The sequence below is a fragment of the Hylobates moloch genome, unplaced genomic scaffold (assembly GCF_009828535.3).
Source record: "Hylobates moloch isolate HMO894 unplaced genomic scaffold, HMol_V3 SCAFFOLD_3, whole genome shotgun sequence".
NCBI lineage: Eukaryota > Metazoa > Chordata > Mammalia > Primates > Hylobatidae > Hylobates > Hylobates moloch.
Genome location: NW_026652278.1, coordinates 174,475,468 through 174,619,646, shown reverse-complemented (window position 1 = coordinate 174,619,646; position 144,179 = coordinate 174,475,468). Strand labels below are relative to the sequence as shown.

The 144,179-nt window shown below is 41.7% G+C and overlaps 4 protein-coding genes and 1 long non-coding RNA gene across 12 annotated transcripts; 2 read left to right on the top strand and 3 right to left on the bottom strand.

Moving 5' to 3' along the window:
- The first annotated feature begins 30,795 nt into the window (after nt 1-30,795).
- On the top strand, nt 30,796-39,776 carry LOC131383152 (uncharacterized). The gene is made up of 3 exons (XR_009212981.1): nt 30,796-30,856; nt 31,139-31,324; nt 39,687-39,776. It is a non-coding gene; the product is annotated as an uncharacterized LOC131383152 (long non-coding RNA).
- Nucleotides 39,777-46,608: 6,832 nt separating this feature from the next.
- F11 (coagulation factor XI) lies at nt 46,609-70,315 on the bottom strand. The gene is made up of 15 exons (XM_032149062.1): nt 70,210-70,315; nt 69,312-69,367; nt 64,816-64,978; nt 63,101-63,207; nt 62,003-62,162; nt 60,386-60,495; nt 59,892-60,051; nt 56,148-56,257; nt 55,884-56,046; nt 55,689-55,795; nt 51,739-51,907; nt 50,190-50,365; nt 49,495-49,590; nt 48,195-48,334; nt 46,609-47,828 (listed from the first exon to the last, which is right to left on the bottom strand). Exons 2-15 carry the CDS (start codon nt 69,364-69,366, stop codon nt 47,667-47,669), a joined length of 1,878 nt encoding a protein of 625 aa, XP_032004953.1. The 5' UTR covers nt 69,367; nt 70,210-70,315; the 3' UTR covers nt 46,609-47,666.
- Nucleotides 70,316-77,549: 7,234 nt separating this feature from the next.
- On the bottom strand, nt 77,550-113,521 carry KLKB1 (kallikrein B1). 6 transcript variants are annotated; one of them, XM_058436994.1, is made up of 16 exons: nt 101,194-103,042; nt 100,532-100,590; nt 98,706-98,824; nt 96,529-96,691; nt 94,764-94,870; nt 92,162-92,321; nt 90,757-90,866; nt 85,695-85,854; nt 84,798-84,907; nt 84,477-84,639; nt 84,265-84,377; nt 83,941-84,109; nt 81,191-81,366; nt 79,882-79,977; nt 78,656-78,795; nt 77,550-78,007 (listed from the first exon to the last, which is right to left on the bottom strand). In XM_058436994.1, the coding sequence occupies exons 3-16, from the start codon at nt 98,761-98,763 to the stop codon at nt 77,816-77,818; spliced, it is 1,917 nt and encodes a 638-aa protein (XP_058292977.1). In that variant the 5' UTR covers nt 98,764-98,824; nt 100,532-100,590; nt 101,194-103,042; the 3' UTR covers nt 77,550-77,815. The 6 variants fall into 6 exon arrangements, with proteins under 6 accessions (XP_058292977.1, XP_032004947.1, XP_032004946.1 ...); XM_032149056.2 differs by lacking the exons at nt 98,706-98,824; nt 101,194-103,042 and adding an exon at nt 113,357-113,521; XM_032149055.2 differs by lacking the exon at nt 98,706-98,824 and having other exon boundaries at nt 101,194-103,043.
- Nucleotides 113,522-113,571: 50 nt separating this feature from the next.
- LOC116466087 (cytochrome P450 4V2) lies at nt 113,572-134,816 on the bottom strand. 3 transcript variants are annotated; one of them, XR_009212979.1, is made up of 12 exons: nt 134,325-134,816; nt 131,675-131,787; nt 130,200-130,285; nt 129,157-129,347; nt 128,686-128,755; nt 127,205-127,331; nt 124,953-125,138; nt 121,247-121,349; nt 118,547-118,681; nt 118,274-118,453; nt 115,230-117,111; nt 113,572-113,616 (listed from the first exon to the last, which is right to left on the bottom strand). XR_009212979.1 is itself a non-coding variant. In XM_032149061.2 (11 exons), the coding sequence occupies exons 1-11, from the start codon at nt 134,536-134,538 to the stop codon at nt 116,939-116,941; spliced, it is 1,578 nt and encodes a 525-aa protein (XP_032004952.1). In that variant the 5' UTR covers nt 134,539-134,816; the 3' UTR covers nt 114,653-116,938. The 3 variants fall into 3 exon arrangements, 1 of the variants encoding a protein (XP_032004952.1); XR_009212980.1 differs by lacking the exon at nt 113,572-113,616 and adding an exon at nt 114,704-114,791; XM_032149061.2 differs by lacking the exon at nt 113,572-113,616 and having other exon boundaries at nt 114,653-117,111.
- Nucleotides 134,817-134,859: 43 nt separating this feature from the next.
- Nucleotides 134,860-138,013, top strand: LOC116481526 (uncharacterized; the record flags this gene model as incomplete). The annotated part of the gene is made up of 1 exon (XM_032174252.2): nt 134,860-138,013. A coding segment is annotated over one exon (774 nt), but the record flags the coding sequence as incomplete, so codon positions are not given.
- Between the last annotated feature and the right edge of the window lie 6,166 nt (nt 138,014-144,179).

Sequence of the window (144,179 nt, the reverse complement as noted above, 5' to 3'; positions counted from 1 at the left end):
AAAGCAACAGTGACAGAAGAGTTGATATAGGGATAATGTGCTGCAAGCGATGAATTTCTGTCTGAGGCAAAAACCCGACAACAAAAACTCCCTGTCGTGAAAATAAGTGAGATGTGGGAAGCGTTTATAGGAAGAATAACGTTTTCTCCACCATCACCTGGGCTTGTGAATGGCTTCATCAGAGCTTCCTGGCAACAACATTAATTATGAAGTGTCAAGGTTGGTGCTTACAGAGGGTGACCTGGACTGGAGCCAGGCCCCCCACTGAGCCTGTGATGAGCACCCAGGAGCCAGTTGAATGAGGGATCAATGACTTGCAGGGTTCCAGGCAGAATAAGGAACAGAAGTGGGCCAACTGCAAGCAAAAATCAGCTGGAGACATGAGGGCTCTGAGGTTGAGCGGCCCACGGCAGGCGCAGCTGTAGAAAGCTGAGCAATTGGGTGAATAGGACCTGACCTGGGAGGTGCTGACTAGGGATGACCTGGGTCCTCTGGAAAATCAAGCCTGACGAGCTTTTTTTTTTTTTTTTTGAGACAGTCTCACTCTGTCACCCAGGCTGGAGTACAGTGGCGCCATCTCGGCTCACTGCAACCTCCACCTCCCGGGTTTAAGCGATTCTCCTGCCTCAGCCTCCCGAGTAGCTGGGATTACAGGCATGCGCCACCATGCCAGGCTAACTTTTGTATTTTTAGTAGAGACAGGGTTTGGACATGTTGGCCAGGCTGGTCGCAAACTCCTGACCTCAGGCGATCCACCCGCCTCGGCCTCCCAAAGTGCTGGGAATCCAGATGTGAGCCACTGCACCAGCAAAGCCTGATGAAATTCTAATCCTTCTCTGCTTTTAATGAAATGTGCCGCTGGAGACTTGCTTTATCCTAGGAGCCACGCTTGCCCTGGAAATGCTATGAAGAACAAAGTCAACATTGTCTCTGGCTTGATGACACTTAGGGTTGGTGAGATGAGGCAAATGTGAACTGCATCATTGCACAGATACGTGTCATACTGAAATGTGCTGAGTGGGCCAGGCACGGTGGCTCACACCTGCAATCCCAAAACTTTGGGAGGCCAAGGTGGGTACATTGCTTGAGCCCAGGAGCTCAAGACCAGCCTGGCCAACATGGCGAAACCTCGTCTCTACTAAAAATACAAAAATTAGCCTGGCGTGGTGTGTGCCTATAGTCCCAGCTACTTGGGAAACTGAGGCTGGATGGCTTGACAGAGTGAGACCTTGTCTCAAAAAAAAAAAAAAAAAAAAATGTGGCCAGTGGCACGGAGGAGTGACACATGGCAGAAGAAAGCACACATAGCAATTTCACCCAGTTGGTCTGAAAGGGCAGAAACAGCTTCCAGAGGAAGTGACCGTGGAGGCACAACTGGAAGGAATAGCGGAGTTCTGGAAGAGACGGTAAAGGCCTGGTGGGGGTAGGGAACCCTGGGCACTGAGAGGAGGTGACTGTGCTGGAGAACACGAGGCCGGGGCAGCAGTGTGCAGTAGGAGAGGGGCTGGAGAGGGAGTGCGGGCCAGGCTGTGTCGGTGCAGTCCATGGGAAGAACCTGGGTCTTTAGCCTAAGAGCATCGAGAAGTTTTGAAAGCTGGGGTGTCCAGTCTTTTGGCTTCCCTGGGCCACACTGGAAGAAGAGTTGCCTTGGGCCACACATAAAATACACAAACACTAACGATAGCCGATGAGCTAAAAAGAAAACCTGCCCAAAATAATCTTATAATCTTTTTTACGAATTTTTGTTGGGCCACATTCAAAGCCATCCTGGGCCAGATGAAGCCCACGGGCCGCAGTTGGACAAACTTGATTTAAAGTGACTTAACATATCAGGTTTTGTTTTGTTTTTGCTTTTGTTTTGTGATGGCGTCTTGCTCTGTCGCCCAGGCTGGAGTGCAGTGGTGCGATCTCAGCTTACTGCAGCCTCCACTTCCCGGGTTCAAGTGATTCTCCTGCCTCAGCCTCCCGAGTAGCTGGGACTACAGGAGCACGTCACCACGCCTGGCTAATTTTTGTATTTTTAGTAGAGACAGGGTTTCACCATGTTAGCCAGGATGGTCTTGATCTCCTGACCTTGTGATCCACCCGCCTCGGCCTCCCAAAGTGCTGGGATTACAGGCGTGAGCCACCACGCCCAGCCCAGGTTTTCTCTATGAAAAGACCATTCTGGAGTGAGTAGGTAACATTTGCTAACCTAGAGGCGCCGGCCACACACACACACACACACACACAGTGTAGAAGGCAATCGTGCACAGCTTGAGGAGTCCTAGCTGTCAGCTCTAGTAGAACAAGAAACACAGGGGAACCTCTAAGGCCAGATCAAGACTTTAAAATAATGATGTATTTTCACCTGTCCAATAGGGATTGCCACCCAGGCAGGCATCCTACACCAGAGCTAACCCTTCTGACTCCGTTTGCTGAGACAGGAGCCATGCTGAATGTCCAGCTGAGTACAAGACCAACTACCCACATTATAGAAAGAGGCTCTTGTTACAAAAGCAAAACATGCTGGTGGTAGATGGAGTACGTGACTGATGCACCTGCACCTAGGAAGTCACTGCATCTTAAATTGTTTAGATTTTTTTTTTCTTGGTTGCCTATGCATAAGGCCTTCCCATTTGCTTCCCTGTGAAGAATTGCTTCAGAAAGCTCCTTCATCTGGCCGTAGCCAAATTACCCTTGCTCAGCTGGGGGAAATTCATTCTTCATTGAAGTCTTTTACAAGTATTAATAGTTTTGTATAGGACATTTGGGAAGCAGAAGAAGCCACAGAGTATTCTGGCAGAATTTATATTATCTTTATATGATATATTATCAGAGTAAATTATCACCAAGTTCATGTATATTTCTGGAGTTCTCTAATAATTACAAATTATAATTAACAATCGCTGTGAGACTGGGTGTGATGGCTCACACCTGTAATCCCAACAATTTGGGAGGCTGAGGTGGGAGGACTGCTTGAGCCCAGGAGTTTGAGACCAGCTTAGGCAACATAGCAAGACCCCATCTCCACAGAAAATGCAGAAGAAATAACCAGGTACAGTGGTGCATGCCTGTAGTCCCAACTACTTGTGAGGCTGAGGCAGGAGAATCTCTTGAATCGGAAGGCAGAGGTTGCAGTGAGCCCAGGCTGGAGTTGAGTGGTGTGATCTACACCAGCCAGCGAATATATGATAGGATAAAACAAGGTTTGGATTACTGAATTGTATGCTTTAGTGGCATTTATTAATTATTCATCAGAATTCTACTGATACATTAAAAATAGTAGAATAATAAGTTTTATGTTAATTGCCCAAGTGGGGAAATTAGGAATAGATGATAAGATTGTGTTGAAAAGTAAATTGTAACCTCCTTTGATGCAGTTGCTGTTTTTATTCCTTTGTGTAGCCTAACATAAAATGCTCGTATGTGAGGCACGCCAGGACCGAAGCCAACAGGAAGGGCACAGAAGCTGGGAGGGAGCTTGGGAAACACACCGTAGTACAATGGTGCCCCCAGCTGTGGCAGCTCAGTGATTCATTGTACAACAGTCAAGCCTAGTCCCCGCTGAGGCGATTTCTGAGATCCGAGGTGATTTCTGAGATCCGAGGTGCTCAGCTGATAAGTGGGGCAGGGATACAGAAGGAAGTCACTGTGTCCGCTGATTATAAAAAGCAAGTGGCATCAGCATCATTTTGATGATCTCGTCCATGACAGAAATACAACCAGTGGCGGGGGAGGGGGGCAGGTGGGAAGAGGGAAGTGGGCAACGGTATTGTTGACAGGGGTAAAAGGCAGGTGCAGCCTCTGGATGGGTGTGGGGGGAGTTTGGCAAAGCTTGAAATAGATACACAGAAATTTGGGCAGGGTTCAAGTCCTGGTTGGCAGGAGGGTCAACAAATCTTAGGCAGAGGAAACCGAAGCATCCTATCACCGAGATGAGCTTGCCCAAGTTATACTCCCATTATTAATAATAAGCACAAAAATCATAGCTGCCATCCACTGGACACCTGTTGCATACCAGTACCTCATATGTATCATCACGCTGGGATTGAATCCTTACAGCAGTCCGGTGAGGTGGTTGCTAGGTCTCCATTTTCAGCGATGAGGAAAGGGAATGTTGAAAATGTATTAACCTGAGCAAAGTCACAGCTTCTCACAAGGAAAGACAGCATTTCAGTGCAGGCAGGCTGACTTCCCACGTCTGAACGCTTGGCTGCTACCGGACACTCCCCCGGGGCGATTTCTCTGACCTACTCTGTGTCCTGGTTAGGAGTTGACAAGTGACCAGGTATCCCCAATCAACTGCTGGAGGGCATCAGGGACTTCAGCTTCAAGGGCTTGTGAAACAACTCTTTCTTCCATAACAAACAACATGGTGACTTACAGTCACTGTTTTTTTTTTTTTAATTGAGTTTTTAAATGCAAGGTGGGAAGATTAAGGAGAGAAACAACAATAACAACAAAACACCCGCAAACTCTCTTCTCTGTTACCTCAGGACGGAGACTTACACTGTCTGTGAAAAATGAATTTTCTTCCCCATAGAGGCAAGGTATGATGTCTGCCTTCTCATACAATCATGACCATCGGGATCCACCGGCTGTCTCCATCTGTACAATTTTTAACAGTTGGCTAATTACATCAGTTGACCCGATTTAATAAATTTATGTGTAACTTGAGTTAGAAACCCATTAGCTAGCCAAATGAATTAAGGCTGTTTGTCTTTTCAGGTAAAGGTATTCTGTGTTCCCACATGTGCCTGACACATAATAAGCACACAGGAAAAGTTGGCTGAGTTATTATTAGTATGTACAGCGTAATCAATGTTACAGCTGCAAATGTTTTAGATTGAGAGCCCTCTATTTAAGTACTTCTGCATTTCTAGCAGCCGTTAACCAGGAGGTCATTAAAGACTTTGGAAAAGATTAGCTAATGAGTGGCTCAATTCATTAATAAGACAACTCAGCTGTGTTTGTTCTTCCCTTAACAGTAGATCTTCTTACTCTCCAAGGCACTATTTAAACTATTAAAATAACTAATGAGATCATTACTGTTGTCAGAAAAGTCCCAGCCTGTGCAGCTATCTTACTAGTAAATGTAAAGTATTCGCTCTAAGTAACTTCTTCCATGCTTAGTAGAATCCAAAGAGAGCCAGGTAATCGCGGAGCGGAGAACCAGCTCCAGGGTGCCCGCGTCCACACAGTGGTAAGAGTGCCATATCCCAGCATTACAATTTTCCAGTCATATGTGCAATTAGAGCCATTCCTTTGTGTGAAGACAATTGAAGGGTGGATTTTTCTGTGACTTTATATCAAATGAACACAAAATCCTTAATTGTCAACCAGACTTAGATGAAATACATGTCATGTCCAGCACCATGGATTTATCCCTGCTCCACTTAAGAGCTGGGCACCCTGAGATCTCAGAATAGCCTCAACAGAGGCGAGGCTTGCCTTCTCTACAGTGTAGTGTTATTTCTGTCCTCATTCCACTGACTACAAACCGGGTGCATGGCGCCACATAACTGGAACATGCAATCTTTCAGGGTGCCAGGAGAGACAAGAAATGGATATGGAAAACAGAATTGTCCTGATTGTGCTCTTAATAGTTAAAATTAAATTATATCTGTAATGTCAATAAATTATATCTATTTAGTTTTTTTTTTTTCTTTTCTTTTTTTTCTTTTTTTTTGAGACGGAATCTCACTCTGTCACCCAGGCTGGAGTGCAGGGGCACAATCTCGGCTCACTGCAGCCTCCGACTCCCAGGTTCAAGCGATTCTCCTGCCTCAGCCTCCAGAGTAGCTGGGACTATAGGCGCCCGCCACTACGCCCGGCTAATATTTGTATTTTCAGTAGAGACGGAGTTTTGCCATGTTGGCCAGGCTGGTCTCGAACTCCCAACCTCAGGTGATCCATCTGCCTCGGCCTCCCAAAGTGCTGGGATTATAGACGTGAGCCACCACACCCAGCCTCTATTTAGTTTTTAGTATCCTTATGTCAATACTTTCAGCTGTTTTAGATCATAAAGGGCAGAACCAAGGTCTATAGACCTCTCAATGCCCAGCGCCTGGTACATAGATAGGAAGGCAATGGAATACATACCCCTCATACTGATGTTCAGAATGAAAATAATAATGCAGTTAGATGTGTGTTCCGTGAATATGGATGATCGTGGAGATGGGGAGGGAGAGGGCAGACTGCTCCATTGTCACAGCCATGATGACAATGATGATGTTATTATCTTAACAGACTGTTATTGATAACTAGTGGATTGTATATGATACAGACTGTTATTGATAATTAGAGGATTATATATGATAAAGTAATAGCATGTGCAGCATCCATATCTAGGAGTTCCCCAGCCCATCCAGCGTGGCTTCCTGAGTGCCCTTCTCTGCCAGGAGGAGTTTTGGCTTCCGAGGTAGAGTGTAGTGCTGGGGATAGGACAGTACACAGCTGCCACTGAGCTTGGGGTTCTCTCAGCTTGTTCATCTTCTGTGTCACAGAGCTCTTTCTGGTGAGATTTCCAACATTCATTCTTCAACGCAGCTGCAACAAATCACAGGTTTGTTGACAATAAACAATCTGTGCCAGACAGACCAGGAATATCGTGCTTGCTAAACGCGTTTCTCGATGAGTAATTGGTACATGGAAACCCCTGAAAGACCCCAGTTTAACAGTGGATGTTTGCAAGGAGGTCTGCTTAGGGTCAAGCTTGCTTCAGGTGTTCCCAAGGAGGGAGAAAAGGGTACAGACCTTTTCCTGTCTGAGAACAAAGAGCCATTAGCTGGGTTGTGAAATTCATTTGAACTACAAAGCAAGCAGCTGTTACTATCAGAGCACAAATGCCATCACAAGTCAACTGTTTAAGGTCCACCTGTTTTGACCTGAATGCAGCAAAGTATTAAAATCGCCATTGCTCGAGATCAGGATAAACTACAAATAAGGTCAATTTAAGTAAATCTTCATGATAGTTCTGAAAGAAAAAAAAAAGTTACATTTTCTTGTACTGTAATCCTTTGTAAATTCAACCTGACTGCTCTCAGAAAAAAACAAACATTTCGTATAAAATACAACCCATTACGAAGGGTTTTGTAATATTTGAATCACCTCAAAGAGTATACTTCAGATGTAAATATCCAAAAGGACAGTGTGGTTAGTCATAGTTCTCATATGAGGTAATCATTCTATAATAAAGTTCCTTTATTTTACCTGTTCATTGAGTAAAATGCAATATTATTAAATACTACTGTAATCTTAAAAATGACATACACTTGTAAGAAATATGGTTATAATGTATGAAAATCTCATCTAACCAGAACAATATTCCATTTTATAGTAATAAAAAATTAAATATTGGGGGTAAGAAGAAATGAAGATGACTTTTCATTTGCATTATTTTTCTTATTCTTTATTGTGTGCTTAGGCCCAAGGTGTCTCAAGTGTTAGGGACACAGGATTCACATTAGATCATTCGACTTCTCCAGTTTCCAGGAATAAAACAGAAAATAAAAAAACAAACCAGCGGCCAGGTGAGGCGGCTCATGCCTATAATCCCAGCATTTTGGGAGGCTGAGGCAAGTGGATCACGTGAGGTCAAGAGTTCGAGACCAGCCTGGCCAACCTGGTGAAACCCCATCTCTACTAAAAAAACAAAAATTAGCTGGGTGTGGTGGTGGGTGCCTGTCATCCCAGCTACTCGGGAGGCTGAAGCAGGAGAATCACTTGAACCTGCGAGGTGGAGGTTGCAGTGAGCCGAGATTGTGCCATTACACTCCAGCCCGGGTGTCAGAGCGAGACTCCGTCTCAAAAAACAAAAACAAAAAACAAAACAAAAAACCAAACTGACTACCAAGCCAGGGCTGGAGATACATGATGTGCTGCAAACACCTTCCTAAGTTGACTGTTGTAGATACATAACGTTCTTTTGGTGAATTTGAGGAATCTGTTCCCTTCTTTGTACTGTGAATCTGTTTTTGGGTGGGATGCTGGGGAAACGTAGAGGATCAATGATGTGCCCCATGTTTATTCATTCAACACTTTAAAGAGCCTTTTATGTGTTTGCTGCTGAGTGTAAAGGGAGGACCAAAGTAACTTCCCTATGAGATCCCATCATCTGGAAGGGAAGTTAAATATCTAAAAAGGTAGGGATAAGCCAGTAAATCCTGCACTATAGAAAGGAAATGCTACAGGAAGACATAGAAGTGAGTGCATAATCGTGCCCAGAGGAAATTGTAACCGAAGTGGTTAAGATTTGTGCTGAGTTTAGAATGGTGCTTAGGAGTTTCCCAAACATAAACAGAAGGAGCCGGGAACGGTGGCTCACGCCTGTAATCCCAGCACTTTAGGAGGCCGAGGCGGGCGGATCACGAGGTCAGAAGATCGAGACCATCCTGGCTAACACAGTGAAACCCTGTCTCTACTAAAAATACAAAAAATTAGCTGGGCGTGGTGGCGGGCGCCTGTAGTCTCAACTACTCGGGCGGCTGAGGCAGGAGAATGGCGTGAACCCGGGAGGCGGAGCTTGCAGTGAGCCGAGATCGCGCCACTGCACTCCAGCCTGGGTGACAGAGCCAGACTCCGTCTCAAAAAAAAAAACAAAACAAAACAAAACAAAAAACAGAAGGGTAGGAAATAGCATTATATGTAGAAGAGAAACCGTAAATACATACAATTTTTGTCAATCAAAAAATTAGTTATTTTGTTATTATCTTTTTCTTGGAGCTCCAGCTCGAAGGAAGTTATTTTAAAAAAGCAATGCAATGACACGAATGTCTGAAGTGCCAGGCAGCCTCTCTCCCCTGGATCTTGTCTGGGAAGGATTTTGGGAGTTTCCCATCCTGGTGGCTTGTGAGCTGCTTGTTTAAATTTTTCTCACCAATCAGGAGGGTATCATGGGGAGGCAATGAAATATTCATCAGACAATGGATTGGCGGAGAAAATGTCTCTTTCTCATAGTTTAGTGATGTTAAAATCAAGGGGGTATAATGAGATATAAATTAGGGAACAACTAAAGATTATTATTTTTTTTTTTGGAGATAGGATCTTGCTCTGCTGCCCAGGCTAGAGAGCAGTGGTTCAATCATACTTCAGCGCAGCCCTGATCTCCCAGGCTCAAGCGGCCCTCCCACCTCCACCCCCTAAGTAGCTCGGGCTACAGGGGCATGCCACCACATGCAGCTAATTTTTCTATATTTTTACAGAGACGGGGTCTCACCATGTTGCCCAGGCTGGTCTTGAGCTCCTGGCTTCAAGTGATCCTCCCACCACAGCCTCCCGAAGTGCTGGAATTACAGGCATGAGCCACCGTGCCCAGCCTAAAGATGAGTGTTTAAGGGGAACCAGTTCAAATGGCTAAATACCTGTGTGTATGAGTCATATAATCATGGTTGTGTGTGTGTGTGTGTGTGTGTATGATTTGAGCTGTTTCTTGTTACCTTATAAGAGTAATAAACAGCCTGGTATCAGAGCAGTAGCTCTAGAGGACTGAATGTGGGCAGCTCCCTGGGCAAGATGACCCGTCCGTTTCGGTGGGTCCTGTCTGTTACTGCTGAGTGCCCAGAAGTGTTCCTGAATAGGGTTTAGAACCCTGGGAATTCCTCCGCCTACCCAGTGTAGCTGATCTGCATGCCATAAGTAATATCTACATATTTTGCTGCAATAAAAGTGAACTTTTGGCAAGCTTTGTGACCTCACTGGGTTTGAGTCCGCCAAACTGATCCAGTATGGGGTGAAGAGCTTACATAGAAGCTGAAGTTGGTGAACTCACCGGATCAAATGGCTCTCCAGAATGGATGGATATTGAGAGCCCAGGAATAAAATGCCAGACACACAAAGCAGGCACAAGCGGGTGAGAGACCCATGAGAAGACAGTCCTGGGTGCATAGTTGGGCCCATGCTGTGCTGTCACCCGGCCTCACATGCTGGGCTCTCACCCGGCCTTAGTGCTCACCCTCCCGGGAAGGTGGCTGTTAGGACTGAATGTGTCTCCCCCAAATTCATATATGGAAATTTAATTCCCAATATGATGGTACGTGGAGGTGGGGTCTTTGGGAAGTAATGAGGCCATGAGGGTGGATTGGGACTAGTGCCCTTACAAGCTAGCTGGCTCTCTTTCTGCCATGTGACAATACCACAGGAAGTGAGCAGTCTGCAACCCAGAAGAGGGCCCTCATAGAACTTGGCCATGCTGGCACCCTGATCTCAGACTTCCAGACTCCAGAATTGTGAGAAATAAGTGTCTGTTGGTTAAGCCACCCAGTCAGTGTTATTTTTGTTATAGCAGCCAGAGATGACTAAGATGGGCGTCTTCGTTTAAAGGGCCAGCAACAGATCTGGCCCGATGTAAATCACCTCTGGCAGGTCTCTGTACCTTCACAGGACATCACATCCTTGTTGATAGAGGTATCAAAGACCCCAAATTTGGATTCTAATAAGAAAATGCAAACTCCTAGGCAATGGGTGCAGAACTTTGCACTCTAGCTTTCTCCACAGTGCTGACAAACTTTAGCCTTTTCCCTCTATCTCTAGGCTCCCTCTTTTGAAGATTCCAGAATCTCAAAACTCAGTTTGCACAGCCTCTTCTCTCTCTCATCTCCCACCTTTCTGCATCTTGTGCTCTGAGTGCTATTGCTGTTGTCTTGAAGGATGGCACCTTACCCAAGTATTCTGTTTATGTTAAACTTGATGTTGCCGTCTTCTACTCTTATGGAAGTTTTGGTGTTCAGTGCATGGTTTACTAATATATATTTAGTAAAATATATGACCCCCATTCTCAATATTAAATTATAGGAATTCATGTGGGTGCATTCAGTGATATTGTGGCTTTTATTAAATAATTTAAACTATTAAATTATGTATTGCCTAAACTCAATCTCTTATCAAGTTCATATATTCTCATTTTTAAGTCTGTCCCTGTTACAAGAAGAATTTTGTCCATATTTAACTCACCAAATGTGGACACAAACAGGACTTTCAATACAATTAATGACCTGAAATTAGCTTGCTTTCACATTTTGCAAGTAACAGATTACTTCCAGTATGTACCTTGGTGTAGTGACATATGCCAACCTAATCATTACTTATCAGTAGATAATACAAGGTGAAGGATGATTTACCTACCAGTCATTTAAATTCCAGTCCCAAGAAAATCAATGAACCAAAAATAGCAAATAATCTAAACTGAGGAAATCGATTATGTTTAATTCATTTCAGTACTTAATATACCTCCTGTTCCATTAGGATTTGAGGTGACTTACAAAGGAAAAAAAAACACATCGTAAGAATATGAAGTTGGCAATAGATAGTGTCTATTGATTATCCTAAGTCAAGCAAATAGCACATCTTAAAGGCTTTAGCTGAAGTCCTACCCTTTTCCAGACAAATACCTATTCAGGAGTGCAGGCGGTTATCAGGAGGCTTGGGCAATATTTTTCCAAAGGCATGAACAGCAGGAATCAAAGTCCTTGGCACACTTGAGTGTGAGAATGAAACTGGCCGGCCTGCTTCCGACCTGGAAGGCTGCCTTCATGTGTTGTTCTGAGAACTCTTCCCGTGATGAAACGGAGGTGGGTACAGTGACCCAGGCAGTAAGCTTAGGTGGGGCCACAGTGAATATTGCCGGCAGCTGCCTCTGTCCTCACTCAACTTCCAGTGAAAAAATAGGGCAATCTTAAAGGTCACTAAGCAGGACTGAAATATCGGAGACTAATAAGGAAGTGCAGACTCCTAAGTGGAGGTCGTGGAAACATCCACCCACCTTTCTCCATGTAACTTTCAGCATCTCCTCTTCCTCTCCAGTCTCACTCTCTCACATTCCCCCAAACCCAAAACTCAGTCACCATCGCCTGTTCTCTCTCTTTTCTACTCTTCAACCCTGAGCCCGTGTCCCAGCAAAGAAAAGATTTAGAATGTAGAATTCCACAGCTATGGCAGATTGAACTCAAGCAACTAACTTTCCCCCTTGCAACACTGAAACTCTATCAAATGTTAGTAAAAGTAATTTTTAAAAATGAAGCCAGGAGGATAGAGAGAGGAAGAGAAGAGAAAAACAGCACATTTATGCAGGTGACAAGTAAGCGGGAGACGATCCTACTTAGGAAACTCCAGAAATCCAAATTCTAACCCATCAGGAGAAAGCTAAAAACTAATCTCATTTAAACTGCGCAATTTCCAAGAGACTCAGAAATGGGTGGCACCAAGTATCTCTGAAGTAGAAGTAAAAGGAAGCAAGGAAGCAAGCTAACATACAGGAGATGGATTTTTTTTTTTTTTTTTTTTTTTTTTTTGACGGAGTCTCGCTGTCACCCAGGCTGGAGCGCAGTGGCACGATCTCAGCTCGCTGCAAGCTCCACCTCCCGGGTTCAAGCAATTCTCCTGCCTCAGCCTCCTGAAGTAGCTGTAATTACAGGTGTGTGCCAGCACGCCCAGCTAATGTTTTGTATTTTAGTAGAGACAGGAAGGAGGTGGATTTGTAAAGCTCTTTAGCTAGAAATGTAGCTCATATTCCCCATTTAACATCACTTAGCAACTTCCCCACTCCATGGCTATAAAAGAGCAAGTTTTATACTCCACGGGAGCATAAAAGAAGAGGGGGAGAGGTCTCTCCTTAAAAATTTCTCCTTAAAGTACAAAAGGCACAGTGGAGGCCTAAGGACAGAGTCAAAAACTAAAGGGTGAAGTGAGGACACGCATGCACCCTGAATGCCAGTGCTCCCTCCAGCCCCTCTCGCCACTCAGCTTCCACGTTTCACCTCCGGTAGAATATGCAGGGAATCTTCTCCAGGGAACATGACTAGCACAAAAGGGGGAAAAAGCCATCAGATTATTTCCAACACCAGGATATCCCCAGAACATGCTTCCAACACCATACAATCGCACTGACAAGAACTTGCAGTCACAGTGTTCATTTCTCACTCTACATAATCAGATAACCCAAGACCACTGACATCTGAGGAAGGCCTTTAACAGCAAAGATAAACAGCAAACAAAGCAAATTAACAGCTAAAAAGCAATCTGGAATAAAAAGTAACAGAAATTATGCAGAAAAAAAGTAAATCTAAATAATAAACTATTATAAAAATACGTTGTTATTTATATATTTGTAGTGATAAGATGTTGCATTCATGAATCAAGAGCAGAATGAGATGAAAAGGAGGAAATGTGGAAATTAAAAAGATCTCTTAGAACTTAAGATTACAGCATAAATAAAAGTACAATAGGCTTGAAAAGTAAAATTGATAAAAAAGTCTCTAAATAGAATAGAAAGAATAATAATAAGAAACAGAAGTGATATAAAAATTAAAGAGTCAGAGCAGAAGATATATCATCTGAATAAGAGGAATTCCAAAAAATGACAGAAAAGTTAAAGGCAGTTCCATTTACAATAACTACAAAACATAAAATAAAATACCTAGAAATAAATTTAACCAAGGTGGTGAAAGAGCTTTACAAGGAAAACTATAAAACACTGATAAAAAAAATTGAAGAGCTATAATGGAAAGACAACCATGTTCATGAATGGGAAGAATTCATATTGTTAAAATGACCATATTACCCAAAGCAATCAGCAAATTTAATGCAATCCCTATCAAAATGCCAATGACATTCTTCACAGAAATAGAAAAAACAATCCTAAAATTCATATGGAGCTACAAAAGACCCAGAATAGACAAGGCAATCCTGAGTGAAAAGAAGAATGCTGGAGGCTTCACACTACCTGAATTCAAATATACTACAAAGCATTCATATCCAAAACAACATGGTATTAACATAAAAACAGACACATAGGCCAATGGAACAGAATAGAGAACCCAGACATGAACCCACACATTTACAGCTAACTGATTTTTGACAAAGGTGCCAAGAACACACACTAGGGAAAGAACAGTATCTTTAATAAAAGGTGCTGGGAACACTAGATATCCACTAGAAGAAGAATGAAATAGACCCCTTATCTCTCACAATTTACAAAAATCAACTCAAAATGGATTAAAGACTTACATGTAAGATTAGAAGCTATAAAACTACTCAGGAAAAAAATAGGGGAAATGCTTCATAATGTGGGTCTGGGCATGGATTATTTTGGAGAAGACCTCAAAAGCACAAGCAACAAAAACCAAAGCAAAAATAGACAAACAGGGTTATATGAAATTAAAATGCTTCTCTCCAGTAAAGGAAATAAACAACAGAGTAAAGAGAACCTACAGAAGTCAGTGTGGAGATTCCTCAGGGATCTAGAACTAGAAATACCATTTGACCCAGCCATCCCATTACTGGGTATATACCCAAAGGACTATAAATCATGCTGCTATAAAGACACATGCACACGTATGTTTATTGCAGCACTATTCACAATAGCAAAGACTTGGAACCAACCCAAATGTCCAACAACGATAGACTGGATTAAGAAAATGTGGCACATATACACCATGGAATACTATGCAGCCATAAAAAATGATGAGTTCATGTCCTTTGTAGGGACATGGATGAAACTGGAAAACATCATTCTCAGTAAACTATCTCAAGGACAAAAAACCAAACACCGCATGTTCTCACTCATAGGTGGGAATTGAACAGTGAGAACACATGGACACAGGAAGGGGAACATCACACTCTGGGGACTGTTGTGGGGTTGGGGGAGGGGGGAGGGACAGCATTAGGAGATATACCTAATGCTAAATGACGAGTTAATGGGTGCAGGAAATCAACATGGCACATGGATACATATGTAACAAACCTGCACATTGTGCACATGTACCCTAAAACCTAAAGTATAATAATAATAATAATAATAATAATAAAAGAAAATACAGAGGGTTCTTATGTATTCTCTTCTCCTTCCAGGTTCTCCTAACATCTTGCATTAGCAGAGGACATTTGTTAAAACTGATGAACATATTGTTACATGATTCTTAGCTAAAATCTATAGTTTACATTAGGGCTAACTCTTGGTTACATGTAGATGTTATGGGTTTTGACAAATGTATAATGACATACAACTGTCATTATAGCATCATGCCGAATAATTTCACAGCCCTAAAAACCTCGTGTTCCACCCATCCATCCTTTGCTTCCGCCTCACAAATCCTAGACAATCACTGATTTTTTTTTTTTTTCATTTTTAGATGGAGTTTCACTCTTGTTGCCCAGGCTGGAGTGCAATGGCTCGATCTCGGCTCACCACAACCTCCGCCTCCTGAGTTCAAGCGATTCTCCTGCCTCAGCCTCCCGAGTAGCTGTGATTACAGGCAAGTACCGCCACACCTGGCTGATTTTTTTGTATTTTTAGTAGAGACAGGGTTTCTCCATGTTGGTCAGGCTAGTCTCGAACTCCCGACCTCAGGTGATCTGCCCGCCTCAGCCTCCCAAAGTGCTGGGATTACAGACGTGAGCCACCGCGCCTGGCCACTGATTTTTTTTTTTACTATTTCCATACTTTTGGTTTTTCCGGAATGTCATAGTTATATTTATACAGCATGCAGCCTTTCAGCACATTGGCTTCTTTCTCTTCTTTCTCTTTTTTTTTTTTTTTTTTTTTTTTTGAGACAGTCTCACTCTGTCGCCCAGGCTGGAGTGCAATGGCGTGATCTCGGCTCACTGCAATCTCTGCCTCCTGGGTTCAAGTGTTTCTCCTGCCTCAGCCTCCTGGGTAGCTGGGATTACAGCTGCATGCCACCATGCCCAGCTAATTTTTGTATTTTTAGTAGAGACGGGGTTTCACCATGTTAGCCAGGATGGTCTCGATCTCCTGACCTTGTGATCCGCCCACCTCTGCCTCCCAAAGTGCTGGTATTACAGGCGTGAGCCACCGTGCCAGGCTTAGATTGGCTTCTTTCTCTTAGCAATATGCCTTTAAGATTCCCCCATGTCTTTTAATGGCTTGATAGCTTGTTTCTTTTTATTGCTAAATAATGTTCCATTACAACCTTGTCCTGTAGTTTGTTTATTTATTCTCTTATTGGGTAACATCTTAGGTGCTTTCTAGTTTTGGCAATTATGAATAAAGCATATACAATCTACATTCAGGATTTTATGTGTGCATAGTTTCTCGGCCCTTTTGGATAACTACCAAGACATGCATTTTCCATGTTATATAGTAAGAGTTTATTTCGTTTTGTAAGGACTAAACAATGAATGAGAGCTCCTGTTGCTTCACATCCTCTCTAGCATTTGGTGGTGTCAGTGTTTTGGATTTTAGCCATTCTAATAGGTATGTAGTGGTGTCTTATTGTTGCTTTAGTTTGCATTTCTCTAATAACATATGATGTGGAGCATCTTTTCATATGCTTGTTTGCTACCTGTATGTCTTTGATGAGGTATCTCTTCAGATCTTTGGCTCATTTTGTAATTGGGTTGTTTGTTTTCTTATTGTTGAGTTTTAAAAGTTCTTTGTAATCCCAGCACTTTGGGAGGCCAAGGTGGGAGGATCACGAGGTCAGGGGATCGAGACCATCCTGGCTAACACAGTGAAATCCTGTCTCTACTAAAAATACAAAAAATTAGCCCGGCATGGTGGCACATGCCTGTAGTCCCAGCTACTCGGGAGGCTGAGGCAGGAGAATCGCTTGAACTGGGGAGGTGGAGGTTGTAGTGAGCTGAGCTTGCACCACTGCACTCCAGCCTGGGCGACAGAGGGAGACTCTGTCTCAAAAAAAAAAAAAAAAAGAGAAAAAGAGTTCTGTGTGTATTTTGGACTCAAATCCTTTATCAAGTGTGTGCTTTTGCAATGATTTCTATTAGTCTGTGGCATGTCTGTTCATTCTCTTAACAGAGTTTTTTGCAGAGCAGAAGTTTTTAATTTTAAAGAAGTCTGACATAATTTTTTTTCTTTCATGGACCATACTTTTGGTGTTGTATCTGAAAAGTCATCTTCATACCCAAGACCACCTAGATTTTCTCCTATTATCTTCTAGGGTTTCATAGTTTTACATTTTACATTTAGACTTTTGATTCATCTTCAGTTAATTATTTGCGAAATATGTAAGAAATATGTAAACTCTGTCTAATTCATTTCTTACGCATGCAGATATCCAGTTGTTCCAGAGCCATTTCCTGAAAAGACTATCCATTCTCCACCGAAACGTCTTTGCACGCTTTTCAAAGATGGCTTGATGGGACCTGTGTGGGCGTGGGCTGTCTACTCTGTTCCACTGGTCGATTTGTCTATTCTTTCACCAATACCACGTCGTCTTGATTACTATATCTTTACGATAAGTCTTGAAGTTAGGTAATGTCAGCTCTTCAACTTGGTTCTTTTCCTTTAATATCGTGTCTAGTCATCTGGGTCTTTTGCTTTTCCTTGTGAATTTAGAAGATGGGTCTTGTTAAGAAGCACAGAATGCTCTGGGCATATCTCAAAACGGCTCCCTTTGGGAAGCAAGAGGGGATTTTTTTCTTTTCTCACCGTGAGAACAGGGCTTCTGCAGGTAAAACTCACAAACGTGTGCCCCCACCCCAGACCGGGCCCCCTTCTGGCATTTTTAATACTCAAGCTTATCTACAAGAGCCTTCAGAAATTTGTCAATTGCAGTCTACGTTTTCCTACCCCAGTACTGGCTCCGGTGGGGGTTGCTGCTCCTGGGCTGTGTTTGAATTAAGCTAGAATTCTCTGTGTTTGTCTGTCTGCCTCTCCAATTTTAAGGCTGTGGCGTGTCCAGTGACCTCCATTCTCTGATGAATCCAAGAAAAGTTGTTGGTGTTCAGTTTGTTCAGCTTTGTTCCTGTTGTTAGGATGTGAGGGGTGATGTCAGGCTCTTTATGGGCTGGACTGGAAATCAGAAGTTCAGATTACACTTTTGCAAATGAGAGGCATTTCTCAATGAAATAATAAAGCTTATTTTAAAAAATAAAATAACTTTTACTTTTTCTTTAAAGTATGCTTAGGTATGAACTTAGTACTGTTCGTATTGATTCTTTTAATTTGCATTCATTGTTGTTTTACTTTAGTGATTATTAGAACAATGTATTGTTGTTAAATAAAATATCACGTAGTATTTTTTTAAAAATAGTCCATATAATTTCACCATTCATCAATAACCATTGTTAATATTTTCATGTATTTCATTCTAGTATAATCTAATTTTCCTTCCTTCCCTCTCTCCCTCCTTCTCTTACTCATTTCTTTCTTTTCACCTACCTATATATTCAAAATGCTTGTTATGGCACATATGTGTATATATATGTGTACGTGTGTATATACACAAGTGTACAATTTAACTTTATTCTAATATGTAATAACCACATTTAATGTATAATTATATATAAATGCATATAAACTAATCTATCAATCGATCTATAATTTTAATCTAGTCCTAGATTTGAGTCAAAGTCTTCCTTTTTTTTTTTTTTTTTTTTTTTTGAGACGGAGTCTCGCTCTGTTGCCCAGGCTGGAGTGCAGTGGCGCAATCTCGGCTCACTGCAAGCTCCGCCTCCCGGGTTCACGCCATTCTCCTGCCTCAGCCTCTCCGAGTAGCTGGGACTACAGGCGCCCGCCACCACGCCCGGCTAATTTTTTGTATTTTTAGTAGAGACGGGGTTTCACCGTGGTCTCGATCTCCTGACCTCGTGCTCCGCCCGCCTCGGCCTCCCAAAGTGCTGGGAGAAGTCTTCCTTTTCATTCACACTGATTATCTGGCAGTCAGTGCTCTTGGGATTGAAATTTCAGGCCAGGATGGCATCCCAAATTCTCTGTGTTTCCTCTAAAGATTCCAACTGTGCAAATAATTGCTGAAAAGTAAAATACTTCAAAGTGTAAAAATAATGATATAATTCAGAAAAGTGACTAATTCTACCATTTTATTAAATAAATGGTATTTCATTGAGAATCAATTCTATGATTTTACTTTTATCCAAATAGCTCTGAAATATATATTTGCATTTATAGAGAAAATATATATGCATCTATTATATATAATAATATATATTTATATAATTTATAATATATATTTTATTATATTTTATATAATTTATATATAATATATAATACATTAATATATTACATATATTATGTATAAAATAGATGCATATATTATATATGTATAATAGATGCATATATATTATGTATAATAGATGCATCTATTTTTTATATATAATAGGTGCATCTATATTAATAGATTCATGGATATAAAATAGATGCATCTATAACTTAGATGCATGTACACATGCAAATATATGCATCTATTTATTTTTGAAACAGCATCTGGCTCTGTTGCCCAAGCTGGAGTGCAGTGGTGCAATGATAACTCGCTGTAGCCTTGACCTTCTAGGCTCAAGCAGCTCTCTTGCCTCAGCTTCGTGAGTAGCTGAGACTACAGGAGAGTACCATCACACCCAGCTAATTGTTTACTTTTTGTAGAGACCGGGTCTCACTATGTTGCCCAGGCTGGTCTTTAACTGGGCTCCAGCGATGCTCCTGCTTCAGCCTCCTGAAGTGCTGGGATTACAGGCATGAGCCGCCGCACCCAGCCTTGCATTTGTTTTACTCGAATACTTGTGATTTAGTGAAATGTGACCTCCATGACTGTTACAGTAGCTGTTGAATGTGAGCCCACTCCACCCAACACAAGGATTCAGTGGATAACAAACTCCATCCCTACCAATAAATCCCTTCACAGATGTTGATGGTGTTATAGCTTGAATTTCTGCTGCCTCAGAAAATGGGGTAAATAGGAAAGCTAAATATCACTAATTTTATTACAGGGTATGAGCTGAAATAACATCTTCCTTTTTTTTTATTTTCAATACTGAAGAAAAGTAAGAATCATTTCTAAAGTGCCCAGAAACACCTGAGCCTTGGTCCAGGTCCTCAGTAACCCTGGTGACAGAATCCATTTCCAACCCCTTCCCTGCAGTAGGCACAGCACAGAAACCCGACTCCTTCCCTCTGTAGGAAATAAGAGATCATAGGAACACCTTTTAAAATTGTGGCTGGTACCTGCTCTACGGGGGATCTTCAACCTCCAGACTGAAGTAAACGACAGAAGCTTTTCCAAAGAAGTCTGAATTACTTCAAAATTCTAGAAGATAAATTGTGAGCATGGCGGGGAGGGAGCATGCCACAGTGTGCCTGTCACCTAAACTGGAGGTAACAGGCGAATGCAGAGCCCATTTGCCGGGAAGGCCAGGTGATGCCACGTGAACCACCAACCCTCAAGTCTCTGTGGCTTAAAACCAAACGAGTTGACTTCTCATTTGTGCAAAGTCCTCTGTGTGTCTGGGCAAGTTTGTAGTTGACTGACCCCCAGGTAATCCCCAGTGAGATTTCTCCACATGAATCCAAGTGATCGTCACAAAAGGAGGCAACATTTCTGACCATATTTTTTTTTTAGACGGAGTTTCACTCTTGTTGCCCAGGCTGGAGGGCAATGGTGTGATCTCAGGTCACCGCAACCTCCACCTCCTGTGTCCAAGTGATTCTCCTGCCTCAGCCTCCCGAGTAGCTGGGATTACAGGTGCGTGCCACCACGCGCGGCTAATTTTGTATTTTTAGTAGACAAGGGGTTTCTCCATGTTGGTCAGGATGGTCTTGAACTCCCGCCCTCTGCTGATCCGCCCATGTCGGCCTCCCAAAGTGCTGGGATTACAGGCATAAGCTATCGTGCCTGGCCTATTTCTACACATTTTATACCAACAAGGAAATACATGTTCCTGCCTATTAAGCTACATTTAAGCTACATTATTTTTCACCACAATTCATTCATCAGAAATAGTAGCATGGCTCTGCCTAATTGCAGCAGAATCGGGGGGTGGGAGAAGCCCAGATGGAGAGGAGGCTGAAATATGGATGAGCCTTAGAAGTCTCCGCCACTGTACATTAGCTCCATCCCAGCCTTAATTTCCCCACTTCTGATTTTTGCCAAGCAAAGCTCCCCTGCCAGCTCTCAATTTAATCTTACATAGTTACAATTCATAGTACCAACTGTAAGAGAAAAAATTCTGTTCAGTATACTCTCAAACTTGACTCTTCATCCGTAAGATAAAATTAAAATTCAGCTGAGTGATTGGAGATCCCTCCGGCAGCAGGCACCATGGCAGGGGAGTGGAGAGTATTGCTGACGGAGTCAGAGCAAGCCTGCCAGCCAGCCCTGCTCTGATTGAGGGAGTGCCCACAGACAAGCCACCTAGCCTGTCAGAGTCTCAGCTTCTTCATTCATCAAACAGGGAAAATACCATCAGCTCTTGCAGGTGATTGGGAGTATTAAATGAGATCCTCTTTATACAAATTGGCATAGCCCCAGGCTCACAATAAAAGCATGATAAACATTGCTATCACAGCATCACAATCCAGTTCCAAAGCAATCCTATGACAAGTCTGGGTGATGGCAGTTTACAAATAGGGTGGTCCTGGGATATTGTCTTAGCACCATATAAAATTGAAAAGAAGAAGAAAGAAGATGAAGAAGAAGAAGGAGGAGGAGGAGAAGAGGAAGGGAGGGAGGGAGGGAAGGAAGGAAGGAAGGAAAGAAGGAAGGAAGGAAGGAAGGAAAGAAGGAAGGAAGGAAGGAAAGAAGGAAGGAAGGAAGGAAAGAAGGAAGGAAGGAAGGAAAGAAGGAAGGAAGGAAGGAAGGAAGCTTGTATTCACATTTAAAGAAATGGCAACACAGAAGACACTTGTTTTAGCAGTCTGAAGGTTAAAGTTCTACTTTGTTTATTCCATTACTGATAGAGTTAGGAGAACACAAAGGCAGGCCAAGAGAGGTGCTGGGCCCCCCACATGTGAGCACCTTCCACAGTGGAGCGGTCCCATCTCTGGAGCAGATCATGCATGTGGAGTGGGGGTTGGGCACAAGGGGAGGCTGCAGTTGCCACAGTCCAGTTCAACGTGTCCTTCGATGCAACAACTAAGATATGGATAATGTTTCACTAACGAAAGTGTCAGAATCCTCCTCTTTGACCACCTACAGCCATTGTTTGAATCTTTCAATGATCCAAATTTTACATTATTAAAAATGGGTGAACATGTTTCCACTCTTACAGAACTGGCCTGAGACCAATTACAATGTTTGCCTTGTCTCTTTTCCAGCTACATTTTCCAGTGTCCTTTCCTTCTTCTTTCCTTCTGCCACAGGGCCTCATGCTGTCCTCTGGCTCCTCAGAGCCATGCCAGCCAAACCTGTCCCCACAGGGTAATAACTGGGGCATGGCTTGGAACCTAGACATAGAATTTATGTCTTTCACAAAGATTAACTCAAAGTGAATCATAGGCCTAATTTTAAAATGCAAACCTGTAAAACTTCCAGAAGGAAACATAAAATAATTTATATGACCTAGATTTTGGTGATGAGTTTTTGGATACAACACCAAAAATACAATTCATGAAGCAAAAAAAAACAGTAAGTTAGACTGCATTAAAATTTAAAACTTCTACTTTGCACGAGACACTGTTAAGAGACGCTGGCGAGGTTGCAGAGAACATGGAACGCTTATATACAGCTGGTGGGAATGTAAATTAGTTCAGCCACTGTGGAAAGTTTAGCAATTTCTCAAAAAACTTAAAACAGAACTACCATTTGACTCAGCAATCCCATTCCTGAGTATATACCCAAAGGAAATACATCGTTCTACCATAAAGACACATGCATGCCTATGTTCACTGCGGCACTATTCGCAATGGCAAAGACATGGCATCAACCTAGATGCCCATCAATGGTAGACTGGATAAGAAAATATGGCACATATATACCATGGAATAGTATTCAACCATAAAAAGAATAAAATTGTGTCCTTTGCAGCAACGTGGATGAAGCTGGAGGCTGTTATCCTAAGCAAACTAATGCAGGAACAGAAAACCAAATACCATATGTTCTCACTTATAAGTGGGAGCTAAACATTGAGCACACAGGGACACAAAGAAGGGAACATTAGACACCAGGGTCTACTTGAGAGTGGGGGCAGGAGGAGGGGGAGGATCAAAAATCTACCTACGGCACACCATGCTTATTACCTGGGTGATCAAATAATCTGTACACCCAAGCCGTGCAATATGCAATTCACCTGTATAACAAACCTGCACCTGTACCCCTGAAACTAAAATAGAAGTTAAAAAATAAAATCAAAGTAGAATTGGAAACAAAAAGACACTGTTGGAGGATGAAAAGACAAGCCAAAGACTGGAAGAAAATTTTGCAGAACACATATCTGATAAAGGGCTTCAATCCAAATATACAAAGAATGTATAAAACTAATCAATAAGAGGACAAACAGCCCCATTAAAAAAATGGGCAAAGATCTGAATGGACACTTCACCAGCAAATGAGCATAAGAAAAGATGCTCAACATCCTATGTTCTTATGGAAATACACATTTAAAAAGAATGAGATACCACTATATACCTATTAAAATGGCTAATTTTTTTTTTTTTTTGAGACGGAGTTTCACTCTTGTTGCCCAGGCTGGAGTGCAGGGGTGCGATCTCGGCTCACTGCAACCTCTGGCTCCTGGGTTCAAGGAGCCTCAGTCTCCCGAGTAGCCGGGATTACAGGTGCCCGCCACCACACCTGGCTAATTTTTTGTGTTTTTAGTAGAGATGGGGTTTTGCCATATTGGGCAGGCTGGTCTCGAACTCCTGACCTCAGGTGATCCGCCCACCTCAGGCTCCCAAAGTGCTGGGATTACAGGCGTGGGCCACCATGCCCGGCCTCAAATGGCTAAAATTTTTTAAAATGACAATACAAATTGCTGGTGAGGATGTGGAGCAACAGGAACTCCCTTTCATTACTGATAAAAATGCAAAATGGTACAGCCACTTTGGAAGACAATTTGGCAGTTTTTTTCACAAAGCTGAACATAGCCTTACCACACAATCCAGAAACTGTGCTCCTAGATATTTTCCCAACTGTTTTGAAAACTTGGGTCTACACAAAAATGTGCATGCAAAAGTTTTTATAGCGGCTTTACTCAAAATCATCAAATAGCTGGAAGCAACCAAGATTTCATTCAGTAGATGAGTGGATACAAAAAACTGTGGTACATCATATGATGGAATATTATTCAGTGATAAAAAGGATGAGCTATTAAGCCACACAAAAGACACAGATGAATCTTAAACAAATATTGTTAAGTGAAAGCAGTCTGTCTGTAAAGGGTATATCCATCTAGTTCCAACTGTATGACATTCTGGAAAAGGTAAAACTATAGAGAGATCCGTGGTTGCCAGGCGTTTGGAGTGTGTGTACTATTAAGCAAGGGAAGCACAGGGGATATTTTGGTGGTGAAACTGTTCTATATGATGCCATAATGGTGAATGCATGACACTGCATTTGTCAAACCCCATAGAAATTTACATCACAGCGAGTGAGACTTACTGTGTGTACACATTTAAAACAAGGTTTAGGAGGTCAGGAAACACCAGGATGAAATAAAGAATATTACAAAAGAATCTTTCTGCATTACGAATGTCCAAAACAACCTCCCTGAAAAGGACGGAATAACTCTGGAAACCAGTGGGGTGTGTAAAGACTGAAAGCATCTAGATGTGTGTGAGCTCCGGTCTCTAGTTTGGTAAAATGTTTCCCATCAGGTGCAGGTTAACAATTCTGAAACATTATACGTGCATACTAGTATCAAACAATTAAATAAACAAACTGGGTGCTGAGAGCCACTTTTCTTGCTATTGGAGTTGAGGGTACAGGTAAACCAAGGGAGGAGGCTAAAACCATCCTGTGCTAATAGAATACAACTGAGATAGCACCGTGAACTCACATTTACTTTAGTATAGATACATATGTTAGAAATATTTATACATATATGTATATATATTAGCATCACACACATACATATGTAGGTGCTGACACGTGTACAGCACATATGTATATACATTTCCTTTTCGTTTTGAATTTCCTTTCTCTGTCAGCTGAGAGGTCCTAGCAGCAAGAATTGCCTGGCATCAATGAGCACATCTAGTGTCCAGATCTTGATTTTGAATACTATTGTCCAAAAAAAGGAAACCAGAGGTCCTAAGAGAAAAGACTGATTCTAGGACTGGGATAGGAAATGTATAAATGAGTCTGGAGCATTTTGTAGTGCCGGAAAATAAGAATATGCTAAAAAATAATGAGCTAGTATTGGATTATAACCAAAAGTATAACCCAAAGTATCTATAAATCCATTTTGATATAAATGAATAATTGAGTAAATAAATGAATGGCAAACCGTAGGTAAATCTCTATGCAAAACAACTCCAAATAATTTATGTAAATACCCCACCCTTAAGGAAGTCGAGCATAATTCCCAGCTCTTTACACGCTGGCTGGCTTGGCATAGCTACTTCCTTCCAAAGTGCACAGTATGGAAATGGGGGGAAAGATAACTTTATAGTGGAAGGGCTTGGCGCACTCTGTCTCAACCAGCTGGTCTCCATCAATAGATATAAGTCACGTTGAGAGCATGTACCTTGATCTAACGAGTGGGAATGGCACTCTGTGTTCCTCTCAAAAACCCATTGTCCAGCCCAATCGTAAGAAAAACAGCAGACAGACCTAAGCTGAGAGATACTCTACAAAATATCTGACCAGCACTTCTCAAAACTGTCAAGGTCATCAAAAACAAGGCAAGTCGGAGAAACTGTCACAGGCAAGAGGACCCTAAGGAGGCTCAATGACTACTTATAATGTTGTATTCCAGATGAGATCCTGGGACAGTAAAAGGACATTAGGAAAGAAATAAGGAAATGAGAGTAAAGTATAGGCCTTAGTTAATAATAATGTATCAATATTGGTTCATTTATTGTAACAAACGTACCATAATGTAAAATGTTACTCGTAAGGGAAATTGACTTGGAGATACATGGGAACTCTTGCACTATCTTTGTAATTTATCTGTAAATCTAAAGATTTTTTTGTTTGTTTGGTTTTTTTTTTTTTTTTTGAGATGAAGTCTTGCTCTTGTCACCCAGCCTGGAGTTCAATGGTGTGATCTCAGCTCACGGAAACCTCTGCCTCCCGGGTTCAGGCAATTCTCCTGCCTCAGCCTCCAGAGTAGCTGGGATTACAGGTGCACGCCACCATGCCCAGCTAATTTTTGTATTTTTAGTAGAGATGGGGTTTCACCATGTTGGCCATGCTGGTCTCGAACTCCTGACCTCAGGCGATCCGCCCGCCACGGCCTCTCAAAGTGCTGGGATTACAAGCATGAGCCACTGCGCCTGGCCTAAACGTTTTTTTTCTTAAAGCTCATTTAAAAGTGTATTCTCTTGGCACTGTTTTGTATGCCTTAGAGTAAGTACAAATTTTGCCCAAAGAGATATGGTAGCCCTTCTCCTGAACCACAAAAAGCTACAACTGGTTTTCTTCTTTTCTGGATATTTGTTCATTAGCAATCCATCAGAAGAACAAAAAGAGCAACTGATTTATCTCTAATAGGATACTTTGTGCACCTAAAATATGCCAAGCACTCCTCAAAATGTACTTTCCATGGCTCATTTAATCCTCACAGTGACTTAGGTAACTATTGTCATCACCATCCCCGTCTTATGGGAACTGCGTCATGGAATGGTTCAGTAAGTTGCCCAAGATGACCCAGTCAGTAAATGGTAGACAGAAGATTCCAATTCAGAATGGCAAGCTCCTGGCCCCACGCCTTCCCTCCTCCCACAGCGGCTGATTCTACAGTGAGTGGACTGGCAGGAAGCAGTTCCAGGACTGTCTCGTGTGCTTTATTCCTTTTCTCCACCATAAGAATGTCACCTCTGCCACTCCTGTCTTGCAGAATGTCTTCCCAGCATTCACCTGCTCCCCCGTGCTTCTGAGTGTGGCTCCTGAACCAGCAGCAGCAGAGGCGCCTGGGAAGTTGTTAGAGACGCCGACTCTCCATCCCAAATCTACCCAGTCAGAAACTCCAGGGATGGAGCCCAGTAGTAGCAAACCCTCCAGGTGATTCCGATGGAAAAGAACGTCTGACACCCATCGGCACGCCCAAGGACAACTCGCTTCATCGTTCTGAGCCCAGGTTTCTGTTAGGAGAGTGTGTGGAACCAGGTATGTCAACATTTCTTCTATTGTGAGCAGCTGGTTCTGTGGCCAGAGTCTGATACCCACAGGGGCATGTGAAGCCGAAAATGGTGGATACTGTGTTGCACTGCCCAGATCCCCCTCAGAACTGAGGCCAGAATCTCTCCTGCAGTGCTGACTGATGATGGCTTCTAGCTGGGTTTCTCTTCAGGAATGGTTCTCAGCAGACGGGATCAAGCCAAGGTCATGCCTCGTTCCCTTGCCAGGAGTGGGCAATAGCGTAGACCTCCTGTTTTAGTTTGGGACAACTTGGTTGGATCCCTCCAGCTCCAGAGCACTCTTTGGGGTTGGCCGGGGTTCTGTCCCCAAGTCCCTCTCTTGCCACACAACGTCTTCGCAGGCGTTGGTCCCCAGTGCATGTCCCCAAATCTCCTGCATGCAAGTCTCCATCTTACAGCGTGTCTGGGGAACCTGACCTGGGGATAAAGTCTAAAATGATTTTTAGTATAACCGATACAGTGGGCTGGGATGAGGTTGGGGACAGGATTGGACTAACCTTAAACTGGAATCCATGAAACATAAGCTTTGTCTAAATGATCTTCTATAGCAATGACCAATAACTCAGATTTGGCTACAACAGATTTAAATATTTTAACTCACGTTTTGGATATTTGCACAGAACATAGTTAAATTACGTAATGAAGTGTTTCTCCTCTCGTCTCCCCTCTTTCTCTGAACCCTCCCTCTCTTCCCTACCCTCAATAGGCCGACTTTGCTGGAGCAAGGTGCCCTCATCCCTGTCACATTTCATGAAGAATTAAAGCTGTGCTTTATGTTGGGCTGTGACTGCCACGGAGCTCTTTTTTCTTTGCCCCCAGCATTGCACACTGACCTATCGGGATGGGCTCCTCGGGCCCCGGCTAGACACTGTCCAGGCCAGTCTCAGGGCTGGAACACTGCAGTGCTAAAGGCTTGGGTGCAGCACTGAAGCCACAAGTACCTCGTTCTTAGCCAAGCCCTGCCATAGCTGACTCTGGGAACTTTCTAAATTTGTTTTCCTACAAGTAGTGAATTTCATTGGTTTGAAATTTATTTCCTAAGTGCCCAGGGGCTCCTCGAGGGCCTCTGTTTCCAGGTAAATGCATGAAGCTGAATCTTCCTTCCAGCCCTCCCCGGCAGCCTGCCTTCCTCTCATTTCTATGGCAGGCTTCCATGTAAAGTCTGTCCAAAAACAGTTTTGGCAGACAAGAAGCCCACTTGAGAGAACAGCTATGGTTCCCTGGAGTTTTGTGGGTTTGAGAGATGATAAATGGATGTTTGTATTAGTCTCTCTAGAAACCACTTCCATTTTAATCAGAACCTTGGCTTTCTATAACCTCTTTCCTCGCCCCATCCCTGGCCCCGGAGGCATTTTGAGATGAAGTCTTTCCCGGTCTGGTGAACCTCACTCCACAGCTCTCTGCTCAGCCGTGAGCCGTATCAGTGCCAGAGTGCCAGTCTAGCCTGGCAGGCACAGGTGATTTGAGCACTAGCGAAGCTGGAACACTTCGCCTCTTATTTTATATTTGATAATGTAAAAATGCACTGAGGAGGAAAAAGCTAAAACACAGGAAAAACTAAAACTTTATTGGATTTTGTTAAACTTTATAGGCTGTTGTTAAACGTGTGTGTGTGTGTGTGTGTGTGTGTGTGTGTAGCTACCATCAATGCACTTAATCACACGCTACCTCCATGTCAAAAATAATTTTAACTTGCAGGGCCCAGCTTATTACATCACAAGAATCCACAGTCACGAAGTTTAGTGTACATAGATAGGATGGTATAATATGCCCAAGCCTCTAGAGCTGTGCTGCGCAACACGATAGCCGCTAGACACGGGAGGCCATTCACACGATAGCTGCTAGACACGGGAGGCCATTCACACGATAGCCGCTAGACACGGGAGGCCATTCACACGATAGCTGCTAGACATGGGAGGCCATTTAAATTTAAATTTCATTAAAGAAAATTCAGTTCCTTGGTTGCAGTAGTCGCTTTACAATTGTTCGACTGCCACATGAGGCTAGTGACACTGGACAGCACAATTAAATAATATTTCCATAACTGCAGAAAGTTCTACTGGACAACGCCACTCAAGCAGTAATTAAAGCAATATTGTTTGAGATAAGATAAAATGTTGAGAGTTGGTGCTAATGTCTAGTCTATGGAGTGCCAAATGAATTTCTAGAAGTCTCTAAATCAAAGGCCATATACATTTGCCCAAGAGGTGGTTTCATCTTACGGAATTGCCTGGCTGATAGTTAGCTTCCTACGGGCTGGCTGAGGGTGTGTCCAATTTTATACCCCCATTATTATCTGGAACGTGTACACACCTGCTCGATACATAAAGCAAATAGAACACACAGGAATTCAGTGTATGTTGTTTTCCCCCTGGCTCTCAGAGCTATGGACTCTGCAAAATAGCCAAGATCTTATTGTTTTGGTTGCATTAATATCTGATGCTGCAGCTTTTTGAATACATTCTTGTATGCAATAATCAGCAAACCTTTATTCAGCGTTTATAGGGAGCCAAACACTGTGTTAAGTGCAGGGAGTAGGTAGAACAATGAGCTCAGGGTTAGTGGGGACACACACAAGCCTCTGGCCATAATGCAGTGTGGCAAGTTCCACAGAGGCACAGACCAGGCAACAATGCAGCACGGAAGGGGGGCATCATCCCGAGAAAGCTTGCGACAGCTTCATGGAGGAAGTGACTGATGACTCAGTTAAAAAATATAAGCTGAGGTCAGGAGATCGAGACCACGGTGAAACCCCATCTCTACTAAAAATACAAAAAATTAGCCGGGCGTGGTGGCGGGCGCCTGTAGTCCCAGCTACTCGGAGAGGCTGAGGCAGGAGAATCCGTGAACCCGGGAGGCGGAGCTTGCAGTGAGCCGAGATTGCGCCACTGCACTCCAGCCTGGGCGACAGAGCGAGGCTCTGTCTCAAAAAAAAAAATATATATATATATACATATATAAGCAGGTGGATATAGTTATTAAGGGGCAGGCAGAAGCAATGACAAATGCTGTGCCCCAGAGATTGAAGCAGTGTGACACTTTTGAGAGATAGAAGGAGATTTGACTTGGCTGGGTGGGGCATAAGAAGCAAGTGAAGTGGGGAGTGAGTGAATGAATGAATCAAAGAATGGTGCACGTCTATTCTAGTAACATCCCACACCCCGGCTAGAGGCCGTTGAGAAGCCCAGCGACCCTTCTATGGACAGAGTTGGGAACAACGTGATTCTGCTTGTACTACAATTATTTGTGAATTTCTTTCTGTCCTCATTCCACTTTCTCAATAGAGAATACCACTTATCAGGAACAGGAATGCTTTTTCCTTATTGTTTTCCTCTCGGAAACTAGCTCTGTACCGTACACATAATAGGTATCAAATATGTGTAAAAATAAATTGAAAATGAAAGGGCAGGCTAGCGAATAGGGTAATTCAGTAAATATTGAAATGCTTTGTTTTCACTTCTGCATTTGACCAATTACTGGGAGAAGAACATGGCTGAGACCCACAAGGACTCTGCCACCGGGAGAGAGACCTGTGTGACTGCAGACCCTGCAGGACCACCGGCAACCCTGGAACACCAAAGCATCGCATAGGGCCGGGCTGGGGCGGGGCACACAGTGTTAAATGGGAGAGCTGGAGAAAATTCTGTGAAGAAAAACAAATGGAAAGGTATTACCCCTGCAACAACAAAAGCGCCTCCTCTGCAGCGCTGACAAACCTCACGCGAGTTGGACAACCATTTTGTTTTAATAGAAAAGAAGCTGGCTTTATTCTAACATGAGCAGTATTGAGAGTCTTCTCTAATGTTCTGTTTCTGATGGACCAAAAGTGACGTGCTGGGGAGCGGATCCCTGCAGCCCGTGCTCTAGCAGGTGAGATCTGGGCAGGTTGTGGAGGTGGTGGCAGTTTTCCACGCTGGCCATGTGGGAGGCTGGAAGCAAGGGGAGCGTGGAGCAGCTGAAATTGCATTACCAGGTTCTTGACAGTAGAGAGTGAATGCCCCCACATTCTCTATGTTCTGAATAAGAATTTGAATTATTTAGCTCAATATCATCTTCTATTTTGCAGCAAAATCTAGTCAAAGCTAGTTTTAAATTGGATTTCTTTCTTCTTTGTTGGAATGAAAATTCACAATGTCATTTCATTCTAGTCAGGTCACTGGCTCTGCCAAAAACCAGAGTCTCCCTCTGGAAACCAGCCTTTCCTTTCTTCTCCTTCGAGTGTGAATCACGACCTCATCCTTCACAACCTCGGCAGGCATTTCTTGTGTGTTAGCGATGGAAAAGAGCTGAATGGGGCTCAGATGAGACCCAAAATGAGAAAGGAAAGCAGACTGGCGGGTATGACCTAATCTCTAAAACCAAAATAGAGAAATAATGTAGGATACAATTAATTACTGACAGGCAGACTGTCAGAAAAAGGACCTTGATATACACACACCCACACCCATACACACACATCTATCTATCTATCTATCTATCATCTATCTATCTATATACACACATACACATGTGTCTATGTGTGTGCTAGACACTCTTCTAGGCATAATCAGTTGCATCATTTATTTTCAAAATGGCCTTGAGGCATGTATGATTACAATGACCGTCAGTATAGCTAGTGCTGGGATCAGCACACTTTTCTGGGAAAGCACCAGGTAGTAGATATTTTAGGCTTTGTGAGCCACAGGATCTCCCCTTCGATTACTCAGCTCTGTTGTTATAGAGCAAAAGCAACCATACATGATGTGTCAATGAATGGTTATGGCTGTGTTCCAATAAAACTTTATTTACAAAGACAGACAACAGGCCAGATTTGGTTCAGGAGCCATTATTAGCTGATTCCTTAGGTGGTGGGGAAAAGTGGAGATTCAGGAGCAGATGCTATGGATTTGATTTTCTACCCTACCACTTACTCACTTCTCCTCTAATTCTTAACCTCTATGTGCCTCAGTCTTCTCATCTGTAAAATAAGAATAAGAATAGCCAAAATTATATGGAAAAAAAGAATTAAGTTGGAGAACACACATTGCCTAATTTCAAAAGTGTAAGTGCCTATATACTGTTAGTATCACAATGGGACTTCATATTCTATTTCCAGCTAGAGATGGGCAGACTGAGATTCAGCAATGTGAATACAAATCTGGGGAAATCTCTTCTACTGTGGCTCCAGAATCTGAATTATGCCACAGAACAGACCTCCATAAAGGTGTTCAAGTGCGCTGAGAGGGAAATTCCAAACCATCTGCAAAGCCCTGGGCAACACTGTGGCAGGGCTCCCCATCATACCCACCAGAACTGGGTCCTGGGCAACGCTGTGGCAGGGCTCCCCATCATACCCACCAGAACTGGGTCCTGGGTAACGCTGTGGCAGGGCTCCCCATCATACCCACCAGAACTGGGTCCTGGGCAACGCTGTGGCAGGGCTCGCCTGTCTGTCATACCCACTGGAACTGGGTCCTGGGTAACGCTGTGGCAGGGCTCCCCATCATACCCACTGGAACTGGTGGTTGCATAGCCAAAAAAGTTTATTAAAAGGGAAATGAGATTACAGTAGACATAAAGGAAAGAGTAAATAGAAAAATCAATAAAAACATACGTGAATTCTTTGAAAAGATTAATAAAATCGACAAACCTTTAGTGACACTCACCAGGAAAAAGGAGAGAGAACAATCAAATTAATAAAATCCAGAATGGAAAAGAGGACATCACCATTGACCTCATGGAAATAAAAAAGATTATAATGGAATACAATGAACAATCATAAAAGGTTAGGGTGGAATACTATGAATTGTGCATGCCACAAATTACTCAGATGAAATGGACAAATTCCCAGAAAAACCCAAATTACTGACACTGACTCAAGAAGAAATGGATAAGCTTGAATTGTGAATTTTAAGACTTCAACAGAGAAAATCCCAGGCCCAGAGGGATTCACTGTGAATTCTACAAAACATAGAATGAACACTGATTCTTCAGAAACTCTTCCAAAACATACAACAGAAAGCACACTTCCCCACTCATGCTGTAAAGCTAGTGTCACCCTAACACTAAAACCAAATACATCGCAAGAAAAAAAAATCACACAGTGATAACCCTTATAGCCTAAAAAAATCCTCAACAAATTATTAGCAACCTTAATTCCATCACATATTAAAAGATCAGACACTATGACCAAGTGGAATGTATTACGGTGATGTAAGGTCAGTTTAACATCCAAGAACCAAGCAATGTAATGCATCATATTCACAGAACACAGCACAAATCATGGCCATCATCTCAATAGATGGAAGAAAGTAACTTACAAAATCTAAAACCTTTTCATGATAAAAATGCTTAACAAACTATATACATGGGAGGAACCTTCCTCAACTTGATTAAAATTTTAGCAAACTGGACATAGGAGGAAACTTTCACAGCTTGGTTAGAAGCATCTATGAAAAATCCACAACTAACATCATATTTACTGGAGCGAGACTAATGCTTTCTCCCTAATATCAAGAATAAGACAATAATGCCTACTCTAGCCACTTCTATTCAACATCGCGCTAGATGTTATAGCCAGGGCAATTATAAAAGAAAAAAAAGGGAACAGTTAAAACGATCTCCATTTTCAGATGACATGATCATATATATAAACAAATCCTAAGGAATCCACAGAAAAACCACTACGGCTAACAAACCACTTCAGCATGAGGCAGCATACAAGGTCAATATACAAAAATAATTTTATTTATATACACTAGCAATAAATGATACAAAAATGAAAATTAAGGAAAAAATGCATTTTAATAGCATAAAAATAAAATTTCTAGGCATGCATTTAACAAAAGAAGTACAAAATTTATATGCTAAAGATATGAAACAAATTAAAAATCTAAATAAATGGAAAGATATTCTACATTCCTGGATCAGGAGACTTAATATTGTTAAGATGGCTACACTCTACAAATGGATCTTTATCAAAATTTCAGCTGTCTTTTATTGCAAAAGTAGACTAGCTGATCCAAAAATTCATGTAGAAATGCAAGGGACTCAAAATAGCCAAAATAATATTTTAAAAAAGAGGAATTAATTTGGAGGACTCATGTTGCCCAATTTCAAAATTTAGTGCGAAGCTACAGCAGTCAACATTGTGTGGAGCATATAGATCAATGAAAGAACATTGAGAGTCCAGATACAAACCCTCACATTTATGGTCAGTTGATTTTTGACAAGGGTTCCAGTGCTGGGAAACTGGAATTCACATGGAAAAGATGGATTTGGATTCAAATGTATCACATCGCACACAAAAATTAACTCAAAGTGGGTCATGCACCTAAATGTAACTGCTAAATCTATAAAACTCCTAGATGAAATCACAGGAATAAATCTTTGTGCCCTTGGATTCGGCAATGGTTCCTTAGATACAACTTCAAGATTATAATAAATAAGAGAAAAAAAGATATACTGGACATCATCAAAAATAAACACTTCTGTATTTCACAAAATACCATCAAGAAAGTGAAAAGATAACCCATAGTATGGCACAAAATATTTGCAAATCATGTATCTGACAAGGACTAGTATCCAGAATATGTAAAGAACTCACAACTTTGTAATAAAAAGCAAATACCCCAATTAAAATGGAGAAAATAAGTAAATAAATATTTCTCCAAAGAAGATATACTAATGGCTAATAAATACATAAAGATGTTCTCCACATCATTAATCATTGGCGAAATGCAAATCAAAACCACAGTAAGATACCACTTCACACCCACTAAGGCGGCCTTAGAATCAAAAAGACAGAATAATCAATGTTAGCCGGGATGTGGTGACATTGGAGCCTTCAGACATTGCTGGTGGGAATGTAAAATGGTGTAGCTGCTTTCAAAAACATCATTCTTCAAAATATGAAACATAGTGCTCCCATATGACCCAGAAATTCTGCTCCTGGGTACACGCTCAACAGAAAGATAAACGTGTGCACACAAAAACTCATACATGAATATTTATAGCAGCATTATTCATGATGGCCAAAAAGTGAGAAAACCCACATTCCCATAGATGAATGGATAAATAAAGTGTGTATAATTATACAACGGCAATTCCTTTTTATTATATGGCAATAAAAAGGAATGAAGTACAGGCTTTAGAACATGGTTCCTCCTTGAAAACAAGGTGAAAGTGAAAGAAACAGGTCACAAAAGACCCCATGTTGTATGACTGCATTTACATAAAATGTTCAGAAAAGGCAAGTCTACAGAGACCAAAAGCAGAGTAGTGGGGCTGGGATGGATGGGTAAATGACTGCTCATCGGTATGAGGCTTCTTTGGGGGAGTGATGAGATGATAGAAAATTAAATTAATGATCACACTACTCTGAGAATATACTAAAAATCACCGAATCATCATTTTAAATGGAAGTTTGGGTATATATGAATTATATATCAATAAATCTGTTTGTTAAACAGCGCACGCTATCAAGATGACTTATCATGACGATGTTAACTCATCAACTAGCCTGTTTCTCCTCTGTAAATTACCTTTTCACTCCTATCCATGCTCTGCTCTTTGGAAGCAATTCCCTAAGCAAGGGGAAGAGGGTTAAGCTCCACACCCTTGAGAGAGGAGTAATGGTGTAACTTATGTGGAATCCTACATGGGAGATTTCTCTCTTCTCTCTCATTATTTTATTCATTCCATCATTTTGTACCAGTATGAACTTATGGATATTTATTTTTTACTTTAAGATGTAATCCAGTGCTAGATTTTTCATTCTGTCACTCAAGTTATTCCAGCTTTGGTTATTGGGAATTCTTTCAGGTTGGGGCTTATGTAATTATAAGTAAACTACTTCTTTACAGTAACTGTTAAATTGACCTGAACAGATTTGAAAACAAACACAGCCAATTTCAAATGTTTCGATTCAGCTGAAGAGAGGAGACCTTTCATGTGTGCACCAGAAAGTGGCCTTTGAGCATTTTCTGAGTGGCGAGATCAGTGCATGACAAGAGTAAGGCCATCTTGAAGTGACTGTCGGACCCCTGCACACCAATTAGTTCCTCAGAAACAATGCCTGTGGCATAGGCAACCCCTACAAACAAACAATGCCTGGGGCATAGATAACCCCTATAAAGATGCTTATTCAACCTCCCCACTGGTCAGCAGTTTTGCAAGAGGGTCTAGTGCACCAGTCTTATAAAAGCTTGCTGTAGAAAGAACGCTTTCTGGGCCGGGTGCGGTGGCTCATGCCTGTAATCCCAGCACTTTAGGAGGCCGAAGTAGGTGGATCACGAGGTCAAGAGATTGAGACCATCCTGGTCAACATGGTGAAACCCCGTCTCAATACAAAAATTACCTGGGCATGGTGGCGGGCGCCTATAGTCCCAGCTACTCAGGAGGCTGAGGCAAATCACTTGAACCCGGGAGGCGGAGGTTGCAGTGAGCTGAGATCGCATCACTGCACTCCAGCCTGGCGATAGAGCAAGACTCCATATCAAAAAAGAAAGAAAAGGAAGGAAGGAAGGAAGGAAGGAAGGAAGGAAGGAAGGAAGGAAAGAAGGAAGGAAGGAAGGAAAGAAGGAAGGAAGGAAGGAAAAGAAAGAAGAAAAGAGAGAGAGAGAAAGAAGAAAGAAAGAAAGAAAGAAAGAAAAGGAAAGAAAAGAAAAGAAAGAAAACTAGCTTTCTGGAGGGCAGCTGGGGGATAAGTCCCTATTCAATGCTTCTTTCTGAGAGTCTGGATTTGTCAGCCTCTTTGCCCGGCCTCTCTGCACCCCCAGGCTTTGGGGATGGGCTTGCATGTGTCTGCCCACTGGAACACAGGGTGTTCCTGATATGCGTGGGGAGTGCTGGCAGTGAACCTGAACATCAGTTAAGAGTCTCAACTCAATTTTGTTACTCATAAAACTAAGTCTAACATGCAGATAAGAGATATCAATGCCCGCAGATGCAATTGTCAGCTTTTTCCACTCATTTTGTTAATGCCCAGGCAGAGACTTCTGTGCCTTCAGACACTCCTGCCTGCACCCTATACTACCCTCTCTACAGGCCATGAAAGTAGGCAGTTACAGGCCTGGAAATCAATCGTAATGATTGCTGTTGGATAAATTGGATAATGAGTAGGACAATGAATTTCACTGGTTTGTTTCTGCAAGTTTTGAGTATTTTTGATATTTGCATTTTTGAATCCTGCCCTGTGTAGCAACCTGTATGCTTAGGGTCACTTTCAAAGGGAGCCCTTGGACTGGAATTCATTCCAAAATAATACTTTTGTGTAAATGTTTGTTCTGTATTTTCTAATAGAGACCACACCCTCTTCCTTCAATAAACAGTTTAATGGCTTATTTGTGAGTAAAAATATGAGTTGCTAAGGACTCATTTTCCCCAAAAGTATGTGGCACTCACAGAAATACCTGCCCAGCAGGCACCTCGTAGCAGAGGGGAGTCATCTAAGCTCACTTTCTGAAGGGGTCTGTTTTGTTCTGTTTTATATATATGGAATATATATAAATATATATATATATATATTCCATGGGAAGTGGTTTTGGCTTGATGGTGTAATGGCCACACCGGGAGCCACTGGAAGCCCATTCCTGCGATGCCCAGCGGGGCTGGGGTGGCCCCGGTCTCCACGCCCAGGGGGAGACGCTGTAACTTTGCAGGGGGCTCTGCACACCTGGGCCTCCCACAGGATCCAGTTACCTCCAGTTAGTGGGGCTGAATCCTAACTTTGCTATAGGGTGCTCAGGCTGAGACCGGATTCTAGTATCTTCTGGAAACTTGGGGGCTCCAAGGTGAAGAGAGGGCAAAAGTGGGACTGAGAAGGGGGTGCGTTTAAGCTTCAAGCACCGCCCAGCCCTCCGGGGGCTGCGGTCGGAGGCTCCGCTCGCGGGGGCCCTCTGGTGGGCACAGGTGGACGCCGGGGCGACTTGGCGCCGCTGGGCTCGGTTCCCCAGGCTTTCTGCTCACCCATTTCCCCAGTCTCTTTCCAAGTCCCTAACTAGCTGACCCGTTTATGAGACACTGTCCCCGAGTCAGGGCTGACTCGTACCTCAGGCTTTCTCTCTGTGCACAGGAAGGGGACGGCCAAATGCGGACCGAAGTTTGTCCCTAGGAGGCTTCCTGTGTCCCAGTCACAAAATGGTACAAGCTTCAGCTGCACAGAACCTGGGGGTGCCCCGAGGGCCCCGCGGGGAGCGGGCTTAGGTTTGGCTGGCAGCAAGCACCGGCCCGGGAGGCCTCCGCGGGGAGCTGGGGTCTTGGAATGAGCATGTCCATCGCCGCTTCCCGATGTGTGTGTGCGTTCCATGTGTGTATGTGTGTGTGTGTTTCGTGTCTTTCATGTGTGTTCTATGTGTGTATTTCATATGTGTGTTTTGTGTGCGTGTTTCATGTATATGTTTCATGTATGTATTTTGTGTTGTGTGCGTGTTTCATGTATCTTTCATGTGTGTTTTATGTGTGTCGTGTGTTTGCGTGTTTCATATATATGTGTGTTTCATGTGTGTATTTTATGTGTTGTGTGTGTTTCATGTGTGTTTTGTACGTATTTCGTGTGTTGTGTCCGTTTCATGTGTATGTTTCATGTGTGTTTTGTGTGTATTTGGTGTGTTTTGTGTGTGTTTTGTGTGTTTCATGTGTGTGAATGTGTGTTTTTATGTGCATGTGTCGTGTGTGTGTTATGATGTGATGTGGGGGGGTGGGTAGATTTATTTATTTTTGTTACCACTAAGCCTTCAGCATTCAAATGTTTATGTTTGTTTATTTTAAAAATACAACACAGCCTTAACAATACATTGCGGGATCAAGGTTGGGGATACTGTTCCCCTGTTCATCAGGGAAGAGGTGAAGGAGCTGAGTGAGCAGGGGTAGGGGTGTGGGGAGGGCAGCAACAGCGCAGAGGAAGCCGCCGAGGGCCGAAGCAGCCCTGAGCCCGGCCCCCGCAGAACGCAGCGCCCGCGGGCACCGTGGACCTGGCCCCGGGGCTCAGGCTGGGCGGTCAGTGCAGGAGCGAGGGCCCAGAGCCGTCCTGGAGCATCTGGTGGAAAGGCGAACCTGCTGTCCAGGGACCAGATATTTACAAGTGTTATATTTGAAAAGGAAAGCATATTTGAGTGGAAGCCGTTTATTTGATTTAATGTTCCCAGATATTATATATACATAGGATTTGTTTAAACTTACCATAAATTAAGTGCACTCTGCCCATCTGCTGTGATTTTAAAATGGAACAAAGAGAGGTATAAAAGTGCCATCTAGTGGGAAAATGGAGAATTGGGTTGAAAATATTTACCAGCAGGTTTGTCTTGTCTGTCTTTTCCACCTGTAAAACACATGGATTATGTTATAAAGGGGATAATAATAATATCCTACTTGCACCGTGCTGGTGAGAAGGAAAGCCCACTGCATGGTGCACAGCACAGAGCAGGATCCCGAAAGACGTGAATATGGTGACAGTCTTATCTGTATTCTATTTCCTATTCTTGTTCATCAAGATGATATTATTAACTACAGTAATCACTGCTGGTTGGACCCACTGGATTTTATGTCTATGTTATTCATTTAACAAGCTGTTCGCTTAACTCCAGAATGTCCATTTTAACTCTTTTCGGATAGAATTAAATGATGATGACATGAGTGACGTTCTTCTGATCACGCCCTCTGTGAGGCTGTTAACTAGGCTGCCCAAGAAGCTCCTAATTATGTCCACATCCGCTATTCCTAGATGCTGGCAGCTGCTGGGGTTCAGAGGAAGCAGGAGGGAGAACCACAGGTCCTCGCTCCGAGGATGGCAGCCTGCCTTTGCTGTCAGCAGTGAGTACAGACCGACAGCAATACAATGAAAAGTGCCTTTAAGGGATAACTGTGGCATCTCAGAAACATGTTTCTTTCTCATATGTAAGTAGCAGCAAAGAGAAACACAGGCCTGACAGAGGAACCGCTATTCATGAACTCTACTACCCAACTTCCCTTCTCATTTACGTTGGCCCCTGAAGAACTGAGGCACGTTTCCCAGGCTCAGCGTCCGCCCTAACAGGCCATGTGAGCTGGGACAGGTCACATCCCCACCCGGAGCTTCATTTCTATGGAGTGATTGCTAAAGTCTCTTTCACATATAACAGCTTATGGGTCCCCAATAATTAATGTGCCAAGTAGCATCTTCCATTGGTCTTGTTACTCCTTACCATTAGCGCTTTGGTCAATGCAAAGAAATCGAAGCAGTAGGTTTCAGTGGATTCTGATCTTCAAGGGTAGCAGAGAGAACTCTCTTCACACGAGGCTTTTTTAAATTTTTATTGTTTTGGTGGTTGTTGTTCTGAGATGGAGTCTCACTATGTTGCCCAGGCTGGTCTCAAACTCCTGGCCCCAGCCATCCTCCTGCTTCAGCCTCTTGAGTAGCTGCGACTACAGTCATGCACCACTGCACCTGGCAACATAAGTTGTTTTTTTTTGTTTTTGTTTTTGTTTTTTTTGAGACGGAGTCTCTGGAGTGCAGTGGCATGATCTCGGCTCACTACAAGCTCCGCCTCCCGGGTTCACGCCATTCTCCTGCCTCAGCCTCCCAAGTAGCTGGGACTAGAGGCACCCACCACCACGCCCGGCGAATTTTGTTTTGTATTTTTAGTAGAGACGGGGTTTCACCATGTTAGCCAGGATGGTCTCGATCTCCTGACCTCATGATCTGCCCACCTTGGCCTCCCAAGGTGCTGGGATTACAGGCGTGAGCCACCGTGCCCGGCCGCAACATGAGTTTTAATACCCCGAGAAGGAGGAGGGAGAAGCCTGGAACCTCAGATATAAATGCATAATACTCAGAATTCAGCTAAATTAGAATGAGCAAACTGAGAATCTAAGCCTTTAATTTAGCTGTATACTGAAGCAACACCAGCAGCCGACCATCCTGGCTAACACTGTGAAACCCCATCTCTACTAAAAATACAAAAAAATAATTAGCTGGGCGTGGTGGCGCGCACCTGTAATCCCAGCTACTCGAGAAGCTGAGGCAGGAGAATCGCTTGAACCCGGGAGGTGAAGGTTGCAGTGAGCCTAGATCGTGCCACTGCACTCCAGCCTGGGTGACAGAGTGAGACTCTGTCTCAAAAAAAAAAAAAAATTAGCTGTATATTATTTTTACAGACACCAGCACGGCCATAAACATGCTGATAAATCCATCTACTGATTGTCAGTTAAAATATTAAAGGCTGCCCATCACATCACAAACTACTCATTTATAAAATGGAATCTGAATAAAGAAAAAGTTTCAAATCTGAAAAATAGACCTATCTTGATTTTTCTTGCCAATTAACAAACACGATGAAATATATATATTGCTGAAAAATTATTTTTATGCCTTTATTTTTTCTATTTATTTATTTTATTTTTATTTTAGATTCTGGGCGTGCGCATGCAGGTTCATTGCATTGTGTAACGCTGAGGTTTGACCTTCTACTGGTCCCATTGCCCAGGCAGAGAACATAACACGCAACAGGTAGCTTTTCAGCCTTCAGCCCCTCCCTTCGTCTCCCCTTTTAGAATCCCCAGTGCTGGGCTGGCAGCTGCTGGAGATGAGAGGACGTTCCCGTCTTGATGTCCATGAGTGCCCAACATTCAGCTCCCACTTCGAAGTGAGAACATGCGGCATTTGGTTTTCTGTTTCTGCGAAACTCTTTGTTTGTTTGTTTGTTTGTTTGTTTGTTTGTTTGTTTTTGAGACAGAATCTCACTCTGTCGCCAGGCTGGAGTGCAGTGGTGCCATCTCGGCTCACTGCTACCTCTGCCTCCTGGGTTCAAGCGATGCTCCTGTCTCAGCCTCCCGAGTAGCTGGGACTACAGGCACGTGCCACCACGCCTGGCTAATTTTTTGTATTTTAGTAGAGACGGGGTTTTACTGTGTTGGCCAGGATAGTCTCAATCTCCTGACCTCATGATCCACCCGCCTCGGCCTCCCAAAGTGCTGGGATTACAGCCGTGAGCCACCACGCCCAGCCCACAGTTTTATTTTTAATGAAGCAATTACCTGAGAAATACATTGAGATTCACCCAAATCAAATATTAATTTGCTCAAGTATATAAATATTTCTGAGGAAGTCACTTTTTGTCTTGATTCTTTCTTTACTTTCTCGTTCTAATAGTGAAGATAATTATTTCAGTTGGTGGCAGCAGAAACTTATCGAAAAACCCTCCAAACCCCAAAACCCATCCTTCTGTGTTGTGTTTGATAGTGTTTTCCGTGGGATGACAGAGGTTTTCTAGTCTGTATCGTTTGTAAAAGTGCCTTCCAACCAAGCTCATGGGGGCCATTCTGACTGCCGTTTTGACAGTGTCTGAGCATTGAAGGAACCCACACAGTCACCACAGCACGTGAACATCTCTACCCGTGCACAGCATTGTCCTTTGAAAGTTATCGGTGGTTTCAAAGCGTGCTCGTGTTTCCTGGGGAGTGCTGGGTGCAGTAGAAAAGCTGCATCCATACATATAAGATACATTGTGACACCTCTCTGGGTAGATGAGGTAACAAACAAGTCTCTCCATCAGTGAGTCCACCATACACTGTTACATTTGTAAGACAACTGCCTGATACCCAAGGGCAAAAGAGAGGGAACTAGTTTGTTGAGCGCTATGCGTGCCTGTTACTGTGGGAGGCATTTTGAATATGGTCTCTTCTCTGAAAGTTAGAACTAAATGGAAAATGACAGTAAGCTATGTGCTATGTGCCGCATATAGTACATACTGTGGACAGCAGCTTGGGTTCTTAACCAATATTACTAGTTTCCTTACAAGAAAGGGAGAAGAAAGGTGGGAGAGGCCCACGTGGAGAAGGAGGCAGCCGAGGAACGAGGAAGAGGCAAGGCAGGGTCTCCCTAAGGCCTCGACGGGAGCCGAGTTCTGCCAACACCGTGGTTCCAGCGTTACAGCCTCCAGAGCCACGGGGAGAAATCTGGGCTATTCAGCCAGCCTGGTGGGTTGTGGTAATTTGCTACAGAATCCAGAGGAAAGTAACACAGCATCTAAAGATGAGGAAACCCAGGGACCAGAGAGGCAGTGCAGCTGGAGTGCGTAAGCGTTACAGGTATCAGAAATGGTCGTTTTCATGTTCATTCTCTCTCTGTCAAACACACACACACAGACACACACACATGGACATTCCTCATCGAAGAACTGCTCTAAACAGTTATTTTTAGTTTGTGGGATTGCCTTGGAAAAGGAGGAAATGTGCTGAAAGCAGTTTGGCCTGCTGTGAGTAATTAACACGCGTGCATAACACAGGCAGGAGAGTGGGGTGGGGCCCACGGGGCGCGTGGGAAGCCGTGATACTGTGGCCACCACCTCTGCCTGGACAAAGGGAAGCCCTCCCGGGTGACAGGTGGCCTCACAGACACCTGGTGGAAAGGACATTCAAAGAGAGGATTGTCCTGAGCACATGGGGCCGGCGGAGCCTCCGTGCAGTCGGGAAATTCCTTACAGCTGAGCTCTGGGATGCTGCCGGCCGGAATGCGGAAAATCCTCTCACACCAGCAAAGGGAAAGACCCATTCTTTTTTTTTCCTTTTTTTTTTTTTTTTTTTTTTAGAGCGGAGTCTTGCTCTGTTGCCCAGGTGGAGTGCAGTGGCGTACGATCTCGGCTGACTGCAACCTCTGCCTCCCGGGTTCCAGCGATTCCCCTGCTCAGCCTCTTGAGTAGCTGGGACTACAGGCGCCACCACCACACCTGGTTAATTGTTTGTGTTTTAGTAGAGACGGGGTTTCACTATGTTGGCCAGGATGGTCTCCATCTCCTGACCTCGTGATCCGCCTGCCTCGGCCTCCCAAAGTACTGGGATTACAGGTGTGAGCCATGGCACCTGGCCTGGGAAAGACCCATTCTGATGGAGACCAGTGAAGGGAGCGGAAAATCACAGAACAAAGCGAGGATGAAGGGAGAAGTGGACCCAACAGGCGGGATGGAGACATGCCCCTTAGCAAAATGGGGAACGTTTCCTCTGATGCTTTCATGAGGTAGGACAACAGGTAATGCCATGAGTCATGTGTAATGTAAACGTATTATTTCTGAAGACTTTCTTAAATATATGATTCTCATTCCAAAGTTTAGTTTCCCTCTGTAGAGTGTAGGGCGATGACCAGCCACTGGTGCCCAGGGTGCCGCAGGTGAGAACGGCAGCGTCCATCACAAGTGTGGCCGCATTGCCGGCTGTCCAAGAGCACCGCTCATGTCAGAGAGTGAGGCAGCTCTGGAGCGGGTCACAGACAGACTTTCTCTGAGGCTTTAGGATCAAAACTATTCAAGAACATTTCCAACTTTTAAAATTGGAGAAAACAAAACTGTGTCCCATAGAACACTATGGTAAAATGCATGCCTAATGAAAGTCAATTACTTTTCATCGACTCAGGGTTGTGATCAATAACCCAAGTCCTGGCACACAGGATGTTCCACTGCAGGTCGTAGGAAACGCACAGCTTAAAATGAAGGGGGCCATTGCTGTGGAAGCCCAGAGGTGCAGACCTCAGCCCCTCTATCTGGGCATCAGTGGCCTGGGGTGGCTTCTCACGATTAGTGCCACCACCCCCAGGGCCAACGCTTCCTCATTCACGTGGAAGGGAAAGAGAAAGCATTTGTTCCGACAGGACACCCAAATTCTCAACCTCTGCTCAGGTTGCTGAGTCTGAGCCAGTCACTGTGGTGGGGTGAAGGCGTGTGCCCACTGCCTTGACCTGCACCGCCGGGAACTGATTCCCAGGGCAACGAGGATGCTATTCCATCAGGGAATGTGTAGGAATCAGGATCCACCCCTGGAACTGGAGATGAGGCCACTTGCACCCCAAATTTCTGTCCATAACACACAGGGAGAAGGCTGGACAGCCAGTATGTCTGCCACACTGAGCCACTACCAAGGTTGAACAACATAAGCTCTGGAAGGTTTGCTTTGTTCTTTGGCAAAACTCTTACCATGTTTACATGACTGCAAGGAGCACACTCTATTTTTGTCTACGTGATAACTACCAAATTAGTATTTAAGTAAAAAATGAAGCGGGGAACAATTTGGTGATCTTATACACCACATTAACATAATGTCATTTATATTAATTTGTCATAGTAAGAGAACTGCAAAATAAACTACAGTGAGCTGCCTTTTTCCACCTATGAGACTGTCAAAAATTCCTAATTGTGGTGTTACGGTAGCCGGAACGTGGCCCTCTCTTACATTGCTGGTGGGAGAGAAAATGGCTACAGATTTTTGAAGATAAACTTGAAAATATTCAAAATTACAATTGCATCTGCTGTTTTCGTTTTGTTTTGTCTTCAGCAATTCTACATCTGGACTTTATCCTACAAATTTTCCTGCGTATGTATGAAAAAGGGAAAGATTGAAAACAACTCAAGTGTCCTTCCACAGGGGACTCTGGTTAAATGAAGTGCAGAATCCCTGCTGTGAACACCAGCCTTTCAAAATGGACAGAGGCAGCCCTTCTGTACACATCAGAAATGCCCCAAGATAGAGGAAGCTCTCTCGGTACCCATCAGAAATATCCACAGACAGAGGGATCCCTCTGCGTGTCAATCAGAAGTGTTCCCAGACGGGACGTAAGTGAGAAAGGTGCCACGCAGTGTGCAGAATGTGCACTCTTCTGGTACAGAAGAGGAGATCTTCTTATTGTATATTTTATATCTTATAGTATTTTCATAACGAATCATAGGAATATACCAGCTCTTCAAAAACTAAGACATTATACAAAGTGAAATACTAAAAACAAAAAATATGTTTTTCTCAAATGTGCTTCTCAGGAAAGACTTTACAGAAACATCTCTTCTTATCCGAAATTACATCCAACCCTTTTTTGTGTGAAGTGTTGCTTCCAGTCTACTAAGGTAATAAGCAAGTGACAAGATAATATTGTTTGATACTCTTGAAGGCACTCTGATTTTCAATTCCAATTTTGTTTGAACCTGTCAGCATTTTGGATCTGGCCCCGTCATGTCCTACCGTCATTTTGCTCTTTTGGGAACCTGTCAGCATTTTGGATCTGGCCCGGTTATATTCTACCGTCATTTTGCTCTTTTGGGTTTTTTGTTTGTTGTTGTTTTTGTTTTGTCTTTGTCAGGACAAATTCCTTTGTATTCCAGTCTTTGAACTCGGTGAAAAATGTCCTTCTTCCTTTCTCATCTCATAGAATCTGGTGCAGCCGCTCATCTCAGCTTGAACCTATATATTTTGTGTGATTATTTTATTTTGTTGCTCATGTTAACTAGAGTATAAGCTTCATGAAGCCAGGACATATCTGTTTGCTCACCACTGTATCCTCAAAGCTCAGCATGATGCTCTCACATAATTGTGCTCAATAAATATTTTCCATGGCCGGGCGCAGTGACTCACACCTGTAATCCCAGCACTTTGAGAGGCCGAGGTGGGCAAATCACGAGGTCAGGAGTTCAAGACCAGCCTGGCCAACATAGTGAAACCCCATCTCTACTAAAAATACAAAAATTAGCTGGGCATGGTGGCATGTGCCTGTAATCTCAGCTACTTGGGAGACTGAGGCAGGACAATCGCTTGAACCCAGGAATGGAGGTTACAGTGAGCTGAGGTCATGCCACTGCACTCCAGCTTGGGCAACAGAGTGAGACTTCGTCTCAAAAAACAAAAAATTTTGTACTTGATGAATTGTATAGTTGTTGGCACAGATTGAAAGCTATGTGGTGACAATTCAAATTCTAGGTTAGTGGACTAGATCACAACAATAATGAGATAAATATTTGCACTAAACAGAAAATCCCAGTACTTAGAATACAGGCAGCTGCTTGCTGAAGACTTTACTGTAACTATCCATTTGTGCCCTAATTGTTTCTTCTCTGTAGTATGGATGCAGTCTGTGGTGATTTTTGTCAGATAAATATATGGTCTAGCTGTTTGGGAGCCCACAGTCACAGCAGCAGCTGTCTTAGGGAGGTTTGAGCATGCCTCCCTATCTCCATCAGCCTCCCCTACCAAGATATTTTAAATAAATATACAATCCATCACAAATCATCTTCAGGAAAGTGTATCTTCAGGATTGCTCCTAAGGTACCACTTCCAGGTAAATTGCTGCTTGTAATCCTCTTCCACACAGAAATTCTGGTATCTTCACATTCACTCTTAGCTTGTGTCTACTCAAGCTGATTTTTTCAAATATATATTTTAAAATGGAAATGACAAGAATTCCTGACTATTCTGAAAATCTGCCATTAAATGCAATCAAATTCTTTCTTTACAAAAGAAATGTGTTCACACAGGCAGAGTGTAGATTCCTGCAAAATGGTGAAGACTGTCTTTGTTCTCCTTTCTTCCAGTTTTCATCTTTCATCGAACAAATCTATGGTGGCTTCTTTTAGCAGTTCTTCTACCTGATCCTGCTGCCACTACTTGGTTATTTTCTGGTATATCTGCCTATATAGTAATCTTCAGAAATATTGCCTTATGCTAATTCTTGGACTCCATAGAAGCGTGATCAAAAACAAAGAGACTGGATGCTGAAACAAACTGCAATGATCATAGGACGGGAGTTTTGGACATAACGACTTGTGACAGTTTGTTTTCTTCTAGCATTTTCCTACAAACACCAAGGCCCTTCAGCGTGTTACTGTGGAGGAAGCACGCCGGCACGGTGAACTCAACACCCTCTCCCAGCAAATCCTGGGTCCTTCAGGGACTCCAGTGGCCCCTGGGAACCCGTTCACACTGCTTGAGTTTTCTCCAGAATCCAGTCCACGTACTCGACCACGTTGGTGTAAACGCCTGGCCGCTCCCTTTGAGCACAGCCTTCACCCCAGCTCGTGATGCCGACCAGATGCCAGACCTCATTGTGTTTGCAGGACAGAGGGCCTCCCGAATCTCCCTAGGAACGAGGGGAGACAAGAAAATGTGCACAGATCAACCCAGACGCTTCCCATCTTCAGCACATCTTGCTCAGGCTGATTTTGCCTAAAATGTTGTCTTGGCCCCTTAATATACTGCAGAGAACCTGGGTGCTTGCGTTCATCCAGTCAGTCTCCTCGCTTTTGATTTCAGTCTAAGTCAAACAAATACACTGTGTTCCCTGCTCATTGGCAGAAGACTGCTTTTTAAAATGCAGTACTCGGAGAGTGAACCGAGGGGGTTGCAGTGAGCCGTGGTCATGATCCAGCCTGGTGGGAGATCCGTCTCAAAAAAAAAAAAAAAAAACAATTTGCATATGTTCCATTGGCTAAGAACACTCCATTACCTTGCAAGCATCCTTCCCTCCTTCCCTGTAGCCGGCGCAGATCATCTTCTGGGTTATTTTGTGTCCTCTGTATCTCTTCTGGCACTCCTCATTGGTCACTAAGGGTATCTTGGCTTTCTGGAGAGTATTTTGTATTTTGTCTGAAAAAAAGTTTTTTGGTTTGTTTGTAGAATAACCATATACAATACACATAAACATATATGCATATATACATTTTTTTTTTTTAATTGAGATGGAGTCTCTTTCTGTCACCCAGGCTGGGGTGCAGTGGTGCAATCTCGGCTCGCTGCTACCTCCGCCTTCCAAGTTCAAGTGATTATCCAGCCTCAGCCTCCCGAGTAGCAGGAATTACAGGCATGCACCACCACGCCCAGCTAATTTTTGTATTTTTAGTAGAGACGGGGTTTCACCATGTTGGCCAGGCCGGTCTTGAGCTCCTGATCTCAAGTGATCTGCCCATCTTGGCCTCCCAAAGTGCTGGGATTACAGGCGTGAGCCACCGGTGGTGCCCGGCCACATATATTTAAAATAAAAATCATGGACGGGTGCGGTGGCTCAAGCCTGTAATTCCAGCACTTTGGGAGGCCGAGGTGGGCGGATCACGAGGTCAGGAGATTGAGACCATCCTGGCTAACAGGTTGAAACCCCGTCTCTACTAAAAATATAAAAAATTATCTTGGGGTGGTGGTGGGCGCCTGTAATCCCAGCTACTCGGGAGGCTGAGGCAAGAGAATCACTTGAACCCGGGAGGCAGAGGTAACAGTGAGCCGAGATCGCACCACTGCACTCCAGCCTGGGCGGCAGCACGAGACTCCATCTCAAAACAACAACAACAAAAATCATGCCTATATAAAAATCTAGAAGGAAAAAATGTTAGATTTACTTCACAGACCTTTTATAATTACAAGTATGAAGAAGACATTATTCCCACTATTGCATGTACCATTTTGTTAATGTTAATTAAGTTCAAAAATTAATTATGACTCTAACTGGAATGTCTTCCCAGAGAAAGTAATTGGATAGCAGGCTAGAACATTAACTGAAAAGTGCTAGGCTTCACATTAAACTTCATTAAATATAATTAGTCTTTAAAGAGATTTAGTCACATTTAAAATTTCCAATCAAACAGATGAGGCACCAGCCTCACTTGGGTGATTTTTGTCTCTCCATCTTTATTAATCTGCTTCCTGCAACTGCGTAGTGTGACTCGACTTGTGCTTCAGCTACGTGACTTGACAGGGCAGAAAAGGTTCCGTTCTTCATTGCTAGGATGGAGCACATATAACAACACCATTTTTACCTCTTAATTTTCTGTACCCCCATCCAGTCACCCAGCAATCAGTGTATATGACATTTCTATCTCCTTTCGAAGGCAGGCATATGGGTCGCTGAGAATCTGAATTTAAAAAATCATGGTTTAAATATGAGATGCAAAATATATCCTCTTTTCCAGAAGAGACTCTTCTTCCGCTGTACATTTTCTATGTTTTCTTTGTTTACTATATTCATGTTTTACCTTGTTGTTGTGTATATTCCTCTCTCAGGTTCAGCACATCGCACACGTGCTGGGAAGAGGGGGTGAGAGAGGGACAAGCCTCACCCTCGCCGCTAACTCCTCATCCAACTCACTTTTGATCCTGCACAAGTTGCTTAATTGTTCTAACCTTCAATCCTTCATCCCTAAATTGTCCTTACTAAATTATCTTTAGACGAAATTATCTTTACTATTCCAAAGTATTATGAAATTATGTCATTCTATGCACCTGAAGAAGCCTCAGGAAAACGTATCTCTTCAGCCACATTCCCAAAATAAGTTTCAATAGCCAGGAAAGTGTGTCAGCCTTAACAGAATGAATGACTAGCGTTCCAGGCCCTCTCCCTTTCATGATGATAACGCATGGGGAGATTGGCAGGGTCAGGCCGTAAGTCTAGTAGCGTTAAACATTTTCTCCAGTTCACCACTGGAGATAACTTTCCAGATAAAATTCTCCATACCTGTGTAATTCACTGTGGTTTCCAGTTTCAACAAGGCAATATCATACCCGCTTTCTGCCATTTTATACTGATCATGGATTATTATTTCTTGAACTTCAAAGAAAGATGTGTCCTCTTTTATTTCAGATTGATTTAAAATGCCACTGTAGACACGCAAAATCTTAGGTGACTCTACCCTAAGGAGCAAACAACAGAGGGAAAGAAATTTCCTTTACTAAAAATAATTCCCAGACATTGTGAAGTGTGTGACTGTTTAACTATTACTAATATTTTCTGCCAATGGTGGACATTTAGGTGGAAAAAATCTTATCCTAAGATCTTATCCTAAGATTTTTCAGGATAAAAAACATATTCACCCTATAAAGAAAATCCATTATACACAAAAAATGAATGAGCACTCCCTCCATGCTCCAGCACACACACACAGGCACACGCACACACGCATGCACACGCGCACACACATACACACGCGAAGACCGCTAGACTCAGTCTCAATCTCGCCAGTAACTAGCTGTGACACTGAGAAACTCGGGCAGCCTTTCTGCTACTCCATTCCCATATGTGACAGGTAACGGGGACTCTTGACCTCACATGTGTTCTTGAGTTTAACATGAGTGTGCTGCAGGTTGATTAAAAAAGAAAACCAAAACTAAAAAGCACACAAAACTGTGTCTGGAAACAACTCGGAGGATACTGAAGTAGCAAACGGAAAGTTTGGCCAACGTAACTTCCCTGGAATATATATACCCCCAGCTGGAGCCTTTATGTTTGGCCAATGCTGAAAGTGACCTAAGTAAGGAATCCAATTTGAGGATGCGCACTGAACTCGTTCTGTGTTTTATTTATTTACTTAGAGATAGGGTCTCGCTCTGTTGCTCAGGCTGGAGCACAGTGGCACTGTAGTAACTCACTGCACCCTTGAACTCTTGGGCTCAAGCGATCCTCCTACCTCAGCCTTCCGAGCAGCTGGTGCTACAGGCGCACAAAACACCATGCCAGGCTAGTTTTTTAATATTTTTTGGAGACGGGGTCTCACTATGTTGCCCAGGCTGACCTCAGACTCCTGGCATTGGGCAATCCTCCCACCTCAGCCACCCAAAGTACTGAGATTACAGGCGTGAAACACCACACCTGGCCACTGTCTGTATTTAAACACACACGTGCACACACACACACACACACACATATTAGAAATTTGATTCGGACAATGGTAAATCCTCTGAGTTTAGTTCCGGGCGCAGTGCACAGAGCGAGGCACAGAGGGAGGTATGCTCTTGCAGGGAATAACATGAAGGCCCTTGGGGATGTGGATGCGGTTAAATGGGAAGCAGAATAGCAGGCAGTCAAGCAGGCATGTACCTGCACCTGTTCTGATGCTGGGAGACCATGGGGAGCTCTTCCTTTTTGCCTTTTTTACCACTGAAGGAATTAATTAATTTTGCAAATAAGACAATTTAATTGGTTAAAGTATTTATTTCCTAACATGATAGTAATATTTTTTAGAAATGTGTGAAGAAGATGAACTAATAAAAACAGCCGTGGTACTGACCCATAGAAACAGTGAGCGGCTGTTAATATCCACTGGTTTCCAATGATGGAGCCTCCACACAGGTGCCTCTGAGTGGGTGAGGTGGTGTGCAGGGTCACCTGCCACGGCCACTCACCACGAACAGACGCAGTTCCTCCAACGATCCTGGGCTTGATTTTGGTGGTACACTCTGCAACAGAAGCATCGTGATGAGCAGCGTCCTGCATCTTCCTTTCCATCAGTAATTATGCTCCTTCAGGGACAAGACGAAGAAAACCTTCCCTCAAGTCAGTAGTTTATCATGACCCTGAGTTACAGAGACTTTATAATCAAGTTGCCAAAGCAAAACATGCAGGTGAAAAATGGAATTGACTAAGTCATCTTGTAATTACACACCCCAAAGAATGCGCCCTCCCTGTGTGGTACTACAAGGCTGTCTTACCCTCCTTCAAATGATAACATGAATGGTTTTTTTAAACCAGTGGTTGTCAAGTGCAGTCCCCAGACCAACAGCGTCACCTGGGAACGTGTTGGAAATGCACATTCTTCAGCCCCACCTCAGAGCCAGTGAATGAGAAACTCCAGCCTGGAAGCTCAGCCATCTGTGTTTGAACCAGCCCTGCTGGCGTTTGACAACTACTCTTAGAAAGAAAAGCGAGCACCTTGCCCGCAGGCTGCAGCCATTGTCCAGTTCCTGCCCTGTCCCCGTGACTCTGCTGACCATGATCCCAGTCACTCCTGCTCCATCCACGTCCAAAGTAAGACTGATCTGCTGCGAGCTTCCTCTGACCTTTGGCCTTGTTGACAGTTTGGGATTCTCTGGGGTCCTTGGTACTTTTCAGGGACTTTGATTCAGGCTCATCCCTGTGTTTCTTTTCTCCTGTGGCTGCCTAGACAGGACAGTTCCCTCTGTTTCTACGTACTGGATGCCCGACACAAGAACCCGCACTCCCATTTGGAGCCATGGAACACAGATGGATGGGAGTCAGGTGTTCGTAGACAGCAGTATTCTAGACACACACACACACGTGCACACACACACACGCACACACACACGCACACACCTATGCGACTCAAACTTTTATGTGCCTGTGGGTGGCCTGTGTAGCTTTTAAAATGCAGATTCTGACTCAGTAACGTCTGTGTGGGTCCTGAAATCCTTTCTAACAAGCTCCCAGGTGAGCCCAATGTGCTGTGCCCAGATCACACTTAGAGTAACCAGGCTCAGGTGCTCAGGCTCCGTGTCCCGAGCTAAGGGAGGGCTCTAAGTTAACAGAAGGATCACTGTGAGAAGCTGGATCCTAGAAGGTCCATCCACTAGTTTTGTGGGTGTAAAAACAACCTTTCTAGGCCTTTTTTTCCTTGGTAGGAAAATGAGTGTATAATTCTGGGGCGGATTTCAAATAGGAGGAGAAGATGAGAGAAGGCGTTCAGAAGGAAACCGCAGCTAACAGCAACTGAGGTGAGAACGAGCACGATGTGACTTCGGAAGCCTGAACAGAGGCTCTCATTTTAGAGCTGGTAGGGCGAACATTCATTTTGGAGGGCCCTCTACTCTGGAATTTCTGGGAAGCCTTTATAGTTTGCAAGGTGGGAAGCGTCATAAAGGTAAATTTTATGAAAATTAATAGGTAAGTAGTAACTAAGGTATGTTAGAAATAACTCAAGGTACAGGTGAGAGGCCTTAAGGTTCATCCTATGTTGTTTCTCAGTTTAAACGAAATGCTGAAAATATGTGTTTAGAATCATATTTTGTGTTAAGAAATGTTTATTTTAATGGTGCTGCTATCTGTCTTCAGAAAGTTAAGTTACATTGGCCGGGCACGGTGGCTCACGCCTGTAATCCCAGCACTTTGGGAGGCAGAGGGGGGCGGTTCACGAGGTCAGGAGATCGAGACCATCCTGGCTAACACAGTGAAACCCCGTCTCTGCTAAAAATACAAAAAATTAGCCGGGTGTGGTGGCGGGTGCCTGTAGTCCCAGCTACTCGGAGAGGTTGAGGCAGGAGAATGGCGTGAACCCGGGAGGCAGAGCTTGCAGTGAGCCGAGATTGCGCCACTGCACTCCAGCCTGGGTGACAGAGCGAGACTCTGTCTCAAAAGAAAAGAAAGTTACATTGTAGACAAGTGACAGACAAGGCACCATAAATATCTCACGTAGCTATTCCCTTTCACATTAGGGGGTTATTTCATGAAATACAGTGCAGTAAAAACCTAGTTATCTAATTCACTCCCTCCGAAGGTGCACTGAAAAGACGTAAGACTTTATTTTCCTTTATCTTACATTTTCTCCTGTAGTTATCAATCTATACCTGGTATATTCTGTAACTGCTACAGGCCAGAGTCTGTAAATCCAACAGAGAAAGCCATAATGAAGAAAGAAGGGGGAAAATGCAATCTGCAATGTATTGAGGTATACGTACTCATTCCCATTTTTTAAACCATGTCAACATTACTTAACAGCGACATTTGCTAAGCGTCCCTTCTAATGCTTAGAAGTAGAAGAAAGACAATAGAATGGTGCTGAATGCTTCTTCTTGTCTTAGGGAAATTTATTGTGAGGAAAACAGAATGTATGAGATACGACTTAATCGACTTGCATTTTAAGAAGTCTTGAGCCATCCAAAGATTTTCATCGGAGCACCTCTAAACTCTAGGAAGGCATAGTTTGCTAGTTAGGATATCAGTGTTGGAGGCAATATAACATCTTTATGTTCTACATAACAAGTTCTCAGAAATTAAGGATTGATTCGCCTTCTCAGTACAGCAGATAATCTGACACAAAAGGTTTGTGCTTCTAAAACTATTACAAAGCAGGATTACCACTTTCATTTTATTCATTAAATCTCAGTTGCATCTTATAGTGTATTGTAATATTGGACATTTAGCAATAAACAGTCTAAGAACATGCAGCTTTATGTAAATCAATATATAGTAAAGCCATCCTAAGTTCCTATGGTAATTCGGGCAGGAGTGTTTGTGGTGTGTTCTTTGCTGTTGGGGATTTTGTCCCTTGGAACAATTCTGTTTGCCTACAAACCATCACTTGCGACTGTGCTCAGAAATTGGTCACTGGGATGGAAACACTGCTGGTCGGATCTTTCTCGTAACTTCTATGTTATTATAGGTCTTGTGTAATCTAAACACTCTTATTTCCACCCTACCACACTCATTGTTATTAGTAAAGTTTTACCTTAACCTTTGCCAATTCCGAAGTCTCCAGAACCCTGCATGGAATATGACTAAAGACCCCTAAAGAGGAGGTGCTCCAGTGTTTCTTGAATAGATACACAATTTTTAGAAGAAAATTACTAATTTGACTAACCAAAGTGCTGATCGATATTTCCCTTACGAAGGATAATAGGAAAGATTACTGGCCTTGATAACAGAGTCTGGGTCTCATTGTGGCTGGGTGCAGTGGCTCAAGCCTGTAATCCCAGAAATTTGGGAGGCCAAAGCAGGAGGATTGCTTGAGCCCAGGAGTTCAAGACCAGCCTGGGCAACATGGCAAGACCCCATCTCTACAAAAAGTTAGCCGGGTGTTGTGGTGCCCGCCTGTAGCCCCAGCTACTCAGGGAGCTAAGGTGGGAGGATTGTTGGAGTCCAGGAGGTCAAGCCAGAGGCTGCAGTGAACACTGACCACATCACTGCACTGCAGCCTGGGCAACAGAGTGAGACTCTATCTCAAAAAAAAAACAAAGAAAGAAAACAGAAATGCCATGTGTATAAATGTGTCAAATTAAAACATATATTTAGTTAATATTAGGCAATGTACAGTTTAGTCAAGCCCCAATATTTACCTTTAAAACGTGGTCAGCTCGAGTGATAGGAGTGAATATAATAGAAAATTGCAGAATTTGTTATTTCATGAATGTTCTCCCCTCTGTGGCTATAACTGACAGTCTTGGTTGTGATAGATTCAGTATGGAATAATTCCTTCAGCTATATTTTTTTAAGTGACATTATACTCACCATTATCCATTTTACACAACCTTAATGTGTATCCAGAGATGCCTCCTCTCCCGTGAAGTATTTTAGTTGGAGATCCGTTTGAAGAAAGCTTTAAGTAACACTTGCCCCTGTAGTTGGAAACAAAATGGTATAAACATAATGCACCTCACAGGCAGACGGGACAAGGGTATCTGCATAACCCTTCATACGGCTTACTTCCCTTCGTGGCAAGCTGCTTGAGCTGGGGTGTAGGTAAAAAACTGGCAGCGGACGGCATCAGTGCACAGTTTCTGGCAGGCCTCGTGACCTTTCACGGCAACAATATCCAGTTCTTCTCCCAAGAAATCAGTGTCATGGTAAAACGAAGAATGGCAGAACACTAGACAGCAGACCACATGTCAGAGCGAGACCCTCCCTCAGGATGCATCAGCCTCCTCGGGGCTGGACACTCTCAGCCAGAATGCAGAACTCTCAGTTTACCTGGGATGCTGTGCCTGCAGCTTTGTAGACTGAAACCAGAAAGAGCTTTGCTCTTTTTAATGCGTGTACTGGGCAATCCACTCTCAGAGGTTTTAAGGAGACAAAGATTTCTAACAAAAACAAAAGGGAAGTAGAAATATATCATATCGAACACATAAAAACATTTTTACAGCACCTAGAGAAAGTAAAGTCAGCTCATGCTGATACTTCATTGTGAAGATTTTCCTATTTTGAAAGTACTCTTCATAAACCACAGACTCACACTCATAAACCACAGAGTCACACTCATAAACCACGGAGTCACACTCATAAACCACGGAGTCACACTCCATGACCCTCAGGTTGCAGACAAATTTTCTAACTAAATCACCTGGCTCCGTAAACATTTTCTGAGCTTGCTCTAGTGTCAGTCTTCCTAGTATCTCCCCTTTTCATTTCCCTCCTTTCAACACTCCCAGCCTATCATAAAGATTCAAGAGTCTTCATGCTACCTAGAAACCTATCCAGGGTTGCAACAGGTTTATAAGGAGATGCGTGAAGTCCATCCTTGACTCCACAGCTTGGAAGCATCTTCCTGGAAAAGAGTGACATTTCCTAAGCAGACAAAATCACAGTCTAGAGCAAGGCTGTCCATAGATCTTTCTGCAGTGATGGAAATAGTCTATGTCTGCGCCATCCCATACAGTAACCGCCAACCACATGTGGCTATCGGGCACTTGAAATGTGGCTAATACAGCTGGGAGGTGAATTTTTAGTTTTATTTAATTTTTTTTTTTTTTGAGACAGAGTCTTTCTCTTGTTACCCAGGCTGGAGTGCAGTGTCATGATCTCAGCTCACTGCAACCTCTGCCTCCTGGGTTCAAGTGATTCTCCTGCCTCAGCCTCCTGAGTAGCTGGGATTACAGGCACGTACCACCACACCTGGCTAATTTTTGTATTTTTAGTAGAGACGGGGTTTCACCATGTTGGCCAGGATGGTCTCGAACTCCTGACCTCGTGATTCACCACCTTGGCCTCCCAAAGTGCTGGGATTACAGGCGTGAGCCACTGTGCCTAGCCAGTTTTATTTAATTTTAATAAATTTAAATTTAAATTCCCAAGTTTGGGCTTACAGAAGCCACGTTCCTATCACATTCTGTATTAAAGATCAAATGTGTTATTCTAGGAATTGGTCAGTAAGGGAATAAGACAAAAAGAGCAGTGACTAACAAAATTACAAGTGACAATGGCATCTTTCTTATTTCTGAACTTCCAATGTCCCAAGGCTCAATCTTTGGACCTACTTTCTTCCCTCTCTGCATTTAACCCTTTGATAATTTCACTAGATTTTTAAAAAGTATCAGCTGTATATTGGTGACACCTAAATACAGATCTACACATAAACCTCTCTCCAATTTGACTTCTATTTCCAGTTGCCAATTCAACCCTTTCCCCTAGATGTGCCACGGGCATTGCTTCTCCTACACTCTGCTGCTTGCAAAATCTTCCACATCTCTGTCATCGGCATTTCCGTCTTTCCTGTTCCTTGGGCCAAAAGTCTTGGTGCTATCACTGACTCCTTCACAATCCGTGGTCCAATCCATCAGCAAATCTTATTGCTCTCTTCTGATAACATATGATCTGGTCACTTCTCTCTCATTTCCACTCTGGTCCAATAGGCAAAGTTTTTATCTATTTAGTTCAATAAATGGTATCCCCAGTCTTCAGAACAATGCCTGATATATAATAAGCCCCAAACAAATCCTACTAAATTTGTTTAGTAAGTGATGGTAACAGATATATTTTCATGTGACAGACCCGGCGCTTCTGAAATTGCAGCCTCACTCGGTGGAAAGTGAGGCTCATGTGACAGGCAAGGCACACAGGGCTCCCGTTGGCTGAATTGTCTGGAGGACACCTTTTCATCAACAGGAGGCCAATCAAGCAAGTGCTGAGGGCTCCGAGAGTTCCAATTCGGAGATATATACAAGCTAGGTTTTAAAGTTGACTTAATTTTATGGATATTTGTTTGCTTGTTTAAGTGAATGTTGTCAACGAGGAATAGCAAGCTGGGCATGGTGGCTTAGGGTTGTTAATCCCTGCACTGTGAGAAGCCAAGGCAGGTGAATTGCTTGAGACCAGGAGTTCTAGACCAGTCTGGACAACATGGCGAAACCCGGTCTCTACAAAAAAACAAACATTAGCTGGGGGTGGTGGTGCACATCTGTGGTTCCAGCAACTTGGGAGGATGAGACGGGTGGATTGCTTGAGCCTAGGAAGTGGAGGCTGCAGTGGGCTGAGATCACACACAGTGCACCCAAATCTGAGTGACAGAGCAAGACCCTGTCTTAAATAAATAAATAAAGAGGGACAGCAACCTTAGCTAGTGTCCTTTTGATAATCAAAGAAATTTTCCATGCTGTTTCTGATGTCCTACATTAATTTCCATTGGTAAGGAAACAGGAACTCAATTCTCAAACCTCCCTCCACCACCACCCTAACCCACTTGATGGAGACATTCATTTCCACCTCTCTCTCTCCACTTTGGGTTTGACATTTCACCGACATTTTCAGCTCTTTCTGTTCCTGGTTCAATTATTTTAAACAAAGCATTGGACTGAATGGTCTTTTAGTGGTCATGAAATGGAAATGGAATCTCTTCATTTTATTTAGAACTAGACAACTCTCCCTTTGCCAAGGTGGAGACCTCCAGCAATCCCACTACTGGGTACCTATCCAAAGGAAGAGAAAGAAAAAAAATCATTATATCACAAAGATACCTACACTCACATGTTTACTGCAGCACTATTCCCAATAACAAAGATATGGATCAACCTAAGAGTCTATCAGCAAATGAATGGATAAAGAAAATGTGGTGTATAGAATATACTGTAGAATGTTACTTAGCCATAAAAAAATCATAAAATCATGTCTTTTGCAGCAACATGGATAGAACTGGAGGCTATTATCTCAAGTGAAACAACTCAGAAACAGAAAGTCAAATATTGCATATTCTCACTTATAAGTGGGAGCTAAATAAAGTGTACATAGGCACAGAGACAGTGGAATGAAAGCTACTGGAGACTCAGAGAGTTGGGAGGATAGAGGAGGATGACGCAGGAGAAATTATCTAATGGGAATAATGTATACTATTTGGCTACACTGAAAGCCCAGACTTCACCACTACACAATATATCCATGTAACACAACTGTACCTGTATCTAAAATTTATTTAGGTAAAGTAATATTTATTTTAAAATTTATTGGCCGGGCGCAGTGGCTCAACCCTGTAATCTCAGCACTTTGGGAGGCCAAGGCAGGCAGATCGCCTGAAGTCAGGAGTTCGAGACCAGCCTGGCCAACATGGTGAAACCCCGTCTCTACTAAAAATACAAAAAAAATTAGCCGGGTGTGGTGGCCCATGCCTGTAATCCCAGCTACTCAGGAGGCTGAGGCAGGAGAATCGCTTGAACCCGGGAGGCGAAGGTTGCAGTGAGCTGAAATCATGCCACTGTACTCCAGCCTGGGCAGCAGAGTGAGACTCCATCTCAAAAAAAAAAAAAAAAAAAAAAAGAGTCCTCGGTAATGTTGGGTTTGTGGTAAGTAGGTGGGGAATAGAAAGGGAGAAGGGCTAGAAATTCTTTGCAACTTTTATCCTATACTGACATTTAGAGTAAATTTTTAGTTACTTGGAATTTTTAATGATGGATTTTGATCCGCTATTTTTAAAAGATAACAAGTTATCCTTACTTGTTAATTCCTTACCTTTGAGATTCTTTGGGCCATTCCTGGGAAAAGAAGGTAAAAAACAAGCAGCTGGGATGATGAGTGCAGATTCGGCGACAGACAAAGGCATCAGGAGCCATGACACTGTCGATGTTGCTGTCTGCAAACACCGTGTTAGGGAAAATGTCCCTAATACAAGCTGCACAACAGAAGAACCATGTTAGGAACTCAATTCATCAGCGATGAGGAAAACTCCAGTCACAGTATGTGTAAATTCCATATTAAAACATGTAAGTGTATCCCAAGATCTTTTAATTTTTTCTTATTTAGAAGAAAATGACATGATTGTTTTAAACTTGAAATTTAAATAGAGGATCTAGCTGTATAGGACGTGATGAAATCTATCACATGAAGAAGGTGAAGATCTTTGGGTCCATTTCATCGCGAGCATAAGCTGGTATCCTGAGTGAGATCTATTGTAATCATCAGCATGTTTAATGGTTGAACTACGTCATCAAGAAGTCAATAGTTACCCAGATTAGAAAGTGCGCAGGATTTCAGTGAAAATCCAGACACCACTTTATCGAGCTTCGTTATTCTGGTTGGTGTCCCTGTTTGGGTGTGCTTCAGTAGACAAATGTTACTGAATAAAAAGAAAAAGGAAAAGTGTCTTATTCTTCCAACTACAAGGAGGAAAAAATATGAGATGATAAGAAAGTCCCCTTTGGAAAGAGGACCTGCGAGACCCCGAGGCATCCATCTGGCAGGCTGAATGGCTGGGCATGGTCCCAGCAGTGTTGCTAAGCACCTGTGAATTGTGTAACTTTATTTCTTCTTCAGTACAATGACAGCTTGAGAGAGTCACCACATGAAGGAGAGTGCATGAATGAATGACTTCTCAAGCCCTTCTCATTTTTTTTTTTTTTTTTTTTTTTTGAGATGGAGTCTCGCTCTGTCACCCAGGCTGGAGTGCAATGGCGCGATCTTGGTTCATTGCAACCTCCGCCTCCCGGGTTCAAGCAATTCTCCTGTCTCAACCTCCCAAGTAGCTGGGATTACAGGTGCCCACCACACCCGGCTCATTTTTGTATTCTTTTTTAGTAGAGATGGGGTTTCACCATATTGGTCAGGCTGGTGTCAAACTCCTGACCTCAGGTGATCTGCCCGCCTCGGCCTCCCAAAGTGCTGGGATTACAGGTGTGAGCCACTGCGCCTGGCTAAGTCCTTCTTACTTTTAATGACTTAACGTTATCTTGCTTAGAAACCTCCACTTTCTTGTCTTGCAATTCACATTGTTAAGTCTTAGACATAAAAGCTGTCGTCTGAGCTGAGCTAAAGACAAGCCTTGCAAGTCAAATGACTAATTTAGGGGTTTGGCATGTGTGTGTTTTTAACCACTGCTGGTTTTGAAATAACTCGTTGATGCTTTGTTTGCTTTCTGTTTACTCCTCTTTGTGAATGTGGGGAGCAGAATGTTAAAATCCAATGTTAAAACACAAGTGTTAGTAATTTGAATGTTTTTCACTTTTCTGTTGATTCCAGATAAATGCAGTTTACTATGAAAATCTAAATCATCTCAAATATTTCTGAATATACAAATTAATAATCTATTTCCCTAGCAAATTTTTAAAGATGAGAACACAGATTTGGTTATTAGAGATCAGATAATTTTTAAATCCTTATGCAATAGATTTATCCTTGAAATATTTCAAAATCCAGTATGGCCCAGGATAAAACTTTTTACATGAGTATTTTGTCTTAGGTAAGGAACTGTTATTTAGAGAGAGAGGAGTAGGTTTTTATTTTTATTCTGTTAGACTGTAACATTTTTTAGACTGGGAAGGGCACTGACAATCATAGCAATTGCAGCTGTTTCAAAAGTGCCAATTTAAAAGTGTAGCGCTTTTGAAATTAGCTAACTGTATATATTTTTCTGACAGTGTTATTAAAAGATAGACTCCTTACCATAAATGAAATGCATCCAAATTAGGCTTTAAGTGTATTTTTCATGAAAAAAACTAGGAGTACTTTTATAGAAATGTCTTTTAGGGGTTCAAAATAAATTCTGGCATAAAGTTCATGGCAAAAGCTTTTTAGTAAATCACGATTCTGTTTTTCATTGGCCACTCGAAGCCCTGGGGCTCACTCACCGATGCTCCAGGCTGGGAAACTGCCTTGTGGCATACGTGAAAAAGTGGCAGTGGACATCATCCGTGCATCTTTCTTGGCATTCTTGAGCACTCTTGGCAACTGAGCTGTTATAGTTTATGCCCTTCATGTCTAGGTCCACATAAATGTCTTTGTTGCAAGCTGGATATAAAAGCAGAAGACATGAGTACCTTCCAGATTCCAGGGGCAATGACCTATGCAACTGTCCCTCCTGACTCACCCTTTTAACTTTTTCCCCAATCTTTCCTCAGAAGTCTTTTGTTATGTTAATCTCCAAAATTCTTATTGTTGAATGGAGGCAGTAAAAGAATGCCAATATCCTTCTTCCATTGTAACAATTTTAGACTTGTAAATTCACATTTTGATTTTCTGATCTAGCCTCTCTTCTCCCTAACTGCACTGATTATTTCACTAATTAACTGATTCAAGTATCTATTCAATATTAAGACAAGTGTCACTTCAACCTTTATATTTGCTCCTTTCGATTTGGATTAATACGTTTAATAAAGAATTTTGACTGGGCACCATGGAATCCCGGCACTCTGGAAGGCGGAGGCGGGCAGATCACTTGAGGCCAGGAGTCTGAGACCAGCCTGGGCAATACAGTGAGACCCTGTCTCTAGGAAAAATGAACAAATTAGCTGGGAATGGTGGTGCATGCCTCTGGTCCCAGCTACTCCAGAGGCTAAGGCAGGAGGATGGCTTGAACCCAGTAGGTTGAGGCTGCAGTGAGCTGTGATTGCACCACTGCACTCCAGCCTGGACAACACAGTGAGACCCTGTATCAAAAAAAAAAAGACTTTCATTTAAGATTTTAGGCTGGGAAGTAGAAAGAACATAAATAAATGATGGGCAGTGAGATAGTAAGGTATGTCTTTCTATGAGGTACAGAAGTTTTTCCAGTGTGTTGGAGAGCAGGCATGCATGCATGCTAGTTTATACTCTACACTGAAAGAACTTCGTTAAGGGGGTTTATTTCCACATAGCAGTGTTTTATTTCATAGCCTTAAGACCACATCCGATGTGACGATATGCATACATCACAGCTAGTATTTGTTGATTCTAACAACGTATCTTACCGCTTATTTGGTGTGAGCACTGCTTGAAGGAATACCCAGAAATCGCTGCTGTCCTGTTCACCCTCGGCAATGTTTCTGTAACACTGTCTTTCAGGACACAAGTAAACCTGTTTTTTTAAAAGTATATATTACTGAATAGGAATTTATGTTTTTAAAATAATGGGTCTTAAAAGTCAGCACACAGCCAAAGAGAAGGAAACAAACTACTTTATCTCATGCCAACACAAAGATTTTCTTAGCAAGATTCTGAGTTTGTTTTTCACTTCAACATCCGTACACTTAAGAGACTACATGTAATACTCCTTCCTAATAGGAACAAACAGGAATGGGTGAACTAGGTCCTGTTGGTAAAATGCAACCAAAAATCTGTGTGTTTCTGTTTAGCCTGTTAGCTATACAAAATGATTTTTATATCTTCAAATGGTTACATTTTAAGTGGTGACATAAATACTTATAATTGGCTTTACTGTGGGTTTTGCCCACAAAGCCTAACATATTTACTCTGCGTTATTAAGAAGACATTTGCAAATCCCTGTTCTAGGTTCTGGAATAGTAAATTTTATAAGCTCCGGGTGCTGTATAAATGCCTGTGAATGTAGCAATAATACACAAAGATGTTGAAAACTGAATTCTACAGAAAGGCTTACTATTAAATTTCCAAGCTCAGGATGGGAACACAAATGGTTGGCGGACTGTTTAAAATGTTTTAAACCTGACAAACCACCCAGTGCAGTCAGTGACTCTTAGTAAGATTCTGGTTAATCACTATAAATTACATTTGAGGGAAAACTGAAATAATATACAGGAATTCTTGTTAAATTTCATATGTCTTTTGTGTAGGATAATGCGTGTTTAAGTATTTAGGGGTAAAGTGGCATGTTTTAAAATTCTTTCAAATGGTTAAGCATGTATACAAATATAGGTATTGTGGCCGGGCACGGTGGCTCACGCCTGTAATCCCAGCACTTTGGGAGGCCGAGGCGGGCAAATCACGAGGCCAGGAGATTGAGACCATCCTGGCTAACACGGTGAAACCCCGTCTCTACTAAAAATACAAAAAATTAGCCGGACGTGGTGGCGGGCGCCTGTAGTCCCAGCTACTCAGGAGGCTGAGGCAGGAGAATGGTGTGAACCTGGGAGGCGGAGCTTGCAGTGAGCCGAGATCACGCAGTTGCACGCCAGCCTGGGCGACAGAGCAAGACTCTGTCTAAAAAAAAAAAAAATAGGTATTTTATATTGTATTAATATTGTATATTGTATATTGCTATACGAATATAGCAAAGATTGCAGTTTTGGTGGTGGCAAGGGATCATTGTACTGTACTATTTTTTCAAATTATCTTTTTAAATATTTAATTTTTTCCAATAAAATAGTTGGGAGAAGTTCCAGTTTAAAGCACCACAAAAATTAATAATCGATAGAAAAGCAAAGTGTGAAATGTTTAAGAAGCATAAAAGTTGAGACAAACAGAAGAAACATGCCATTAATATGAGACTGTAAGAGAGGCTGGAAAGTCTACACTTGGAGGCACATTTATTCTCTTCTAAATTGCCTGAACACCATCACTTCTTTCTGTAATAATATTTCACCTGAAAGACAATTAATCTTCCAGTTGTTAATGTTAAATGTTATAAAATGGTAGATGGAAGTGTGTTAACAATAGCAAATCTCCCCTTAAAAATCTGTCTCCTCGATGTGGAAACATAAGGGTTTACCATTGGGTGGGATCCTCAGGTGGCGATTCCGCCGTGAAAGTGAAGAGCAGACATCTTGGGTGGTAAGTGCAGACGACCTGGCAGTACTTGGCGCTTGGTGTGAAAACCGTAGTAATGTCCCCTCCTTCAAAGTAGGTGTCCTTGAACAACTGAGTCACACATTCTGGGATGTAATACATGGCATGGGTTATTTTGGATTTTACTGGGCGTACATCTAATTAGGTAGTAATCTCATAAAGGCAAGGCAAGTAGCTTTACTTACCAGGAAATACACCTGAATTTGGAAATCAAGGCAATGAACACTTTTATGTGAGTTTGTTGAATGAACAGCCTCAGGTGGAAATGAAAATCACAGAATGGTACGTCGGCTTCAATGGAATTGTGCTTTTGAGTGATTGTCTTGGAGACAAGGAGTGCTTTGAGGGTAATTGAATCATTTCAAGGATCTTTACTGGCAAAAGCTGCTGCTTTTCGGGATCTCATCCAGGTCTGGAATGAGCCTTCTGCTTTTTCCTTTCCTAATTGCGTCTCTTTGTCCAAACCCTGTGCTTATTTGAAACAAAGACTCCAGAGTGATGACTTTCTGATAGCATCTGATGGCTCGGGGGTGTGGTAACACACATCCTCACCCCACTGAGAATAATTTGGAATCCCCACCATGGAAACCACACCTTCTGGTGGAAAGCAATCTTGCTACATTAAAATACTACTTTTAAGAAGAATATTAACTGATGAATCAAATCAGTGTTCTATATTTAATAATGTGGAGTGGGCGCAGTGGCTCATGCTTGTAATCCCAGCACTTTGGGAGGCTAAGGTAGGCAGATTGCTTAAGCTAAGGAGTTCAAGACCAGCCTGGGCAATATGGCAAGACCCTGTCTCTATAAAAAATACACAAAAAAAATACTAGCTGGGCATGGTGGTTTCCACCTGTAATCCCAGCTACTCGGGAGGCTGAGGTAGGAGGATCTCCTGAGCCTGGGAGTTTGAGGCTGCAGTGAGCTGTGATTGTACCACTGCAATCCAGCCTGGGCAACAGAGCAAGACCCAGTTTCTCTCTCTCTCTCTCTCTCTCTCTGTGTGTGCACATGCGCACACACGTGTTCTGTGTGTGTGTCCACCATGCACTAATTTTCTTAGACTATATTCCCCTCCTAATTGGATTATTTAATTTTACAAGACAAATTGATTTTCAATATGCCACTAGGTGGGAGGATGGGAGTGGGGTGAGCGTTGAAAAATTACCTGTTGGAGGCTGTTTTCACTACTTGGGTGATGGGTACACTAAAAGCCGGCACTTCACCACTGCATAATATATGTGTGTAAGAAATCTGCACTTACACCCCCTAAACATATAAACGTTTAAAAATTTTTGGAAAAAATTTTTGGAAAAAAACTCTGCACACGTTGAGTACAGATACAATTTTTTAAAAAACATTTCACTTCAAGGTTGTTTGAATCCATGGATGTGGAACACACGCAGCTTCTAGTGTCAGTAAAAACTAGTTAATCTGTTTTTGCAAACGAGCAAGTGCTTGCTGTTGTATGTTGATGTTGTATGCAGACTTCTTACTAATTTAATTAATTGGCTCAAATGATTTATGTGATGGTTAATTTTGGATTTTTCTAGGTACACAATCATATCATCTGTGAAAAACGAGAGCTTGTGCTCCTCCTAATTGTTTTCCTTTTATTTCCCTTCCTTACTGCACCAACGAGTACCTCCATATAAGAATAAATGGAAATAATGGGACGTATTCTTGTCTTATTCTCACTCCCTTGGGAAAGCTTTCAATATTCCACTATTACGTATTATGTTTCTTGAAGATTTTTGGTTTGGATTTTTGTTTGCTCTTGTTTAAAATACCGTTTAATAGCTGATGAAAGTTCTCTTCCATTTCCAGTTTACTTAGAGTTTTGATCATTAACAGAATTTTAGCAAGCATTTTTCGGCACATATTAACATTTAAAATTATTTTTATTTTCTATTATGACAGATCACATACCATGTGCCATGTAGCCATTTTGAGTGTACAGTTCTGTGGCACTAAGTGCATTTACATTGCTGTGCAACCGTCAGCACCATCCGCCTCCAGAACTTTTCAGCTTCCCCAGCTGATGCTCTGTGCCCATTAAACACCAACTCTCACCCCTTCCCTGACCCCTCAGCCCCTGACAACCTCTGTTCTAATTTCTGTCTTGATGAAATTGACTACCCTAGGTGCCTCATATCAGTGGGATCCCACAGTATTTGTTCTTTTGTGACTGGCTTATTTCACTTAGCGTAATGTCTTCAAGGTTTATCCATGTCATAGCATGTGTCAGAATTTCCTTTCTTTTTAGGGCTGAGTAATATTCCTTTGTATGTATGTACCACACTTTGTTTATCCAGTCGCCTGTCGAAAAACACATGGGCTGCTTCCACTTTTGGGTTAGTGTGAATAATGCTGCTATGAAGATGGGTGTACAAGTATATCTGTGTGAGTTCCTGCTTTCCCTTTTTTTTTTTTCTTGGTATGTACCCCAAAGTCACACATCTATTGATTTTTGAATGTTAAATCAACTTTTCATTCCTGGAATAAACCCAACTTTTTCACAATATCACAATGTAATCATCCTTTAATTTTTTTTAACATTCTACTGGATTAAGTTGGATAATATTTTGTTTAGAATATTTGTACATATGTTCATAAGATAAAAGGCCTGTGAAATTTTTTTTTCCTCAGAATTTTCCTATCAGATTTTGGTGTCAAGATTACCCTGACCTTATAAAAATGGGTTGGAAAGGGATTATGTTGACCTCTCAAATATGTGTGTCTTCCATTTAATTAATTTCTGCGATTTATTCTTTCTGCCTTCTAGTTTCTTGGCATTTAAGTTGCTATTCTCTACTTGTTGTCTTATATCATTAATTTTTACCTTTTCTGTATTCTAATGTATACATGTAAATCTATACATTTGATCTCAACACTGATTCAGTTAAATCTCAAAGTTTTGATACACTGTATTTTCATTATTCTACAATTCATTTTCCAATTACCCTTGTGATTTCATCTCTGATTCATATTAATCTAAAAAGGGACACTCAATTTTCAAACATTTGGAGATTTTCAATTCCCTTTTTATTATTATTTTAGCTCCCATTAACGGTGATCGAATAACACGATCAGTATAATTTTAACCCCTTAAAATTTGTTGAGACTTGTTTCAGAGGCTTGTGTGTGGTCAGTATTTGTAAATGTTCCACATGCGTGTATAAAGGACCTATATATGTACACTATCATTCCTTGATATCTGGGGGGGATTGGCTGCAAGACCTCCTGCAGATACCAAAATCCATGAACGCTCAAGTCCCTGATAGAAAATGGCATAGTATTTACATATAAACTACTCACAGCCTCCTGTGTACTTTAAGTCATCTCGAGATTACTTATAATACCTAGTACAATGTGAATGCTATGGAAATTGTTGTTATACTGTGTTGTTTAGGGAATAATGACAAGAAAAAACTCTGCACATGTTGAGTACAGAGACAATTTTTTAAAAATATTTCACTCCAAGGTTGTTTGAATCCATGGATGTGGAACCCGTGATTCAGGGTCAATCGTTTATGCAGTTATTAGGTCCAGTGTTCAAAATATATCAAATTATTTAGCGCTAACATATTTACCAATGAAATAACAATACAATTTCCAGATAATTACAACAAAGGAATATTATAACCTGAGCAGTAGTCTTGTCACAGAGAAAACTGAAATTATGAGCTGTGTAATTTAATATATTAAGTGGAATTTATTTTTAATATCTTCACCTAGATTTGCCTTTTTTCACATAGGCCAGCAAAAAGAATTTACTGTGCTTAAAATGCTAGCGACAGTATCAGAAATTAAGTATAACGTGTATACATAAGCTATTTTTCTAAAGGAATGCGTCAGCTTTCATTTTAAATAAAGAATGGTCATGGAACTAAGCAATACTTGTACTGATATACCCTACTTAATATTGGCTAAGTAATTTATAAACAAATTTAGCAGGTGTGACATAGGGTGGAGATTAACAGGGTAGTTAAATTATTGAAATGCATAAACTATGTATGAATATTTACATAACATTTTTCAGTACAAAATTCCTATTTTATGTGTGTGTGTATGTGCCATTGAACTGACTGCTTTATGAAAAACCAATTAATTAGCGAGGCAAATCAAGATTTCTTCTTTTTAATATTGCTTTTAAATATCATTTAAATGAATGATGTATGTAGGCATGGATGTAGATATGGTATATATATAGACAGAGATTCCTACCAGTACAAACAATTTTTTCACCTCAATTCCTACCCTGCTTTGAAAACCTCTGGAGCCTCAGGCAGGAAGTTAATAAAAACATTTTATTTCCTTCCCCGGCATAAATGGTGTGGGATTCTCCCACATGTGGAGATTGAGACTGTAGTGTGATTTCCCTCTCCCAGCCCATAGTTAAGATAACACTCTACTTACCGCCAGAAACTGAAGTAAATAAAATGAACTGTACCATTTGATATAAGAAAATCATCCTACAATGAGAAAAAGATGCATGTTTTTAGAACATAAAATGTAAATTTATAATTAGCTTACTGACACTAAGATTTACAAGAAATAGAGAGAGAGGGGAATAGTTAATTCAATAGTGTTCACAGGGTTCTCATTATAATGTTGAATTTTATCTTTCCCAATCCTGGAGCATTCCTTCGTGTGGCTGTGTGTGTAGCATTCAACTCTTACAGCTCTGCAGAAGCCAGAACCCACAGGAGAGCAGCCCTCTCCTCTCCTCCCTCCTTCCCCGCCGGCCCCGCTGCTTGCTATGATCAGACCCTTCTCAAGGCCACCATCTGACCGCTCCCCCCACCCCAATTTTTCATCTTTGTTTCCTTTCCCAATTTTTTTCCTTTCTTTTTTCTTGAGGCCTCTCCCTATATCTTTCAAAGAGCTATGAATGATTTCCTACTTAGAAAATTTTCTATTAAAAAAAATCTGTGGCTAATACATTAATAGATTGTCTTGGTCACCTATAAATCTATTTATCCCCACTAAGCATTCAACAGACTGCTCTAGGAAAAACGGAGTCATCAGTGAGACAAATCAAGACTTCCGATTTTTCAGTATTGCATTTGGATGTCTTTTTAACTCGTAAAACACTTGTTACTGAGTAGACACTGTTACTCTTCTGTTGTTCCACATTTCCTCTCAAACCAGTTATGGATATCAGCGGAACATCTCTAGGAAGCTAAATCAGACACATTTTAAAAATCAATCATTCTCTATTGTAAAGTGTTTTTAAATTCTTGTGATTTAAAAAAAGCATTTCAAGGCATATTTGCTTGAGAGGAATGTTAAATAATAAGTTCTGAAACTGTACCTGAAAAGACCTTGTTTGCTTATTTGCTGCAATTCTTAATAAGGGTGTTTTCTTCTTCCAAAATGGTCTTCATCCTTCTCTGAATGAGCTTGTGTAGGAAATGGTCACTTAACTTTAATATTTACTCATGCTAGTTCTCAATGTTATGTAACATCATCTCTCAGTACAGCGTATTTGTGAAAGTCTGTTAAAATCTTAGTATGTCAGAAATATACCTTGAGAGAATTGCTTGCTTTCTCAATACATTGAATTTATTTTTTTAATTTTATTTCGTATTCAAACAAGTGACATACACAGAGATAGCTGTAGAACTTGATTTTGCCTGTGTGCCTTAGCAGTCACGCAATGTGCCTGCTAGCCAAAGCTGCATTTAACCACACTTTCACCTGTCAGCTGTTAACCATTAATTCTAGCTTACCTTGAATCTCTAAGTGCCTGGCTCTGGTGCAGTCAGTTTCCCTCCGGGTAACGCTGCCTCTCAGAGGCCTATGCAGATAGGATTCCTCCTAAGGCCAAGCTTTTTTTTTTTTTAATTCTTACTTGTGAACAATAAAAGCCTACTTTTAAAACAAAAATAAGCTATTTTAGCTTGCTGGCTTTCTTTTCTTTCTTTCTTTCTTCTTTCTTCTTTCTTTCTTTCCTCTTTCCCTTCTTTCCTTCCTTCCTTTCTTTCTTTCGAGACGCAGTCTCTTGTTGCCCCGGCTGGAGTGCAATGACACGATCTCGGCTCACTGCAACCTCCGCCTCCTGGGTTCAAGTGATTCTCCTGCCTAAGCCTCCCGAGTAGCTGGGACTGCAGGCCTGCGCCACCACGCCCAGCTAATTTTTTTTTTTTTTTTTTTTTTTGTATTTTTAGTAGAGACAGGGTTTCACCATGTTGGTCAGACTGGTCTCAAACTCCTGATCTCCAATGACCCGCCAGCCTCAGCCTCCCAAAATGCTGGGATTACACGCATGAGCCACCACGCCCGGCTGCTTTTAGCTTTTTTTAAATCCTGACACAGACCCGAATGGAGAGCTAGGAAGTGACATGTCTAGCGGCTGCATGACAGTCAACGAAAGCACAGCAGGTCACATCCCTGAAGGAAAGGGTGGTTTTGTCCTGGAGGGAGCCTTCCAGTGGTAGGACCTGTCGTTTATAGGCAGGAAAGTTTGTGAAAAAATTCTGGGGTGTTTCACATAATTGTATCTCCATGAAGGCCTTCCCTTTGGCCTTGAAGAAGGTCTGAAAGCCTATGGAGGGCGTGTCCATCCATGCCTACTGCTACCCAGACCTACTCACTGGCTGCCGAGTCATGTGACTTGAGCGGAACCAGCCCGTGCACTGTCACTAGCCCCCTGCAGGTCCTTGGCTTCGGTTTCCTCCTTTAGAACATAAGGCACTAACTAGTGCTGAGGGTTTCTGTGCCGTCCCCTAAAAAACCTCACAACATGAACACAAAACAGTTTTCAATATGCCTGATTTGAATACATTTTGGAGAAAGACACTTTTATGGTTCAGAGAAGGCTCTCAATTTTTCATAGAAAAGCAAAATATGATCTTGTGTTTATACATGGAATCATAATTTAAAAACCATATTTGGAAGACCAGGGGAGAAATGACGGGGAATTAAGGGAATGTGAACTGAGAACGGGTCTTTTTGTAAAGTGCCGAAGAACTCGGGTGGTGTTCTATCTGGAAGGCATTTACTCAGATATTTTTATTTGATCTATTTCCAGTGCATTTGACCTATCCTGGCATAAAGAGTTCCTAGCTGTTTTCTTGAGTTTCTCATTTAAAGTTGAGTACATTCCAGCTACCCAAAAAGTGCATGTTTATGATGCGTTGCCTTTTACGAGGCTCAAACATAGAATGGCAAATTCGTGCCAAGAATGGCTTTCGTGGAAAACGGATATGTGAGATTATATGAGGTCCTTATATCCTTGTATTGTTTACTTCATGGAACCTCATCTCTCTTCTTAAGCCTCAGTGAAAAGAAGATAAGGATAACTCTTCAACCCTGTTGAGAAAAACGGGCTCTAAATACGAGAAATGCTTCACTGGAAAACCAAATAATATTTTCCTAAGTTTGATTTAGCTGGTTAGTGAAATCTTTATCTTTGAAATAGTATCAGGATTCAAAAAAATTTTGTCTATTCAAATAAAAGTAGAATAATTTTTTTTAGACAAGGTCTCACTCCTGTCACCCAGACGGGAGTGCAGTGGTGTGATCTCGACTCAACGCAGCCACCAGGTGATCCTCCCACCTCAGCCTCCTGAGTAGCTAGGAATACAGCCGCACGTCACCCCACATGGCTAATTTTTGTATTTTTTGTAGAGACAAGGTTTTGCTGTGTTGCCCAAGCTGGTCTGGAACACCTGGGCACAAGCAATCTACCTGCCTTGACCTCCCAAGTGCTGGAATTACAGGCATGAGCCACCGTGCCCAGCCTAGAATAAAAGTCTTGACTACATAGAAACTCTTTGAGATTAAATAGACCTTTCTTTTAAACTGACCATAGATATTCTTAAAAAATTATTTTCAACTAATGCATTGCAGTTTAAAATTCTGATATCAACTACTTTTATCTGAATTTTTTTCAGTGAAATGAAATGTTTTTGAACATTTGAAGACTGATGAAAATCAGGAATAACTAGACAAAGTCTTAGGAAGAATCTAGAAGTTAGTCTGCAGAGACCCAAGTGCAAGTCAGAAGTTAGGATTATAAATCAAAAAGTATCTGAGACAGGTCTCAATCAATGTAGAAAGTTTATTTTGCCAAGGATAAGGATGTGCCTATGACACAGCCTCATGAGGTTCTGATGACATGTGTCCAAGGTGGTCAGGGCCCAGGCTGATTTTATACATTTTAGGGAGATAAGAGACATTGATCAATCTATGCAAGATGTACATTGGTTTGGTCCTAAAAGGTGGGACAACTCGAAGAAGGGAAGGGGGCTTCCAGGTCATAGGTAGATAAGAGACAAACAGGTGCATTTTTTTGAGTTTCTGATTAGCCTTTCACCAAATACGCAATTTACAAGAATAGTCACTCATGCCTTAGTGTGGCCCAGTGAAACAATATGACAAATGAGGCAATCAGATACGCACTTGTCTCATGTCGGCAGAGGGGTGACTCTGACTTCTGCCTGTCCTTTTTCCACAAGGAATTTCCTCGCGGGCAAATTGGGAGGAATGTAGCTTTTTAAAACCTTTTTAAAGCTTAAAAAAGGTTTTTTATAGCTTAAGAAAGCTACCTTATTTAGGAATAGAATGAGAGGAAGGTTTGCCCAATGCAGTTCCCAGCTTGACTCTTCCATGTGGCTTAGTGATTTTGGGGGTCCCGAGGTTTATTTTCTTTTCAATGGATCATAGGTGGGAGATGTATAGGACATTTGGACACATTGTGACCTAAATCCTTTTGCTTGGGACAGGAACGACCACAGTGGCATCAGTTGACTGAGACCCCTTCTCAGGCGTGGCCGTAATCAACTCTCAGAGCTCCTTCTCTCATCTATCAAAACTTGCCTTGAAAACGGACACAATAAAAAAGAAGGAAATCATTCCATTCGCAGCAACGTGGATGGAACTGGAGGTCATTATGTTAAGTCAAATAAGCCAAGCACAGAAAGACAAACATCGCATGATCCCACGAAAGATGATTTCATGGCCGTAGAGAGTATACGGTGAGTACCAGAGGCTGGGAAGGGTGTGCGGGTGGGGGGTGGGGACGAAGAGAGGTTGGTGAATGGGTACAACCATAGAGTTAGAAGGAATATGTTCTAATGTTTGATAGAAGAGTAGGGTGACTATAGTTAACAACAAGGTATATAGTTTTCTAAATAGCTAGAAAAGGACTTGACATGTACTCAACACATAGAAATGGTCGGGTGATGGGTATCCCAACACGCTGACTTGATCATTACACATTCTATGCACATAACACAATTTCACATGCGCCCCATAAATATGTACAAATAGAATGTATCAAAAAGTAAAAAATAAAGGAAGAGAAAGGGCACAGCCTGCCGTGTCCTACAACCCCTTTCTTGCTGTTCCTGAAATGTCTTCTTTTCATTATGAGGTTTTAATGCTGACATGAGATCAGGCTTTCTCAGCCCTGGCATTATTGATATTGGGCCAGGAGAACTCTCTCTTGCGAGGGGCTGTCCCCCACATCGCAAGATGTTTAGCAGCATCCCTGGCCTCTACCCACTACAGCCAGTTGCACACCCTCTCCCATTAGGACAACCAAAAATGTCTCTAGACATTGCCGAATGTTTCCTGAGGTGAAGGGAGGGCAAAATCGCTCCTGGTGGAGAAAGACCAGTGTCAGATGATAATGAAAATAACAAATGGCGGTTATAAATGCTCTGTCATCTTTCATCCTGCTCCTAGTAAGAGGCAACAGGATATCGGTGAGAGGACATTGTCTGGGATAGGAATGCTGAGCTTTGTTCCAGCTCTGTCTTGCTAGTGACCTTGAGCCAATCATTTTACCTCTTCAAGTCTCCACTGCCTTATTTTTGTAATAAAGGTGTATCATCATTAGCCATTTACTACTGAATGCCCATGATATGCAATATGAATGAGAGAGCCTTCCTAAAAGCTGCTCACAGTCAAGTAAAGCAGACAGACAAAAACAATAACTGAAAGGAAAAGTTCCAAGTTTACATGAGGGGGTTCCCATGCCTTGGCAGGGACTGAGACAGATGTTGGTGCCCTTGGCTGACCTTGGAGCCGGATGGCTTGTGCATGTGCTTGCATGCCACGTGTACACTGCCACCGCAGGAGGGCAAGGCCAGCTTGCAGGATTGGCACTGCCACCAGCCTTTGTGAAGTAGAACTGCCAGTGACCCACGCCTCCTCCCTTCACTCTTCCTCGTGGGAGTGAAGTCATCCCAGCCTCTCATTTTCTTAGCCCATTTCACACTTTTTAGTCCCACGAGGCTATAAGTGTGTGAAGGGCTCCTCGGTTACCCCTGTGTATGAGCACACAGTGAGTCACCAAGACACCATCCCAGTCCTACTGGGCTTTGATTGACAACTTTAAAATGACAATTTATGCCTCGGGAAAGTTCCATATTTCAAAACTCTCCTCTGTTTTGCCAAACTAGGTCATTCCCTGACTAACAGAGGCCAAAGGTTTACCCTGCAAACATTCCAAAGTCCTGTTCCAACACCCTATGATCAACACTCAAGGACTGAGATAAAAGAGTTTCATTGCAAACCATTTTTTCCCTTTTAAACATAAAAAACATCCACATGAACAAAGACTAATGTCTTCATCGCATGCAAAGGCAAAAGTTTAAATAGTGCGTTTTTAAAATCATTTCATGGAATCTAGCCAGATTTTACAAAAGCCATTCAATTCTAAAGTAAATTTTTAACTCTTCAGTTTCCTACTGTCTCTTTTGCGGATAGCCCAGACCTCATGTTTTCCTTCAGCCTCTCCACCTTTAGCCCCTCCTACCACCCAGTGTGTCTTTGAGCAGGGGTTCCCAACCCCCAGGGCACAGATCAGTACCCGGTCCATGGCCTGTTAGGAACCAGGCCGCACAGCAGGAGGTGAGTGGCAGGCCAGCAAGCATAATAACCGCCTGAGCTCCGCCTCCTGCCAGATCCGCAGCAGCATGAAATTCTCATAGGAGCTCGAACCCTATTGTGAACTGCACATGTGAGGGATCTAGGTTCCTTATGAGAATCTAATGCCTGATGATCTGTCACTGTCTCCCATCATCCTCAGATGGGACTGTCTAGTTGCAGGAAAACAAGCTCAGAGCTCCCACTGATTCTACATTATGGTGAGTTGCATAATTATTTCATTATATATTATAATGTAGTAATAATAGAAATAAAGTGCACAATAAATGTCATGCACTTGAATCATTCCAGAATCATCCCTCACTACCACGCCGGTCCGTGGAAAAACTGTCTTCCACAAAACTGGTCCCTGGTGCCAAAAAGGTTGGGGACCTCTGTTCTTGAGCATTGAAGGAAAAACCCAAACTCTTTCAGAAAACCTCTTTTTTTCTATTTTTCTACTTACATAAGATTTTGTAAATCACCAATTCTGTGTAAATGTTGTTCAGTTTAACTGAACTGAATCAAGCGAGCTGGTATCAGTTATGGTGAGCCTCGGCATATGAGGAATTTGTGTGGCATAGGACTTCTATCATCCATTCCAAAGGCTACCATAAATTTACAAGTCTGAATTTTATGAAATAATTTATACCTAACAGGGCTGGGTGTGGTGGCTCAAGCCTGTAATCCCAGCACTTTGGGAGGCCGAGGCAGGTGGATCATGAAGTCAGGAGATTGAGACCATCCTGGCTAACACGATGAAACCCCGTCTCTATTAAAAATACAAATATACAAAAATACAAAAAAATTAGCCGAGCATGGTGGTGGGCGCCTGTAGTCCCAGCTACTCTGGAGGCTGAGGCAGGAGAATTGCATGAACCCGGGAGGTGGAGGTTGCAGTGAGCTGAGATTGTACCACTGCACTCCAGCCTGGGCAACAGAGCAAGACTCCTTCTCAGTAATAATAATAATAATAATTATTATTATTATTTATACCTAACAATGCTTCCTTTTTTTGAGACAGTCTCACTCTGTCGCCCAGGCTGGAATGCAGTGGTGCCATCTCGGCTCACTGCAGCCATGACATCCCTGAGCTCAAGTGGTCCTCCTGCCTCAGCTTCTGGGGGAGCTGGCTGGGATTACAGGTGCGCACCACCACGCCCAGCTAATTTTTGTAGAGATGGGTTTCGTCACATTGGCCAGGCTGGTCTCGAACTCCTAGGCTCAAGTGATCCACCTGCCTCAATCTCCTAAACTGTTGGAATTACAGGCGTGAGCCACCACGCCAGGCCTAAAAATGCTCCTCGAATTACTACTGCAATAGCCCATACCCACTGAGCCTCCAGGGCTAATGCCCCTTGCAAAGCAGATTCCTTGCCTGCCATGAAGGCTGTGCAATGCTGCAGCCCCTCGACTCCTCGGCACGCGCAGCCTGGACCTTCCTAGCTATGCCCTGGTAGCAAAGTTAGGAGGCCAAGAGGCAAAGGTGCCCGATGGGTTCAGGTAACTCATCTCTTTCTTATAAAAGTGGGTGTTCTCCCTTCCTCTCGGCAGAACAAAACCCAAGCCCGCTAGCTCTTTGCCACACGTGAAGCAGGCAATAATGGGTTTCAGGGGCCAACCAGGTGCAGCACAGAGAGGAAATTACATCATCTTTGAGATATACTGAGTTCCAGAGGAAGCAGTGCAATTAGAGGGATCCCAGGAACTGTGCTGGAACCTCGACTACTTACTTTCAGTTCTGTTTCACAACCAGAAGAAAACAACATTTGCTAATTGTGATCTTTTACCATTTTATTTCACAACACACAATCATGGAGAACTCAGTTGTGATCTCGCATTGTCAGCTCCTGGTTATGGCATGCTGAAAGCGGGCTTCAGCCAGACATTGTCCTCAGCAGCTCTGAGTGCACTGTGTCTTTTGTCCTTATGACAGGATGCAAAGAAGATGCCACTCTCCATGCTTTGCAGATGAGGACCCCCAGGCTCAGAATTTGACTTGAACTCAGGTTGTGAGAATTGCCTAGTCTCTGGACTCCTTCTCATGCTGGTGAGTGCATCCGAGCGTCTCCATCACTGCTCTGCGTTTTCTCTAAGATCCATTCCAGGTACTCAGCGACTTTGGTGTAGACACCAGGTTGCTCCCTGCGGGCACAGCCTTCGCCCCAGCTGGTGATGCCCACCAAACGCCACATTCCATTGTGTTTGCAGACTAAGGGACCACCTGAATCTCCCTGAGTCACAGTGGAAAAATAAAATAGTAGAAAGTTACGACAATGGGATTCAAATAAGTGACTGCCTCTAAAATTCTGTAGTCCACTACACAGCAACACACACACACAGATACTTTTGTATTTTTTTTGTAGAGATGGGTTTCATCACATTGCTCAGACTGGTCTCAAATTCCTAGGCTCAAGTGATCCACCTGCATTGGCCTCCCAAAGTGCTGTGTGTGTGTGTGTGTGTGCAAGACCTTGCTTGCCAGACACACACACATACATACACACACACACTCACTCTGTCTTAAAGTTCTCCAAGTATCTTATGTGCCTGCATTTTTCATATCCCCTTTTCCATCTGAAATAAATCTAACAAAGAAATCTTGATATCATCATCCCAATGACAAAGAAGTCTAATGTTTTTATATTATTGTATGTATATTTGCCCCTCTTAAGTTAGTGCATGCATAGATTGTGACATATCATAAATAATGTAAATATGTATTATATCTATTCAATTTGTTAAAAGTTACTTATAAATTTATCAGATCATTTGTCTCTGAATTTTTTAAAAAACTATGATAAAGTATACTATTGGAAAATACATTTTGAAATGAATTTCCTCAAGCAGCCTATTGTGTTCTTCATAATCTCATGCATTACCTTACAAGCATCTTTTCCCCCTTCTTTATAGCCAGCACAGACCATCCGTTGGGTTATTTTATAATCCTGATATCTTTTCTGGCATTCTTCATTTGTTACCAAAGGAATGTTTACCTTTTGTAGAATATCTTGGATTTCACCTGTGAGTAACCAATATATAACTTCAGAAGGAGAAAACACAATAAATAGGAAATATGGAAATGAGTTTTAAAGTGAATCAGAGCAGTGTATTTTTCATAAGGACCTTATCTTTGAATACAAATAGTAAAAACTGGGAAGATAGTGTTACACACACACACACACACAGAGAGAGGGAGAGAGAGGAAGAGAGAGAGAGAGAGGAAGAGGGAGAGAGACAGCGCCCTGTACTGTCCTCTTATTGCCTATGTGGTGTGGGGACAAGCCCAGCACCCTGGGCTGATCAGAGACCTTGCTTCCATGTTTTCTGCCATCCCCTCATCTCAGTGGCAGTCCCCCAGAAATCCCATTTTATATTTATCACCTAACAATCCAAAGCCTGGAAGTTCTCACTTTTCATTTATTTGTTTTATATATTCAAAATTATAATTTAAAACTATATTGTTTCTGAAAAGCCCTCAGAGCTTTGGCAACAGAGGGGTCTTTTGCTTTTGAATAAATGCAGGCGAGCATCTCTCATGGAGAACGGTGTTGGGAGCTTTCATGGCTTAGTGAAGATTATTTTAGATTTCTTCGTGTCTCAGATTACCAGTAAAAAATCTAAAAATGTGAATTACTTGCACAAAGGACTGAATTGGGAAAGATGGACAGAGTTTGGCAAGCTACCTTCTTCTGTGAAGAATGACACAAATATGATTCTCCATAGTGAGATGACACACCTGCCTGTGCTCCCGGCCATCAGCATCCAGGGAGAACACGGTTTTGGGAGACGGGAACGCTGCTAACACTGAGGACCGGATGGTCTTGCAAGGGCTTGTCAGCCCTAGATGGGCCCAATCTGCTTCATGCAAAGTCAAGCTAATGATCTTTATAATGAAGTAAGATGCTTAAAAGTCTCCCTAAAAATTTTTTTTCAAGCCAAAGCAAAAATACTTTTTTTAAGAATAACTGAATAAATATTTGGGAATAAATAGGAAAGATAAAGAGTTTAGATATAATTTCAGACAGAAGCCGATTAAAACGACCCACTCCATGTATTTCAACATGTAAGACTTGCTCTAGAGCAATATTTAAAGCGTCATGCTTACCTTTTTCCTTCGAGAAGCCCCATCCGGTTACCCAACAGTTGGTATAAATTGTGTTTGTGTCACCTTTGGAAGGTAGGCATATTGGTTTTTGGAATTCTGAAACATAATTTTTAAATTAGAGTTTGGTCAAATAAAGTTACGGATATAGACTTTAAAAATATATCTTTTTCTTTTTCTGTCTTCTCTTTCTACAGAGTAGCATCAAGAATAACTTTTTTGCTTTCTGCCCAACTTCTAAGGCTAATGATTCAAGAAAATTTGCCACCACCATTTTTCACGTGACATTTTTGGTGTTACAATTTCCTGAGTTAAATTCTTAAAACTCAGAACCTAAATCTACGGTCAAAAGCATTTAGAAGTTCCTGCGTCTTATTCCATGTATACTGTCCTTAATAGTCATAGCAGGGTGTCTTCACTGTTCCAGACATGAAGTGCTTTAATATATTGATTATGACAACAAACCCAGGAAGAAATTATCATCCTCATGTTACAGATGAGGAAATTAGAGGTGTAAAGAGGTAAAGCAATTTGCCTGAGGTTACATAATTATTTGTGTGAAGTGGCACGATCTTGGCTCACTACGGCCTTGGCCTCCTGGGCTCAAGTGATCCTCTTGTCTCAGCCTCCTGACTAGCTGGGACTACACGTGCACACCACCACACCCAGTTGTTGTTTTTCTAATTTTATGTAGAGACAGGTTCTCACTGTGTTGCCCAGGCTGGTCTCAAACTCCTGGCCTCAAGCAATCCTCCCACTTAGGCATCCCAAAGTGTTGGGATTCCAGGTGTGAGCCACCATGCCTGACCATTAATGTTATTGGATACAGTGGGTATTCAGCTCCTGGCAGCAGCAATGAACCTCCAAAGGCAACACCTCTGATCACGATGCTCTGGCCTTTCCAGGGCTTCTTTCTGCATCAGTCTCTTTCCTACCCAAATTACACCTGGAAGGAGATATCTGATCCCACTTGCCCTCACACATTCTAATATCCCTAAGCCCAAAGCAATGACACTTCTGCTACTCTTGTCAAGCAAGCCCAGTGCCTCTCAGACGGCACAGACATTTCCTACACCCATTATTTCCATCACCTGCATGCAGTTGTATTCCTCCCTGAAAGAATTAGTTCACATTTCTTGCTCTTTAAGTAGAAGAGATTTCACTTCACTTCCCATGCAACCTTCACCTTTCCCTCAACTCCACCCGTCAGAAAACAACAATAGTCTCTCTAGATGTGCCCTCTTGTTCAAATTGATATGAAAATATCAACCAGTACAATTCTGCTATCCACCTTCTTACATATGCTACATACCAGTATAATTCAAAGGAGCCTGGAGTTTTATCAAGGCGATATCATGATTCCCTTCTGAGACTTTATAGTTTTGGTGAATAATAATCTCTTTTATTTGTGAGAAAGGTGTTTCTTTTGTAATGTCTGACAGATTTAAAATGCCACTATAAATGCGCCAAACATCCTGTAGGGGAAGCCTAGGAGAGAAAAATAAATACCTGTTTGAAATTGGGCAGGGCTTCCTTCAATATTGTTCCTTTTTCCTATCACTCTCTTTCAAAGAGAACTGGGAAGGAAATACTACATAGGACACATTTTCTCCCACCTAATTCCTCCTTCTGGTAATTTTTCATCACCAATAGCGGCAGTAGTGAATCTCTGAAGATTCTATTTAGCAAATTGAAAAGTGTACATTTATGTAATTACATCATGCTTACTGCAAGTGAAAACAAAAAGGATGCTGCTGTCCCATTTCTGAGAGACACTGTAGTGGGAAGAGACTAGCAATTTAACATGGAAAAATTAAGCTCATTCACCAAAGCTGAACCTCATTGCTCCACTAAATTCAGAACGATCAAGAAGTCAGGCTGATCTTCTAATGCTCTTCTAATTAGGCAGAGTAGGAGGACTTTAGTGTTGTTTAAAATATCTCTATGCAGCTGGGCACAGTGGCTCACACCTGTAATCCCAGCACTTCGGGAGGCCGAGGTGGGTGGATCACTTGAGGCCAGGAGTTCGAGACCAGCCTGACCAACATGGTGAAACCCCGTCTCTACTAAAATTACAAAAATTAGCCAGGTGTGGTGGTGGGCACCTGTAACCCCAGCTACTCAGGAGGCTGAGGCAGGAGAATCGCTTGAACCCGGGAGGCAGAGGCTGCAGTGAACCGAGATTGTGCCACTGCACTCCAGCCTGTGTGACAGAGACTCCATCTCAAAAAATAATAATTAATTAAAATAAATATATAAATAAAGTATATCTGTATTTTGGAAAGTATGAAAATTTAAATAAATTCTTTAAAAGATGAATGTATACTAAGTGCATCCAAAATTATGATCTAAAGCAAAGCCTTATTCTGTGCAAAGATCTGGAAACCTTTATCATCACCAAGTAGTGCAAGGCATGTGTGCACAAAATTCTAGAAAAAATGTTGGAGATATCAGGTGCAAAGGGGCTTTTTTTTTTCAATGAAATCATTGCACTTTTATGTCTATTATCTCTCATAAACTCACAATACTGAGCCTTCAAGAATGAAAATTCTTGGTCCCAAATTGGAGGGCATTTAGTAAAAAAGACACCTACTATTTCCCATCTTGGGCCTTTTCTTCCAGGCCAACCACCTTAAAACCACATGCAAGGTCATGTATGGCGGAGCCCTTTCACACGATGACAAGGTGGAGGGGACTTGCTCCACCCCCGTGTACCACCGACTGCTGTATTTTGATGGCAGTATGTTCAATCCTAGTGTACAGCATCTAAGCATGAATTTCACTAAAACAAAAATACTTTGTGTTTATTTTTGAGAAAAATCAAGTATCTTCTAGTATTTCTTTTGCTTTTTATATGCTTTGTCCATTTCTACATTTCTTATTGAATATAGAAATCATAGTTTACATTTTTGGAATAGTGTTCATGTTCTACACACAGTACTAAGCATTTTAAATGTGCCACTTAATCCTCCCAATAATGTTACAAATTCGTTACTATTATTATTCATATTTTAGATAAAATAAAGCTCAGAGGGATTTACAAATCTCCTAGGGCCACACCTCTAATAAGCAGCAAAGCTGTCACTCAAGCCATGTTCTGTCTAACTCCAAAGCCTCAGTGTTTTAAGACTTACCTAACATGTCTACTATTTGACCAATAAAATTGAAATAGATCAAATTACATACACTGAAATATACAGAGTACAAAACTCTCACTTTAAAAAATTATTATTACTTAGTATATTTATGAATCAAAGAGCAAGAAGTAACATTTCTATGGGCCTGACAAATAAGTCTTTGAAGAACACATCAGGGATTGGTGGAGGGATTGGTTGTGGGATTAGTGGCGGGATTGGTGGTAGGTGGTGGGATTGGTAGTGGGATTGGTGGCGGGATGGGTGGCAGGATTGGTGGTGGGATTGGTGGCAGGACTGGTGGTGGGATTGGTGGTGGGACTGGTGGTGAGATTGGTGGTGAGATTGGTGGTGGGACTGGTGGTGAGACTGGTGGTGGGACTGGTGGTGAGATTGGTGGTAGAACTGGTGGTGAGATTGGTGGTAGGACTGGTGGTGAGATTGGTGGTGGGACTGGTGGTGAGATTGGTGGTGAGATTGGTGGTGGGACTGGTGGTGAGATTGGTGGTGGGACTGGTGGTAGGATTGGTGGTGGGATTGGTGGTTGGTAGCGGGATTGGTGGTGAGATTGGTGGTGGGATTGGTGGTGGGTGGCAGGATTGGTGGCAGGATTGGTGGTGGGATTGGTGGTGTGATTGGTGGTGGGATTGGTGGTGGGTGGTGGGTTGGAGGAGTGGGGTACTGTCTTCGTTTCTCTTTCTGCGGGAGAATACCCACCCAGGGCCATCAGTCCTGTATAGAGACCACACTGTGTTCTAATGGTCAGATTGGTCAGTGCTTGGACCCTACTAGTTAAATGTTGTGAATACCATCCCCACTTTAACACGTCTCTATTCATAAAGTCATATGGCAGTGAAGCAGCTGATCACAGATCCTTCAAAATGAAAAGCCAAGATAAGACTCTGGATGAGATGCATCCAACACTTACCCATCAAAGCAGTGGGCAGCAGTGAGGACCCACTGGTGTCCTATGAGTGACCCTCCACACAGGTGCCTCTGAGCCGTCAGCTTCACCTGCAGGCTCACCTGCCAGGGCCACTCTCCCCAAGAAGAGTTTGTTCCTCCAACAATGCGTGCGCTTGTTTTTGTTGTGCAGACTGAAAAGAGAGTGTTGACACTAATGGTTGGAATTAGAAGTGAATCAACGTCCCTTCTAACCAAGGAGAACAAGACACATAATTCCTTAAGACTAAGCAAACCATCAACATGACAGACGTCCCTTACAGTTCTGTGAAAAAGTGAGGTTACTCACCAGAGCTGTCCCCAGTGTTACACAATCTCAAAGAGTAACCAGAGCTCCCTTCTGTCCCATACGTAATCCTAGTTGGAGAACCATCCAAAGATAATCTTAAGAAACACTTACACCTAGATGAAATGAACAGTAGAAAGAGTAAGCCTTCACCGGGGGAAAGAGAATATGAAACGGTCATGCCGACTGTCTTTGAAAAATAAAATTTCCTTTACTTCTCTTCCTTACAGTCTTCTGGGAGTAAAGAATAAGTGAAAAACTGACAGCGAATCATCTTTGTGCAAGTCTCTTGGCAAACATTCACTCCTTTAACGAAAGTCACATTCAATTCTTCTCCTCCAAAGTCAACTCCCGGGTAAATTTTAGAATGGCAGGGTTCTGTGTCAATTATAAACGCAAAAAGATATCAAATGAGAAAAGCAAGGAACGACATTTACACAAGTTTCTGTTACCTTGAGGATTGTTTCATCACTGTTGCTGTTAAAAGTCATGAAATAGGTTACATTTTATGTAATATTATTATCAAATCACATTACCAGGTAAAGTTCTTTTGCAGGTTAAAAGGCTATATCCAGATATGGTGTTTTCTTGAGGAGTAGAGGAACTTGGTGTGCCACTTTCAGATGTTTTAAGAAGACAAACATTTCTATTTTTTTTAAAAAAAGCAAGACAGAAAGAAAGAAATTTGCATTAAAGTCACTGGGCAAATACAAAAGCAGCTCACACCCAAAAAGCAACTCGGCAAATTTTATTCTTCTGGGAAACTCTCTTCAAAGTAAATCCGACTACAGGACTCTAATAAATTGCAGAGATTAAATCAAACCACAACTCCCTCTGGAGAAAACTAATAGGCACAGACAACCTGAAAAGAGGACAATGATGAAGTTCCACCTTCTAACTGGAAAAACAAACAAACAAAAAAATCAAAGAACAAATTCTGGGAATTTATGCTGCCGATGATATTACATAACTAGACACCCTTCTCTTAGCTCCATGCTGTGTGTAGAAGAGGGTGGGTTATCTGAGATAAAGACAGTGGGCCAGAGCCTTGATCAGAATAAACAGGGCTCTAGTTTCTGAAACAAAGAGAAGAGGCAACAAGCTTAAGGGCTATACTGCCAGCGAGTGGATTTTACTCCAAGCTAATACAAAACATGAAGATCATGTTTTGAATCTTCTTTCAAAGGCGTCAGATCCTTCTTTCTTCTCATGGCTATTGCTTCCTTGATTCAATGGTAACATTTGTTTTAAAGTAAGAGAAGATAGGCAGAGAAGTCTGCTAATCTCTTAACTAGTCTGCACCTGGCAGAAAAGTACCTATTTACACTGCACGTTCAAGTGTTTCGAGGGAAATGAACGAAACTTTTAAAGACTCAGACTATAAAATAAAAGTGATGAAAGTACAGCAGCAAGTGCTCCCCATGCATACTTGCCTTTGTGACTCGATTTTCCACGCATTTGTATAGAATGTAAAGAAGAGGCAGTTGGGGTGATAGGTGCAGATGGTTCGACACACAAAAGCATCCGGAGTGAGAACCCTGGCAACATCCACATCTGAGAACGCAAAATGCTGGAAGACGTTCATGTGGCAACCTGTGAACTCACAGAGAGAAGATGTTCCTTAGGAAATGACACGAGGCTAAATTTGCTTGTATTTTGTCACCATGGTTAAGGAAATTGTGACTATTTATTATTCATAGTACTAAACACCCTAAGTGTAAAAATGTCCTGTAAAATATCTCCAAACTGTTTGCCATTTAGAAGAAGGCAAAATTGGTCTAATTACTCTAAGGGGCAAATTCCTATTTCAGAGAAATAAAAGCTGTGCTCCCAGCTCCAGTCACCACCATTGCCAAATGTTTGCATTACTCCGCATGTGTTTACATCTCCTTTATATTACTCTGACTCTGAGGCCTTAGGAATGTAAGGGTTTTTTTGTTGCATTTTCCTGAATATTATAAAAAATTTTTTAATAAGAAGTGATTAACAAAAATGCCTTGTGCCCATTAAAATTAGAACAGGAGACAATCCACTTTTATTATCATTACATTAATATGGTCTTATATCTTAGTTTTATTTTATTGTGTTCATATCATTTATGTAGTTTACTAAATTTGATAACACATAATTCTATTGATACTTATTGGTCTGCAGATTCAATGCATTCTCTATCAAAATCCTGCTGCCTTTTTATTGCAGAAATTGACAACCATCCTAAAATTCATATGGAAATGCAAAAGATCCAGAATAACCAAATTAATCTTGAAAAAGAACGAAATAAAAGCACTCAGACTGTCTGAGTTCAAAACTTACTACAAAGTTATGGTAATCAAGACTGTGTGTAACTGGCATTAGGATAGACATATAGGTCAATGGGACAGAACTGATGGTCCAAAAATAAACTCCTACATTTCTAGACAATTGATTTTGAAAAGCGTTTCCAGACAATGGAATAACTGAATATCCACATGCAAGAATTAAGGTGGATTCCTACTTTACACCATATACAAAATTTAATTCAAAATGCATCAAATGCCTAAATGTAAGAGCTAAAACTATAAACCTCTAAGAACAAATCATAAGCAAAAATCTTCATAACCATGAATTAGGTTTTGGCGTTTTAGGTAAAGCACATGCAAGAATAAAGCCAGACTGGATTTCATCAAGTTTAAAAACTTTTGTGCTTCAAAGAACACCATCAGTAAAGTGAAAACATGACCTGCAGATGCACAGAAAATTTTTGAAAATAATATGTTATAAGAGTGTAGTATCCAGAGTATATAAAGAGTTCATACAACTCAACAATGAAAACAAAATAACCCAATTATTTTTAATGGCTAAAGGATTTAAACAGAGATTTTCCCAAAGAATTGATTAAAATTGAAAATAATCATATGAAAAGATATACAACATTACTAGTCATTAGGGAAATGCATATCAAAACCACGGTGAGACGCCACTTCACACTGCCTAGAAAGGCAACAATAAAAAAGACAATAACAAGTGTTGTTAAGGTTGCAGAGAGATTGAAGCCCTCAGTTGTTACTGGTAAGAATGTAAAATTGTGTAGTCAAAAACAGTTTGGCAACTCATCAAAAAGTTAAACATGGAGTTACCCTATGATCCAGCAATTTTAATCTTAAGTACATACATAAGAGAATTTAAAATGCATGCCTACACAAAAACTGTTGTCCGTAGAAGCATTATTCATAAGAGGCAAAAAAAAAAAAATCCAGAAACAACTCAAATGTTCATCAAACTAAGTATATAAACAAAATATGTTTTATTCATACAATAGAATATTATTTAGTCCTAAATAGGAACAAAGTACTGATATATGCTAGAATACGAATGAGCCTTGAAAACATGCCAGGTGAAAAAAGCTAGATGCAAAATGTGCTGCACTGCATGATTCCATTTATGTAAAACGTCCCGAAGAGTCAAGTCCACAGACATAGAAAGTAGATTAGTGGTTGCCAGGGGATTGGAGGAGTAGGGAATGGAGAAACGCGGCCAATGCATACAGCCTTTCTTTCGTGGTAATAAAAAGGTTCTGGAACTAGATAGTGGTGATTGTTGTGCAATCAGGTGGATATACTAAAAGCCACTGAGTTGTACACTTTCAAAGGGTTAATTTTATGTTATCTAAATTATATATCAAAAATTTTAAATCTACTATGAAAAAACAATATATGCTATATTAAAATACCAAACTTGATAGAAGGGATTCACGTAAGAGACACATTATTTATATACATAAGAATTAAATTTTCTTGATATTTTCAGCAGTTTCATAGTGATTCTCAAACATCCTTCAAGTCTTCTTATAAAGTGCTATTAAGCCCCATCTTTTCCAATGTGTATGTATGATTCTAAGAACTTTACATTTATCCATGTTACATGTCAGGCCTCTGGGCCCAAGCCTGCACATAGACATCCAGATGGCCTGAAGTAACTGAAGAATCACAAAAGAAGTGAAAATGGCCGGTTCCTGCCTTAACTGATGACACTACCTTGTGAAATTCCTTCTCCTGGCTCAGAAGTTCCCCCACTGAGCACCTTGTGACCTCCACCCCTGCCCGCCAAAGAACAACCCCCTTTGACTGTAATTTTCCACTACCTACCCAAATCCTATAAAATGTCCCCACCCCATCTCCCTTCACTGACTCTCTTTTCGGACTCAACCTGCCTGCACCCAGGTGATTAAAAAGCTTTATTGCTCACACAAAGCCTGTTTGGTGGTCTCTTCACACGGACACACATGACATTAAATATATGCAATACTGCAGCCCAATGTCCTAACCTGTTAAAATTGTTTTTACTTTGCTTTTCCTATCTAATATGTTGGGCACTATTTATGGATATTTTGGCCAAGCAACCAGTTGATTTCTAGGACATTCTCTATTTCAACTATGCCATCTGGTTAGCCTCCAAACAGAAACCGTGATGTTGCTTCCCCTAATTGCAATTTTATCAACTAGCTTCATTTATCAGACTTTCTTCCCCAGAGGTGATAAAAATAAAAAAAAATTTTTTTTCCAGTTTATGTTCTCCTCCTTTTGGCTGGAAAATATGTTTACCATCTGAATTGATAAATTAATAAGTCACATGGTAGGAATTTTCCATGTCAGAGTTGCAAATGGTTTTGTTAAATTAACTGAGGAAACGTGGTTACCCTGACATGGCTCAAGATCTATGCAGGAAGATGGACCACAAGAGAAGGAAATCTGTAAATACAATGAATTCATATGCGTTGAGAGGCAGGAGGCTTTAAAACACCATTAAATCCATTAAAAAAACAAAAGGGGGAGTGAGCACTGTGAAATCTGTGTGACCCAAGGGTCAAGTTCTGGTTCAGCTCATCAGCTATGTGACTCCTGAGCGCCTTCACTTCTACCCTCCTTCTAGGAGCCTTAGGGGTTTTGTTTGTAAAATTAGGAAAATCCTTGGTGAAACTAAGGACAAGTCTGTAGTGATGACTACAGATCATCCCTAACTTATGAATCTCATTTGGGCAGTTAGGACAGGAGACAGCCCTACTCTAGGTTTAGGAGGCGTGTGGTTACTGGGCGTTCCCTGAGGAATGGGGACCACGTACGTACTCAGTGAAAAGCCATGTCCTTAGCAGCTTAAAACACTGCCTGAAACAGCCAGATTTTTATCAGTCTGTAAAGGCCATTTGATCAGATTAAATCACACGTGAACTCACTGCAATTTAACAAGAAAGCAAGTACACAGATGAGCCACCCAGGGTGCTCTCCCAGGTGTGGACAGCAGCCGTGACAGCCCAGAGCCACAGCATGAGCTTGCCTGTTCCCTGGGTAAGTGCAGCAAATCCTTCCAGCAACAGGGCTGGGTACAGAATGGAGCATGTTTGCATCGAGTCCTGCCTCCCGGCAGCCTTCAAAAACTCTCCCGGAAAAAAATAATATAAATGTTAAAATTAAATCACCAGTGCACATGAACCTGGCACACACCATGGAGAAGGTGTGCTGTCGCAAAGAGGAGACAGGAAAATAGACACCTTGTAACCAACCTTCCCAGTCTTCCACAGGGAAATCCTAGCCCAGCACCCAGTACAGGGCCAGGCACAGAGCCAGCACCCAGTACTGCAGAGAACTGGCCGTAAGGGATTTGCTTTTAGTAACATCTTGTCATTAACATCCTGATATGCTACATGAGGTGGAATGTCATGGCACTTTTCTGGATAATTCCATTGAAATTACCTTTTTGTGTGAAACAACAGAGTTTTATTTCCCTACCCCGGTAGAGTCATTTCACTAGATAGCGACACAACCAAGGAATGACCTTACAGTTTTGGTACTGTACCTCTAACTATAACAATATCACCGTACCTATAACTATAACAATATCAGTGCCTATAACTATAACAATATCACTGTACCTATAACTATAACAATATCACTGTACCTATAACTATAACAATATCACTGTACCTATAACTATAACAATATCACTGTGCTAGTTTCCTATAACTGCTGCTCTAGGGGCATAACCACAAACTTAGTAGTTAAAAACAACACAAATTCATTATCTTACCGTTCTAGAGACTCGGTCTTACTGGGCTAAAATCAAGACATCAGCAGGGCTTGTTCCTCCAGGACGCTCCACAGGGAAACTGTTTCCTCACCCTTTTCAACTTCTAGAGGCCACCTGCATTCCTTGGCTCATGGACCTTCATCTTCAAAGCCAGCAGTGTAACACCTTCAAACCTCTCTGGCTCTGACCCTTCTGCCTCTCTCTTTTTCTTATTAGCCTTGTGAGCACTCAACCCTGTGAGTACATTGGGCCCATCCAGAAAATCCAGAGTAAACTCCCCATCCATCAAAGCCCTTAACTGAATCCCATTGACAGAAACGCTTAATTGCCAGCTATGGGAACACACGCGCAGGTCCCAGGGCTCAGCACAGGGACGTCTCTGGGGGCTCTTATTCTGCCTACTACAATCACAAAGTGAAGTAGTCCTACAATTACCAATTTCTGAAAGGGCACAGGGCTTCAGTGAGAATCCAGATTCCACGTTACTCAGCACCTTTATAGCGGTAGGTGTTCCTCCGGGACTGTACTTTAATACGCAATTGTTCCTGAACGGGAAGAAAAGAGGTTACTTTGCTTCCTGCACTTTGAGGTGCAGGGAGCAGTGCAGGTAACAGTTAGTATTCAGATGGACAGTGGAAAAACAAAGACCCTGATAATGAGTGGGTTAGGGGTTTGCATTATTAATCAAATGGACATCCTTCCCCTCGCAAAGGGGTAAAGGGAGAGTTAGGGTGAGAATGAGGTGGGAGACACCGTGATGCTAAACCCTCATTCTGTAAGCAAGGCCTATGTGTGGGGCAAACGGAACTTCAGGAAAAATGACACCAAAATTCGCTTCAGGAAAGCGAAAAATGACACAGACTTTCAGAAAATGACTTCAGGAAAAATGACACCAAAAGTGAGTAGAGCGTGGAGTGATGGACAGTAGAGACTGGGAAGGTGATAGAGAGGTGGGAAGGTGGTGGGTAATGAAAAATTGCTTAGTGGGTACAATGTACTTGACTCCAGTGATGGATATACCAAAAGCCCAGACTTTACCACTGTAAAATACATCAAAGTAACAAAATGACACTTGTACCCCATACATCTATGCAAATAAAAATAAGATTTAAAAATAAGGAAAAAAAAATCACAAGTTAATATCAAATTGTGATTAGCTCTATGAATGAAATAAACAGAGCTGAGTGTGACTTAAAAGAGAATGCTCAGAAATGGCCTTTTGGAGGGGATGGTATTTGAGGAAAGACCTGAAAGAATCAGCTTTGGAGAAGTAGGAGAAGAGGATGCCAGGCTTTGAAGATGCGGTACAATTACATGCCAGGGGAAAAGAGTAGAGAAACAAATGAAATTAAATGAATTAGTTGATTAAAAAATGAAGGGCAAGGCGTGGTGGCTCATGCCTGTAATCCCAGTGCTTTGGGAGGCCGAGATGGGTGGATCACGAGATCAGGAGTTTGAGACCAGCCTGACCAACATAGTAAAACTCCGTCTCTACTAAAAATACAAAAATTAGCAAGGCATGGTGGCGGACGCCTGTAATCCCAGCTACTCGGGAGGCTGAGGCAGGAGAATTGCTTGAACCCGGGAAGCGGAGGTTGCAGTGAGTTGAGATTGCGCCACTGCACTCTAGCCTGGGCGACAGAGCGAGACTCCATCTCAATAAATAAATAAATAAATACATACATACATACATACATAAAATAGAGTAAGTAAATGAGGAAAATGGCTAGGAGTAAAAGCCCTGTTTGCTTTTTAGTTTGGGAACAAAAGAGGTTATGAAGAACACAGTGAAATCCTGGAGGCACCAATACAAAGAACAAACACCTTCAACTGTACTCACCGGTACTCTGCATTGTGAAATGTTTGCGTGGCATATGAAAAGAATTGGCAGCGAATGTTATTGGTGCACCTTTTTTGGCATTCTTCAACACTGCTAACCTTCGATACATTAAAATTGACTCCTCTCATATCAATTCCTTTATAAATGTCTCGGTGGCAAGCTGTACAAGAAAAACACATGGAGCAAATACAGTCCATTTTCTTTCTAGAGGTAGACTAGATACCCACCACCATGTGGGCTGGTAGTTTAGAAGGATAATAGCCCAGTTTTGGCAACTGCTATATTAATTAAGGGATTTAAAATTTTTATTGTGTCCATAAATTATCGAACTCTGCTTGAAGTAAATACAATCCAGTATTTTCCCTAAAGCACTAGCTTTGAAATTGGGTTACTTCACTTCTTAAACTGCACGATGCATGCAGCAATGCAGGCAAATTTCACATTGAAATTATCAGTGAGCCGTGGGAAATAAACATGGCAATAATAATGAGGACACTGATAATGTGTGCTGAGGTTTGCATTATTAAAGAAACTGATGTGCCTTTGACCTTTTGCATTGAATGAAGGAGGTTCTCTATCTCCCAGTGTTATTTCTCTGCTTTCGACTTCTCCTGTCTGATTACAAATTGCATCTGGATCAATCATTACAAAATGTGGAAAGTTGTTGTTTACACATGGTGAAACCACTTTCATTCTTGCTTTAAAATAGTGTTAACTTCTATTTAAGCACCCTTTTCATTGAGATTTGTCTTACATGCAAAAGATACAGATAATTCTTTTCACAGACAGTGAAGCAAAATTAGGCTCTTTTTTTGAAAAAGATTCAAATTTCTTGGTTAGACTTTTGGTTAAGGAAGTAATGTAACCAGAAGTATAAACTGTATACTTTTTTAAAGTTTTATTCCCCAAGATTATGTGGAATAAACCATAATCTACTATAGATAACTTTCCACTCCTAAGAAGTATGGTTGAAGTCATAAAACTAAATTTAAGGGTGGGAAAGACAGAAAATATACAAACTGTCAGGAAAACTATACGACAGTATGTTGAGTTGGGCAGGGAGGTGGATTATTCACTGTGGTTCTTAAACACAGGAATTTGAAGATTGTGGAAATGAAGTCTCTTTCCTATTTTTCTGCATGTGAGAAAAGAATAGGCTAAGAGTTGGGATGGGACTCTTACAAATAAAAACTTTTTAAGTGTTCATATGAAAGCTCTAAATGCTTTTGACTAGAATTGTTCTCGAGTGTAGAGATTTTATGTACTTGGGAACAATTTTTCACTTTAAGATGATGAAGTTAGGAAAAAACATTAAAAGCAAGCTAAGTGAGTAACACTGAGTTTTAGAATACGTTAACAATAACAGGAATATTGAGAAAGGCACAATATTACTTTTTCTTTAAATTTCGCTACAAGATACAACAATCGGAAATAGCACTTACTCGAGTAACTTATACCAAATTAGATTAACATACAAATTGATCTTTTAAAATAGGAAATGTACTCCACCTCAGGTAGACTACACCTATTATACTGGCTAAGTCAGGCCCAGATTTATAAGGAAGGCATTGCCGTCCTTTGATAACTGGTTAAAATGCAAACAGCAGGCTCAAAGTGTGTATGTAGTGAAGGGGTGGTATCAGTGAGGGAGGAAAGGATGACAAATTTAAAAACATCTGAAATTTGAACCTACAAAATTAATTGTGCATAATGAAAATAAAATAGTAATGATATATAGTCATATGTAGAATAACGGCACAGTTATTTTAAGATTCTGACAACCCATCAGTTGAATCTTTTCAGCACTTTTCACTTTCTGATCAGTCCCAGTCATGTTTGAGAAATAGTTCATTTGTCTTAAATTTATTAGGATAGTGTTGGAAACTGTTTCCCAAGACATCAGTAGCTTCAGATGTTAGAATCAAAGTTCTCTAGCATCCTAGTCCTCAAGTTTCCTTTAAGAAGTATTATTCTTAACAAGATCTGCAGAATTCAGCTCTTCAATTTGGGCCTAATGGTATATCACAGTTTCTTGATGTCAGCACTGTTGACATTTTGGGCCAGAAAATTATTTGCTGTGGACGACTGCCCTGTGTCCTGTAGAATGTTGGGCAGCATTCAAACATTCTGGCCTCTACTTAGTAAATGCTAATAGCATCCTCCCTAGTTGTAGCCACCAAAAATGTCTCCGGACATTGTTAAATGTCCCCTAATGGAAGATACAAAATCACTGCTGGTTGAGAATCACTGATATAAAAATTACCCTCAAGTGAACCTGAGAGAGATGTTACCTAGTGTTTTCTTAACAATTCGTATCTGGAAACAAGGAGACACGATTATTTGGATTCATTTTCTGTAAATCTTACACTTGAGTGCTAACCTCATAAATAATAGAGGCTCATTAAGTATGTGTTGATTGATAAAGACAATAGAAGTGTCCAGATGAATATGGGTCCCTCTTTTGTGTCCAGAATACTGCCCCATCTCCTATCTTTATGAGTGATGCCTTCCAAAAGGCTGTGGCAGTACGAACTTTGAGCAAAAGCTGTTCTAAGGGAGATCCAATATTAACTCAAATGTAGCTAAGAAATTCACAACTTACCACTTATTTGATGACCACATTGCTTTAAGGAATGTCCAGAAATTGCACCTGTTCGACGTACTTTTGGCAGGGTTCCTGTAACACTATCCTTCAAGAAGCAACCAAACCTGTTTTAAAAGTAGCTTTACTTAGAAAGTAGAAAAATAAACATACATTGAGGAAATGTCTAGCATTTTCTATACACTAACAAATAAAACCAGGAACAAGGAAAATAATATAGCTTCCCCAATACTTGCTGGAAAGGACACTCTTAGAGGTAATTTTATAACATCCCCATAATATCTAACTTCAGCATTGCGTTTTCTTTACACTGTCATTTTTTAAGTACAGGAAGTCAACCATATTAAAGCATTAATGATTTTTCCTGTGTTCTTAAACTTTCAGGCAACTATGTCCTCGATTGGTAATTATTTTTGCAAGTACTTTCATTTACTTAAAAAGTTAACTTAGTGATAAGAGCTGGATCTGTATATCGTGTTCATCTTGCTTATTAACTCCTTGTAGTCTGTACTTAATGGAAGACTTCCCTCTGTCTTCAATGTCAACCTTCATGTTAATTTCATTATTTATAAGAATTCTAGAACCTACCTCTACTTTTAATATGATGATCCTCACATACAATCTGGGTTTTCTCTACAAGTTTAACATGTAGGATCAGAGAATGACTGTCCAATTTCTAGTTCATAAACTCACATACAGTGAAGATGAGAAAACAGTTATGAATATGGAAATGGGAACAACAAAGAAAACCTTATTCTAGATATTAATCAAAATGAAAAAACATTAAGATGAAAACTGTGGCTCATGATTAATAAGCATCTCTCTGACCTAATAAAAATTGTAATTACGGCTGAGTGCGGTGGCTCACGCCTGTAATCCCAGCACATTAGGAGGTGGAGGCAGGCAGATCACAAGGTCAGGAGTTCAAGGCCAGCCTGGCCAATGTGGTGAAACCCCGTCTCTACTAAAAATACAAAAATTAGCTAGACGTGGTGGTGCGTGCCTGTAATCCCAGCTACTTGGGAGTCTGAGGCAGGAGAATCGTTTGAACCTGGGAGGTGGAAGTTGCAGTGAGCCGAGATCATGCCACTGCACTCCAGCCTGGGCTACAAAGCGAGACTCCATCTCAAAAAAAAATTTGTAAGTACTGTTTTTCCAATACTTTTACAAATTTCCAGTTAATACATATTCACACAAGCACAAGCACACATACACACACACATACCATACATAGCATCATGCTGTAGGTGCCCAAACTGGCTCACTTTAGGCACCATTTAGATCTGTCCTGTCCCAAAATCACAAGTTCTAGATCTTTCTCAATTATATTCTCAGCAAAATGCTTGTCTTATGTTATTTTCTTCAGACTGTGCTATCCACTAATGTGATCATGGGTCACACAGTTAATTCTGTTTCTTCATTCAGATGTAATGTTCACCTGTTAGACTTTTTCTTGAGACAGTCTCTTAGCCTAGTGATATTCAAGCATTTTGAGGCTTTGAATAGAAAATGACTAGCTTCTACTACTTTAAATAAACACAGTGATTGTTTAAAATGTAGATTTCTAGTCCCAAGAAACTTTGGTTCAGCACATCTGGGTTGTGGCCTAGGAATCTGCGTTTCGAAGAACCACTTGAAGGGATTTTGCTGAGGCTGGTCCTTGAACCCCGTTTGAGAAACAACTCTCAGTTATACTACACCTTTTTGCATAAAACTGATTCAGTTTTGAAAATGCCTTCTCCAATAATGAAATACCAACTTTTACCTTTTCTCCATGTCATCGATTGAACTTGCTGGAAGAAAACTGAATAGCAAACACCTCGGGTGGAAAGTGCACATCATCTGGCAGTGCTGGGTGTTTGGGGTGTACATGGAAGCTACATCTCCACCTCTGAAGAAGGTGTTTTCATATAGTTGAGTCAGACATCCTGGGATAGAACCATTAAAATTAATTTGGGATAATTCAAATAATAATTTTAATAAAAAGATATCTGCTTTCTTAACTTCTCCCACTGACTACTCAAAGACCTGTATAATATAACTAATTATGCTGAGAAAATAAAATACATCAAGGCAACTATTTGAACAATGTATAGTGTTATTTAATTTTCTGGGTACTTCTATATAAAAAATTGGCTTATTTTCATTAAATTGCACAATAATTTTGCACATAAATTCCCCACAATAAAATAAAATCCTAACTTAGGTTTTCCCTGCTGCCTGACATGCTATGAAAATATCATGCCTTAAAAAGAATAATATTTGCTCTATTTTCAAAACACTTTTGTAACAAACACCTCCACCAACTTCTCACAATTCTGTAAGGGAAGTTAGAGGCAGGCTTTATTATCTGCATCTGGATTATGTTTTTTAAAAGAAAGTTAAATAACTGAATCTCAGGGCACACTTGCCCAAGATCCACACAGTTAGTCAAAGTCCTGTGACAGTCATCCAGCCCTGACTCCCAATCCTGTGTCCTTTTTTAGCATGCAATGCTAAATATTATTCCTCATCTCAGTATGATTCAAGCAAACTGACAATATTTTTTACTCATTTTTAAGACAGTTTAAACAAATACATGCATATGCTAAATTGAACATAAATTTTGAACTATTTGCTGTTTGGAATTATTCCCAGCTCTAGAATACACTGCACCCCACATAATAGAGAATTAGGTGTCTTTACTGGCTTTAATTTGTAAATTGGGATTTACCTGGAAAGACTCTGTTCAAAGTGTGCTTCATAAGCTTTCCTGTTCAGGTAGCACATTCATTTCAGTCATCAACTGACCATTAACCATGGCTATTCCAATGACAACCTGGCCATTCCCTGGGGCAGTAGTTACTCTTCAATTTAAATAGTACCTATTTTTATTGCCCTTGAGGGAATGGGCAGCTTAGACCACGTGCATTTTATTAAGCACTGGAGACTGCCATCTTCTCTGCACTATCCTACCCCCTGGGGATTCTGGCCCTGAGCCCCATTATGACCATCCAACACAGCAAGACTGCTTCTCTCCCTCTCAGAGGTGTGGCCAAGATGACCACCTCTTGGGTAAGGTTTATATTTGGAAAGAGCACAGATCTCTTCAAGGAAGCTTTTGGGAATACAAGTGTATTGCCTAGATTTCACATATGCACAAAACATGGAGGAGTTGGTTTACTGACAATACTAGTTACAAAAAGGCCTATTTTTTTCAGACAGTTGGTGGTTTTGACTGACTCATAATTATCAAGCAGTCACTCCTCTTCCAGCCCCCAGTTCACAAGCAAGGATGCACACAATGGCAGGTCCTGGTCCAGAGCTTCTCATTCTGCAACTGAGCCTCTGTGAACTGCCATGTGACAGTCAGGGAAGGGAGTGACCAGAAAGACACCAACTTTGTTGCTGAATGGAAAGAAACTTCTAGTAGGTGTTCTTGCTTATCCTCATAAGTTGGTGATCATGATGATAATGATGATCATGACAATGACAGCTGTGTCTGTGCTGTATTTTGGAGCATATGTAAAGTACTATTATAGAATTTATCTCATAATGATGGTGGCTTTCAAAGCTTTTACATGGGCCCCCATGTCCATGGACTTTGGGCAGGTTATTCAGGCTTAACAATTCCATAAACAATAATGAGAAGAAAAGTACTCTAATTTTAAAGAATTAGATGACAAATATGAAAAGATAATTTACAAAAGAAATAGAAGTGATAAGTATATGAAAATGGGAGGAATCACAATATAGGCAAGTTAAAACAACTAGAAGCCATTTTATCCATGAGATTAGCAAAAAACAAAAAATTAAATAACCAGTGTTTGTATACTGGTTTTGATTGCAAACGACAGAAAACCTAGTACAAAGTGACTTGAAAACAAATGAAATCTATTGGTTCAGGACCCAAAAAGCCCACGGTGAATCTGGCTTAAAAAGTAACTGGACATTGTGCTCAACTGATAGCATCAGTGGACGATATGTCTCCTTCTGCTAGCTCCAGTCGTGGTGTTACCATTACTCTCAAGCTCCATGTAGTAGCAAAATAGCACCAACAACTCAGGCCTCTGTATTCTCTTCTGTTTCAAGTCAAATTGGAAAAAGAAAAAAGTAAGAGTCTTATTTCTAGATGTCTAAACAAAAGCTTCGTTGCAAGACGTTGGCTCTGATTGGGTCACTGCAGCCAGGAGGATGTGTGCACTTCCTGGTTCAGCAGAAGAATCAGAGTCACCAGAACCACATGGACCAAAACTGAGAGGCAGTAGCTCTGCAGAAATAAATTAGGACTCTGTTTCCAGAAAGATAAATATGTCAGGATGCAAAGCAACAGAAGCCTGTTGGAGTTGGCCTTAGTGGGGTAAATGAGCACTCTTATTACCTGGCAGAAAAAGTCAACTATGGAGTAACCTTTCTGAAAGATAATTTCATGATGCCACACCATAAAACCTTCAAAAATATTCATACCTTTGAATCTAGTATTTTTATTTTAAAAAATGTATTCTACAGAAATAACTGAATAAGTGCATAAGAATGTGCACACAAAAATACCATAAAAAGACAAGAATAGCAAGCTCCAAAAAATATTACTTATTTGCACCAAAAGATAGCTGTAAGTGGAAAATGCAAGTCAAAGAGTGTCCATAGTTAATAACTCTTTTTTGTGAAATGCGCAAATAGGCATATGTAGAAAAATATCTGAAAGACTAAACAAAAGATGTTTAACGATGACTGTTTCTGAATTTGGGGCCTACATTCAATATGTAGTTTCTAATTTTTTGCCTATTTACATCCCTAATTTTCCTAGCCATAATCATGATTTATTTTGCCAAAAAAAAAGAAAAAAACGAAAAATCCCCTGGAGTTGGCCGTGGTTCCCAGTGTCTCTGGCTTATGCTCCTTCTCAGCTCTCAGTGGCTTTGCACATGGGTTTGTAAACTACGGTTTAGAAGAGCAATCAGGGTTGAGGGACAGACACAGGGGAGTTGTGATTTAGGGGGAATAAAAGCCTTTTCTCCTGGAAAAAAAAGTCTCTTTATGAATGTAAACCTTACCTATGGATGTTTATTGTAGCCATACATCTGAGAGGAAAGTTAAATACTCATTGTTGTGTGGCCCTGTTAAGTCACCATAGACCCAGAATCATGCCTTGTGGGGACACAGAGAAAAATCCCTCTACAATGATTAATGAAATGTCCAGAATCATTTTTATTCTCCAAAAATTAATGAAATTAATAGAGAAATGAGATCGAAATCTGGTGTTGAAAGCTATTTACCTAGAACTATCCAAATGCCTGGTTTGCTAAGTTAAATTTAAACCAGGTACCTTCATTTTTGAAATGGTTCCCTAGCGGTCCAGAGTAAAACTATGTATCGTGTACCTAACAGATACTTGGATTGGACCTAGACACTGTAAAATGCCTAGCATTCTTTTGAATTTTCAGATAAAGTTTAATTTTTTAATGTTGATAATCAAAATAGAGGACTATTTTTTTGTTTCGAGTTTTGCTTTGCAGAATGTCATCTGCGAACAGAAGTTTTTGTTAACACAAGTCCCAACACATTCCTACTTCTGAGCTCCTTCCTCTGGTCTGCAACCTATGTCTAGAGCAATATATCTGGCAAGTGGTCCTTGTTCTGAAACATTAGATAGACACGTGTCCTGAATCATCAGGAACTATCTCCATCCCCGAAGCTTTATGTTCAATAGCTTTCTCCAGGGGTGGTGCCACTTGCTGGGCTACTCCTGTCTTAGCCTGAATTCCATGTTTTATAGATAATTCACTTACCACAGGAAACTGTAGCAAACAAGGAAATGAAATAAGTTGCTTGCTTGAATAAAATCATTCTAAAAAAGAAAACAATACATAACTCTGCTGGTTTTAGACCACATTTAACATAAATCTTAATTTAAGGTGATTTAGATTTTTTTGTAAATGTCTGAATTGCAAGACAAAGCACACAATTACTGGTATAGAAAACAAGGGTTTTTTTTGTACATTTGTGTCTAGAGAGTTGGAAAATTTATAATGCTTCCCAAGACACAAATTGAGACCTCCAGACTACTGTTGTGTTTATTGTTGATTGGCCAACTCTGTGGCTACTAATGTTGGAAAGGGAATTGGTAGAGAGAGAGTAAACAATTATGAAACCTCTTGATTTGGCAAAAATAAAATTAATAAATAATGGCAATAATGTCAGTCCAAAAATCCCTAAGTAAAGAAAACCTCTGAAAATATTAAAGCCCATTTAAAAATTTTAAATCAATCAAATATTCTTTCTGATTTAAAATCATCTTACATTTAAATATTTCCACATAAAGGAACATTATCTATACTCTCTCTCCTCAGGAAATTAGAATATAAATGACTAATTTTCTCATAAAGTAAAAAATTATACTTTAAAAATTATAGTTTATTTGGAAACAATCAGAATAATAGAAATTTGCTACCTGAAAACAATTGCTTCTTGGAGGTGAGTCTCTTGTCACTTAAAAATGAACGGTCTTCAAGCTGTTCTAATGTGGCACTGCAGGCAATATTTTGCTTGGCTTCAATATTGACTTTGGGTTTCTGCCAACAGTTTCAACTTTTTGTCCTGTCAACATATTCCATGAACATCCTATCCGTGTTCAGCTGTTAAGTATATTAACTATTTCAGGGAGTGATGTCAGCAAGAATAGGAATAGGAGTTTGTCAGAACAGGAGTTTCTAGCGCTCATCCCTTGCAAAAACATCAATTTGAACAAGTAACTATGCACGAAAATAACTTCACTAGAGCTAAGGAATCAGGTGAGAGGTTATACTACCTGGTTGCAGCACAGAAATAAGAAAAGACACATTGAAGTGTACAGGAAGGGCAATTTCACATTACCAATGTCACCCCACCTTCAAGCCTGGGCAGCACAGTATGGAGAGAGATACCCTCTTGCATGGAGGAGGGGCAGTTAAGATAGCGCCCAACTTCACCACAGATCCCAAGCACCAAGCCCACTCCAGTAAACCCCAGCACCAGGATTCAGGCCTGCCACAGACCAGACTGGCCTCTGTGGCCTTAGCCCCATGCTCACCCCAGACCAGGTCAGCCCCTGGGGCTTCAGACTCCAAGATGGCCACAGAAGACCTAGACTTCAGGCCTGTTCCAGCTCTAGCCTGGCCCCCAAGACTCTAGCCTCCACATTAGCCCCAGCAACCGAAGGCTCCAAGTTGGTACCCATGGGCCTAGAATCCAGGCCATCCCCTGCAGATCCAGCACCAGGTCAGCCTCCAGAGATCTTGATCCACGCTGGGCCATGTGGACCCAGATGCTGGGCTCACCCCAGTGGACCTTGGTCCTAGGACAGCCTGAATAAACTCAGGAACAGGCCTATCCCCATGAACTCAGGTGCCAGGTGATCCCTATGTTAGGCTGGCCCCTGCAGACTCAGGCTTAGGGCTCATTTCAGTGCCAAGTCAGCCCCCAAGGATCCATGCTTCAAACCAGTCCTTGTGCACAGAATACAGACAACCACAGTGAATGAACCCAGAATCCAGCCCTGCCCACCTTAGAACTCCAGCAGAAATCCTGTGCATAGACCCCAACAGACAGTCCACCCACAATCTCTGGTCAATCTGACTAGTGAATGGCTTTCTCTGCTGAAGCTAGTACGTAAAGACTGAAATAGGTGCCTACTTCAATGCAAGGCCACATTGATCACAAATAATCAGGGAAACAAGAAACCACCAAAGGAAGGAAATAAAGCAGCAGGAGGTGACCCTAAAGAAATGGAGATCTATACTGCATGACAAAGAGTTAAAAACAATTGCCTTAAGAAAGCTCAATGAGCTACAAAACAATATGGATAGACAGTAAACAAAATCAGGAAAAGAATACATGAGCAAAATTAGAAGTTCAACAAAAAGATAGATAGGAACCATAAAAAAGAACCAAACAGAAATTCTGGAGCTGAAGAACAAAATGACTGAAGTGAAAAAATTCACAAACAGCTTCAGCAGCAGACTACATTGAGCAGGAGAAAGAATCAGCATGCTCAGATACAGGTCATTTGAAATTACCGAGTCAGAGTAATAAAAGGAATGATAAAAATTGCAGAAAGCTGACAAGACTTATAGGACACTGTTAAGAAAACTAAAAAGTCAGGAAACAACAGGTGCTGGAGAGGATGTGGTGAAATAGGAACACTTTTACACTGTTGGTGGGACTGTAAACTAGTTCAACCATTGTGGAAGTCAGTGTGGCGATTCCTCAGGGATCTAGAACTAGAAATACCATTTGACCCAGCCATCCCATTACTGGGTATATACCCAAAGGATTATAAATCATGCTGCTATAAAGACACATGCACACGTATGTTTATTGCGGCACTATTCACAATAGCAAAGACTTGGAACCAACCCAAATGTCCAACAACGATAGACTGGATTAAGAAAATGTGGCACATATACACCATGGAATACTATGCAGCCATAAAAAATGATGAGTTCATGTCCTTTGTAGGGACATGGATGAAACTGGAAAACATCATTCTCAGTAAACTATCGCAAGGACAAAAAAACCAAACACCGCATGTTCTCACTCATAGGTGGGAATTGAACAATGAGAACACATGGACACAGGAAGGGGAACATCACACACCAGGGACTGTTGTGGGGTGGGGGGAGGGGGGAGGGACAGCATCAGGAGATATACCTAATGCTAAATAACGAGTTAATGGGTGCAGCAAAACAACATGGCACATGGATACATATGTAACAAACCTGCACATTGTGCACATGTACCCTAAAACCTAAAGTATAATAATAATAAAAAAAAAGAAAACTAATGTGCATTATAAGAGTTCCAGAAGAAGTAGAGAAAGAGAAAGTTGCAGAAAGTTATTTTAAAAAATAAGAATAGAAAACTCTCAAAATTTGGAGAAATAAATGAAATAAACATTCAGATTTATGAAGCTCAAAAGAACTCCAATTAGATTAAATATAAAGAGATCCTCAGCTGGGCGCAGTGGCTCACGTCTGTAATCCCAGCACTTTGGGAGGCCGAGATGGGTGGATCATGAGGTCAGGAGATCGAGACCATCCTGGCTAACATGGTGAAACCCCGTCTCTACTAAAAATACAAAAAAAAATTAGCCAGGCGTAGTGGTGGGCGCCTGTAGTCTCAGCTACTCCAGAGGCTGAGACAGGAGAATGGCGTGAACCCAGGAAGTGGAGCTTGCAGTGAGCCGAGACAGCGCCACTGCACTCCAGCCTGGACGACAGAGCAAGACTCCATCTAAAAAAAAAAAAAAAAAAAAAGAGAGAGAGAGATCCTCACCATGACAAAGAGAGAATTTTCAAAGAAGCAAGAGAAAAGCAATTCTTCACATACAAGGGAAGCTTCATAAGATTATCTGTGGATTTCTCAGCAGAAATCATGTAGGCCAAGAGAGAGTGGGATGATATATTCAAAGTATTGAAAGTACAAAACCTGGCAACCAAGAATATAATATCAGGCAAAGCTGTCCTTCAGAAAGGAAGGAGAGAAAAAGAATTTCCCAGATGTATTAGTCCAGTTTCACACTGCTGTAAAGATACTACCTGAGACTGGGTAATTTATAAACAAAAGAGGTTTAACTGGCTCACAGTTACCCATGGCTGGGGAGGCCTCAGGAGACTTATAATCATGATGGAAGGCAGAGGGGAAGCAGACACCTTCTTCACAAGGTGATAGGAGAGAGAGAGTGTGTATGTGTGGGGGAAACAGCCACTTTTAAATCCCTTGCTATCATGAGATCACAGCACAGGGGAAACCACCCCCATGATCCAATCACCTGTCACCAGGCCCCTCCCATGTAATCCCATGTGGGGACTACAATTCAAGACGAGATTTGGGTGGGGACACAGAGCCGAACCATATCATTCTTCCCCTGGCCTTTCCCAAATCTCATGTCCTTTTCAGATTTCAAACCAATGATGTCTTTCCAACAGTCCCCCAAAGTCTTAACTCATTCCACAGTAACCCAAAAGTCCAAGTCCAAAGTCTCGTCTGAGACAAGGCAAGTCCCTTCCCTCAATGAGCCTTTAAAATAAAAAGCAAGTTAGTTACTTCCAAAATACAATGGGGGTACAGGAATTGGGTAAATGTTCCCATTCCAAATGGGAGAAATTGGCCAAAATAAAGGGGCCACAGGTCCCAAGCACGTGCAAAACCTAGCAGGGAAGTCATTAAATTTTAAAGCTCCAAAATAATCTCCTTTGAGCCCCTGTCTCAAATCCAGGGCATGCTGATGCAAGGGGTGGGCTGTTAAGGCCTTGGGCAGCTCTGCCCCTGTGGCTTTGCAGGGTACAGCCCCTACGGCTGCCTTCATGGGCTGGCACTGAGTGCCTGCAACTTTCCAGTCAGTGGATCTACCATTCTGGGGTCTGCAAGATGGGGGAACTCTTTTCACAGCTCCACTGGGCAGTGCTCCAGTGGGGACTCTCTGTGTGGGCTCCAACCCCACATTTCACCTCTGCATTGCCCTAATAGAGGTTCTCCATGAGGGCTGGGTCCCTGTAGCAGGCTTCTGCCTGGACAGCCAGGTGTTTCCACACATCCTGTGAAATCCAGGCAGAGGATCCCAAAGCTCAACTCTTGTTTTCTGTGCACTCGCAGGCCCAAGAGCACATGGAAGCCACCAAGGCTTGGGGCTTGCACCCTTGAAGCACCAGCCTGAGCTATGGACCCTTTTAGTCACAGCTGGAGCTGGACTGGCTGGGGCACAGGGCACCAAGTCCCAAGGCTGCACAGAGCAGCGGGGCCCATGAAACCATTTTTCCCTCCTAGGCCTCTGGGCTTGTAATGGGAGGGGCTGCCTTGAAGACCTCTGAAATGCCCTGGAGACATTTTCCCCATTGTTTGGCAATTAACATTCAGCTCCTGGTTACTTATGTAAATTTCTGCAGCCGGCTTGAATTTCTCCTTGGAAAATTGGTTTTTCTTTTCTACCACATGGTCAGGCTGCAAAATTTCCACACTTTTATGCTTTGCTTCCCTTTTAAACATAAATTCCAATTTCATACCATCTCTTTGTGAATGCATATGACTTGACTGTATGCTTTCAGAAAAAGCCAGGTTATATCTTGAATGCTTTTCTGCTTAGAAATTTATTGACAGATACCCTAAATCATCTCTCTCAAGTTCAAAATTCCACAGATCTCTAGGGCAGGGGCAAAATGCTGCCAGTCTCTGCTAAACATAGCAAGAATGACCTTTGCTCCAGTTCCCAATAGTTCCTCGTCTCCATCTGAGACCACCTCAGCCTGGGCTTCATTGCCAATATGACTATCAGCATTTTGGTCAAAACCATTCAACAAGTCTCTAGGAAGTTTCAAACTTTCCCACATCTTCCTATCTTCTTCTGAGTCCTCCAAACTGTTCCAACCTCTGCCTGTTACCTGGTTTCAAAGTTGCCTTCACATTTTCAGGTTATCTTTATAGCAGTACCTCACCCTGCCAGTACCAATTATCTGTATTGTTTATTTTCACACTGCTAAAAGATATCACCTGAGACTGGGTAATTTATAAACGAAAGAGGTCTAAATGACTCACAGTTCCTCATGGCTGAGGAGGCCTCAGAAAACTTACAATTATGGTGGAAGGTGAAGGAGAAGCAGGTACCTTCTTCACAAGGCAGCAGGAGAGAGACAGAGAGCATGTGCACAGGGGTAACTGCCACTTTTAAACCATCAGATCTCATGAGAACACCCTCAGTATCATGAGAACATAATGGGAGAAAACACCTCATGATCCAATCATCTCCCAACAGGTCCCTCCTTTGACACCTGGAGATTGCAATTTGAAATGCGATTTGGGTGGAAGTTCAGAGCCAAATCATATCACCAGACAAATAGAAGCTGTGGGATTTCAATACCATTAAACCTGCCTTACAAAAAATGCTAAAGGGAATTCTCAAGTTTTAACAAAAGGACACTAACTAACATGAAAACATATGAAAGAATAAAAATCTATTAAAGGTATTCTTATACAGTCAAATACAGAATACTCCAATACTGTTATTGTGCAACAGTCACTTTTAACTCTAGTATAAAAGTTAAAAAACAAAAGTATTAACAAATAATTATAACTACAACAATTTGCTAATGAATACACAACATACAAAAGATATAAACTATGGCACAAGTAATAAAATGTGGGAGGAGGAGAAGTTAAAATACAGTATTTTTAAATGCAGTCGAAGTTGTTACCAGATTAAAATAGATGGTTATAATTATGAAATATTTTACGTAAACCTCATGATAACCACAAAGAAAGTCTGTAATAGATATACAAAACATAAAGAGAAAGGAACCAAAGCAAAGCAAATTGCTCCAAAAAAGTTATTAAGTCACAAAGGAAGACAGTGAGACAAGAAGAAGCAACAAAGGAGCTATAAAACAATCAGAAAACAATTAACAACATGATAGTAGTAGGCCTTTACCTACCAATAATTACTTTAGATGCAAATGTATTAAATTATCCAATCAAAAGACAGAGTGGATGACTGAATAAAAAACAAGATCTAACTATAAGCTGCCTGTAAGAGACTAACTTTAGCTTTAAGGACAGACACAAGCTGGAAGTGAAGGGGTGAAAAAGAGATTGCATTCACATGATAACCAAAAGAAAGCAGAGGTGGCTATCCTTATAACAGACGAGATAGAGTTTAAGTCAAATACTGTCACAAGAGACACAGAAGGTCATTATATAATGGTAAAAGGGTCAATTCATTAAGAGGATATAACAATTGTAAATACATATGTACCCAACATCAGTGCATCTAAATCTATAAAGCAAATATTAACATAACTAAAGGAGAAATAAATAGCAACATGCTTTCAACAATGAATAGATCACCTAGACAGAAAATCAAAAAGGAAACTGTGGATTTCAAAATGCTATAAACCAATAGACCTAACAGACATGTGCAGAACGTTCCTTCCAAAAGCAGCAGAATGCACATTCTTTTTAAGTGCACATAGAACATTCTCCAGGATAGGTTATATGTTAGGCCATGAAAAACATCTTAACAAATTTAAGGACTGAAATCATATCAAGCATCTTTTCCAACCATAATGACATAAAAGTAGAGTTCAATAACAGAAGGAAAAATGGAAAATTCACAAATATGTGAAAATTAACATACTCCTGAACAACCAATGAGTCAAAGAAGAAATCAAAAGGAAAATCAAAAAATATCTTGAGGAAAATGAAGAGAAACAAAATTTGTGGCATTGAAAATTTATGGGATGCAGCAAAAGCAGTTCTAAGAAGGAAATTTATAGTGATAAATGCCTACCTTAAGAAAATGGAAAGATCTGAAATATCCTAACTTTACACCTGAAGCAATAAGAAAGTAAAAAAAAAAAACTAAGTCCAAAGACAGAGGAAGAAAGAAAATAATAAAGATCAGAGCAGAGATAAATGAAATAGAGACTAGAAAAACAACAGAAAAGGTCAATGACACTGTTATTGTTTTTAAAAAGATAAATCAAGAAATCTTTAGCCTAATTAGGAGAAAAAGAAAAAAAACTCAAATAAAATTATAAATGAAGGAGGAAACATTACAATGGATACCACAGAAATACAGAAAATTGTGAGACTACTATGAAAAACAGTATATCAACAAATTAAATAACACAGAAGAAATAGACAAATTCCTAGGAACATACAACCTACCAAGACTGAATCAGGAAGAAATAGAAAATCTGAACAGGCTAATAATGAGTAAGCAGATTGAATCAGAAATAAAAACTCTCAACTAAGAAAAGCTCAAGACCTGATGTCTTCACTGGTGAAGTCTATAAACATTTAAAGAAGAATTAACACCAATCCTTCTCAAACTCTTTCAAATAATTGAAAAGGAGGAAACACTTCCAATCTCATTTAATGAGGCCAGCATTACTTTGATAGCAGAGCCAAACAAGGACATCACAAGAAAATAAAATTAAAATTATAGATCAATATTCCTGATGAACATAGATCCAAAAATCCTGAAGAAATTATTAGCCAGACTAAATTCAACAACACATTAAAAGGATCATGATCAACTGAGCCTGGGATGCAAGGATGGTTCAACATATGCAACTCAATAAATGCTATATACCACATTCACAAAATGAAGGATAAAAATCATATGATCATCTGAAGAGAGGCACTTACAACTACATGCAGCATCTAAAAAAGTCAAAGTCATGGCAACAGAGAGTAGAATGGTGATAGCCAGCATGTGGGGAATGCCAGCTATGGGGTGGTTTTGGTCAAAGGGTCCAAAGTTTCAATTATGCAGTGTGAATAGGTTGGAGGATCTAATGCACGACATTGTTTCATATCATCCTGAAGCAGCTGTACCGATAGAACAGTGGAATGTCCACTTGAAGTCACAATTACAATGCCAACTAGGGGACAATACTTTGCATGGCTGGGGCAAAATTCTCCAGAAGGCTATGCATGCTCTGAATCAATGTCCAATATATGGCACTGTTTCTCCCATAGCCAGGATTCACAGGTCTAGGAATCAAGGGGCAGAAGTGGAAGTGGCACCACTCACCATCACCCCTAGCGATCCAGTAGCAAAATTTTTGCTTCCTGTTCCCAAGACATTACTTTCTGCTTGCCTAGAGGTGTTAGTTTCAGAGGGAAAAATGCTGCCACCAGAAGACACAACAAGGATTCCACTAAACTGGAAGTTAAGATTGCCACCTGGACACTTTGAGCTCCTTTTACCTCTAAGTCAAGAGGCTAAGAAGGGAGTTGCAGTGTTGGCTGGGGTGATTGACCTGGACTATCAAGATAAAGTTAGTCTACTACTCCACAATGGAGGTAAGGAAGAGTATGCGAAGAATACAGGAGATCCCTTCAGGCAACTCTTAGTATTACCATGCCCTGTGATTAAGGTCAATGGGAAACTACAACAGTCCAATCCAGGCAGTGCTACATAGGGCCCAGACCCCTTAGGAATGAATGTTTGGGTCACTCCACCAGGTAAAAAACCACAACCTGCTGAGATGCTTGCTGAAGGCAAAAGGAATACAGAATGGGTAGTAGAAGAAGGTAGTCATCAATACCAGCTATGCCCATGTAATCAGCTGCAGAAATGAGGACTGAAATTATCATATTTCCTCCTTATTTTGTTAGGAATGTGTTTGTGTATGCATACACTTGTACTAAGGAAGTATCTTCATTTTATTTCCTTTCTTTTTCCTTTATCGTGTGACATAAGATTTATTTACTTCAAATCAGCATTTAAATGTTAACTTTATGTAATGGCATTTGGGTTAGGGATTGGTACATTTCTGGTTGTACGAAGGATGGCTGTATTATGTATTACCTAACATAATTATGATCTTATTATTGTTTTTATTTGAAGATTATATATGACTTCAGGAGATGCGTGTGGGTTCAAGCAGACAAGGGGTGGACTTGTGATGGTTAATATTGAGTGTCGGCTTGACTGGATTGAAGGATGCAAAGTATTGTTCCTGGATGTGTCTGTGAGGGTGTTGCCAAAGGAGATTAATATTTGAGTCAGTTGACTGGGAGAGGCAGACCCACCCTCAATCTGGGTAGGCAACATCTAATCAGCCACCAGCAGGGCTAGGATAAAAGCAGGCAGAGGAACATGGAAGGACTAGACTGGCTAAGTCTTCTGGCCCTCATCTTTCTCCTGTGCTGGATGTTTCCTGCCTTTGAACATTGTACTCCAAGTTCTTCAGCTTTTGGACTCTTGGAGTTACACTGGTGGTTTGCCAGGGGCTCTTGGACCTTCAACCACAGACTGAAGGCTGCACTGTCGACTTTCTTGCTTTTGAGGTTTTGGGACTTGGACTGGCTTCCTTGCTCCTCAGCCTGCAGGCGGACTATTGTGGGACTTCACCGTGTGATCGTGTGAGTCAATACTCTTTAATAAACTCCCCTTTATATGTACATCTATCCTATTAGTTCTTTCCTTCTAGAGAACCCTGACTAATGCAAACATGGTGACTATAGTTCATAATACTGTATCATATACATGGACTTCGCTAGAGAATAGATCTGATGGGTTCTCAGCACACACACATACACACACAAATGATAACTATGTTAAATAATGGACATGTTAATTAGCTTGACTATGGTAATCATTTCACAATGTACCTGTATATCAAAACACTATGTTGTACACAGTAGATATATATAATTTTTATTTGTAAATGATACATCAAAAAAGGTAGAAAAATGCTGCACTCGAAAGGACCCTAATTTCCTTTTAGGGTCACACAATTTATGCACAGGTTTCCATTTTAAAAAACGCTTATAACGTTCCCAGTTATTTGGTGGCGTGTAGTTGAAACCTCATGTAACTGAACTTTTTTTTATTCGAGTTGCTTGCAGGCACAGTGAATAATGGATGGGTATGGATAACTCCTCCTAAAGCGATACTTTAGCAAATGATATCTATACCTTCCTACACCCTACCAAAGAATCACGTAACACGGAAATCTTAGATGTGGAAGGGACTGGCTTGATGTTTAGGTCCTATTCTCACCCAATTCAGGAAATGCAATATATCAGGCTTGACAAACCACAGTTCACAGACCACATTTGGCTTTGCACCTGTTTTTGTAAATAAAGTTTTATTGAAACACAGCCATGGCCATTCATTCACTTGCTGTCTATGCCTGCTTTCTCCTTACAATGGCAGAGTTAAGAAGTTGCTACAGAGGCAGCATGGCCTCAAAAGCCAAGAAGATTTACTATCTGACTCTACAGATAAGGTTGGCTGAAACCTGCTGGGTAACACTTCTGACATAGACTTTAGACTTTCCTGTCAAAATACTTCGACTGAGGAGAAACTGGTTTCCTAAGCAGCCTGCTCCAACTCAGGGAGCTCTATTTTAATTTTATTTTATTTCAGAGCTCAGGGAGCTCTATTTTAATTTTATTTTTAAGAAAAGAAAAAACTTCCTGTATACTGAAATACAACTCCTTGCAACTTCTATCTTTCATTCCTAGATTTACGTACTAGACCCACACAATACAATTTATTCTTTTTCTGCTTTTAAAATATTTAAAGACCACAATGGCTTGCCCACTAAATCTCCTTTGTTTTCTATTCTTTGAAATTACAGTATATCATCTTGATTAGTAAATTGGAGTTTTTGGAGTTAATTCTTAAATAAATACTTTATGTATATTACTGGCATGCAGAACTGTATTTATTAGAAATGTAGGATAATGTTGCCAATAAAATATTTTCTGGTGAGAATGAAGTAGCATATTATAAATATGCATGTTGCGCTGTCCTTTAGATTTAGGATATCAAGTGGTGCAGCAGTAGTCAACAAATCTCTCTACTTTGTGCAGTAGAAAAGAGTTTAAATTTTAGATTTCATCTGCTACCAGGCTCAGCAGAAAAACAAAACAAAAACAAAAACAAACAAAGAAAAACAATTGGGACAAAAGCACCCTGCCTTCAAATCACAGCGGAAACCCTCAGGGTTTGTTTCTCTAAAAGGTGAGATTACAGACTTTTAACCTATTTAAATATGCTTCTGTGTTTAGTTTGGAGTTTTCTTACAGTGAAACATGTTACATTCTAGTAACACAATAAAACTAAAAAAACCTCTGTAGATTCAGGTGAACCAAATCAGAACTAAATTGAAAAGAGGCATGGTAAGTAGAATTCTAAAAAGTTCTCCCAAATCTCCCACTCAAATCCTGGGGACAGTGAATAAAACGAGGTATCACATCTGCCCATGATTATGTTACATGAGAAAAGCAATTCTGCAGATGAGGTTAAGATGACTGAACACTTGGCTTTGTGCTAATCAAAATGGAGTCAATCAGAGTGGGCCGAATCTTATCACGTGAGCCCATTAAAAGCAGAGTTTTCCTCTGCGGTCAGCATAAGGAGATGTCAGAGAGAGTCAGAGCGTTAAGAGGGATTGACAGCAGGGAAGTGCCCCAGCGCTGGCTTTGAGATGGGTCACGGGGCAGGACCTGAGAGTCATCTCTGGACAAGAGCCAAAAAGAACATGGGGATTTCACCCCTACCATCCCAAAGCACTGAATATTCCAACAAACTGCACATGCTTGAAAGAGGATTTTTCTCCAGAACCTCCCCTTAGACACGTTCCAGGATGGAGCCCTCTCCACCTCCCCTTGTCCCAGATCCCCACGTGACTCACTTCAATCAGACCACTGCTCAAACATCACCTCCCCAGGATGCCATCCTCCAGCAAGCATCGCATCCGAAAAGGCACCTTCCATCTCTTCCACCTCCTGTCTCTTTACCATTGTCTTTCTGCGTAATGATTCTCACTCCCTGCCATTCTGTTACCTCCTTGTCCATTTCTCTGTTGTTTTTCAGATGCCCACTGTCTGTAACACCTTGCTGGTAGGATTGGGGATTGCTTGCCGTCTTTCCCCAATTCCCTGAATAGCACTTGGCAGACTTTTATGAATGAAAGAGTAAAATGATAAATAAATACGCACATGAATAAGGAATGAAATATTTTTTAAAAACAAGAGATTGAGAACAGGAAGGTTCCTTTACCCACAGTTGTGGACCATCTCATGCTCACATGAGAGTCACAATCACACACGTAAGCTATTACCTGCCAGTCTTAGATGACACTGAAAATGATTGCTGGATGAATTGATTGGTCCTTGTTCTGCTGAATGCCCTTTGGTGGGAGCAAATGTCGTCTTAAGGTTCTGTCCAATTGCATCATACGAGACACTGCAGTCCTTGCCTTTCCAGAACAGCATTGCTTTTGGTAGTAATAAACCAACACTGGCTACAACATCAAGCATTATTGATGGGAGTCAAAATTAAGGCATAGACAGCTGAAAAGACTGAAGCACAATCCCACTCCTAGGAAGATGTGGCAATATGAAAAAATTAGTTGTGCCTGAGTGATTTAAACATCTTAATTTAGCCTGGGAAACATGGCCAAACCCCAATTGTACACGAAAAATCACAAAAATTATCCAGGCCTGGTGGCATGCACCTGTAGTCCTAGCTACTCAGCAGACTGAGGTGGGAGGATCCCTTGAGCCCAGTAGGTGAAGGTTGCAGTGAGCCACGATTGCACCACTGCACTCCAGCCTAGGTGACCCTGTCTCAAAAAAAGATAAATAAATAAATAAATAATGTCTTAATTTACTGTATTTCCATAAGCATAAAACTTAAAACTTGGGCTTGACTTGAGCAAGCAAGGAGGCAAAAAGCCTAGAGGTAGAATATAGGAAAAAAAAAAAAAAGGAAAGAAAGGAGAGAGAGAAAGCAAGGAAAGAAAAGAAAGGAAGGAAGGAAGGAAGGAAGGAAGGAAAAAGAAAGAGAGAGAGAGAAAGAAAGAAAAAGAAAGAAAGAAAGAGAAAGAAAGAAAAAGAAAGAAAGAAAGAAAGAAGGAAAGAAAGAAAGGAAGGAAGGCAGGCTACTCTCCTTCCCAGGAGTGCCCAAAAGACACTCCTGTGCCTACACATTTTTTTTTTTTTTTACTATTCAGCTAAAACATGTATTTTAAAACTATATATGGAATCTGAAAGTAAACTGAAAACATTTTAAAAATAAGACAGTCATGTCTAAATATTGTGATAATTTTTCTTCCTGATAAGATCTATACTCTCTGTATGACCCTTATTGAAGGAACAAAGTTATCCCAAAATTTTTATATAGGAATCTGAGTTTCATTTAAGTATAGCCGTTATTTCTGTGAAACACAAATTAAGTAGTATCAGGAAAGGCAGAGATCAATAAATGCAAACCCCAACAGAAAAAAAGTGATGGGTAAAGAGGAGAGATAATGATGGGAAGGAGAAAGAACGTGCCAAAAACTTATCTACTAGGATAAGGAGAACAAGATCAACAGCTAAATGCTGGAGTTAATTCCAAAACTGAATTCGGCCCAAGGAAATAACCATTTGGTGAACTTCTGGACAAGAAACTGAGGCAAGGATGCAACCAGTCCATTTTAGTAATTAGAGATGAGAGATTTATCCCTGAAATGTGGCATACAGCTAGCCAGCAGGAAAATGAACCTGGTTTAACTAGAGGAGAAAAATGACTAATTAGTCCAGAAAGTCATCAAGGCAGAACCAAAAAACTAGACTGATGTGTTAGGTTAAGCCTAGCTGTCTTCTAAAACAATGCAGCGTAACTTTAATTTTCCTACTATCTAGAAAAAACTCTGCATTTTCTTAAATGGTATTGCATTTAAATGACTTGTGGGCATATATGCTGATAATCCAATCTAGAGAATTATTGAACAGCACAAAGAAAATAGGGTGAAGACCTAAGATCATATCCAGAGAATGGGGGTCCTTCCTTCATCCTGCGGCTGACCTGACACACACTAACTCGCTTTTGGTCATAAATGAAAGACAGTCCTTGTAAGCAAACGGCAATATACTGTCTCTTGGGTTCCCAAGTAGGGTGGACCCACTGAACAGTCGGCAGGGCAGACATGCAGTGAACCTCAGCATCACCTTCCATGTGGGACTCAGGCTCCTCCAGGATTCTGTCCATTTCTTCTGCCTGCTTCTTCTCTATTCATCACCCAGCAGCTGCTCCAGAGGTTCTATTGCTGATTGATCTTGAGTTTCACGACCTGGACTTTCCACCACAGAGATTGACTGTATCTCGTCTGCAATTGCAGCTGGGAAAACTCGTGGGGGAGAACTCGAATTTAACCTTGCTGGGGTCACTCAACAAAGGCTGAGAAAGTGGGATTGCCTAAGAACATGGCAGCTCCAATTGAAACCACATATTTACAGTGTGTGTATGTTGGGGAAGGAGAAAGATGAGAACAGAAGAAAAGCCGGTAATTCATTGTAGGATAATTTCAAAAATAAAGAGTGCTGCTCCTAGAAAAAGGGTGCCTAGGCAGACTAAAAATTTTTAAATGTATCACTCAGGCATTAGATGCTGGAAGGAAAAATGTTTTGATCTTCTAGAAACATTCCAGATAAAAATGGATTTTTATGACTAGTATCTCTTATTGGGTCATTTGGTCCAGAAACTGACATCCCCAGCTGTCTGTGACCATGCATAGAGCCCCAAATCAACAGTCCATCACCTGGAGAGGTTTCTGGACTCTAAATCCCTGGGACCAGTGATGCCTGTGGTTTTTGCTGATCCCCAGTAGCTGAGTTTACTTTGTGCTTTCAGCTGAGCAAAATGTTCTGGTGATTCTACTTCTTCTAGTTGATTCTTCAGACCCAGAGAAATTCACAATCAGTCTATGACAACAGTACAGGAACCTTTCGTTAGAAAATCCAAGAGTCACTGATGACATCAACTCAAAAGTGCTGTTTATTTTATTACCCATTATGAATCAGCCATCTCCTGATTTATCTTTTACGGTTTTCTATGTTTTGAATTGACATCAATTCTTAGAATAAAATGCAGCACTTGCATCTAAAATATACTTTATTTTTCTTGAGACACGTCTTTCAAGCAGAAGCAAAGTAATGGGCACACAAACCTTGATCATCATCTTATAAAACAAGGCAGCATCCACATTTCAGTACTGCAGCACATGAAATAATTTCTCAATTCCTACTCTGTCATAGCTTAAACGACTTACTGATTAAAATATGAGTAACAATAATTCTGGAGCTGAATGAAGTTCTCAAGCCAAAAGGTAACAATTAACTCTACTTTTGGGACCACAGCCAACTGTAACATCTACGGCGGTGATGAAAATAAAAAACTCTGACCAGGCGTGGTGGCTCACGACTGTAATCCCAGCACTTTGGGAGGCTGAGGCAGGTGGATCACTCGAGGTCAGGAGTTCAAGACCAGTCTGGCCAACATGGTGAAACCCTGCTTCTACTAAAAATACAAAAAAATTAGCCAGGCGTGGTGGCAGGCGCCTGTAGTCCCAGCTACTTGGGAGGCAGAAGAATTGCTTGAACCTGGGAGGTGGAGGTTGCAGTGAGCTGAGATCGTGCCACTGCACTCCTCCAGCCTGGGCAACAGAGTGAGACACGGTTTCAAAAAAAAAAAAAGAAAAGAAAAGACAAAACTCAAGACTCTTTCTTTGTTAGACTTGATGTCAAGATCAGTGGGATCAAGGAAAAATTAAGTCTAGGGGATTCAAGCATATTGAACCCATGATCTATAAATTGTAAATGCCAAGGATCTCTTAAAATAAAGACCTTTCTCATGATAAAGGCACAACCCAATAATATAGTTAGGGTTCATCGGCATTTCTCCTCTTCAACTTGATCCAGATGCCATTACTTGGACGAAGAATCAACTGGCCTTCTAGACCAAGTTCTTCTCTTTTCTGGTTGGATTCTATCCAAAAGTGCCTCAGGATGCATGAAAGAATGGTCTTTTCTTCCATCACAGCAAATTTTTGACCTTCAAATTAATGTAGATACCATCACTTTAGTTATAGATTTACCCCAAATATGAGAAACAAGAGGTCCTATCATAGGAAGCAAGCCATTTTACATTTCCACAGTAGGCAGGAGAATCAGAATGGCTTGGGACACTTGTTAAAAATCAAGAGTCTTGAGTTTCCCTCCCTGATCCCACCTTGCATATCTATAGCTGGGGTGGACCAGGGAATCTGTACTCCAGCTGATCCAGATAAATCCTGAGCTCATTCAAGCTTGAGACTCACTACTCTAGATTATGTCTTAGTGGGTCTTAAAGCTTCAGATTCACCCGTTTCATTCTGGCCTCATTTTACCAATGTCTGCATTTACATAAATGACAAAATGCTAGAGATACTAAAACCAAAAGGGTTTTTTATAATGCAGGGTGGTGATGTGCATTCATTTTGCTTAAGTACTTTAGCTGGCCATATGGCGAGCATTTTCTGTTTTGATTTGCAAAATGAAATTCTTAAAAGCAATAAACACGAAAAGTAGGTTAACCATAAGTAATCATAAATAAAGTTTTTACCACAATAAGTTATATTCTACTGTAATTAAAACTCTACAACATTTTGAAACTCTACCATGAAACTAATTATGTTTTATGTTATGGGTAACTGTGTCTCTCTCCAAATTCTAAGCTCCCCCCCGTACCTTAGAATATGACTGGAGACAGGTAATCGAAAGAGGTCGGTAAGTATAAGCGAGGTAATTGGGGTAGGCCCTAGTGTAGTCTGACTGGAGAGACGATCAGGACACAGACCCACACAGAGGAAAGACTAAGTGAAGACATGAGGAGAAAATAGCATCTACAAGCCACAGAGAGAGGCCTCAGGAGAAACCAGCCCTGCCAACACCTTGATCTTGAACTTCCAGCCTTCAGAACTGTGAGAAGACAAATTTCTGCTGTTTAAGCCACCCAGTCTGTGGTATTTTGCTATGGAAGCCCATGCAGGCTAATATACTAATATACCTTTTGACTGTAATATTTTAAAACTACAAAGCACAGTGAGGGAAAAAAGAAACCAGCTATTAAGGCTGTTGCATATGGGCAATGTTACATCACATCTCAAAGAAATCACTGTGAGAAACCCACCATCAATTGGGCCTGAAAGGTCAAATCAATTCAGATGGATACAAACCTATACAGTTCCTGGGGCCAGCAGAGAAGGGCACGTAGGCATATGGATGGCGCCCTTGTGCATTCTCGGGGAAGAATCGCTCAGGCTGGAACTCCTCGGGGTTGGGGAAGTATCTCGGATCTCTGTGCAATGCATAGGGAATGACGACGGCTTCGGTGCCTTTCAGAACTCTGTAACCCGCTGTCAAGAAGTAGTCAATATGTTATGAGACCAGAGCAAGACAGACATTAGAAAGTTTCCCTCTCCCTTCTACTTGAGGTATAGCATACTTACCCACTTCACAATCTTCACTAACACTACGGGCAAATAAAGGAACAGAAGGAAAAAGGCGAAGGGTCTCCTTAATAACACATTCCAGATACCGAAGTTTCTTCAGGTCTTCTACAGTAGAGGGACGGTCAGACTTCCCTGATGAAAGCAAGTAGATAAGATGACCTGAAAGAGCGGTGGGGGCCAGGGGTGCAGATATCGAAAAAGAACACGTGGATCAAGGCATGGGATGCTAAATACCCATCAAATACCCATCAAAGAAGAACACGTGGATCAAGGCAGGGGATGCTAAATACCCACAGCTAAAGCAGAATTTCTAACATTATGCATAATCAAAATACAATGGACAATATGCCAAATAAAATAAACAGATACTAAAGGTCACATATTGTATGAATCCATGTATAGGAAGTACTCGGAATAGGTAAATCCATAGAGACAGAAAGTAAATCAGAGGCTGCCAGGGCCAGGGGAAGGAGGAATCAAGAGGGACTGCTTAATCCTACCAGGTTTCCTTTCAAGGTGCTGAAAATGTTCTGGAATACAACATGGTGAAGGTACTAAATGCTGCTGAAATGTACATTTTAAAATGGTAGATTTTACGTTATGTGACATTTACCTCATAAAAAAAAATAAGGGTCTGCTCACTGCAAGCTCCGCCCCCCCCCGGGGTTCACGCCATTCTCCTGCCTCAGCCTCCCGAGTAGCTGGGACTACAGGCACCCGCCACCATGCCTGGCTAATTTTTTTGTATTTTTAATAGAGACGGGGTTTCACTGTGTTAGCCAGGATGGTCTCGATCTCCTGATCTTGTGATTCGCCCACCTCGGCCTCCCAAAGTGCTGGGATTACAGGTGTGAGCCACCGTGCCCAGCCTAGTTGCTGAAAAACTTTAGAACTAGGATTGGGGGTAGAAGAAAAAGTGAGGCACAATAAGCAGAAAACACGGGAAGCACAGAGCAAAGATTCTAGTTATGAAGACTGTGTCACTCATTCTGCAGGACCAAAAAGCTCTGTGAAACTGGTAATGAGCTAAACATTGTAGTGGATACAAAAGATTGGAGTCTATTCCAACAGAACTTGTGAGCTTTTGGAAGACCAAATTTATCCACTCAAGGCAATCTAAGCAAAACTAAAATCAGTGTTAAAAAGATAAAATGATGACAAAAATGTTGCCAAAAGTTTTAGATGGTGTCCATTCTGCAAAATAAAAGCTTGCCTCTTAATATGAAATTCCAGTCCTGGGACAATCTGCACACAAAACTGCTTTTCCATCCTCACCTCCCAGTGAATGAGAGACAAGTTCTCACGGTCTCTCCCTCTCCACTATTGCCCTCCACACCAGAAACCTTTCCACTTCTGTGCCGTTGCTCATCTGCTTCTTCTCTTTCTAGAACGCCTTCTCCCTCCAGCTTTATTCCTTTAGTTTCTCACTATAAAACTGCATCAGATACCACTTATTGCTTGGCTAACTCAACTTTATTCCTTTTCACCTTGCAGCTATTGGGGGCCATGTGACACGTGATTTTTAAAAAGGACAAAATCGATGGAAGCCCCTTTGTGGCAGGCTGATAATGGCCCCAAAATATCAGGTCTTAATCCCTGCAATCTGTAAATGTTACCCTATTTGGAAAAAGAGAACTCTTGGCAGATTTGATTAAAGATCTTACAGTGGGTAGATTATCCAGGTGGGCCCTGAACGCCATCACAAGTATGTCACAAGTATGCTTGCGAGACAGACACACAAGCACACACACATGCACATACACATCACACACGTATGCACGCGCATGCACACATACACACCCAGAGAAAAGAGAAGGTGATGCAGAGACTGGCAGAGATGGCAGCGATGCGGCTGTCAGCCAAGAAATGCTGGCGGCCACTGGAAGCTGAAGAGGCGAGGAATGGATATTTTCCCAGTGGGGCACAGCCCTGCCCACATGGTGATGTGGGCTCAATGACACTGATCTTTGACTCCGGTGTCCAGAACTGTGAGGGAACAGAAGTCGCTGATGTGAACCTCCCCGTCTGTGGATTTGTCACAGCAGCAGCCACAGGACACCAACACACCCGGTACCCCCACCTCCCCTGTCTTCCTGCCTTGAAGATGAACGTGATGCTTGGAATGCCAATCATGAGGACAAAAGCCAAGATGGTAGGGATGGCAGGGAGCAAAACGGCAAGTCTGGGACCCTGGACATCCTACTGTCAGGACTTTTCCTCCGGGTTGCTTGCTGTATAATAGAAATGTATCTCCTGGTAGCTTAATCCACCTTTTCTCTCCTTTGTGGTGAGAGGCAATCCGTGAAACAGCTTTCCTGTACCCTTCTGAATAGTTTCACCAGCTCCTCCTTTCTCCCAAATAGCACCTTCTTCACTCAAATGCACAACCCATGACTCAAAGCTTCTGTTTCGCCTGGGAAGCAGTGAGACCCCTGAGGACAGCAGCATGCATCAGTGCACCCCAGCATCTAACCTTGAGGACGGCAGCACGCATCGGTGCACCCCAGCATCCGGCCCAGTAGTCACTTGCCAGGCGACTGGCAGAGGCCTCTGAGTGAATGGGCGAGGCCTTGCAAAGGGGGTGGTACTGGAAAGGATCCCGCGGGGGAGCCTTCCTGCTCATTGCACTGTTTACAACACAGTGACATCTCTGCAGGGGACTTAGTACAATATAATCAGTGAAGGGGCCAAACATACCAAACACGTCATCCAATTCATGATCCACTTTTTTCTGGACTTCTGGGTTAGAACCCAACAGATATAAGGACCAGCTTATTGCAGCTGCAGTTGTGTCGTGCCCCTACAAATGGAGAAAACAATAGCTTAAAAAGCAGAGTTATGCTGCGATGATTAGGAGTGACCAGAAACCTCTTTCGAATCGTCTCTGGATTTGATGACTGCACTGTGACTGCAGGACATAAGAAATGAATTCTGTGCAGCACCTTGCCTCGGTGATAAACAAGGAAACAAGCCCTGAAAAGCGGAGGTTCATGCTTAGAGATGGCAGTTCCATGCCGCACGGTGTTGCACGCTGGTGGGACATGCCTGTGCTGTGTTAATAAAGGTGGCGTTCCATGGGCACTAGGTGAGCTGGGCCTTTGTGAATAGAACGAAGTCTCATTTTCACGAGCCTGCTTGTCAGGGCTGTACTTCTCTGCCTTTCCCCATCTGTCAGGTGGGCCTCACCTGTTGATGACAGGCACTGGGGGTAGAGGTGTGGTTCTAAGTCATATCCTCTGCGTTAAAAATTGACAACAACCTCATTTCATACTTGCTGAGTTTTAGGCAAAATACTAAGCACTTTGCAGAAACTGAATTAATCTGCACAAAAACTCCATGAAAGACTCATTACTGTTATTTACAATTCAGAGATTAAAAACTGAGGCCAAAGATGTGGTTAAATAACTTCTCCTGTGCTAAACAGCTTAGTGGGAGGCAGAGGCAGAAACTGAGCCTGCGGCGTGTCTGATGACAAAGCCAGCTGAGCCCATGCCATTCCCTCCACACCATGTGCAGTAAGGACGCTCCACCTCCACCTCTTAACGCCAGCGGTAACGTCTCCACGGCCACCTCTTACCCCAGCGTATCGTCTCCACCGCCACCTCTTACCCCAGCGTATCGTCTCCACCGCCACCTCTTACGCCAGCGTATCGTCTCCAGCGCCACCTCTTACGCCAGCGTAACGTCTCCACCGCCACCTCTTACGCTAGTGTAACGTCTCGGGCAACCTTCTTCCCCACCTATTTGATATTTCAGGCCGTGACCTCTTATCTACCTCCTCATCTCCCTAGCACATTTCCATGTGCAAAAGTGGTGAGTTCTTCAGAAAAAAAATATATCTGGAAAATCAGTAACAGTAATCTACCTCTCTGAGTGAAACTTTGAGGACAAAAAGAAAAAACAAATTATTTCCTCTATAAAAGATCTCACTTTTCCATTTTTCCTATGTGGCACAAGTGATTTTTGTAATATTTCATTCTGTGTGCAGAAATATTCAAAGTACTTGTTTTATAAAACAGCTCCTAAAATGAATTTCTTGGGGCTTATTCTCCAGTCCTTAAAAGACACAGCCTACAGGTCCTGAGGTCGGCGCCTCTGCATTTTCCTGGCACTTGCCGTTACAAAACCTACTCGGAACTCCAGATGAGCTCTGGCCCGTTGTGCTCAGTTGTCTACTAAGTACGGAAGGAAGCATTCTGGCTAAACAATTTTAATAGCTTTCCTTGAATTTATGAGCGGAAGCCTGATCCAAATGAATAAGAGGAGTCTGCTGAACTTCCGATTTCATTTCGTCTGCCATCGGCAGAAAGCATGATAAGGCAAACGTAAAGCGCCGAGGCACACAGGTGGAGCAGGGGAGGACGCCCACTTTTAGCTCACAGCTGGAACCTGGGCAGTTACAGCCTGCACCTGCTTGTGGAAGAGGCCACAGTATCACACTCACACCTGGCATGCCTCCCTTTCAATGCAAAGAAGAATTAGAACGTCAAGGAATGTTAGAGTTGGAAGAAAAATCATTAGTCTGGTTCTGGTTGTTTACGTGAGATTGAGAGGTTCCTGGTAGAAGATGGATGTGTGTGTGCACGTGTGTATGGGGGTGTGCACATATATGACTGTGTGCGTGGATATGTACATGTATTTATGGGTGCATTTGTGCTTATGTACACGAGTGTATATAGCTGTGTGCTTTTGTGTGTGCATGTGTGTATATATGTGCATCTATGTATGTGTATGTGTATATGCACATGTGTGTATGTAGGTGTGTACATGTGTTTTTGTAAGTGATTGTTGCATAAATGTACATGAATGTGTGCCTCTGTGGGGGGTGGTGTGTGCATGTGTATGCATGCATGTGTGCATGTGGGTATATATGTCTGTGCATGTGTGTGTATGTGCATGAGTATCTGGGTGTGTGTATATATTTGTGTGAGTGTGTATATGCACGTGTGTGTGCATGTGGATATACACGTTTGTGTATGTGTGTGCATGTATGTATGTGCATGAGTGTATGTAGGTGTGTGCATGTGTTTGTGTATATGTGAATGTGTGTATGTGGGTATATACATGTGTCTGTGCATGAGCATATGTGTGTGTGTAGGTGTGTGCATGTGTGTGTGTTTGTGAATGGGTTTACATGAGTGCACGTGTGTGTGTGTGTGTGTGTGTACATGGGCAAGGTGAAGATGTGAGATCTCTCTACTCCAACATCAAATAATAACACCCGGTATGTGCTGGATACTTATGGGCCAATCACGACTCTCAGAGCACCTTTACTAATCTAATCAGCATAACTATTCATGAGGTTTGTGCTATTAAAATAAGAATATTCAGGCCCGAACCGCTAGGTGAGGTGCTTGAGGTCGTGGCTCCAGCATGTTAGCTGGGATTTGGTCTTACAGCCCACACACTTAGCGCCTCTCTACTTTTCAGCTAATTTAGATGTCCATCTTCTGCTTAAGATTTATTTTCAGTAAAGTTTTCTGCTTAAAAAAGTTTAAAACCACCAATGTAGTCCATCTCTCGCTTTACACATAGGAAAATTGTGACAGAACTCTGGAATGATCAGAACTGTCTTATTTGGCTAATCAGCACAGAGCCTGAACTGGGACTCGGATCGAAAGACCCTTCACACAGCCTTCTTCTCCCGTGTCGTGGAGCCTTACACCAGAGTGCAGGAGCACTGGCACTGCTGCCAGAGGCTGCCGCAGAGCAGCTCACACGTGGGTGGCAGGCAGAGCCATTAAAAACTCAGATGCCTTTCGCTCTGCTCCATGTGGAGGATATTACTACATGGCTTCTAAAAACCATGTTTTATTTATTTTGCAATCCACATATAGAGAAGGTCCCTCTTTGTAGTATTTAATATTTAGGCTATCTTTGTAAAAAGTACTTCACATATATATGTATAAATTTGAGATCAGAGATCTCTTTAGAATCATGAACTGGCTGATTCTCTGTTGGAGGGCTCTTACTGTCCTCTTTAGTAGAGCAGCTCATGGCAGTAGCTAAGTGCCCATCTGCTGGAACCTCAGAAAGGAGGTGGTGAGGAAGGGGACTCGCGCGTCTGGAAGGTTAGAAGGAAGCCTGAAGCCATGTGGAGAACTGAGAGCAATCTCTGGCTGCTCTTCTGCTTGGGAAAACTGACAAATCTTAGGTTTTCTTGAGGAAAAACAAATGTGTCTATTGCTGTGCCCAGCACTAGTCAAAATCGTTTTCTGAAGAAGGAAGTTGAGCTGGTACTTAATCATTTTCTTAAATTTTGTAATTTCTACTTAAAATATAATGAATCTTCCTTAGTTATAGTAAACTACTTTAAAATTTGATTAAGTTTTAAAAAATAATGCTAAAGATTCTAACAACTGAAATTTGTTTAATGATATCCGAACATAACAATATACAATACCTCAAACATGAAGGTGTCAACTTCTTCTCGAATATCTTCATGACTTAGCCTGTTCCCTTCGTCATCAGTCACACTTAAAAGCAAGTCAAGAAAGGCCCTGCGTTTATTTTTGGAGAGAGCGGAGCCCCTGCCATCACCTCTACAGTCTTCATCTGCGTTCATTTCATTGGCCCGTTCAGCGATGACCTGTATGATTTGAATGATAATCACATGCTTCTGTTTGGACTTGGATGCACCCTAGTAACACATTTTCTTATAAAATATGCTAGTTTCTTTCATTTATTTTTCTAAGCCTTTCTAGTTCAACATTTCAACAATATAGGCTCTTGTGAAAGTACAGTAAGCCTCATTAATATTTCAGGGATTATCTGGTGAAACTTTTAAAAACAAATTTAATGTCACGCAAATTCCTAATTTTCACGTGCTATTTTTGCAGTCTTTCCAACACAAGAATAGAATCCTAGTCTACTAGATAGTACCCTAGAGATTTGATCACGCTAACAAGAAAACGTTTAAGTGGTAGAGTGAATGCAATCATTATACAATAGTCTAATTACAGACTTAATTACATGTTGTAGGAGAGAAAAGAAACAGCAAGTAGATTAGTGAATTCACCCTCTATGCTTGCGATTCCTGCTGCCCGAAATGCTTTCCTCAGAGGCCTGCATGGCTGCCCCCTCCCTTCTTCCAGATCTCTGCTCACTGTCACAGGATCAGAGAGACCTCCCTCATCCCTGCCACCCCTGTCCCTAGGACTGCGACGCTTCCTAACACTGCTTTATTTTTCCTCCATTTCCTTTTCCACCTGACATTATGTGATACTTCTATTATACTTCTATGTGATATTATACTTATTATTTAGCATCTTCCAACTCAAACTCGGCCATGCTTGTGCATGTCTTTTTTCATTGATACATTTCCAACCTCTAGAGCACTGCTTGGCATTTAACAAATACTAGATATTTCTTGGATGGATAAAAGAATGAAGGCCAATACACTTAATTTGGTTGTACATTTCAACCTTCTTTTCCTACCAGGTAATTGACCAAACCTGCTACTAAGTGGCCTGAATAGATTCTAAGCAATTTGAGGGCAAAACACCATGTCTTTTTTTATTCTTGGTGGAATTCCTAGAGCCCAGGCCTTAGTAGGCAATTCTCAATGTTTATTCAACGAATAAAATTGTCCATTCAGTCTGGAATTCATTTAATTATTGCTATTAAATATTAATGCACAAAATTTAAGGAAAAATATAATTATGAAATATAACCTGCTGGCTATTCTCCTATAACCAGGTGATCACACTCCACTGTGGCCAGCTCAGCCAACATCGCATTCATGGAACATCTACTGATTTATTCATCATTTGCTCTCTTGGGGGTAGGATGTACTTCACCACAGGGACATAATTCCAATAAATTTTAACCAAAATTTACAGCAAAGAAAGGACATATTTAAACAGGCAGTTTTTTCAATACACTGAAATTATAATTTGATGTATATTTTCAATTAAATCTTGCTTTTTCAAAACACATTATTAACACAAAGATTGACATCCTATATTCAAAACAACATCACTATCTTCTGGTTATTTTTGAATTGGAAATAGAATACTAATATCTAGTTAATTTTAATGTTTTCCATGTTAAGATACTAACATCAATGCCCTCTGCCTTTGAAAATGACTGCCGAATCCAAACATTTTCCAGAAAACTCCTATGCACAGATCTTTGTTCCTTTATTCTTTTACACAGCATGCTGTTTGTTAATAAGTGTTCATAGCTCATATCACATGTTGTAATTATGTGCTGATAGATCACCTCTCCTACTAGAATAACTTCCTTTCAGGTACGGACCATATACACATCCTACTCATTACTACATTTCCGCCATTTGGTATGGTGGTTAGCACTTAGCGAGTACTTAACATTTGTTGACTACATAATTTCAGTATACATTTTTATACTTAAGTATAATACATAATTTAAGTATAGTTTGTTTATACTAAACTTTTTTTTCTATTATTATTCAACTTTTATTTTCTGAGACATAGGTTCCATAGTCCTACACCGGGTATGTTCACAAAACATCAACATCTTGGACTTACCAAAAGTTCTGGAAATGAACAGTGGGGACGGCTGCACAACATCGTGAATGCACTTAATACCACCAAACTGTACAGTTAAAATGGTTATAAAGGGAAATTTTATGTTACGTCTATTTTACCACAATTTTAGAAGTCAGGGACTTACATTGTTGGTAAAAGTATGTAGGATCTTAAGGCTCTTTTTGTGTTCCCGTCCTTCTTTAAACATACGGTAACAGAGATCAAGCCAAAGCCAGGGCATCTTTATTCTTTGAAATATCATCTCACTCATTCTATAAATGGGATAAAAATACATCAGCTGTTGTATCAGAAATGTGTATTTCTTGAGCACTTCTTTGGTACCTGGCCTTGATGAAGGCAATCGTGGGAATGACGATGATTGTCTTAGAGGCTACTAAGAGCTCCATGTTTTATGCTCAACAGTGAAGACATGGGCTATTATGCATCCCATGAAGCCTCAGAAAATAATGGGTTCTTTAAAGGAATGAAGAATTCATTATAAAACACCCTTACTAGATAGCCATTTGGTCTCTGCTTCTGTTTCTCCAGGGTGAGTTTCCCACTCTGCGTAGGGCCTCTGCACCAGGGGTTGAGATGAAATTGGCCTCTTTTTAAGGTCCATCATTGGTTTGACCACTCCTCTGGAGTGACAGAAGACAACTGGCTGCCCTCTTCTACAAGCGAGGGCTCTCTAAGTACCCATCTGTCACTTGGCTGTCCCAGCACCTCCCTTTCATGTCCAGTCATAGAGCAGAAAGACCCCTATGTGATCTCCTGCAGGACCGGCTTAGGTGCGGGTTCTTCAGAAAGACCCTTCCTGGCCTCTCACTCTGTAGGACACTTTCTTGTTTTGCTCTCTGATATCAATTTGATCTTTTCTTCCTGAGCAATTATTACAATTCATGAATTTCTTTGTCCGATGCCTGCCTCCTGTGTTATTCTGTTTTGTGTACTACTACAAAACCAGTCAGTACCCTGTGCAGTGATTGGAAGATCACAGATGCTTAATAAATATTGGTTAAAATGAAGTGAAATGAGCAGGAGACTTAAATATACTCAGCTCAATGGACTTCTCTGTACTTCATCAAGTCCTTGCCCTGCCTCTTAACAGGTGAATAATTTCAAGCAATTTTAGAGTAAAATTGACTGTTTCGATGACTAAAACAATACCTACTTCCTGCAGAAAATATGGGAAGAAGAATAACAACAAAAGGAAAGCACAAGAATGAGAAACACATACACGAGACAATGAGAACCACTGCTAACATTTTGTTATAGTATCTGCTAGTGTTTTTCTATGAATAATTTTTAAATATAACAATTATCATGGTACAGAAAACTGTTTATATCTTTCTTTTCTCAGCATCATAATGTAAGCATCATTATGTACAATACAATGTAATCTCAATGTTAGAGAATAATCATTTTAAATTACTGCATAATCTAGATGTGCCATAATTTACATAACCTTTACTGCTTAAACACATGCTAACATGATGAGGTTAACTTCTAGTTTAATGTTTAATTTTGAAACCATAAAAAGATACAACACGGAAATTGTTAGCAATAATTTTTAAAGCCTAAATCAATAATAATTTTTAAAATAACTGAAAGGACTCCATTTACCTATAAACTGCACGGACATACTCGGAATCACCATTACTTTGAGCACCAATATTCTTCCCCATAGCTGTTTCTATAAAATATGGGTGAGAAGCAACCATTCAATTCACGCACGTTAGTTATCTCGTGTTTATTTTGCAGCGGCAGACGCTAAAGACGTACATCCTGCTTTGTCCTTGTATATTTCAGAATTCTTCTTCCTCCCTTCACCCTCTTCTCTTGTACGGTCCACTTCCACTCCCTGTTCCTGTTCTTCCCTCCCTTCGCCTCCCTGGGCAGTTGCTCCGTGCCTGCCCCACTCACAGCCCTGGGCATGGCTGCTGCTCCTCAGAAGTCCAACGCGGCAGTAGAACCGCGCGAAGAGCCCGTCACCCGTTCCCGTCCCCCCATTTGCCTTCCCGGTGGAGTGCGATTTCCTATTTTGGCCATTTTCTGTTTATGCCATAAATTTAGAAACAGATCGATGAGACTCACCACAGATGATATCTAAGGCACAAAGAGTGATGTAAAAAAAGCAGTTAAATGCTTCTTGGTTAACGTGTTTTTCCAGTTTCTTAACCAATATATTTGCTTGTTCATTCATGATATCTAAGAAATCTTCCAGAATGGTAAAATGGAAAGTGGGTGTTAACATCCTTCTCCTGGAGCGCCATTTGTTTCCAGTACTAGAAATAAAATATGTGGTTACAAAAAATATATATACAGAAGAGAGAGAAGGAGAAAAGTAACATCCAAAATGAGGAAAGCATAAATATCGCAAGTCAACAAAATTCTCCTGAAACAGCTTCATCTACAGGTTCTCAAATGCTTTTGGCAGAATGGCAAAGATATACACATATCTATAAAATATTCATCTATAGTTACAAAATATGACTATTTTGGACATTGTTCTATAATATTAATGTTTAAAATAGCATTCATAAAATTGAAAAATTTAAGAATTTTTCTCAATTTCTTAGTTCCGAGTTTCTAATAATAAATTTGTTTCTCCTTCCATCAATACTTCGGTCCTCAGATGATCCTCAGGCCCCATGGTTCCACCTTGATCTCTCCCCTCTCCAGTTCTCCAAAGTCCCTACTAGGCTCCTGCCTTGCTCTGTGGGGCCCTCTCGCAGAGGATGGAGCCTTGTTTCTAGATACCAGCTCACTGTACTTTTCTGGGACTGACCATCTTTTTTATTGGATTTTCAAGATTTCCCTGCTCCAGACACTCCTTTGCTTTACTGTGTCCTCCATCCCGTCCACTCCCGTCCATCAGGACCTCCTGAGTCTCCCTGAACACTGGCGACAGTCGCTATTGAATGCCACGGCTGAAGATAACTGTTCACCTGGACTCTTGGCCTCTTGGCGGGCAAAGGCCAGCTGCCAGCTGGACCTTCCTTTCCAGCCTTTCTCCTCCTTTCTGAGAGCACAGTCCTGCTACAGAAAAAGCTACCCTATGTTAATTCTTGAAATAACAAGTTGCACGTAGAAGTAACCATTTCTATAGACAGCTTTACGAAGGTACACTGGCATACCTTGTAAGAAGTCCTAGGCCAAGCCATGGTTCCAAAAACTTGTACATAGAGGATTTGTCAATTTGCTTTGAACTAGTTAAAATTACCTTAGGAAGAGAAAAACATACTTTAGAGACATACAGACATCAAACAACCTTCCTGTAATTATAGGAATACTGGCTAGAATACAGCTAGTTTTTAGGACACTCACAACATTTATTTTCTCCGTGGTTCATTTTCAGTCCTGTGCCTCAAAGACATTCAATTAGAGTTTTGAACATAAAACTGGCATTCAGTTTTGGGGACTCAATGGAGTTGGGGGAAAGAAAGATGTCCCAGATGATTCTCTGGTTCCCGCCATAAACCAGGAACCAAGTGGAGTTATTTAATGGGGGGAGGGGGACAGTGAGGGGGGGAAGAGGCGAATCTGGAGGGTGAGCGCATCTGGGGAGATGGAAATCATGGGTGTCTTTTCAGGTGATGTTAACTTTGAGGCATTCAGGTTGCTGTGGTCTGAAAGCAAATGAGACAGCCAAGATAAGGCCTGAGCTGGAGATGCCTGTTTTGCGTGTCCCCAGCACAGAGGCAGCAATGGAAGCCGTGAGTATGATCGGATCACCCAGAGTCCACGTGAAGTGGGAGGAGGGATGGGGTCTAGGGCTGAGCACAGGGTGCTCACCAGGCTTCGTGCTCAAGTCCCCTACTCTGGACAGATCTCCATCTGCATCCACCACACCAACTTCTATTAACACTAGGCCAACAGCGGCGGAAATCCTGTCTGCCCTTCTCGCTGTCTTCTCTGAGCCAGGATTCTGGAGAAGCATGAGAAACTCCAGCATTTTCACCATAATTAGAATGACATGTCCTGGCACTACTTCCTAGGAAATTCGGTCTTTAATTTTGGTCGATGAAGAGCAGCTCTGTTTGCCCCATCTTTGTTTCCTGACCCAAATCCTTTTCTCACCATACTACAAGATAATTTCCCCAGACCTTTCAACAAGTAAAAGGACTACAACTTTTTGGAGGACTAATTTCAATAGCATGGGTTTGTAATATTTATCCCATAAATATCAAATTTGCATTGTCGTTTAACTTTGGACTAAGTTTATCATTGATATGAGACCCTGAGCAACTTGAGGGAAACATATTTTATTAGTCATATATTTTTGAAGTCTTAAAATAGTGTCTGGTGGATAACAAGTGCTCGCCTTGCAGAATAATTTATTTATGTTTCTAAAAAACGAGATCCTTTCAAAAAAAGAATAAATATAATGGGACCTGATAGCAGTTGTGCACTTATATCTGGAGAATGTTAATCTCCCAGGATTCAGGCAAACCTGGAAAGCATTAAATTGCACCTACATAGTCTAAAATACTTAATGGAATGTTTTTTGCACTGAAATGGTTGAAATATAAGGACACATTATATTGATTCTGATGAGATTCTTACACTGTCAGATACACAGTACAATATGATCATATTCACATGTACCCACCTCCACATTTTCTGCATTATAAAGGGCCACCATGGGCACTGGCCCGACCCAGAGCTTCAGCAGTGGCATGTGGCGGTATTCCTCTGTGTACTTAATGATCTGCTGAAAAAATTCTGGGGAAAAACATCAAATTTTAAATTCAGTCAAGATGAGAAAGTTGTGACCAGTATTGGACAAATGTTTGTTTTCTCATTTTGATAAATGTACTAATTCTGTAATGTGTTACTATTAGAGGAAGCCAGGTAGAGAGCATGTGTGAACTGTCTGTAATATTGCAACTTTTCTGTAAGTCTAAAGTTTTTTTCAAAATAGTATTTGCCACAGCAAATAAACACATATAATGCATGTTAGCTATTAGAGAATAATAATTGTTAGGTTTTGATGTCCCAGAACAGGCATTCTTTCTAACGACTGCCCAATATCACAAAGCTAGTAAACAGTGGAACCTGGCTTGTACCGAGACTCCAGGACTTCACCATACACTATGCTGCTTCCAAATGTCTCTCACATGAAGCATTTGTCAAAATTGCTATGAAAGGAGCTGGGTGAAATCATCAGTGTCAATCATCCTGCGTCACGCAAATATACTGCCTGCCCTGGTCTGGTCTGACAGAGGGGACAGGGAGGTCTCAATCTGTGGTTCTAAGGCAGCAGGGCCAACAGCTGGGAGTAGCCGGGGAAGGCAGACTTGAAGCCAGTTGGAAGCCAACTGCAATCTTCAAGGTGAAATGGCTGAGGCCAGCGTTTGGACATTAGCCACAAAATGAAAGGCAACACCTCTTGTATGTGAAAGACAAGATTCTTGAGAACAACGAGTGTATCTTAGAATATTCTGATATCCCCAACTTTGTTGAGGTCAACACTGGGCACAAAACAGGGCCTTAATAAATGCTTGATTGACAACTAAAGAACTTACTCTAACCAACTTCCAGACAGTGATCTAGAAACTTTGCATGCAATAAATGTAATCCTTAAAGCAACTCTGTAATATAGTCACTTTAACAAGTAAAGGAGAAAAAAACCCTCTAAGTTAAAGAGTTTTAAATAATTTCTCAAACAACTTGGATATTATAGTGTTGGAAATTGAACAGTGGTTTTCCTGATGCCAAAATCCAGAATTTGTTGGTGGAATAAAAAGTCCCTTTGTAAAAGACAGTATTCGCCATTGTCTTCACTCTCAAAGTGACTGCAAGGAGAATTACTTTAAATAGTCCAATCAGCTCACAGGTTGTTTTGAAACAGGTCTTTATTCACTAGAGATTTTAATTACTGGAATCCCCAAAAGAATATGATGAGACTTCAGTATGTTACTTTCCAGGGGTAAGGGATAGGGGAAAATCTATATTTTTGTACAATTTATTTTTTAATACCATAAAGCCTTAGGACAAAAAGGGTGGTTAGCTCTGCTTTTAGAATTAACTGAGATGATTTTTACCAGTGTGATTTTCATATCTGTGTTGGATTACTTGTTACATCACTCATGATGATATTTGGTTGGCAAAGAGTTCGCTTGATTTTTTTCTGTCAAGGTATTTTTAATATTTTGGTAAACAGTCTTCCATGAGGCCTCATCTTGTGAAGTTGAAATGACATCATTATTTTTATTAGAGAAAACAAGTGAAAATGAGAAAGAGTCCTTCAAGCTTTGTAGTTAGTTAATGCTCAACCTGTAAAACGATTACTAACAAATAATCCCAGAGGAAACTGGATTCTGGTCTGGGCCAATTTCAAAATATGCCATTTTGGGCAAATCTTTTCAGTTCTGGGTACCTCAATTTAATCCCTGATGAAAATAAAACGCTGAGATCGAGTTCGCCCTCCCTGACGGGGGGTTGTAAATACCAGGTACTTCTGAGAGCTTTCTAACTTAACGTGATTTTTTTCCATCAATAAAATGTCCATCTCTGTTTTAAAACATGATTTTAACTAAAAAATTCGCTCTTTAATAAACAAGGCGCTTGAAACCCTCCAAAGAAGTCTGCCTGAAGGCCCTGCCATCTCTTAATTGTTATTATGTAACCTCCTTTAAAGGGCTAAAATATGAAGGTCAAGCGGGAACTGAAGTAGCAGTCAAGTCCTGTGATGCTGGGAGGAAGCCTCCAATTAATCTCTAGTCTCTTATTTTCCAAAGTGGCAGCGAGAGGAGGGCGGCTCTAAGCGTTAAGGTGTTGGCCAGTTTAAAACCGCTTTAGAATGGCGTGAACCCGGGAGGCGGAGCTTGCAGTGAGCAGACATCGAGCCACTGCACTCCAGCCTGGGCGACAGAGCCAGACTCCATCTCCAAAAAAAAACAAAAACCGCTTTGTGCTCCCAGGGAGCTTCTGTTGCTAAGGCTTCCCAAGCCAAGGCAGGAGGAAAAGGCAGGGCTTTGAGAGCTGAGCAGCGGTGAGGTGGGAAAAGACCGAGGGCAGCGGTTTGGAAATACCGCATCTGGTGCTACACACAAAGAAAATGCTCACTTTGGGATGGGGCACTAGCAGTGTCGGCGAGTGCCAAGGGGCAACGAATAGAACTGGGAGTGCATTCTGCAAAGGGTGACAGGCTCCTCTCTCCTGCGGCCAGCGCCACCAGCAGCGGGTTCCTGGCCAATCGGAGGGTGGGGATGGGGTTGTGGACCCCGTTACGCCCCAGGAGGGGCGCCGGCCCTTACCTCGCCCGTCCCGCTTCATCAGCAGCGCGTGGCCCACCAGTGGGTAGGCGCGGGCCACCGTGGGGATGGGCCGCATCTGCTGCCATTTCCGCGCGTAGTTCGCCACCCTCTGCAGCAGGCTCAGGACCAGACTGGCGCCGGCCAGGGACACGGCACTCGCCGCGCCCCACAGCAGCAGCTTCTGCCACACAAGCCCCAGCCAGAGCCCGGCCATCGCCCTTGCTGGCGGCCGCGGGGTCCACTCTGGGCAAGTGCGGGCCCGCGGGGGCGTGGTGCGAGGCGGTGCCGGCCGCACACCGCCCCCTTCCCCGCACGGACCTGGCGCGCTCCCCGCTGCGGGGTCGCCAGGTCCCCGGAACGACGTTTTCCGCCTGGGCGGCGGCCAGGGAGGGCACCACGGGGCTGTTCCTGCGACCGGCCCAGCCTACGCAGTACCGCGGCCTCCAGGCTCCGCGCCAGCCGAAAGCGAAAGACCGGAAAACGGTTTCCGGGTCCCAGGGCGTAGTGATTGCACGGGGGGCCCGGAGGCTGGGCCGGGAGGAGGCCCGGAGGCTGGGCCGGGAGGAGGCCGGCGACACTTCGGCCGCCTCGGGGTGGGGGGTCGGGGGCGTCGGAACGGTCACCGCGGCAGCCCGGCGGGGCTGGTCTGCGGGTCCTGCGAGGCCGCTCTGACGTGCGGGATTCCGCGGGCGGGCAGCCTGCTCTGAAGCGGAAAGGAGGGCGCATCCGGCTCGGAGCCCAGCTCTGCCGCGCGGCGCTCGCTCCCTGCGCGACCTGCAGCCCGGGAGGCGGGGCGCATTCTGGCTCCCGCGGGGTCACACGGAGCAGCGGGCGCTGTAATCCAGGGAGGCCTTGGGGACACAACCTTAGAGAAGTCACCTACCGGTGTGTGTCCGCTGGCGCACTGGGACACTGGGAGCGAAATGAGGTGGTTGTGAGCCAGGTATTTTCCGAAATACTCACCAGGCACCAGACCGAGGAAGCTGGAGCCCCGGAGAGCACGGAGAGGCGGGTGGGAGAGGAAGGCGAGCGAGGCTGCTCAGCGGGTGCCGGGAGACCGCAACCGCGGGGGACTCGCAGAAGAGCCAAGACCAGCCACCCAGCCCGGGAAGGGAGGGAAGGACCGCGAGAGGGTGCCCCATTTCAGCCTGGGGAGACGCGTGTCCTGGCCGCCAGTCTCTCTTCCTGGCAGAGGGCCCCAGTGCTGACCCCAGCCCCTTTTCCACGCTCGATGCTTCTTACAAAGTGGCCGGGCGAGGAGTGTCGCTCCCCGAGAGGCCAGGCCCTTACTAAAGTGCCAGGAAGATGAAATTGATGTCCTGGATGCCCGCTTTGCTTAATTACTAATTACGTTCGTTTGCTCGAAGCCACTGCATAGGTTGCCCACAGCCACTTGCAGGGCCTCTTTAGTGCAGAAAAAAACATGCTTAAGGCTTTTCTCTATTTGAATTTAAGTCATCTGCATGTGCTGACGTGAAATAGTAAGTGAACAAAACAAGTCGTGTAAAGTAATGCCTTGTTTGGGAGAAAAGGTTTCTTTCTCTAGGGCTCCACTAATGTCTGCAAGTAAAAATACTGATCAACTCTATGGAGTGGGAATGAAGATGGGGAACTTAACGCTTTTTATTTCATTCACGCCAACATTGTTTAATCACTTTAACACTTTAAAAAATAAACGTGTTCAGTATCTTTAAGCAAGTCTCATGGGCTTTAGTTTCCTCCTCTCTAAAGGGTTGAGGCTGAACTATAATAAGGTTAATTACAGCTATACAAGTAAACAATTTGTCTACATCACACTGGGGATTCCAAAAAAGGGGGAAGGAAGGGGAGTAATGGTTGAAAAACTGTGTATTGGGTACTGTTCCCTATTCAGGTGAGGGGATCAATAGAAACTCAAACCTCAGCGTCAGGCAAATGTAACAAACCTGCACATGTGCTCCTGAATCTAAAATTAGAAAGAAAAAGGGTTTGTCTGTATCAGTCTCTGCTAACCTCTGTGGACAAAACAAGGCGGGTAACATACAACCTCTCCCCTCTAGAAGCAGAGAAGGGAGATTGCTCTGGGCAGCAGTGAGTCTCGGCCAGGGCAGAAATGGTCAGAAATGCTGCAGAGCCAGGCGGGATAAAATGAGCTCAAGGGGCAGCGAGGTGCCCCTGCCTGGAGCAGGGTCCCACGCAGTGACAGGTGCAGCATGAGGCGGGTGGGCAGGGTGGAGCCAGCTTAAAGAGACCTGGACTGCCAGGCTTAGACACTTTATTTTGAAGGCAATCTGTGAATGAAGAACAAAATTAAAGCCTTGTCCCTTTGTTCCCTTAGCCATCTTTCTTATGCTTTCTTTGTTACCAGATAGGGCCTTTCTCATACTACCCTGGAATACTGAAATTTCAGACTAAACCAGTCAGGTGGCTGGGAGTGCAAGAAATCCTTGGCAAGACGCTTCTCCCCGGAAAGCCTCCTGACAGCAGAGTACACAGTGTCACACCTTAGAATGTCCACCATGAAATGTAATGGTGCTCAGTGTAGCAGATGATTGCAAGGCCAATGTGAAGGCAATCCACCCACAACATTTATAACTCTGCGGGTTGTTAGCTTCATGAGCTATGCAGCTGAGTAGGAAGGCATCTCCTGACTTCCCTCCTCAAGATCCAGTCTCTATGATGCCCTTCCCACTTGAAAGAGCTTTCTTTAGTCAAGGTCTTTCTTTGATACCCTCTCCCCCTAGAAATCAGTGCTTTTGAAAGTCATGGCCAGCATATGTTATAAACAACAGAATGGTTTTATAAATGTTAATACTTTGATTCCTCAAATTTTCTGTCACTTGGAATGATTCTTAATACAAAAAAATTTACATAATAAATTCATAGCTCAGTATAGAACTACATTATCTGCAAACTCTACTTACACACATCAAATCATAAAGGGTAGCAGGAAATTGTTATGAAATTTTGAATCACAAGTACCAGGATCAAATAAAGTATACAACACTCAAACGTCCAGTTTCATGGACAAACACCATCACTTCCATTTAACCACAACCCAGATCACGCAGTACAACATGAAATCATACAGCATGCACTCTTTCATATCTGGCTTCTTAACACTGAGTTTAGATGAATTTGAAAAACAAGTTAGATAACTTATACCAAGAAATATCAAGACTTATAATATTAATTAAAATCATGTAATTGGCACACAAATGGAAAACAGCAATAGAACAGATCATATGTATGTGTACAATCACCTGATTTATGACAATCTATATTGACTATATTGCCATGTGTAATATTTTCCCTTATTTTTCACAGCTGTATATTATTCCATTGTTGGATTATAATTTATTATTCATTTTACTGCCAATGGATGTTTCAGTTGTTTCCAGTTTTCCTATGTTGTGAAGAATTTTGTATGATCACTGTTGTAGATGTCTTTTGATACACATATGTACATATTTCTCCTTCCTGTAAATATGCCCAGGAATGGAATTGCTAGGTCATAAGGCATGCATACATTTAGACTTAGTACTTCTTGCCAGTTTTCCAAATTTGTACCAATTTACACACTCATGAGCAATCTCTGATAGTTCCAGTGCCTCCATATACTTGCTAATGTTAGGTATTGTCTTTTTTTTTTTTTTTTCCGCAAAGCCATTCAGTTGGGTCTTGTAGTAAAACTGCATTGAGTATTTATTTATTTATTTATTTATTTATTTATTTATTTATTTATTTATGTGAGACATGATCTCACTCTCTCACCCAGACTGTAGTGCAGTGGCATGATCTCAGCTCACTGCAGCCTCAACTTCCCGGGCTCAAGCAATCCTCCCGCTTCAGCCCTCTGAGTAGCAGGGACTACAGGTGTATGCCACCACACCAGGCTAATTTTTGTATTTGTAGCAGAGACAGGGTTTCGCCATGTTGCCTAGGCTGAGCATTGAAATTTTAGTATGAATTTTCCTACTGACCTAGGACGGTGAGCATCATTTCAAAAGATTATTGGCCATTTCAGAGAGTGCCTATTAAATCATTTTCCATGTTTAACCTTGTAATTGTCTGGATTTTTAGTGAATGTAGGAATTATAAATAATTAATGAGCAATTATTATATAATAAATTATATATGAATACAAATCCTTTGCCAGCTATGTATTACAAGTTTCTTCCTCTCTGTAGTTTGCCTTATCACCCTCTTAATGATGTTGTCACATTTCATTTTGTGCTTCTATAACCAAATACCATAGACCCGTACGGTTCTGGAGGCTGGGAAGTCCAAGACAGAGGAGCCACATTTGATGAGGGCCTTCTGCTGCATCATCCCATGGCAGAAGGTGAAAGGCACAAGAGTAAACGAGAGAGAGCAAGAAGAAGGGGGCTGAATTCATCCTTTAATTAGGAACCCACTCCCACGATAGTAGCATTAATCCATTTGTGAGGGCAGAGCCCTCATGGCCTAATCACCTCTTAATGGTCCCATCTCTCACCACTGTTGCATTGGGGATCAGTTTCCAACACATGAACTTTGGGGGACACAGTCAAACCATCGCTGATGTATTTGAATGAATAAGAATGTTTTAAAGTTTAATGAAGTCCAGTTTATTTATCTTTTTCATTATGGTTAATGTTTTATGCATCTTGTTTAGAAAGTCTTTGCCTACCACAAGCTAAAACAGATATTCTCTCTTATATTAACCTTCTAAAAGCTTCATAATCTTCCCTTTCTAATTTAGTTTCAAGAACTTGCATCTGTAATGTATTTGTGTATGTACGTGGTAGTGGAGTTCAACACCCTTCTAAATAAAAATATGAATATTCAATGGATTCAATACAATTTAATGAAAAGACCATCTTTTAATCAATGCACAGAATGTCACCTTGTCATAAATCAGGGGATTGTACACATGCATATGATCTGTTCTGTTCTATTGCTATTTGTCCATTTGTGTGCCAATAACAGATAATTTTAATTAATAATTTTATAAATCTTGATATTTCTTGATATAAGTTATTTGTTTTTCAAATTCATCAAGACTATATTGCTATTTTGGGTGCTTTGTATTTCCCTATAAATTTTAGAATAATATCAACACACACACACACACACACACATTCCCTGATGGCATTTTAATTGTGATTGAATTAAATATAAAAATCAATTTGAAGAGAACTGACATCTTTAAAATACCTGCATGGAGTCTTCCAATCCATGAATATGATATATCACTTCATTTATTTGAGTCTTCGTTAATTTCTCCCAGAAATGTTTTCTAGATCTCTTTGACAAAGCCTTACCTACTATAATGGATTTTGTGTGCCGATTTGGTTATGGGGCCAGGTTATGTGGTCAAACACCAATCTGGATATTGCTGTCAAGGTATTTTTAAGAAGTAGTTAACATTTAAATCAGCAGACTTAGGGTAAAGCAGATTGCCCTCCAGAATGTGAGTGGGCCTCGTCCAACTAGTGAAGACCTCAAGAATAAAGACTGAGGTTTTGGCCAGGCTCAGTGGCTCATGCCTGTAATCCCAGCATTTTGGGAGGCTGAAGTGGGTGGATCAGCTGAGGTCAGGAGTTCGAGACTAGCCTGGCCAACATGGTGAAACCCCATCTCTACTAAAAATACAAAATTGGCCGAGTGTGGTGGCACATGCCTGTAATCCCAGCTACTTGGGAGGCTGAAGCAGGAGAATCATTTGAACCCAGGAGGCGGAAGTTGCAGTGAGCCAAGATTGCGCCATTGCACACAAATCTGGGTGACAAGAGCAAAACTCTGTCTGAAAAAAGAAAAAAAAAAAAAGACTGAGGTTTTTTGAAGAAGAAAAGAATCTGGCCTCAAGATGGCAACACAGAGACCCTACCACAATTTCCGCCTACTTGCCTTGTCCTGTAGATTTCAGACTCAACACTGAACTCTTACCTGAATTTCCAGCCTTCCAGCTTGCCTTACTGATTTCAAACTTGCCAGCTCCCTTTTCCCTTAAAAGAAATAACTCTTGAAAATCGAGGTTCCAAGATGGCCAAATAGGAACGGCTCCAGTCTACAGCTCCCAGCGTGAGCGACACAGAAGATGGGTGATTTCTGCATTTCCAACTGAGCTTTGAAGAGAGTAGTGCTTCTCCCAGTACGGAGTTTGAGATCTGAGAACAGACAGACTGCCTCCTCAAGTGGGTCCCTGACCCCTGGGTAGCCTAACTGGGAGGCACCCCCCAGTAGGGGCCGAGTGACACCTCATACAGCTGGGCGCCCCCTGAGATGAAGCTTCCAGAGGAATGATCAGGCAACAACATTTGCCATTCTGCAGTATTTGTGGTTCTGCAGCTTCCACTGGTGATACCCAGGCAAACAGGGTGTGGAGTGGACCTCCAGCAAACTCCAACAGACCTGGAGCTGAGGGTCCTGACTGTTAGAAGGAAAACTAACAAACAGAAAGGACATACACACCAAAACCACATCTGTACATCACCATCATCAAAGACCAAAGGTAGATAAAAACCACAAAGATGAGGAGAAACCAGAGCAGAAAAGCTGAAAATTCTAAAAATCAGAGCACCTCTTCTCCTCCAAAAGGAACGCAGCTCCTCACCAGCGACAGAACAAAGCTGGACAGAGAATGACTATGACAAATTAAGAGAAGAAGGCTTCAGATGATCGGTAATAACAAACTTCTCAGTGCTAAAGGAGGACGTTTGAACCCATTGCAGAGAAGCTAAAAACCCTGAAAAAAGATTAGACGAATGGCTAACTGGAATAAACAGCATAGAGAAGACCTTAAATGACCTGATGGAGCTGAAAACCATGGCATGAGAACTATGTAATGCATGCACAAGCTTCAGTAGTCGATTCGATCAACTGGAAGAATAGGTATCAGTGATTGAAGATCAAATGAATGAAATGAGGTAAGAAGAGAAGTTTAGAGAAAAAAGAGTAAAAAGAAATGAACAAAGCCTCCAAGAAAGATGGGACTATGTGAAAAGACCAAATCTACGTGTGATTGGTGTACCTGAAAGTGACGAGGAGAATGGAACCAAGTTGGAAAACACTCTTCAGGATATTATCCAGGAGAACTTCCCAAACCTAGCAAGGCAGGGCAACATTCAAATTCAGGAAATACAGAGAATGCCACAAAGATACTCCTCGAGAAGAGCAACTCCAAGACACATAATTGTCAGATTCACCAAAGTTGAAATGAACGAAAAAATGTTCAGGGCAGCCAGAGAGAAAGGTCTGGTTACCCACAAAGGGAAGCCCATCAGACTAACAGCTGATCTCTCGGCAGAAACTCTACAAGCCAGCAGAGTGGGGGCCAATATCCAACATTCTTAAAGAACAGAATTTTCAACCCAGAATTTCATAGCCAGCCAAACTAACCATAAGTGAAGGAGAAATAAAATCCTTTACAGACAAGCAAATGCTGAGAGATTTTGTCACCACCAGGCCTGCCTTACAAGAGCTCCTGAAGGAAGCACTAAACATGGAAAAGAACAATCGGTACCAGCCACTGCAAAAACATCCCAAATTGTAAAGACCATCGATGCTAGGAAGAAACTGCATCAAATAATGAGCAAAATAACCAGCTAATATCACAATGACAGGGACAAATTCACACATAATAATATTAACCTTAAATGTAAATGGGCTAAATGTGCCAATTAAAACACACAGACTGGCAAACTGGATAAAGAGTCAAGACCCATCAGTGTGCTGTATTCAGGAGACCCATCTCACGTGCAGAGACACATAGAGGCTCAAAATAAAGGGGTAGAGGAAGATCTACCAAGCAAATGGAAAACAAAAAAAAGCAGGGGTTGCAATCCTAGTCTCTGATACAACAGACTTTAAACCAACAAAGATCAAAAGAGACAAAGAAGGCCATTACATAATGGTAAAGGGATCAATTCAACAAGAAGAGCTAACTATCCTAAATATATATGCACCCAATACAGGAGCACCCAGATTCATAAAGCAAGTCCTTAGAGACTTACAAAGAGACTTAGACTCCCACACAATAATAATGGGAGACTTTAACACCCCATTGTCAACATTAGACAGATAAACGAGACAGAAAGTTAAGAAGGATATCCAGGAATTGAACTCAGCTCTGCACCAAACAGACCTAATAGACATCTACAGAACTCTACACCCCAAATCAACAGAATATACATTCTTCTCAGCACCACATCACACTTATTCCGAAATTGACCACATAGTTGGAAGTAAAGCACTCCCCAGCAAATGTAAAAGAACAGAAATTATAACAAACTGTCTCTCAGACCACAGTGCAATCAAACTAGAACTCAGGATTAAGAAACTCACTCAAAACCGCTCAACTACATGGAAACTGAACAACCTGCTCTTGAATAACTACTGAGTACATAATGAAATGAAGGCAGAAATAAAGATGTTCTTTGAAACAAACGAGAACAAAGACACAACATACCAGAATCTCTGGGAAACATTTAAAGCAGTGTGTAGAGGGAAATTTATAGCACTAAATGCCCACAAGAGAAAGCAGGAAAGATCTAAAATTGACACCCTAACATCACAATTAAAACAACTAGAGAAGCAAGAGCAATCACATTCAGAAGCTAGCAGAAGGCAAGAAATAACTAAGATCAGAGCAGAACTGAAGGAGATAGAGACACAAAAAACCCTTCAAAAAATCGATGAATCCAGGAGCTTGTTTTTGGAAAAGATCAACAAAATTGATAGACCGCTGGCAAGACTAATAAAGAAGAAAAGAGAGAAGAATCAAATAGACGCAATAAAAAATGATAAACGGGACATCACCACTGATCCCACAGAAATACAAAATATCTCAGAGAATACTATAGAGACCTCTATGCAAATAAACTAGAAAATCTAGAAGAATTGGATAAATTCCTGGACACATACACACTCCCAAGACTAAACTAGGAAGAAGTTGAATCCCTGAATAGACCAATAACAGGCTCTGAAATTGAGGCAATAATTAATAGCTTACCAACCAAAAAAAAGTCCAGGACCAGATGGATTCACAGTTGAATTCTACCAGAGGTACAAAGAGGAGCTGGTACCATTCCTTCTGAAAACTATTCCAATCAATAGAAAAAGAGGGACTCCTCCCTAACTCATTTTATGAGGCCAGCATCATCCTGATACCAAAGCCTGGCAGAGACACATACAAAAAAGAGAATTTTAGACCAATATCCCTGAAGAACATCGATGCAAAAATCCTCAATAAAATACTGGCAAACTGAATCCAGCAGCACATCAAAAAGCTTATCCATGATGATCAAGTGGGCTTCATCCCTGGGATGCAAGGCTGGTCCAACATACGCAAATCAATTAATGTAATCCATGATATAAACAGAACCAAAGTCAAAAACCACGATTATCTCAATAGATGCAGAAAAAGCCTTCAACAAAATTCAACAGCCATTCATGCTAAAAATTCTCAATAAATTAGGTATTGATGGGACGTATCTCAAAATAATAAGAGCTATCTATGACAAGCCTACAGCCAATATCATACTGAATGGGCAAAAACTGGAAGCATTCCCTTTGAAAACTGGCACAAGACAGGGATGCCCTCTCTCACCACTTCTATTCAACATAGTGTTGGAAGTTCTGGCCAGGGCAATCAGGCAGGAGAAGGAAATAAAGGGTATTCAATTAGGAAAAGAGAAAGTGAAATTATCCCTGTTTGCAGATGACATGATTGTATATCTAGAAAACCCCATCGTCTCAGCCCCAAATATCCTTAAGCTGATAAGCAACTTCAGCAAAGTCTCAGGATGCAAAATCAATGTGCAAAAATCACAAGCATTCCTATATACCAATAACAGACAAACAGAGAGCCAAATCATGAGTGAACTCCCATTC

Coding starts and splice junctions, on each gene's coding strand:
- LOC116466087 (XM_032149061.2), bottom strand. CDS start 134,538: ATGGCCGGGCTCTGGCTGGGGCTTGTGTGGCAGAAGCTGCTGCTGTGG. Junction 131,788..134,324: donor GATGAAGCGGGACGGGCGAG/GTAAGGGCCGGC, acceptor GTTTTTCCCCAG/AATTTTTTCAGCAGATCATT. Junction 129,348..130,199: donor GGCCTAGGACTTCTTACAAG/GTATGCCAGTGT, acceptor TTTTATTTCTAG/TACTGGAAACAAATGGCGCT.
- F11 (XM_032149062.1), bottom strand. CDS start 69,366: ATGATTTTCTTATATCAAATGGTACAGTTCATTTTATTTACTTCAGTT. Junction 63,208..64,815: donor CCTGAGGATCCCACCCAATG/GTAAACCCTTAT, acceptor TTAAAAAAACAG/GTTTACTTGTGTCCTGAAAG. Junction 56,258..59,891: donor TGGCCCAAAGAATCTCAAAG/GTAAGGAATTAA, acceptor TGTTTTTGTTAG/AAATCTTTGTCTCCTTAAAA.
- KLKB1 (XM_032149056.2), bottom strand. CDS start 100,589: ATGATTTTATTCAAGCAAGCAACTTATTTCATTTCCTTGTTTGCTACA. Junction 85,855..90,756: donor CTGTGCCCTTTCAGAAATTG/GTAATTGTAGGA, acceptor GTGAGTTCACAG/GTTGCCACATGAACGTCTTC. Junction 84,378..84,476: donor GAAGACTGTAAGGAAGAGAA/GTAAAGGAAATT, acceptor CATTTCATCTAG/GTGTAAGTGTTTCTTAAGAT.